The following is a 124,618-nucleotide window of genomic DNA, read 5'->3' as shown; positions in this document are numbered from 1 at the left end:
TAGCTCCACCCATTGAGAATCTCTCACAGCCAAACCCACACGGCTAACCAGCGGTTCATTTACATATTGTTAAATAAATAAAGAGGGGGCAATATCTCAGCAACGGGGGGACGCAGAAGTAAGCAACAAACACCGCTGGACTCACAGACACAGCGGCAATCACGTGTGTCTAATAACTCACTTTGTAGGAGCTAGTGACAGGTCCTCTTTAAATGGGCATAGCTGCAGTACCAGACACGGCCACACAAACATGAATAATATTGTGTCATTACTACAGTGAAGGGACCTAATCAGTGGGGGTACCGGGGAATGAACCCTTACAGATCACACATTTATGGCCTTTTCTAAGGATAGACACCGATGTTATACCCGGAAACCTTTTAAATAGACATAATTAAAAAAATGGAAAAAAGGGTATACTACGTCTAGAAAGAGATTCTTTACGGTAAAAAGAGTGAGTCTCCTGACAATACCGATTTTAGACGCTATGGGAGCAATAAACAGCCTGTGTCTAATAGTTCTGTAGTATAACTCTTAGTATATAATGCACTGGATGCCTAATGAGTAACCAGTTATTCACTTAATATATATTATATCGGGTTTGCTATGGCTATCTGTCAGTGAGTGATCCCTAAAAGGGTTATCTGCTATGGACATTTCTTTTTTTTAATTAGAAGGGTCCTCCGAATATAATCTGACACAGGGAGTCCGCTGTAATCTGCTGGAGTAGCTTTTAGCAAGTGTTCAATTTTCCTGCAGCGCCACCACAGGGGAACTTAAGTATTACATGGTGAAATAATGACAAGACAGGCAGAGTCCTCCAGAAAGAGAGAGACACTCATCGTAGCTGTAACTGTTTCTGAAAGCCACAAATCTGAGACCCCTCGATTAACTAAAAATTCTCCTTATATGGTATTTGGAAATGGGCTTTCTGAACCAGAAAACCCCTTTAATGTTACAACATAACAGAGTTATATGATGATTGACAAAATACTGTGGAATATTTGGGATTCATATGATTTTTCTTGCTGATCAGCCCACTCACTTCCAATAGCTGCAATGTGGGTCCTAACTCATAGCAGCACCCCACAGTATAGGACAATTAAACCCTATGCTACACTTTTTAACTATACTTGTGCTGGACTGATCATTTTTATGTTAAAGACAAATCCTAAATTATCTCCTGTTTGCATTGCATGTAGGAAATACGTGCAAAAACTTGGATCTTTATCGTTGCGAAATATATATTGCTTTCCTCCCTTGAGAGATGTCTGATGCTAAGTTTCCCTCATCGGTCAGCAAAAATGTTGTGCTGTATGTATTTCATGGTGGTCCTCTTGTTTGTTAAACAGTAACTGAAATTTCACAAAACTTTTCATATGTCATAAAGACATATCAAAAGTTTTGATTGTTGGGGGTCTCGGCAGGGGCATAGCTAGCGGTGGCGGCAGGCAGGGCATGTGCCCCGAGCTCAACATAGAGGGTATGACGACAGCCTGCTGCCTCACTGAGGGGTCGGCGGCGCCACTGAAACCAGCCGCCACCACCCCCTCCTGCACTATAATTGTACCAGCTTCTATAGGACACAGGTACAATTAGAAGCAATGAATGGCCGGGTACGTTCCATGCCCGGCCATTCAGCGCCTTTCTACGAGTGAAGTGGCGCGATACTTTGCGCCGCTTGCATCGTTGAGAGGCGCTGATTAACAGGGAAAGTCATTCGGCCCTGCCAATCAGCGCCTATCATAGATGCAAGCGTCGTGATCACGTCATCGCGCTGCTTGCGTCGTTCAACACCAGGAGACCTGTGCAAAAGAGAGCAGGTCTCCATTGCCGCCAGACAGTGCAGGAACGAGATTAAGGTGAGTTTGTATAGTTGTTTCTTTGATCCTAAAAAAAATGTGTGTGGCATTATCTATGAGGGCTGGCTTTATCTATGGGGCCTGGCTTTATCTACAGGGGGGGCTTTATCTACAGGGGGACTATATACAGGGGTGGGCTATATGTGGAGCACTATATACAGGGGTGGGCTATATCTACTGGGGGGCTATATACAGGGGTGGGCTATCTGTGGAGCACTATAGGGGGAGCTATATGTGGGACACTATATACAGTGGTGGGCTATATGGGGTACTATGTACAGGGGGCTCTATGGGCAGCACTATCTAGAGGGGGCTCTATGGGGGCACTATCTACAGGGGGCACAGTGTGTGTGTGTGTGTGTGTGGGACACGGTGTATGGTGCTATTATAATTAGAGGTGCAGTGTATGGCGCTATTATATTTAGGGGCGTAGTGTGTGGTATAATGAGAACTTTATCTTTGTTTATAGGTGTAGAAATGTTTGAAAAGTGAGAAGCTGAAGACATCTGAGCGGCAAACTGCAGAAATGGGCTGTGACCGGGAGAAGTCATCATAGAGGTCTGGACCGGATGGAGAAAAAGAACTAGAATCTGAGATGTCACCGGTGAGTCACGTAATGTAAATGTTTATTCTGCCTCTAATCAGTACTCTAGTCACTGTATGATCTGCAGCGAGATGATGGGTGGTATGATTATGATATGATTTTGTTTTTGTGAAACAGCATCTCCCTGCATATCCTTACCATTGTTCGGGCCATTCTGGGAGCTGGAAACAATTTAGTGCAAACCTATATGGCAGGGGTTGCACTAAATTGAGCTGTATTTGTGCTGGTGTTGTATATATGTACTGAGCTTGGTTCTGGTACTAAATATATGTAATGAGCTTTGTTCTGGCGGTGTATATATGTACTGAGCTTGGTTCTGGGGCTGTATATATGTAATGAGCTTGTTCTGGTGCTGCATATAGAACTGTATTTCTTGTAAAATGTACAAATGTTTTTATGCTCGAGTTACATAAAAAAAAAAAAGTGGAAATGACACATCATTAATTGGTAGAGAAAGCAAACATGGCGAGGGGCAAGGTGATGTCGGGAAAGGGGTTGGGGGTTTCGCCAAACTGAATCTTTGCCCCGGGTGCTGGAGAAACTAGCTATGCCTCTTGGTCTGGGTGCTGAGACCCCCACCATTGAAAAAGAAAGAGCAGAAGCACTCTGCACCTTCAGCTGTGATCGGCGCTACTCGCTAGCCTGAAGATGTCTTACATAGAACATCTATATGTCCGTCTTCAGCCTGACAAGGAGCGCAGATCACAGCTGAAGGTGCAGAGCGCTCAGCTGACCGCTTCTGCACAATGTTGAGGGTTTCAGACCCAGACCCCCACTGATCAAAACTTCTGATATGTCTCTATGACATATCAAAAGTTTGGTGAAATTTCAGATACTCTTTAATGGACAATGCTGATCAAAGATAAAACTGTTCCAGCTATTTAGTTCTACATTCTTGAGTCTCTTGACTATAGGGGGGCAGTATTATAAAACTTTACAATTAAAGGTTGGACACTAGACGCATACTATAGTTGTCGACCAAACAGCTGCTGTGCTCCCTGACTCCTTCGTAAACATTGCTCGTAATTTTAAAGATGGAGATAAGCGGCTGCCAGACCATCAATCCCCACTTATCTCCGGGGGGAAAAACGAACCTGCTCGACCTATCTTTTACTCAAAGGGAGGGAAGCTGTCAAGCTGACTCCATACACATTTGATTGTTGGTCACACAGACACATATATAATATGTAAATCTATCTTAAGATTCTCATCAGTCATGGGGTGCAAAGACTCGGCAGTGTCATAGCATTTTATAATCTATAATCTACACATTTTTTTCCTTCTAGATTCTGCTAAGCACTTGAAGTTCATGTATTAGGGGCTGTCACGTTGCCAGCAAGTTGCCTCGCCTTCTGCTTGTATCTACCATACAGACACCCACGTGAGGGAACAGATTAAGTTTATCTCCATAACACCGGGAGCCCCGTCTTCTCCACCCACATCCTGCACAAAGGAGGGGACCCGGTGACGATATCGTAACCACACAGATGGATTTCTTCTCTGGCTTTTTGCCTCTATTCCTCGCCAAAGACCTGGGAATTAAAACTCCTTTAATGGAGTTGTCACTGGCTCTTGCAAATCATCACGGAGCAGCGTGGCGTTTTACGCATTTGTGAATGAAATGGAACAGACTGCGTTACTCATGTTGTGATGGTGGAACATTCTATAGACAATGGGGCTTAGAAGACTAAATATTGATGTTATTTTTATTACCATGCTATAAGATAACTCCACCATCATCCAGGGGAATGATGCTCCTAAAAATCCCCTGACAGGCAGTTGTATGCGATATCACTCTTATTACTAACACATTGATCATCCAAAGATAACTCATTGGGGGAACCTATTAAGACTGGCAACTTAGTAAATGTGTCGGGCCCTATTCTGACTCCATGACCAGGCTGTAAGTTGTAGGGCCCTTGAGACAATCTCACTGTATATGTCTGTATTAAACCGGTACTCACACCAAGACACTGTCAGATAGCGTCAACTCAGCTGAAGAGGCACGTGGGAAGTTTCCAGAGAAGTTTATTTTCAGGCTGAAATACTTGTAATGTACACAAACCAGCAGGTGAAAAGATGATATTTTGCCAGAGTTGAGCAGGAGATGACTACACAGTATGGGAACCATGAGGAAAGACAACTAGGCACAGAAAGAAGGGAGGAGCTATTACCTCAGAGCCTAGCTACAGGGAGATAGCAGGGACAAACTAAATAAAGCAAAGCAACTGCAATAGGAGCATATAACATAACATGACAGTGAATAGAAACCTAAGTCGAGGGACACGACACTCCCCGTCTGAAATCTTTAGATTTCACAATAAAATCAAGCTTGAAAGAATGTCCTTGAATAATGTCCAGTAGTGGATCCTGGAACCTGAAAGACAAAAAGAACATGCAAACAATGACAATAGTTATAGTCCAAGTCTGTTGCCGATAGTCCACAACAGTAGGTATCCGCTTGTACAAGTTCCAAGTAAGAAACCCATCTTCGGATTGGGGAAGCCGCAACTTGCCAACACTTCCACCAACCCACTGTATATTCGAAATGGTAAGGTGTTCCAAATATAACACAGCTAGCAGCCAGCTGGGGGCTGTGTCCTTTATGTGCCTTCTTTCTTTGGAAGAAGAAGCACTAGTTCAGTGATTGGGCGGAAGAAAACTCGCACTGAGCCTCCTTTGGTCACCTTGACCTCTACCTTTCGAATCTTTCCATCATCACTAGGCATAACCTTGGTAACAAGACCCATTGGCCATTCATTGCGATGGGCTTCCTTATCCTTTAGAAGAACAAGGTCACCTTCCTGGAGGTTAGGTCTCGACGTCTGCCATTTGTGACGGCTTTGAAGTATGTGCAAATACTCTGTCTTCCAGCGGTGCCAGAACACGTTGGACAGGTATTGTACCTGTTTCCATTGGCGTCGGTAAATGTCGCTGTGGTCAAAGATTCCCGGAGGGATTGCAGCAGTCCCGATCTTCTGGGTAAGAAGCGTAGCTGGGGTAAGAATAACTGGGGAATCAGGGTCCGAGGATACTGGGACTAGTGGCCTTGCATTGATTATGGCGGACACCTCTGCAAGAAAGGTGACCAAGATCTCATGAGTAAGCAAAGACTTGTGATCCAGCAACATGGAGTCAAGGATTTTGCGTGCAATTCCAATCATGCGTTCCCATGATCCTCCCATGTGAGACGAATGTGGAGGGTTAAACACCCATGTGCACCCATTGTTAGACAAGAAATTGTCTAACTGCAGTTCTTTGCTGGCTCCCACGAAGTTAGTGCCGCAGTCAGACCTCAGTTGCTTGACGGGTCCTCGGATAGAGAAGAATCTTCGGAGGGCATTGATGAAGCAAGAAGAATCCATAGACTCAATCACTTCGATGTGTACTGCTCGGATGCTGAGACATGTAAACAGCACAGCCCACCGTTTGCTGTTTGCGACTCCACCACGGGTCCTTCGTGTAACAACTGACCATGGGCCAAAGACATCCACCCCAACATAAGTAAAGGGCGGTTCCGTACTTAGTCGGTCTGCTGGGAGATTTGCCATTTGTTGTTGATGGTGTCTTCCTCTTAACTTATGACACTTGACACATTTATGGAGCACGGAAGAGATGCATCTCTTCATCCCTACGATCCACAAGCCGGCTGACCTGATGGCACCTTCCGTAAACTGTCTGCCTTGGTGCTGCACTCTTTCATGATGGTGTCGGACCAATAGTGTAGCAATATGATGCCGACCTGGTATAATGACAGGATTTTGTTCCTTGCTACTTAGATCAGATCTCACTATACGGCCGCCCAATCTCAGCAATTTGTGATGATCAAGCACTGGATTCAGTTCAAAGAGTGCACTGCTCTTGGAAAGATTGATACCCTTTGTAATATTGTCAATCTCCTGACTGTATACTTCTTGTTGCACACAACGGGTAATGACTTCTTCAGCATGTTCGATGTCTGCGACAGTAGGGTGTTCTTTACAGATATGCCAGCCATGACACTCTGATGTGTCCTTAGCAAAGCAGTGAGCGATATGAATTAGGTGAGCAACAGCTCGCACAATAGATGACCAATTTGAGAAGCGCTCAAAGCGATGTGACTTCAGCTTCAATTTTGGAATTACAGAAGTGAAGAGCGTGGTATTTGTAGGCCTGATTTCCTTGTCAGACTCGGGATCCACCATCTCATAGGTGGTGTTGGTAGGAATTAAACAGGGATCCTCATACAAGAATCTTGGAGGTGACAACCACATGTCACATAGGCCTGCTGCCGGTTCAGGTCTTGTTCCACGATCAGCTGGGTTAAGGTCAGTGGAGATGTACTGCCACTGCCCAGGAGTAGAAAAACTTCTAATGCGTTCTACTCTGTTGCTGACATATACATAGAATTGTTTTGTTTGGTTGTATATATAACCAAGCACAACTTTACTATCTGTGTAGAAAGCAAATGAATCAATTGCAATGTCCATTTCGTTTTTAATAACTTCAGCAATCTCTACTGCTAGCACAGCTGCACAAAGCTCAAGTCTTGGCACAGAGTGTGCAGGTTTTGGGGTTAGTTTGGCCTTACCCAGGACAAATCCACAGTGAGGCTTGTTGGTTCCTGGGATTCTCAGATAGGCTACTGCAGCTATGGCTTCGATAGACGCATCAGAGAAAATGTGTATTTCTCTTCTGATGGCAGCTGAAAGAGAGCTGGGAACGTAACAACGTGAGACTTGGAGTTGTTCTAATATTTTCAGAGACTCCTTCCATATCTTCCACCTTTGTTGTTTCTCAATAGGCAGAGAAGTATCCCAGTCTATGTTCTCGGTGGTAAACTGTCTCAGCAATTTCTTGCCTTGACTGGTGACGGGGGCTATGAAGCCAAGAGGATCATAGATGCTGTTCACAACAGATAAAACTCCTCGCTTGGTAAAAGGTTTGTCACTGGCTGACACTTGGAAGGTGAATGTGTCTTGCTTAATGTCCCACAGCAAACCTAGGCTTCGTTGTATAGGAGGAACATCAGAACCAAGATCGAGGTCTTTCAAGTTGGTTGCATGATCTTCAGAGGGGAACGCTTTCATTACCTTCTGGCTGTTAGAGATAATCTTGTGAAGTCTGAGATTTGCTACAGACAGCATTGCCTGCGTTCTGGTGAGGAGATCGATTGCCTCTTCACTTGTGGGTAAGGATTTAAGTCCATCGTCTACATAGAAGTTCTTCTCAACAAATTGACGAGCATCAGATCCATACCTCTTCTCACCTTCCTGGGCTGTCCTTCTCAATCCATAGATTGCTACAGCAGGAGAGGGGCTGTTGCCGAAGACATGTACCTTCATCCGGTAATCTGTGACCTTGTTGTTGACATCATTGTCTTTGTGCCATAGAAACCTGAGGTAGTTCCTGTTGTCTTCCTTGACAATGAAGCAGTGGAACATTTGCTGGATGTCAGCCATTACTGCAACAGGTTCTTGTCTGAAGCGGATGAGTACTCCTATGAGGTTGTTGTTTAGGTTAGGCCCAGTGAGGAGCAGGTTGTTTAGAGAAACGCCTTCATGCTGAGCGCTGGAATCAAACACCACTCTGATTTGATTAGGCTTGCGAGGGTGATACACGCCAAAGGATGGAAGGTACCAGCATTCTTCTCCTTCCTTTAGTGGTGGTGCAGGTTCTGCATGATCTCTATCAAATATATTTTGCATGAAGTCTACAAAATGTTTTTCCATCTCTGGTTTCCTCTTTAGGGTGCGTTTTAAAGAGGAAAATCTCGAAACTGCTTGCTGTAGATTGTTTGGTAATTTCGGTCTTGGGGAACGGAAAGGCAAAGGTGCTACCCAGCTGTTAGACTCATCCTGAGCAAATTCTTTGTCCATAACCTTGAGAAATTCTTTATCCTCTCTTGCAAGTGCCAACTTATTGTCTTCACTTGTAGAATTGAACACTGTTGCTCCAAGACTGTCATCCCAGGACAGGAATGTGTTCATATTATCTTGGTGGTCAAGCTGCCACTTACTGTTGTTCAGCTTCTCTTTCACCCAGTAATGGTGTGGGCATGGCTGAAAATAAGTGTTGCGACCATTTGGCAAAATGTGAGTTTTAAATGAGGAAATCTTGGTAGGCTTCTTCATCTTGTCTATACAGACGTTGCCTATGATAACCCAACCTAAATCAAGGCGTTGGGCAAACGGAGCATCATGTGGTCCGTTGATTTGCTGGCGTACCTTATGTACCCTGAGAATGTCTCTACCGAGCAGAAGTAGGATCTCTGCACTCTTGTCAAGGGCTGGTATTTCTTTCGCTATAGCCCTTAGATGAGTGTGATGAAGAGCAGCCTCTGACGTAGGAATCTCATCTTTGTTGCATGGTATCTGGTTGCACTCAACAAGTGTGGGTAAGGGTATCTCCTGATTGTTGAGAGAAGCCACTATAAGTCCACTGGCTCTTCTTCCGGAGACCTCTGTAATGCCACTACAAGTACCCAAGGTGTAAGGGTAAGCATCTCCTTTTAAGTTGAACACGTCAAAGAGTTCTGATCTTGCGAGTGAACGGTTGCTCTGATCGTCCAGGATGGTATACACCTTTACGGCCCTTTCCGGTTGACCCTTGGGGTATACGTTGACTAGACATATCTTTGCGCAGGACTTGTCGCAAAGGTCGTCTCCGCAGACTTCTGTGCATGAAGAAGATACAGTAGTAAGATTTGCTGCTTGCTCTGCATTCTCCCCGCCATGATTTATCGCAGGAGTGGAATGTGCAGGTGGTGCAGGACTGAATTGAGATGGATGGAGCGCTTGCACATGGTCCTCACAGCCGCACTCTATGCATTTAATAGTAGTTTTACAGTCTTTAGCGAAATGTTCAGTAGACGCACAACATCTGTAACATACCCTAAATTTCTTTAGAAGCTCTTTGCGTTCCTGGAGCGGTTTCTTTCTGAAGCCAATGCATTTCTTGAGAGGATGTGGCTTCTTATGAATAGGACATAGGCGATTAGGATTTTCAATCTTTTCACCTTGGTTGTACTTGTCTGGAGCTGATGAGGGTGTGGGAAGGACATCAGTCTTTTTCACTGACACTGGACCTCTGTGGTTTCTATAGTTAGAACGTGGGCTGTCGTACTTAGGATGGGGTGAACCAGGACCACTGGACTCACTGGAGGTAAAGCTTGGGTCATTCTTGGATTCTGCAATGTTCCTGATAAATTCACAGAAGTAAGAAAATGGAGGAAAGGAGACTTGCTTTTCTTTTTTGTATCTCGACCCAAGTGTAGTCCACCTTTCTTGAATATTGTACGGCAGCTTGGAAACTATTGGGTTTACCCCACGAGCTGTGTCTAGGTAACTGAGGCCAGGTAGGTGTGGGTCTGCCTTGGCCAGCTGGAGCTCTAAGAGTAGGTCGCTGAGCTCTTGGAATTTTTCATTGTCTTTGCCAGATATTTTTGGAAAACCTTGCAGCCGTTTAAACAGAGCATTCTCTATGGCTTCAGGACTGCCAAAGCTTTGTTCCAGTCTCTCCCAAGCAGCGATGAGGCCTGCAGTTGGATTCTCAATGTGGACAGATCTCAATCTCTTGACACGTTCTGTAGACTGTGGACCGAGCCACCTGATCAGCAGATCTAGTTCTTCAGCAGCAGTAATGCCAATGTCACTAATAACGGTTCTGAAGGCACATTTCCAGCCCCTGTAGTTCTCAGGCTGGTCGTCAAACCTTGTGAGGCCGGTTTTAGTAAGTTCGCGGCGAACCATGTATCTTGCAAACTCTGTCATGTCAGTTCTCTCTGACTTTGGGCAGAGTATTGCTGGCTGAGTAGTGCTGATCATATTATTTGCGGTGTTCTGGCTAAGAGACATAGGGAAATACGGGTCTGCACGGGCGTTCAATCCAGGAGATAGTTTAAAGTCCATAGGTTTAGCTACACATGGAACTGGAACTATGTGGTTGTCAGGAGTCTGGTGACTTGCTAGCATATTGGATTGCACCTGGGCGTCTGTGTAATGAGCTTGCTGAGGTGCAGGGTTCTGGTGCAATGTGGTATGTGAAGAAAGGTAAGGTTGACAAATTGGTAATGCATTGTACTGACCTTGGATGCAGAATGCTGCAGAAGAATCTGTGCCCCGTTGCTCTGGAGAAATATTTGCGCTGTCAGGATCATTAGCAGCAATCACAGGTTCACTGTTTTGGCTTAGTACATAGTCTCTTGTGCGCTTAAGAGGATCTTCTACCTCCACTTCACATACACTGATGCTGTCTCTTTCACTTCCCCTGGCAGCTTCTTCTAAAACCTTTAACCTTGCCATAGCTGTGGCATGCTCGCATTGTTTGTTTAAAGTTTCTATTTCCGACTTTTGGCGCGCTGCATCGGCTTCCATATCTGCCTTCTTTTGCGCAAAGACGGCCTGTATTTTAGTAGCCTCTGCTTCTGCCCGCGCTCTTATGAGCTGTTCGCTGAGCGTGGAATATTTTGAAGATCTTGACTTAGAAGATAGTTTTGAACGACTGGTAGACTTAGAAATGCGAGACGACGTTTCCTGTAATTGTGCGATTCTTGCCTCTGTGTTAGACTTAATTTTGCATACTAGGCTGTCTCGTTCCAAATTAAGTTTTTGGAAGCTTTCAAATTCTTCTAAAGAATCCTTTGTATTAAGTTTCTTCAAAATGCCAACATATTCCTGGCTTTTCAGTGAATAATGTTCATATGCTGTACAAAGCTGTTCTAGAGCTCCCTCTAGTGGTGAAACATTGTGAGCAGGCTGTGAGATGGTGGAGATGTGACTCAGCCATCTTTGCCATAAGTTTGAGACAGCAGAAGAAAGTTCATGTTTTGCACCTTCTAGATTCTCTGTAACCTTCCATGTAGGCTTAGCAGAGCGTTTAGCTCTCTCACTGTACTGCAGACTAGGATCCATACTTTCTTCTGACTGTAGGTACTGTTCACCTTGAGAAGACTGTGCAATGTTCTCTTCAGACATGACACCTCACAGACAGGATGTGGATAATACAGAGGTGGGGGTGCTAGCTTGCTAGAAGGGTCTATGCTGTGGGGTCACACACACTGATGATTTCTTCTGCAGGCAGTTGCTTGTCTGTGACTATCTCTGCAGGAGCTGCACACTGACTATACAGCTGGATCTGGCAGATATATAAGCATCTTTTCACTATTCTGACTCCATGACCAGGCTGTAAGTTGTAGGGCCCTTGAGACAATCTCACTGTATATGTCTGTATTGAACCGGTACTCACACCAAGACACTGTCAGATAGCGTCAACTCAGCTGAAGAGGCACGTGGGAAGTTTCCAGAGAAGTTTATTTTCAGGCTGAAATACTTGTAATGTACACAAACCAGCAGGTGAAAAGATGATATTTTGCCAGAGTTGAGCAGGAGATGACTACACAGTATGGGAACCATGAGGAAAGACAACTAGGCACAGAAAGAAGGGAGGAGCTATTACCTCAGAGCCTAGCTACAGGGAGATAGCAGGGACAAACTAAATAAAGCAAAGCAACTGCAATAGGAGCATATAACATAACATGACAGTGAATAGAAACCTAAGTCGAGGGACACGACAGGCCCCGCACTTTCTATTAAGCTCCACACACTTTTAAGAAAGTGACATGGGCACAAATGTCTAAATTTTTCTTGCAAATTGTAACTTTTGTGCCTTTTGCAACTTTTCTACGCCAGAGAACTTTAAGACATGTAATCTTAGAAAAGTTAAAAAATTCCCTCCTATGTTTACTGTGTTTTTTCCAACTTGATAAATAATATCATTTTTGCTGCATGCAGCCACCACTAGTGGGAGCTAAATTCATATTGACTTATACAGTTAGTATTGGACTATGAGAGATGTATAGATCTGGATGCAGTGAACTCTCCTTGCAAGCTCAGTCCAGCCTTAAGGAGCCAGAGCGCACACATGTGTGAGATTGAGCTTATTGCTCCCAGATAACCCTGGACTATAAGAAGGGCCGTGCCTCTTCCTTCGTTTCCTGAGCGTTGTTTGTACCTACCCTTGTCTGTCTTTGCAAATGGTTCCTTGAGTGTTTTCCAGTTGCCGTTCCTGCGGCCTGTTTCCTGTGCTAGAGTGTTCCTGTGCTGTACAGAGTTGGAGTCGTGTTGTGACGCCTACTACACCCGCTGTGTTTCTTCGAATCTGTTGTCAGCCTTCTGCCAGAGTTCCATCCGAGCCTAAACCATCGCTACTGTCTGAATTGCCACAGGTACCTTTATCCGAACAATAGACATTGACTTTGTACCCTGTTTGGCCAGCTGCTATACCTGTACAGCGGGACAGACCCAGTGGGTCCACATACCCACAGATCATGATACTATGATAGTGCCATGTCAAGCAGGGGAAGCCGTTCAGCGCATGCCCTGCCTGTGTGGTAGGTATGCCACAGTGTCGAATGGTTTCACTCTCAGCATTGAAGAACAGTGAGACTATGGAACCCTCTGCCAGAAGATGTTGTGATGGTTGATTCATTAAAACACTTTTATAAGAGTCCGGATGCCTTTCATAACTATACAAGGGACCTATTTTAGATAATAGATTATTAAGCCAGGAGTTGGATGGATTTTTTGGGGAGTTGAATTAATTTTTGTGGGGATATTGTTTTACATTACTAAATTACTAGTTATCTGTTTAAGGGTGGGAATTTACATTTTTTGCCTAGAAGTTGAGTTATAATATATTTCAAGAAGGAACAGTTGATAAAAAAGCAACAAGGCAAATTATTCAAAAATATAAATCTGTTGCAATAAATATTAACGTTAAAGCATACGTAACCTTTCAGGTGATTTTTCAGAAAAGCTGTCACATGTGTACATGAGGAATAACACTATTTCTGTTCATATCTTGCATTTTTTCTTAGTAGTTTTCCCCTCTGCAGGCTCTATCTCGAATTCACAGTTTACTCTGAGCTAGTTAGTAGGGCAGAGCCTAACGGTATTATTTATTTTATACACTGAACACATAGAGAATTTACAAATCTCATTGTAGCACGCCCTCAGAAGCTGCAGCAACCTGGAGGAGATTATACAGCAGTATAGAGCAGTATAGCTGTGAATCGAGAACTGGGGTGAGATATAGCACTTACTCGAAGCTGCCACAGTGTCTCTCTCTCTATATCATTACTATAATATTGCTAACTACTATAATACTTAATAATACTGCCCCCTGATGTACAAGAATATAAGTACTATAATACTGCTCCCTATGTAAAAGAATATAACTACTATAATACTGCCCCCTATATACAAGAATATAACTATTATAATACTGCCCGCTATATACAAGAATATAACTATTATAATACTGCTCCCTATATACAAGAATATAACTACTATAATACTGCCCCTATATACAAGAATATACCTACTATAATACTGCTCCCTATATACAAGAATATAACTACTATAATACTGCCCCCTATATACAAGAATATAACTACTATAATACTGCTCCTATATACAAGAATATAACTACTATAATACTGCTCCCTATATACAAGAATATAACTACTATAATACTGCCCCTATATACAAGAATATAACTACTATAATACTGCCCCCTATATACAAGAATATAACTACTATAATACTGCTCCTATATACAAGAATATAACTACTATAATACTTCTCCCTATATACAAGAATATAACTACTATAATACTGTCACTATATACAAGAATATAACTACTATAATACTGCTCCTATATACAAGAATATAACTACTATAATACTGCCCCTATATACAAGAATATAACTACTATAATACTGCTCCCTATATACAAGAATATAACTACTATAATACTGCCCCTATGTACAAGAATATAACTACTATAATACTGCCCCTATATACAAGAATATAACTACTATAATAATGCACCCTATATACAAGAATATAACTACTATAATACTGCTCCCTATATACAAGAATATAACTACTATAATACTGCCTCCTATATACAAGAATATAACTACTATAATACTGCTCCTATATACAAGAATATAACTACTATAATACTACCCCTATATACAAGAATATAACTACTATAAGGGCATGACCACACGTGGCGGATTTCCTCCGCAACTGTCCGCATCAATGCCGCACAGAATCTGCGTTGCAGATTCTGCTGCGGATCTGCACAAAATGTGCAGTAAATTGATGCGGACTAGCTGCTGCGGACTGCGGGAAAAGTGCTTCCCTTCTCCCTATTCAGTGCAGGATAGAGAGAAGGGACAGCACTTTCCCTAGTGAAAGTAAACGAATTTCATACTTACCGGCCGTTGTCTTGGTGACGCGTCCCTCTTTCGGCATCCAGCCCGACCTCCCTGGATGACGCGCCAGTCCATGTGACCGCTGCAGCCTGTGCTTGGCCTGTGATTGGCTGCAGCCGTCACTTAGACTGAAACGTCATCCTGGGAGGCCGGACTGGAGACAGAAGCAGGGAGTTCTCGGTAAGTATGAACTTATATTTTTTGACAGGTTGCTGTATATTGGGATCGGTAGTCACTATCCAGGGTGCAGAAACAGTTACTGCCGATCGCTTAACTCTTTCAGCACCCTGGACAGTGACTATTTACAGACGTCTCCTAGCAACGCTCCCGTCATTACGGGAGCCCCATTGACTTCCTCAGTCTGGCTGTAGACCTAGAAATACATAGGTCCAGCCAGAATGAAGAAATGTCATGGCAAAAAAGCAAGACGTATCCGCAGCACACATAACATGTGCATGACAGCTGCGGACTTCATTGCGGAACTTAGAATCTCCATTGAAGTCAATGGAGAAATTCCGCCATGAGTCCGCCACTGCTCCGCAACAGACAGAGCATGCTGCGGACACCAAATTCCGCTCCGCAGCCTATGCTCTGCAGCGGAATGTTACGCATCGTCTAAACGAACACTTCTAAATAGAAGTGGAAGTCAATGCAGAAACGGCTCCGCTGCGGATTAACGCTGCGGAGTGTCCGCAGCGGAATTTAAGTGAAATTCCGCCACGTGTGAACCCAGCCTAATACTGCCCCTATATACAAGAATATAACTACTATAATACTGCCCCTATATACAAGAATATAACTACTATAATACTGCTCCCTATATACAAGAATATAACTACTATAATACTGCCCCTATATACAAGAATATAACTACTATAATACTGCCCCCTATATACAAGAATATAACTACTATAAGGGCATGACCACACGTGGCGGATTTCCTCCGCAACTGTCCGCATCAATGCCGCACAGAATCTGCGTTGCAGATTCTGCTGCGGATCTGCACAAAATGTGCAGAAAATTGATGCGGACTAGCTGCTGCGGACTGCGGGAAAAGTGCTTCCCTTCTCCCTATTGTGCAGGATAGAGAGAAGGGACAGCACTTTCCCTAGTGAAAGTAAACGATTTTCATACTTACCGGCCGTTGTCTTGGTGACGCGTCCCTCTTTCGGCATCCAGCCCGACCTCCCTGGATGACGCGCCAGTCCATGTGACCGCTGCAGCCTGTGCTTGGCCTGTGATTGGCTGCAGCCGTCACTTAGACTGAAACGTCATCCTGGGAGGCCGGACTGGAGACAGAAGCAGGGAGTTCTCGGTAAGTATGAACTTATATTTTTTTGACAGGTTGCTCTGTATTGTGATCGGTAGTCACTGTCCAGGGTGCAGAAACAGTTACTGCCGATCGCTTAACTCTTTCAGCACCCTGGACAGTGACTATTTACAGACGTCTCCTAGCAACGCTCCCGTCATTACGGGAGCCCCATTGACTTCCTCAGTCTGGCTGTAGACCTAGAAATACATAGGTCCAGCCAGAATGAAGAAATGTCATGTTAAAAAAGCAAGACGCATCCGCAGCACACATAACATGTGCATGACAGCTGCGGACTTCATTGCGGAAATTAGAATCTCCATTGAAGTCAATGGAGAAATTCCGCCATGAGTCCGCCACTGCTCCGCAACAGACAGAGCATGCTGCGGACACCAAATTCCGCTCCGCAGCCTATGCTCCACAGCGGAATTTTACGCATCGTCTAAACGAACACTGCTAAATTAAAGTGAAAGTCAATGGACAAACGGCTCCGCTGCGGATTAACGCTGCGGAGTGTCCGCAGCGGAATTTAAGTGAAATTCCGCCACGTGTGAACCCAGCCTAATACTGCCCCTATATACAAGAATATAACTACTATAATTCTGCTCCTATACACAAGAATATAACTACTATAATACTGCCCCCTATGTACAAGAATATAACTACTATAATACTGCCCCATATATACAAGAATATAACTACTATAATACTGTGCCTATATACAAGAATATAACTACTATAATACTGCTCCTATATACAAGAATATAACTACTATAATACTGCTCCTATATACAAGAATATAACTACTATAATACTGCTCCTATATACAAGAATATAACTACTATAATACTGCTCCCTATATACAAGAATATAACTACTATAATACTGCCCCCTATATACCAGAATATAACTACTATAATACTGCCCCCTATATACATGAATATAACTACTATAATACTGACGCCTATATACAAGAATATAACTACTATAATACTGCCCCCTATATACAAGAATATAACTACTATAATACTGCCCCCTATATACATGAATATAACTACTATAATACTGACCCCTATATACAAGAATATAACTACTATAATACTGCTCCTATATACAAGAATATAACTACTATAATACTGCTCCCTATATACAAGAATATAACTACTATAATACTGCTCCTATATACAAGAATATAACTACTGTACATAAGGGGACGGTCTGTGTTTGTGGGGACGGTCTTCTTTCATTCGTAATATTGTGGTAAAATGCATCAGTTTATGAGAAAATATGGTGCAAAAGAAATGATAAATTAAAAAATGGCGCACACTCTTAATAATTTTGGTGCATTTTACAACTCCTTTTACCTGTGCCGTTTTCTTTACACTTTACAAAACAAGAAAAAAAACTGTCTAAAAATGTACTCCACTTTTTGGGTGAAATTTCTGCCATAATTTTGCTCAATAAATCTCCACTAATGTTTGTTATTTAGGTTGCCTTCAAGAACCACAGGAACATATCTGACGGACTGTGCAGACTGTTTTATGCCACTCTAACACATTTGGGAGATAAACTAAGCAAAATGCGCCAGAATCCTTGTACAAAATGCACCAAACTAAATACCGTGCGCCAAGTTTATTATGTGTTTAGAGACTTTTTGCACCTTCCTAGACAGTTTAGAAAAGTTTAAAATGTTTAGCGAGATGTTCCAAATTAATCATGCAGTGCGTGCCATTGTGATAATTTTGGCTCAGTTTCTCCTTGTCTGGTCTAGTTTTATATGATCTAATTTTGCAACATAATTAATAAATCTCATCTATTGTTATTTCTTCCCCTTCTTAGGGCACATTCAGACGTGGCAGAATTGCTGTTGAATTCCGCTGTGTACAGTCTGCAGTGCAATTCTGCAGCAGCCGTTTTTTACATTTGTTTCTATACATTTTTAGGAAAGTTAGTTCAGACGTTGCAGAAAATAACTGTGCGGAAATCAGGCTGCGGTGCAGAATTTCCCCTCCGCAGCAGCTCATGACATTGCGGAGAAGAAGCGGAATTTCACTGCGGATTTCAGCCTTTGCAATGCAAAAACTGAAAACTGTGGCAGGTCCGCTGTGATATCTGCAACGTCTGAACTACCTGTCAAATATGCAAATGTTGCTGCAGATTCGTTGCGTAATTTCCCCGAATCTGCACCAACATTTGCAGCGGAAAAATTCTGACACGTCTGAACATGCCCTTAAAAGGACTTTTTAACAAGAAACAATGCATAACCCCTAGCTCAAAAAAGTCTGAACAATGACTGGGTCCCCCTCAAATCCATAGAATAGGGATAACCGTTCCTTGTTGTGGGTAGCAAACCATTTATGCATGTAGTTACCTTCCATTAGGGTCAACAGGATTGGTTTTTCCTGTCCAAACCTTTTGTTTCTTTTGGAGATAAGTGGCACCAGATGTGTTTTTGTGTCTGCTTATCCCTCTGTTCCACTGAAGTAGCATACACATTTAACTGAACTAAGAATGTATGTTAATGGGGGAGATGGGACTAATAACATTATCCTATGACCACCTTAATAGCCAAAGAGTAAGTGGTGAAGACATAGGGGCAATTGTTCTGGAATTGCCAAAAATTAAACTCAAGGTGATTGGTAAAAAGTTAGTTGTGGCTATTCTATAGCTTTATGGTCACCGATTTGATGAGTAAATACTTTGGGGATAGGAGATTGTGAAGGATTATTGTATAATGGTAGTTAGTATAGTTTGTGAGTAACTTTTTTGCATCTTGGCTACAGAATTAAATTGAATAGTGTTAGTATAGTAAAGATATTAGGCTAAGTTCTGCACAAAAGACGTATATATTTTGTTCCGTAAAAGAAATCGGATACTGTCATGAATAATCAGGAAAGGCTTTTCCAAAAAAATCATGTTAAAGGAGTTGACTGATTTCAAACACCATTTTAGAGCAAGTAGGGGGTGGTGTCCATTTTTGATAATTTCCACCAATTTGCCAGAGAAGATAGCAGCTACAAAGAGCATCACTCTCTGGAGGACCCAGCAGATCTGTGCATTAAAATAAACAGCACATTGATTTAAAGAGGCTCTGTCACCACATTATAAGTGCCCTATTTCCTACATAATGTGATCGGCGCTGTAATGTAGATTACAGCAGTGTTATTTATTTGATCAATTTTGACGGAGTTATGACCTATTTTAGATTTATGTGTTTTTACTTTTTGACCAAGTGGGCGTTGTGGAGAGAAGTGTATGACGCTGACCAATCAGTGACCAATCAGCGTCATACACTTCTCTCCATTCATTTACTCAGCACATAGTGATATTGCTAGATCATGATGTGCAGTCACATACACACACATTAACGTTACTGAAGTGTCTTGACAGTGAATAGACATTGGCTCCAGCCAGGACGCGATGTCTATTCCCAATCCCGACACTTCGGTAACGTTTGTGTAAGAGTTAATGACAGCAAGCGTCATTACCTCGCCGATTACATTATGTAGAAGATAGGGCACTTATAATGTGGTGACAGAGTCTCTTTAAATGGGAACTGTGTAATGCTTCATTTCACCTGTAGTGGCGCTGTAGGGGAATTCAATCTAGTCAGATTCTTCTACATATTACAGCTGATTGCTGGGGTCCTAGTGTACGGCTCATATTTTCTCACATGTAGTGTCTTGTAGGACACTAAACTAGCCGCAGAGCACCCTGTAATCATCTTGTGATCCAGGGACCCTTATAACAAAAAGGGATTGTCCACAGGATATATCATAAATATGTGATATGGGAATACCCCTTTAAGTACAGTGCCATGTTTCCACCCCTTAGTATTTTTCCTATTTTGTTGCATTACTGCCTTGAATTAAAAAATAATTAAAACAAAAAAAAAAGAAAACTTTCATGTACATAAGTTATTACCCCTTGAATGTCAAGACTTTGTGGAGCACCTTTTGCTGTAATTGCAGATGCAAGTCTCTTGGGGTACGTCAGGTATGTTCTTCCAGGCAAAACTGCTCCAGATCCTTCAAGTCAGATGGTTGCGTTGGTGTACAGCGTCCTCAAGTCATGGCACAGATTCTTATTTGGATTGAGGTCTGGGCTTTGACTCGGGCATTTCAAGACATTTAAATGTTTCCCTTTTAACCCCTCCAGTGTAAATTTTGCCGTATATTTAGGGTCATTGTCCTGCTGGAAGGGGAATCCTCCGTCCCAGTCTCAAATCTTTGTCAGAATGAAACAGGTTTTCCTCAATGTATTTACTACCATCCATCTCTCCTTCAATCCTGACTAGTTTTCCAGTCGCTGCCCCCCCAGCATGATGCTGCCACCACCATGCTTCACTGTGGGAATGGTGTTCTTGGGCTAATGGGAAATGTTGGGTTTGCGCCACTCATAGTGTTTCCCATAGTATGTAAAAAGTTTAATTTTAGTCTCATCTGACATAAGAATTTTCTTCCATATGTTTGAGGAGTCTCCACACGCTGTTTGGCGAACTCAAAACTTGTTTTCTTCTGTTTTTCATTAAAGGGATATTCCGGTTACAACAAGTTACCCCCTATCCGTAGGGTAAGGGGTAACTTGCTGATCGGTGGGTATCCAACAGCTCGGACCCCTACTGTTTACGAGAACGTAGAGCCCGAAGTTGCCCGAACCCCAAGTTTGAACCGAGTGGCAGGTCGCTCATGCACACTGCCGCTCCATTCATTCTCTATGGGAGCGCCGGAAAAAGCCGAACACTGCACTTGGCTTTTTTCTGGCCTCTCTTCTATAAAGCTCCACTCTGTGTAGTGTACGGCTTATAGTGGTCCTATGGAAAGACGCTTCCATCTCCTCTGTGGATCTTCGGAGCTCCTTCAGTGTTATCGTTGGGGCATTTGTTGAATCTCTGAGTAATGCCCTCTTTGCCCGGTCTGTGAGTTTTGGTGGGCGGCCTTCTCTTGTCAGGTTTGTAGTTGTGTCATATTCTTTCCATTTTGTTATGATGGATGTAACAGTGCTCCATGGGATGTTTAACGTTTTGGATATTTTTTTTATTATCCAACCCCGAACTCCACTTCTCCATAATTTTGTCTCTGACCTGTTTGGCGAGCTCCTTGGTCTTCATGTGGCCTAGTGGTGTTTCAGAACCGGTGAATTTATACTGACGTCATGTGACAGATCATGTGACGCTTTGATTGCACTTATGCGACAATTTACAATTATGTGACTTCTGAAGTTAATTGTTTGATCACTCCTTATTAAGGGGTTTCATAGCAAAGGGGGCAAATACATATGCACTCATAACTTTTCAGTTTATAGTAATTTTTTTTACAAGGCATATTTTTTTTATTTTTTGTCATTTGACAGCGGCGCGTAAATATACGCCTCGTGTCTGTTCACACGAGGCGTATATTTACGCGCCGCTGTCAAATGACGGCGCGTAAATAGACGCCCGCGTCAAAGAAGTGACCTGTCACTTCTTTGGCCGTAATTGGAGCCGTTATTCATTGACTCCAATGAATAGCAGCGCCAATTACGTCCGTAATGGACGCGGCGTTCAAGCGCCTGCACATGCCGTTACGGCTGAAATTACGGGGATGTTTTCAGGCGGAAACATCCCCGTAATTTCAGCCGTTACGGACGCTGTCGTGTGAACATACCCTCAGGGTATGTGCACACGTAGTGACCAAAAACGTCTGAAAATACGGAGCTGTTTTCAAGGGAAAACAGCCCCTGATTTTCAGACGTTTTTTGAGCAACTCGCGTTTTTCACAGCGTTTTTCGCGGCGTTTTCGCAGCGTTTTTTTACGTCCGTTTTTGGAGCTGTTTTCATTGGAGTCTATGAGAAAACGGCTCCAAAAATGTCCAAAGAAGTGTCCTGCACTTCTTTGACGAGGCTGTAATTTTACGAGTCGTCTTTTGACAGCTGTCAAACGACGACGCGTAAATTACAGGTCGTCGGCACAGTACGTCGGCAAACCCATTCAAATGAATGGGCAGATGTTTGCCGACGTATTGCAGCCGTATTTTCAGACGTAAAACGAGGCATAATACGCCTCGTTTACGCCTGAAAATAGGTCGTGTGAACCCAGCCTTAGGGTATGTTCACACGCTTAGCAAAAAACGTCTGAAAATACGGAGCTGTTCTCAAGGGAAAACAGCTCCTGATTTTCAGTAGTTTTTTTAGCAACTCGCGCTTTTCGCGCCGTTTTTTTACGGCCGTTTTTTGGAGCTATTTTTCTATAGAATCAATGAAAAACGGCTTCTAAAACAGCTCAAGAATTGACATGTACTTTTTTTTGTGTAAGAAAACGCCCCATCGGAAATCAATGAGCAGATGTTTAGAGGCGTTCTGCTTCTGATTTTTCGGCCGTTTACAGCCCGAAAAACGGCCGGAAATAAGCGGTGTGAACATACCCTTAATATTTCCAGTGGTTTAGGATGATGAAGGGATTAATGGTGTTATCTGCTGTGGTCTATGTCAATTAAGGGTGAAAAGTGTACATGTAATAACATTTTATTCTTTATAATGTTGGAGCGTGTTTTTCTGATATAAGTTAAATTCACAGGTAGCGTAAATACTAGGGGTTTCCCGCAATGGATTTCATTGCGGAAAATCCGCAGCATAATACAGTAGCGGCAGAGTGGATCTGATTTGAGCAAATCTCATCCACACTCTGCGTAAATGACTGTTCAGAACTTTACCTGTTTTTTAATTGTATTTGCGGAATTGCTGCTTTTTTGTTGCTGGGTTTCCCCATTGAATTCAATGGGGAGGTACAACCCGCAACAAATAGCAGGTGTTGTGATTTTTGCGGCGGAAAATATGCGATTCTGCCGCAAAAATCGCAACTCAAAAAAAAATAATCGTATTTTTACCCAGAATTCTGTGCTTCTTTGTCCAGCCGGCCTCCTGGGATGACGTTTCATCTTGTGTGACTGCTGCAGCCAATCACAGGCTGCAGCGGTCACATGGGATGAAACATCATCCCAGGAGACTGGGCTGCATGACGGCAGAGGGACGCGTCACCATGGCTACGTAAGTATGACATTTTTATTTTTACATGCAGTTTTCTGCAGAAGACATTGTAGCCGAAAAACTGCACCACAATTTGCGGGGCCCAGGGCAGATACGCGGTGTGCTTTTTCGCCCGTGTGAACATAGCCAGAGCTCCAAATCATCTGTATAGAAACAGTTAAATAAACTTCTGTTTTCCTACAGCCACCACTAGAGGGAGCTCACTGCTCCTATATTTAAAAAAACCTCTAGTGGCAGCTGTAAGCATTAAGAATTTTATCATTCATCTAGTTGGCTGTATGGCACCAGATTGGCCCCCTAAGCCTCTGGATCTGTAGCTATTAACATGATAACAACTATGTAAGGCTGTGGGGAATTTTAGATTCACTGTCATTGCCTGCCACCATTTACAGCAGCCTGTATTCTGCCAATGCAATGCTGATACCTATCTTCTATATTAGGGCATATCTATAGGATATTTATATAGACCTTAAAGGCAATACATTTTCATCAAATATCAATCTGTTCGCTTACTGGGGTTACTTATTAATCATGAAATATAATCTTGGAATCGGACGTATGTCTCATTCCAATTAAACCTTCTCAGATATAACCACGCCTTATAATTACATGCATTTATTTAATCCCAACTCATTCATCCTATATCACTTCAGTGGAGCATAAAACGCATAATGCACAATGGATAGAGAAGCAGAAGGCTCCAAGTTACCTAATGGAGTAATCCACAAGCCATCCCTGTATACTATGACCTCCCCAATGAGCAAGTGCTGCTGCTATACCCAACCCAGTGTGTTACTCCTGGCTAATCCCAGCACCTCATTCCCTGGTGCTTCCCTCTCCTAGCTGTTGTTTTGACAGCTCTGCAGCCAGCCAGGCGAACAATCAGCCCTGCAAATGAAAGGTGATCTGATGGAAATGTCTGTGCCCACATAGAGAGGCTGCATTGTGTGCTTGCAAGCCATGTAGGGCAGGCACTGGCTCTTTAAGAACAGGACATATTTTTCTCTCTCTCTCCCTCTCCTTTTCTCATATGTATTCTTTCCTGTGTGGAGCTGCTTCAAAGGATGAATAATGACCTCCTCTGTCTGCAACACAGAGTTATTATTATTGCAAGGGAAAGCCTCCATGGGACTGGGCTATGCTGCTGCTGCTGCTGCTCAAGCTGAAGACATGATAGACTGAGATCTTGCTCATATCCATCCTAGAGGAATCCCAATCTCCAGCAGCTGCCAGGCCTCTGTGTCTTCTCCATCACCCAGATCCACTATCAAGAGACACTGACCTCCTGTCAACTGGGATCTTCAATGTAAAAAAAAAAAAAAAAAAAAAAAGCTGAGTCCACCCACATGCATGCACCGTTAAATAGGCAAGTCTCATGTGCATCTCTCAGTGAGACTGCAGCAGGCACAGGCTGAGCAAGGAGCAGCAGAGCTGATGGAAGAACCAAAGGGTGAGTGTTAGCTCTGTTCTCTCTCTAAGTTTTAACCCCTTCCAGCTCTGGGCTGGGGAGATCACTCCAGATCACAACTTTTTCAGTGCATTTGATACATTGTTTCATTGAACATACAAACTCCAGCATGTATCTAGTGACTGCAATGAGGTAAAGGTTGTGTATTGTGACTGCTGCCTGGAAAAGTTTTCAATGAATTATGTACTACGAGCAGTTTTAGTGTAACCAGAAATAATTGTACAATATTCATGTTGGTATCCAGTGTTACTTATACCCTGTTTTATGTCCTAGGGTGAATATTTACTATGGTATTCTATGTGGTTAATAGTATGATACATGCAATATTATAGTATTACCTGCAGTATGTTTATTGTAGTTTGTTTTATTACACTTTTGTATAGTACATATTGTAGTATTTTTACTATAGTGTCCTGTGTGGTTTATAGTATGACCTGTATGATGTTTATTCATTATTGGAGCTTGTGTATTTTTTTTTTTGTCGTTTGTTTATTATACTTTGCATAGTACATACTGTATCATGTACACTATGGTGTCCTATGTGGTTAATAGTATGGTACATGCAATATTATAGTATTACCTGCAGTATGTTTATTGTCGTTTGTTTATTATACTTTGTATAGTACATACTGTATACTATTCACTATGGTATCCTATGTGGTTAATAGTATGACCTGTATGATGTTTATTCATTATTGGAGCTTGTGTAGTACATAAAGTAGAATGACCTGTGCTATGTTTATTGTAGTTTGTTTATTATACTTTTATAGTACTTAGGATACTACAGTAAGTATTATATGTGGTTTATAGTATGACCTATTGGATGTATATTCAGTATTGGAGCTTGTATAGTACAGATAATAGTATGACCAGCATTATGTTTTATTGTAGTTTGTTATTATACTTTTTTTGATAGGACATAGTGAATATTATATATCCTATGTGGTTAATAGTATGACCTGGGGCTTCTATTGCTATAACTGTAATATATATATATATATATATATATATATATATATATGTGTGTATATATATATGTGTGTGTGGCAGCAGTGGTCTGAAGCTGGTTGGTCTCCAGCTGTTGGAAAACTACAACACCTAGTAGCTGTTAGGGCATGCTGGGAGTTGTAGTTCCCCCATCAGCTGGAGAGCTGCAGTTTGCAGAACACTGTATTAGTGTCCTGTGTTTCTAGCAGTATTACCATTTATTAGTGTACCTATATTTCCTGCAGTATTACTTGTGATTTCTTCCAATATCAATATTCATAGTACATTAGAAACAATCTTACTGCATGAGGGATATCTCACTGAGAAATACCTCCATAAATGAGGGAATCTAATAGATGCCCTAATAGTAGTAGGTTAGTGGCTACACTAGCACTCACTTAACTGTCCCAACACTTACTTTAGGATCACACATGGCATTTTCTCTGCTTTTGTTGGATATTTTTGGTGTTTTTTTTAATGTAAAAATGACGGGAAAATAAGTTCTCTTATAGATCTATTTAAGGGGTCTGTCAGTAAGAGATTCTGTTTTTAACTAGCAGAGTAACCCTTTTATTAAAATAAATGTTAAAACCTTTTTTCCTAGGGACCTACATCAGTGAATTGTCATTATGGCCCCTGGTTCAATGTCTATATTTATATAGCGCCAACACATTCTGCAGAGCTGTACAGAGAATGCACTTCCATAGGTCCTCAATGGTCAATAGCCGCCAGGAGATGTAGTGGCACGGCACTTTCCTACCGGTGCTGCCACTTTATTCTAGCAATTGTTAGGGGTCAGACATTGGTGGCACATCCTATAGATATATCCAATACAACTGGTAAAAAGCTGCCATATTGCCGCTATCTCTGAAAGTGGCCTAATTGAGATATAATAAGTAACCTGGAGATCTGTACAAGTGGAGATGTAGTGTGTGTATATAGGTTATAGACAATAGGTTTGCAAAAAAAAGAAAAAATAAGACGACTATCTTTCAGGTCCTGACTCACACGATAAGGCCTTATTCAGACGAACGTGATTTTCACGCACGTCGCACGGACCAATGTTAGTGAATGGGGCCGTTTAAACTGTCAGTGAATTTCACGCAGCGTATGTGCACTGCGTGACACTCACGACATGTCCTATACTTTGCCCGTGTTTCGCACAGCACGCACCCATTGAAGTCGATGGGTGCGTGCAAATCGCGCACGGCACACGGAAGCACTTCCGGGTGCCGCGCGTGATGCGCGATACAGTAGGAAAATAAATGAATGAAAATAGAAAAGCATCTCGTGCTTTTCTGTTTGTCAACATAAAACCAGTGTCATAATGATGCCGGCTGCGCGAAAATCACGCTGCCACGCACCATATGCTGATGACACACGGACCTTTTGCGCGCGCAAAACGCATCATTTTTTGCGTGTGCAAAACAGACACGTTCGTGTGAATAAGGCCTGACTCTTGCATAATTAAATCATCCATTATAGCAAGTTATTACGTAAAGTATAAATGCAGAAATTTAGGAGTCTTGGTTTTCTGAACTCTGTAACTTTGTATCCTGAAGTTTTAACTATTCTATGTTTCAAATCAGCCCAGACCGGAAGTCTCTTTGTGTCAGGTGTTTATGTTCTCAGACTTTGTTTTTTTGGTTTTTTTTTTGTGTAACAATTATGTACAAACATAAATCGTCTTCATAGATCCTACACTATCAGACACAACAGATCAGACACAACTCGTCACAATGTCCAGCACTTCAACCTAGTGCCTGTGCGACACTTCTAAATAGTGAATGGGGGAGAAGAGGCCCCGGGATATTGCTAGAAGTTATAATTATCATCTTTTTCCAGAATGGTATGACCTTGTTGTGCAGTAAGATAACACTGCGTAGAGCACAGATCTAGGATGTAGCAAATAGTCATTGATATTCTTGATGTTACAGTTTAAAAAACACCCCCCCCCCTCTTCAAAAAACCTTTATTTTACCCTAAAATTACCCCTTCATCCTTATTTTTACTCCTCAGTCTATAGAAGTGCCACAGTTCGGGCAATGCATTAGTGAACCAGGAAGCTCAGGATGAGCAGTGCTATAGATACTGATGAACTACGGGAATGCTGTTAAATTATGACGAGGATGCAAGAATGTAAAAGTGGAATTGGGAGATAAAGATAGAATTATCACCTGTTGCATCCGTAGATGCGATCTAATTGGCCCCTTAGTATACCTCTTAAAGGTTCCCTGAAAGAGACTCAGGGAATTTTTATCTTTCTATAAACTTGCATTCCCTCACTGTAGGCCCGCAAACGAGCCGTGCGCTGCATGCTGATGCAAAGAGAGGACTCCTAGGACCCGTCATCATCATGCAGCGCACGGCCAATTTGCTGACTTTGGGCCCGGATCCTCACGGGACGTATATGTTGCGTAAAAATCACACAGCGTGACTGACCTGGAACCCGCAGTAGATTCCGTCCGAAAAGTCGCACCACATTGTGGTGCGGTTTTTCAAACGGAATATCCGCTGCGGAAGAAAGCCGTTCATACTTGCCCCCTCCCTCCTCTGATGTCCGTTCCGGCCTCCCTGGATGACATTGCAGGCCATGAAGAAGGAGGGCGTTCTGGGTATGAATTTTTTTCCGCAGTTGTGATTTTTGCTGCGAATACGCCACAAAAGTCGCAACACATTACTTTCTGTTGCAGGATTTGCATCCCCACTGAATACAATAGGGAAAAGCCGCAGCGGAAAATCAACAAAAACCCAGCATAAATTGACATGCTGCGGAATTAAATTCCGCACCGCAGGTCAATTTCATAACGTTTATGCTGCGTTTTTTTCCCACAGCGCGGGCATGAGATTTTCTAAATCTTTGCTGCTACTGTAAATGCTGCAGAATTTCCGCACAGAGTTGCATTGTAGGAATTCCGCAGCATTTACGCTACGTGGAAACCCGGCCTTGTTCACACAGGGTAGATACGCTGCGCAAAATTACACACCATATCCACCCTGGTCCCCGCAGGTATTCCGGATTAAAAACTGCACCAAATTGTGGTGCAATATTTTTTGTCCGGAAATGTCCGCTGCGGAAGATGGTAGGTAAAAAAAAAAAAAAGCACATATACATTCCCCGTGAGCCATGGCGCGCGTCTCTCTGATGTCTTTGCGCCCGGCCTCCTCGGATAATGTTTTATCCCATGTGATCGCTGCAGACTGTGATTGGCTACAGCAGTTACATGGGATGAAACACCATCCCTGGCGGCCGGGCTGGAAGCAGAAGAAGAGAGATCTGCATAAGTAAAGGCTTTTTTTTTTTTGAGGTTGTGATTTAGGCGGTGGAATCGCCGCTTTCCTGCCGCAAAAATTACCCACAACCGAAAACCAGTGATTCCGCAGCATAAAGTTCTGCGGATTTTAAAAAAAACGGAATTTGTAACGGATTTTCAGCAAGTTTTTTTACGCAGCGTGTGGATGAGATTTGTTCAATTTTTTTGCACTGAAATCTGTTGCGGAAAATCTGCAGTATTTACACTACGTGTGAACTTGCCCTTATAATGAGGGATTGGAAGTGAGTAGAAATAGAAAACTTACAGAATCGACATTTTAAAGGGGTTTTCGGAGGTGACAAGGTTTACAGTAAGTCCTTTTGTGTGTTATTTACTGGAGAGTGTTTGTGGCTCGTTTTTTGTGCTGTACGTGCTTTTATGTTTGTCTCTTCTTGTAAATAGGTGAACCACATGGTTGACCAATATGAAACGGTCTTTCCAATAAGTGACCCACATGTGAAATGTTCAACCAGAAAGCATGTCATTGAAGTGTTTTGTCTCTTTACAATGTTATTTCATGTTGGTGCTATTATTACAGTAATATTAAATCATTCTAAAGCACAAAATAAAAAAAGGATTAGACTAAATAAAAGCAATACACAAAAAGTAGTAATAAAATAAAGAACAACACATTGAGACGCCAGTTACATGAAGAGTTACTATACAATGTACAGGACTACTGTACAAGTATCCAGATATTCCTCGCACTATTATTACTTGTGATGGTTGCATACGTTATTTTACGCTACATAGCACTACAAAGCATATCCATTTTACCATAATAGGATCCAGGTCTGTGAAGTGTGTAGGAGACCTGGCTTCCAAGTTTTGAAAGGGTCTTCCCAACATATGATATTATGCATAGTGCTAGAATACCCCGGGTAACCCCGCTGTTCTCAATAACGAAGGAGCAGTAGCTCCTTTGGCTCTTTCCCTGCACAGCGGCAAATGGCTCTTAGCTAGCACTGCGGTCCCTTCATTCTGAGGATCGGTGGGGTCCCAGTAGTTGGCTTCCCAATAGTCAACAAGTAATGGAATATCCCTCGAAAAGTAACAGTGGGAAAATCCTTTTACATATTATGGCCCAAATACTAAGGGCTCATTCACATGACCGTTATTTTCTTCAGTGCCCTATCCGGTTTTTAATTGCGGATAGCATACTGAACCAGTCGTTTCTATGGGGGCATGCACACATCCGTTTGTTTTTTTTGCGGATCTGTGTGTGTGTTCCTCAAATTATAGAACATATCCTATTCTTGTCCTTGCTTGCGGTCCGTCTCACCCTTTCTAGTGTATGGATCGGCAAAAAAAACAAAACGGACAGCACACGGAAGCCACTAGCATCCACGTTTTTTGGTCTGCAAAACAGAAATGGTCGTTTACATTATGCCTTACACTGTATAGTTTCTAAATATTGGCATTATAAAATCAGACCATGGTGGGGGCAGAGAGGTGAAGGTACCAGGGAAACCTCCCCTTCTGTCCATGCTATAATTCAACTTTGTACTTTACACTATATATATATATGAAGTGGTCCCTGACGGTACTCCCTATTTACCTGCACTAAGGGCCCACCACTGCCAACCCACTGATCCACTTCTTCCACCACACAGGAGAATTGCATTGCATTAGCTGCATGCCCCAGAGAAATGCTACTAGACAACCCAGGATCCATGCTTCATGTTGGAGGGGGCTCATATTGCTTCCTTGGCTTCCATATTCAGCATTCAGTCTTCCATTATTTCTCCTGTTGAATGTAATAGGAGCAATACAGCAAAACTGCCTGTGCTGAACATGAAAGTTAACCAGCCAGAACAAGCACTGAGATTTTTCCAATTTTTGCACAGCACTCCGCAGGTACCTGGAGAGGTCCATGAGCAATATCTTTGGAACTCCTCACATGAAATATTTGTCTTTTGTAGAGAATGCTTCTATTCCCCATAAAATAACAAGTCGCATATTTTATTAGAACTCTGCATTGTGCTGTTCCTCTGTTATTCCTCCTAGAAACATATAAAGAAATTAGGTATTACCATTTCCCTTATCAAAGGGGCGTGTGCGTACATAGTCTGATACAGTGGGCACTGATTGGACATTGTCAGTCTGCGTAGGGACACGCCCCCAACTGGTAATATCCAGTTGTCCAATTTTTTTACAAATTTGTAGGCGGAATAACAGAGGAATGGTGCAACGTAAAGTTAAGAAAAGATGCTCCAGAATCGTTCTTTTATGGGGAATTCAAGTATTTACTAAAGTACATATGTCAGGAGAGGTGATCGATCCTCTTTACTGCACAGCACAAGAGCATTGACAGGTTCTCTTTAAAAAAAAAAAAAATGAATAAAGGTTGAAAAATATATTATAATATCCAGCTTTGCATTATTGTCAAGTAGTCACTCCTGTCCATTATACTGTATGCAGAGGCTTATGATATACAGACAGAAAGATTGGTCAGTGCCTATTGCCTTCTGTATGACGTTAGATTTTATGCTCCTTTACCAAATGTAAACGTTGTTTAGGATCTGGACATTCATTTTTGAACAAGTCTGGAAACCTGTACAAAATACAAAAACGTTCGAATATACTTACTGTCCGAATTCTTCTTGACCTCCCATCAGTCTCTCTATTGTGTCGACTAGTGACGTGACATCATGTGACCGTGTCATGCAATGGCTGCCGCTGGACTTTTTATCACTATGGCCTATAGAAATTGTATGACGCGGCCCCAGGACTTAACATGACTATAGAGATAACATCCCTGCAGCCTAAGGGTATGTTCACACGCAAACGCAAAATACGTCTGAAATTACGGAGCTGTTTTTAGGCGAAAACAGCTCCTGAATTTCAGAAGTTTTTGCAAGTACTCACGTTTTTCACGGACGTAATTGGAGCTGTTTTTCATTGGAGTCAATGAAAAACGGCTCCAAAAACGTCCCAAGAAGTGTCCTGCACTTCTTTGACGCAGGCGTATTTTTACGCGCCGTCTTTTGACAGCGACGCGTAAAATGACACCTCGTCTGAACAGATCGTTAGGCCGGATTCACACGAGCGTGTGCGTCTTGCACGCGCAAATCACGCTGCGTTTTGCGCGCGCAAAAGGCACTTGACCGCTCCGTGTGACAGCCCCGTATGATGCGCGGCTGCGCGAAAAGCACGCAGCCGCCATCATTATGACACTCCGTTTGGATGTTTGTAAACAGAAAGGCACGTGGTGCTTTTCTGTTTTCATTCATCCTTTTCACAGCTCTTGCGCGAATCACGCTGGTCGCACGTAAGTGCTTCCGTGTGGCATACGTGGTTTTCACGCACCCATTGACTTCAATGGGTGCGTGATGCGCGAAAAACGCTCAAAGAACGGACATGTCGTGACTTTTACGCGGCGGACCAACGCTGCGTATGAATCACGCACATGTCTGCACGGCCCCATAGACTAATATAGGTCCGTGCGACGCGCGTGAAAATCACGCGCGTTGCACGGACGTATATCCCGTTCGTCTGAATAAGCCCTAAGACCCATTGCAAGCAATGGGCAGATTTTTGGAGCCGTCTTTTCAGGCGTAAAACGCCTGAATTACGTCTGAAAATAGGTTGTGTGCGCATACCCTAATAATCACCCTGAATGGAGGGAGGGACCGAAGAACAATTCCAACTGTATAAATATATTTGACAAAGTTGTTTTTTTTTCTATTTTGAACAGTGATCCCAAACAGAATTGCCCATTTTGGGCAATCCCTCATTGTTAGAAGGGTCCCTTGTTAATAAGCTTATCGCACAGTGTCCCCCTGCTGGGACCCCCAGCGATCAGCTGTTATCTGTGGGAAACCTGCCAGTAAGGGTATGTTCACACGGCGGGGGTCCGTAACGGCTGAAATTACGGGGATGTTTCAGCCTGAAAACATCCCCGTAATTTCAGCCGTACCGGCATGTGCAGGCGCTTGAACGCCGCGTCAATTACGGCCGTAATTAGCGCTGCTATTCATTGGAGTCAATGAATAGCGGCTCCAATTACGGCCAAAGAAGTGACAGGTCACTTCTTCTACGCGGGCGTCTATTTACGCGCCGTCATTTGACAGCGGCGCGTAAATATACGCCTCGTGTGAACAGACAAACGTCTGCCCATTGCTTTCAATGGGCAGATGTTTGTCAGCGCTATTGAGGCGCTATTTTCGGGCGTAATTCGGGGCAAAAACGCCCGATTTACGTCCGTAAATAGGCCGTGTGAACATACCCTAAGTGTTCAATTTAGAAAAGGAAAACTGGAACCAATCTGGTATATACAGGCACTTGACTTGGTTATAAAATATTGAAAAAATTCTTTATTGATACAAAAATATATATTAATTTAAAATTGAACAACTGCATCAAGGGTAATCCTATGATAGTTGTTCAATTTTAAATGAAAATACATATTTTTGTATCAATACAAAATTCTTTCAATATTTTATAAGCAAGTGTCGGGTGCCTCTATATACCAGATTGGTTCTAGTTTTGGTGGCACCGTACTATTTGTACTGTACTCTGTTTTGCTTTGAGAGATCTTTTTAGATTTTTATATTTTTCTCTTTATAAATAACTGTTCAATTTCCCTGCAGCGCCACCACAGGGGAAACTAAGCATTACACAGTGCTCATTCAAATCAATAGCTAGTCTGTGTAATGCAGGACAGGACAGGTCCTCCGGAGCGAGAGACGCTCTTTGTAACAGCTCTCTCCTCTGGCCAAAAGATGAGGATCCTAAACCGATGACCCCCCCCCCCCCTCCACTCTATTAACTCACAATTCCTTAATAGGGTGTATGAAAATGGGTTTTCTAATCTGGACAGCCCCTCAAAGTCTCTCTTAAAATATAAGCCATGTTTTCTTACTTGAGGCCTGGCAAATTGGAGAGCCATGTGAGCCGGTGTATATATTCGCATTAGACACATGATGAATATTCCAGGTGTTTTTGGAATTGGATAAGAGGTGACACAATGCCTCATTACATAGCAGATATTAGATTGTATTCATGAATGATACAACTCATCATTTACCAATAGCAATTACAGATATTATATTGTGGCATTCAATACAGTATATAGCATTCCTTCCGCATTACTGGAAAGCACGGGGATTCGGATACTTCCTGCCTATTGGAATGAAGACTGATGAGTTGAATAAACTCGTGTTTGATGTATGATGACTCCTATCTCGGCCTCTGTGATATGTTTTTGTAGCTATAATTCTCGATGTTCGGTTGCTAGTCGTGAGCTACGTCTTGGGAGCCCGCAGGCAATGCAGTGTTTGCTCTAGAGAGCGCTTTGTAAACTTCAAAAACACTTTTGGTAGCTACGTAACGTGGATATAACCCATGGGGAATGGGCAGAACAGTTGTTTAAACTCTACAGTCCCTAGGCCATTTGTTGTTTTCTCTAGAAACATTTCTCCAGGTGACGGTATTGCAGGCACAAATAGGGCCGTAGATAAGCGTTGAAAATAGTTCCTTGTCTTTAAAGTGGGCATTCATGCAGGGAATATGATCATGTGTGTGTATGGGGGGATACATGCAATATGAAAATGGTTGTTTAAAGTGTACTTGCCCTTTAAAGAGAAACTACATTTTAAAAAAACATTTAACAGGTCCGATGTTTTGATCATTGGGGGTCCCAGTGCTGAGACCCCCACCGATCGCTAAAACAAAGCAGCAGAAGCCCTCAGGTGAGCGCTGTGCCACTTTGTTTCTGATCGTTTGTTTTCTCGGGGCATTGTACGCACTCAATCGAAAGTCTATGAGTCCGTACTCCGATCGCTCGGCTTCCCGAGGAAATAAAATTTGGAATGAATTGGCACACTGCCCACCCGAACGCTTCTGCCGTTTTGTTTTAGCAATTGGTCGGAGTCTTAACACCCGGACCCCCACTGATCAAAACTTCTGACCTATCACTATGACATGTCAATTTTTTTTTAAAAGTTTAGTTACCTAATGCTGACTACTTCATGATACATATTCTGCAGTGCTGTACAAATAAGGGTATGTGCACACTGCTTATTTTCGGCCGTTTTTCAGGCTGTAAACGGCTGAAAAATCAGAATCTGAACTCCTCGAAACATCTGCCTATTGATTTCAATGGAAAAAACGGCATTCTGTTCCGACAGGTCGTTTTTTTACGCGCCCGTTTTTCATTGACTCCATAGAAAAAAACGCTCCAAAAACGGCTGTAAAAAAAGCCACGAAAAACACCAATTTGAATACAAAACAGCTGAAAATCAAGAGCTGTTTTCCCTTGAAAACAGGTCCGTATTTTCAGACGTTTTTTGCTAAGGGCGGGTTCACACGTGGCGGAATTTCACTAAAATTCCGCTGCGGACACTCCGCAGCGTTAATCCGCAGCGGTGCCGTTTGTCCATTGACTTACACTTTAATTTAGCAGTGTTCGTTTAGACGAGGCGTAAAATTCCGCTGCGGAGCATAGGCTGCGGAGCGGAATTTGGTGTCCGCAGCATGCTCTGTCTGTTGCGGAGCAGTGGCGGACTCATGGCGGAATTTCTCCATTGACTTCAATGGAGAGTCAAAATTCCGCAATGAAGTCCGCAGATCTTATGTGTGCTGCGGAGCGTATTGGTTTTACTACCATGACATTTCTTCATTCTGGCTGGACCTATGTATTTCTAGGTCTACAGCCAGACTGAAGAAGTCAATGGGGCTCCCGTAATGACGGGAGCGTTGCTAGGAGACGTCTGTAAATAGTCACTGTCCAGGGTGCTGAAAGAGTTAAGCGATCGGCAGTAACTGTTTCTGCACCCGGGACAGTGACTACCGATCCCAATATACATGTATCTGTAAAAAAACATATAAGTTCATACTTACCGAGAACTCCCTGCGTCTGTCTCCAGTCCGGCCTCCCAGGATGACGTTTCAGTCTAAGTGACGGCTGCAGCCAATCACAGGCCAAGCACAGGCTGCAGCGGTCACATGGACTGGCGCGTCATCCAGGGAGGTCGGGCTGGATGCCGAAAGAGGGACGCGTCACCAAGACAACGGCCGGTAAGTATGAAAATCGTTTACTTTCACTAGGGAAAGTGCTGTCCCTTCTCTCTATCCTGCACTGATAGAGAGAAGGGAAGCACTTTTTCCGCAGTCCGCAGCAGCTAGTCCGCATCAATGTACTGCACATTTTGTGCAGATCCGCAGCAGAATCTGCAACGCAGATTCTGTGCGGCATTGATGCGGACAGTTGCGGAGGAAATCCGCCACGTGTGGTCATGCCCTAAGTGTGAACATACCCTTAAAACTGCCTCGCGGGAAGTGGAAGCGACATGCCCTATCCTCGGGCGCTTCCGCCTCTGACCTCCCATTGACTTCAATGGGAGGCAGAGAAAGCGTGTCTCGCGCTGTTTTTTGCCCGCGGCGCTCAATGGCCGCGGGCGAAGAGCGGCGCGAGAATTGCAGCGTAAATCGGCGTGCAGGGAGAGGAATATCTGCCTCGGACTTCCAAACAGAATTTTGAGGCGGATGTTCCTCCTGCAAAGTACCCTGTGTGAACATAGCCTAATGGTGCCTGCAGCATGGTAGGTGTAATTTGATCTGTGATTGCAGATCTCCATATGCTGTGAACACTGCTTAGTTTTTGGCTATTCGTGTAGTCCCCTCCCTCTGCATTTTATATTTAAAACAACCACTATCCCATCAGTCAGTACCCCTTGAGAAAGCTGACGGTGAAACGTGCGTCGGGGGCGGTCAGTGTGGAGTGTTCCTGCGTGCTTCCTGTCATGCAGTCCATGGGTTTGTGCAATATCCTTTATTTATAAAGCATGGTCTTTGTTTTGGGTGCAACTTGGAGCTCTAGCTGTATACTTTTATATGCATGCACAATTGTGTGCTCTTCTGTCAGGTGCTAAATATATTTATGTGCTTCTGTTGTCCAAATACTTGATCTGTATGATTATCTTTTCTATAGATATCTGCATTTGTTACCACATCACAGGATGTTTTTAGTATGGTAGCATATATATTGGATTATTCACGCAGCTCCTCCATACTCTCCTTTTTAACTGTGTGCTATATTGTTTTTATATTTTGATGGCCAATGTGTTCTGTATATTTCAATAAAGTTTATTTTATATTGTCATGGTACATGACTTGTGCTATGTGTGTTTCATTTTCTGGATATACTAGTAGTCTTCACAGTCTGGTATAGGTATTGATACCCTTATACTTACCCATCAATCCCGGGTTTGCAGAAGAACACAAATACCAACTTTAAATCCGGGCATATGGAAGTTATTGTTGGGGTCCCCTGTGCGCAACCCCCTTTGGATCCAGAACATAGAGCCGCTCTGTAAGACCCGACCCGTCCATGCATTATATGATCATGAAATGAATGTTCGGCATGTAATGCTACATTGCCCCTGCAGGGCAAATCTCTGGCCAGAAGCAGCTCCCTTCTGTCAATAATAGCTGATTGCTGGGGTTTAGAGAAGCCAGATCTGCGGCGATCAGTTGATCCCATCGGCTTCTATTTTAAAAGGAGTTGTCTTTCTTAAATCATGCCTGCTGGATTCACTGTGTGCAAAAAAGCTCTTCTCCAGAAGAAAGAAAACTAGCTCAGTAGTTCCACCTATAATTTTTGGAATCACTATTCCTTTTGTGTGTTTTTCCACATTACTTTGCACTGCAGCAACGCCCTGTCTAGGAGAAACCTCTAGCTCTGTTCATCCTGGGCTACCTGCTTCATGAATTGCAGCAAACTTTACACGTACAAAGCAAACTCATAGGACAAAGGGAATGGGGTAAGTAACTTCACATGCATCTCTTTATGCCAATAAGGTCTTATGAAAAGCTGGGTGACATTCCGTATGGCCACTTTAATAACTACCATCATTTGTTACCCAGAACTTTGTGTAGGAAATAAAGATAATCCATAAGGCTAAATTCACAAGAGCGTATCAGATTCACGGGCGTGAATCTGGTCCGTTATGCATCAGTGTGTTGCGAGGGGCATGCGTTATTCACGCACTCGCAAAGCACATCTTTTATTTTATTTTTTTATTATTTTCAATTGAATTGATGCGTAAATCACGCACAGCACACGGTTGTGCATCCGTGTGCTGTGTGTGATTTTTCATGCACCCATTGACTTCAATGGGCGATAGGTGTGTGAAAAACGCACCAATATAGGACATGCAGTGTGTTTTACACAACAGACACACGCTGCGTGAAAACTCCTGCATGCGTGAATGGCCCCATGAAATCAATGGGTCAGTGTGCTGTGCGTGATTTTCACGGACGCTCGTCTGAATGAGCCCTTAGTAGGATGGCTTTAGGTGGACATGTTGTTTTTTAACGTTCTTTTCAGCCTTTCTCTAGTATACATTACATGTAGCTGCTCACATTGTGTATTATTATGTCATTTATATGCAGATTACTGTTTACAACGCTGCATTTTGGTATTTTATATATGATATAAACTGCTGATGGCCATTGGGATTATGGATGAATTTGTACTTACTCACAGCCCACGCCTGATACTTGTCTGTCTTCATTTCAGTCATTGAATGTTGTCTAGTAACTTGAATTACTACCTAATGTGAATGGTATTTGGAGGAATGTGTGAGTGTTCGCAGCCAGATGGCAATAAACAAGGTTGCTGTGCAGGATACATAAGTATCAGAGATGTAAAGCTATGTTCACATGTCGCGATTTGTTGCAGATTTTGCTGCAGATTTTTGAGCCAAAGCCAGAAGTAGATCAAGGAGAAGTATAAAATTCTTAAAATCTTCCCTTATATTTTCCATTCATTTTGAAACTACTTCTTGCTTTCGTTCAAAAATTTGCATCAAAATCTGCAACAAATCGTGAGGTGTGAACATAGCCTTCACAGGTTCTAGGAACACCTGGAATCCGGGAAATGGCACTGAAACGCGTTGTGCGCTGTGTGAAGGTTGTAATACTGAAGCCGCTGGCTGGTCTATTTGGCAGACATTTATTTGTCAGACTGATGATTAATACTTGCTCTATGTAGAAGAACCTGTAGCTGGCTTTAGTTTCTGGGAGATATTACTGATGGTTGTGTCACAGCTACTTTGGTGTTTCTTGCTACACTAAAATGAGGAACCCCCGAAAATAAAGGAAGTCAAAGTGGCCCAAGAGTTACTGCTATTCTATCCCCATTCTTTGCCATAAATAATATCCTCATCTGAATAAACATTACTGAAAATTGTGCCCTAAAACAATGGTGAGGGTCGCTACGCCCACTTTAGGGCAACATTTTCAGTAAGTCATGTGTCCCAGGGGGCTACAAGCCACCTTGCTTTGGCCAGGGTATTTAAATCCAGTGCTAGGGATCAAATCGGAAGTTGTAACTCATAAGAAATACACACTAGTGGCAAGTGATTGGCTCCGAATAGGGTTGTTTTCTGCTGAACCTTTAGGACCCATTTTTGTGTCCGAGCCTGCGCCCACCGGAGGATCAGTCCAACCTTGAGTGAAATGCAGTAACTCAATGATGGCGTCCACATTCCCAAGGTAGATAGTAAAGATATTTAAAGGGATCACAGTTTTCTATTGAAGTAACAGTTTTTCCAGATGCCTTGTCGTCTGTGGGTGACACTACAGAATCTCCGGAGAGTTCCTTCATATGGGCTACCAAAAAGAGTGGTGATGGCAAATGGCAATTTCGTGACCTCTCTGCTTCTAGTTGTTCCTTTTCAAACTTGGGACCTCAATCTTTCTTCTCTATTGCCTTAAGAAACTAAATTTAAAGAAGACCTCCAGTGGAAACTCAACTTTCCATATCTGCATTCCCCACCTGACTAAATACCACACTTTACACTTCTTTTATGTATACTTTACTTACTTTTTGAATGGCTGCCTTTTCTGTGCTTTAAAAAACGCCTCCATCTTGATTTTTAGGTTTCCCCAGCTTTCTCTTCCTCTCTGCTTTGCTATCAATCCCATGATGCTTCAGCACAGCATCACATGACCAGCTAAAGACCATACCATTTCTGCATGCTGGGGGACACTGTGATTATCGTTCTTTGTATTCTCCTAAATAAGCTGAGAAACCATAAGTATACAGACAGGGAGGCCGCACCATATTCTTCTACAGTATACCTGTGTGACAGGAACCTGTCTAAGTATCAGTGGTAGCTGATGATAGAAATTTCTGTTCCCCCCCCCCCCCCCCTGTGTAATACTAGTGTGGTACAGGAACTGCTGAAGCCTCTGATGGGTGACAAATAGATCTACATAGACTCCAGTAGAGAAAGCGTGTCACCGAGCCTGATTTAGGGTATGTTCACACAGCAGCGTCCGTAATGGGCGAAATTATGGGGCTGTTTTCAGGAGAAAACAGCCCCGTCATTTCAGCCGTAACGGCATGTGCAGGCGCTTGAACGGCGCGTCCATTACGGACGTAACTGGAGCTGGTTTTCCATGGAGTCCATGGAACACAGCTCCATTTACGTCTGAAGAAGTGACATGACACTTCTTTGGCGCGGGCGTCTATTTACGCGCTGTCTTTTGACAGCGACGCGTAAATATGCGCCTCATGTGAACAAACGTCAGCCCATTGCTTTCAATGGGCAGATGTTTGTCAACGCTTTCAAGCTGTAATTTCGGACGTAATTCCAGGCGTAAAACGCCCGAATTACGTCCATAATTTGGCCGTGTGAACATACCCTTACACTGTGGCTAAGCAACATCCCAGTCTGATATATAGAGATAGAAGCAGCAAGAAAAATAACAGGTGAGAGACTGACACATGGAATACCTGAATGGTACAAATGGGAAAATGTTCGTTTTGGCTGGAGTATCTCTTTAATATCTTCACTTTTCTGGGGTTAACCAATTATCACAGTGCCCCCTATACTCAAAAATATAGGTATGAATAGTTGGAAGAATTATCATATCTGACTTTAATAGTTCTGTAAATCAGCCATATGTGAAGAAAATAAGTGACGAGAATATTACAGAGCACACTGATATAATCAACAACTTGCACAAAGATAAAAGATGGAGGAGTTTATCGTAATGTTCATAATGAACTTACTCAGAAACTGTTGAATTGTATCTTCTGCAACGTGTCTAACCATTATCTTAACATTAACTTTTTAATGACCAGGGTGTTTTGGTCCTAAATGACCAGACCCTTTTTAGCAATTTAGCGCACATGGTGGTGCAACGGCCGTAACTTTTTTTTTTATTTCTTTTTTTTGGGCTACATAAAATAATTTGTGCAGCGTTTTTATGTCACACAAGGGACTGTTTTGAATACTTTTTTTTTTAGGGATATTGTAGCGTCCATGGTATCAGACAATTGAGATTACTCACCCCCCCCCGACAGCCGCAGCCATGGATCTGTAAGCGCTGGCCCGCATCTCCTCCCCAGGAGACACCAGCGCTCACTTACGCTCCGGTCCGCTGTGTCCCGTAGGGTGCGAGCACACGCTCGTGCCCGGCCTTAATTGGCCATAGAAATCATTAATTAGCCCATGATCACCCTGGACTATAAGACGGGCCCTGTCCCTTTGCTCATTGCCTGAGCGTTGTTATGTTTTCCTATGTTAGTCTTGCAAATGGTCACTTAGTGTTATCCTGTTCCCGTGCCTTGCTACCTGTATCCTGTATCCCATGCTATTTTATTCCTGTGCCTTAAACCTGTTGGAGTCGTGTTGTGCCACCAGTTCCGCCTGCTGTGTTACACCACGGCTGGCGTCTGCTGTCAAGGACCCATCTGTGCCTATGCGTTGCTACTGTGTGAACTACTACAGGTACCCTTGTGCTTGGACTTTTTAGATATTGACTTGGTACTCTGATTGGCCAGCTGCTATCCCGCTACGGCGGTACGGCCCAGTGGGTCCACATACCCACAGATCGTGACAGATATATTATTTTTATTTTTCAGGTTTATTGGGGTAAAGTGTAAAAAAAAATTTGTTTAAGTCGTTTTGACATAATATGTATAGTTTCGGATGAAAATGTATGTATATATTTTGTTACATAATATATCCCCCAAGAGGTCATAAAAGACTTCTAGGGGACATTCACACTTTATAATTTTTATCTGGGGCTGTAGGGGCCCCAGTTACAGACAATATCAGCCCCCTGTTGAGACATTAATCATTGGCAGGCCTGATCTGGGTTCCCAGCCTGCTCATGCTGGATTGCAGGAGCCTTAAAGCAGCGACAACAAAAGCCGTCGCTGAAGACTCGGGATCTGTGGCACCCACTGTCGAAATACAGTGAGGGGTCACTAAATGGTGAAAGGGGTGGTCCCAACTGGATAACTAAGGCCTTTATGCACTATTAGGACATATGAATGTAATAGGGTGGGGTTCTTAGGACACCCCTCTATTAGCATCCCCTGCCCTGGAGGCTTCCATGTATTCTACGATTTCTCCAATTGAAATGAGTATATTACTAAATGTGCAGCTGTCAGTATGTGTTATAGCCGGTGGTCTCACTTTATGAAGGTTGTCCAGTTAATGCCCTTGAGATTGTCTCAGCGTTAAAGATGATCTGTCCCTGGACAGACCCTGTAGTGCTAGACTATGTATAAAGTGCTCTAGCAGAAGTAAGTGGTTGTAGCTGCAGCCACTAAACAGTCGCCAAGTTTCGTCATGTTATATGCTAATTTGCAGGCTCTCTCATGCAATCAAGTTTAGCAAGACGTCTCACCAAAGGGTCTATGCAGATGAAAGAAGATTCTACAGAAAATTTGATTGTTAATAACTTATGGCATACTAAAATTGTCAGCCCATAATCAGAGGACCAGGAAGCCACTTTGTGTCTTCAGATGCATTCACCAACTTGTAAAGGGGTTGTCTGCTTGGGACAATCCCTTTTGTTTTTTTGTTAGAAGGGTACATTAACAATAAGCTGGACTCGGGGTGTCTCACCGCTGGGATCCCCAGCGATCCGCTGTAGTCTGTGGGGAAACCTGGCAGTAAGTGATCAATTTTTCCGCAGTGCACCCACAGGGGAAATTAAGTATTACATAATTTTCATTAAAATGGGCTGTCCATGTAATCTACGGATGGCTGGGTCCTCCTCCTGAGCGAAAAACGTTCTTTGTAGTCCCTTTCTGCCCCGGCTATAAAAAAAAAATGAGGGTCCTGAATGGGAACTCCTTCTTTATTAACTCAAAATTCTCTAATAGGATATTTAAAAATGGATTTTCTAAACCAGATACCAGCTTTAACATTATAGGATCTATCCACAGAACCTCTTCAAACACATTTATAAAATGACCTGGGTCAAGTGCATCTTCTCTAAAACACAGACTGGAGGAATATCATGACATTTTTGTTCTCTAGTGTGACACATGAAAGAAAAACAGGAAACCGTAAAATTCCTTAAAGAGGCTCTGTCACCACATTATAAGTGCCCTCTCTCCTACATAATGTGAACGGCGCTGTAATGTAGATTACAGCAGTGTTTTTTTTATTTAGAAAAACTATAAATTTTGACCAAGTTATGACCTATTTTAAATTTATGCTAATGATTTTCTTATTAGACAACTGGGCGTGTTTTTACCTTTTGACCAAGTGGGCGTTGTAAAGAGAAGTGTATGACGCTGACCAATCAGCGTCATACACTTCTCTCCATTCATGTACTCAGCACAGCGTGATCTTGCGAGATCACTCTGTGCTGTCACTTACTCACACATTAACTTTACTGAAGTGTCTTGAGAGTGAATAGACATCACCTCCAGCCAGGACACGATGTCTATTCACAATCCCGACACTTCGGTAACGTTTGTGTGGGACTTAATGACAGCAAGCGTGATCTGATAGGGGGCTGAGGTACGGCACCTGACACAGACCTCTACCTAGCTACACCCTACAGTGTGATATCTACGCTAGCTAGGAGCTGGCGTATTATTTTACTACAATTCGGAGTAAACTACAGTCAATTTCTCGGGCCGCTGTGGCCCTGTCCTATTTAAAAAGTCACGCCCGCTTTCCACAAAAATGGCAAGGGCTGCGTAAAAAACCCAAAACAAAAGGCACAATTTGCACCACATTTTTGGTCCTTTTTGCGACTTTTCTACCCCAGGAAACGGGTAAGGCATGGTGGATAAATTCCCCCCTTTGTGTTTAAATTTCTCACCATTGTTAAGATTTTTCCTTCCTCAGTGAATGGAAAAACTGTACAGACCTAGTCCTGCTCTCAGCAGAGAGGTAGATACAATTGTATTCAGTCTAGTCCTTCCTTTCTGAGAAAAACAGACTGGATTTCAGACTGATACATTTTTTTTGTACACTGACACACATTAGCAAAGTATCAGGATAGATGAGATATTTGTGCTGCACATGTATTTATCTTATATATTATTGTATAGACTGGAAAGAATTATAGTAAACTCTCATCTGTGAAAAGTACTAGGTCTTCACTGACCGCATGAATAAATGGTAAGAAATAGAAACACAAAGTATATTAGGAAGTTGAGGAACTTTTCATTATACAATAATTATTTACAGAAACCCATTTAAAAGGGAATTCTCTGCTGGTGGGTTTCGTTTCAATGTTCTCCAGGCGACAGACATTCAGTGCTCAGCAGCCTTGTATTTCTTATAGGACCTGTCTCCTCTCCTGACAAGTCTGTTTTAGTGAATACAACTAAGACTTCGTTCACATCTGCGCAAGGGCTCCGTTCCGACGTTCCGTCTGAGCTTCCGATCGGAACGGAGCCCTGACAGACACAAACGGAAACAGTAGGTTTGCGTTTCCATCACCATTGATTTCAATGGTGACGGATCCGGTGCCAATAGTTTCCGTTTGTCTCCGTTGTGCGGGGTTTCGTCGGTTTGATGGAATCAATAGCGTAGTCGCAATGTAGAGTTCTAAGAAAAGATGCTCCAACATTATTTCTTGGGGAATACAAGTATTTACTAAAACAGACTTGTCAGGAGAGGTGACATATCCTCTATACTACACCACACAGGAGAGCTGACAGATCCTCTATACTACACCACACAGGAGAGCTGACAGCTCCTCTATACTACACCACACAGGAGAGCTGACAGCTCCTCTATACTACACCACACAGGAGAGCTGACAGCTCCTCTATACTACACCACACAGGAGAGCTGACAGATCCTCTATACTACACCACACAGGAGAGGTGACAGATCCTCTATACTACACCACACAGTAGAGCTGACAGATCCTCCATACTACTCCACACAGGAGAGCTGACAGATCGTCTATACTACACCACACAGGAGAGCTGACAGATCGTCTATACTACACCACACAGGAGAGCTGACAGATCCTCTATACTACACCACACAGGAGAGCTGACAGATCCCCTTTACTACACCAGACAGGAGAGCTGACAGATCCCTTATACTACACCACAAAGGAGAGCTGACAGCTCCTCTATACTACACCACACAGGAGAGCTGACAGATCCCCTATACTACACAACACAGGAGAGCTGACAGATCCTCTATACTACACCACACAGGAAAGCTGACAGCTCCTCTATACTACACCACACAGGAGAGCTGACAGATCCTCTATACTACACCACACAGGAGAGCTGACAGCTCCTCTATACTACACCACACAGGGGAGCTGACAGCTCCTCTATACTACACCACACAGGAGAGCTGACAGCTCCTCTATACTACACCACACAGGAGAGCCGACAGATCTCTATACTACACCACACAGGAGAGCCGACAGATCCTCCATACTACACCACGCAGGAGAGCTGACAGCTCCTCTATACTACACCACACAGGAGAGCTGACAGGTACTCTTGTCTCTTCATATTTACAGGGTCCTTTGCACATCACGGTATAGAATGCTTACCCTCTCCCTTGTGCCAAGATCTGGTACTCCTTAAAGAGACTCTGTCACCACATTATAAGTATCCTATCTCCTACATAAGGAGTTGGGCGCTATAATGTAGATGACAGCAGTGCTTTTTATTTTAAAAAAACCCGATCTATTTTCATCACTTTATTATCGATTTTTAGATTTATGCTAATGAGTTGCTTAATGCCCAAGTGGGCGTGTTTTTACTTTAGACCAAGTGGGCGTTGTACAGAGGAGTGTATGACGCTGACCAATCAGCGTCATGCACTCCTCTCCATTCATTTACTCAGCGCATAGGGATCCTGCTAGATCCTTATGTGCTGTCTTATACTAACACATTAACGATACTGAAGTGTTTAGACAGTGAATAGACATTCCACGGGATGTCTAATCACAATCCCTGCACTTCGTTACGGTTTCTATGGTAGTTACAGCAGAGCAAAGCGTAATCCCGCGAGATTACGCAGTAAATGACAGGTTACAGCGAGATTACGCTTTGCTCTGCTGTAACTACCATAGAAACCGTAACGAAGTGCAGAGATTGTGAATAGACATCCCGTGGAATGTCTTTTCACTGTCTAAACACTTCAGTATTGTTAATGTGTTAGTGTAAGACAGCACATAAGGATCTAGCAGGATCCCTATGCGCTGACTAAATGAATGGAGAGAAGTGTAGGACTCTGATTGGTCAGCGTCATACACTCCCCTGTACAACGCCCACTTGGTCTAAAGTAAAAATACGCCCACTTGGGCATTAAGCAACTCATTAGCATAAATCTAAAATCGCTCATAAAGTGGTGAAAATAGATCAGGGTTTTTTTTAAATAAAAAGCACTGCTGTCACCTACATTATAGCGCCGATCTCCTTATGTAGGACATAGGGCACTTATAATGTGGTGACAGAGTCTCTTTAAGATAAAGGAAAAAAAAATGTGCTAGAGAGCAGATTTCCTAAATATGATTGGGGCCTAATATATCCCCTACAGTGCATAGATCTGTTTTTGTACTGATTTAATAGTAAATACCACAAAATACATAGTCTGAGGCTGTTTTGGAAATATGTATGGGTCTTGACAATAGACATTCTCTGAGCTACTAATGAAACTGTACCTGTAGATGACTTCTGTGAACCAATATCAGTCCCTCAATTCACTAAAACTTTTGGCTATGTTCACACGGAGTATTTTGCAGGAGGAATATCTGCCTCAAAATTCCGTTTGGAACTTTGAGGCAGATACTCCTCTCCCTGCACGCCGATTTTCGCTGCAATTTTCGCGCCGTTTTTCGCCCGCGGCCATTGAGCGCCGCGGGCATATAACACCGTGAAATACGCTTTCTCTGCCTCCCATTGAAGTCAATGGGAGGTCAGAGGCGTAAACGCCCGAAGATAGGGAATGTCGCTTCTTTTTCCCGCGAGGCAGTTTTACTGCTCGCGGGAAAAAGCCGCCAACGCCTCCCATTGAAATCAATGGGAGGCGTTTTCGGGCCGTTTTTGCCAAGTTTTGCGATGCGGTTTCCGCGTCAAAAAACTCGGCAAAATACTCCGTGTGAAAAAGTTTTCGTGAATTGAGGGACTGATATTGGTTCACAGAAGTAATCTACAGGTACAGTTTCATTGTCTATATGTAGATATATTGTGGTCAAGAGCAAACTTGCCAAAAAGGCAGCTCGTTTGGGTACCCTGGAAATAGGGGGCCAAACCCTGGTTGGTTGCATGGTTTATTTTAATGGGTGGTAAGATCCCCTCTCCACAGGACATACAACATTAGAAAACAAGGATGGGGAATAAACTTCTGCATTATTGAAAGGAGATTGGCTTGGTGCTTGTTTGCCCCATTCTATCCAAGGTGATTAGGTATGTGGTGGTTTCAACAAGCACCAGGTGGGCCCATTTTATTCTTAGCTATGGGGCCCCCACAACCTTTTATGTAAACCTTCTTCATGGATCTTGCTCTAAATATGATTTGTTTTCAAGAGTTTTAATTATCTACCTATCTTGCTTATGTTTCTACAAGATAAATTAATCTCCTCATAAAATCCAAAAAACAATTGGCTGCTCATGAAAATGGTCCCAAGTGCCCGTACGTGTGCTCAATGCTGGGCCGTAAATGTCTAAATATAATACTACAGCAGAAAGAATGAAATTAATTAAAGCTCATACTTGACACTTTTTATTGTTGAATTACTTTTACTCACATAGACAAGGACATTATAAATGGAACTTACTAAACAAACTGGTTCCCCGATTTGACCTTCTCAGACACAACCAACACCCGTCACTTAATTTGGAACCGACCTTTTCTAAAGTAACACATTTCTAATGTACTGTAAGTGTACCATAACCGTCTGAATAGAGAGTAGTCTTTCTGTTGTAACTCTTTTAACTGGAACCGTGTCTCGTGCATCATACATCAATACAAAATAAGAGGGAGGCCAGAGGGGCAACTTGAAGCTGGGCCCCAAGGCTAAATCAGACCATGTGCCATATATATATATATATACCTCCATAATATGACACGTGATGGCACATGCCATTGTTTGTTGTCTTGTGAATTCTCATGGAATAAACTTTTTGTGCCTCTGTATAAAATCAAGGCCCTTAACATGCTGTATTGCTGATATGTACCACAGAGATATGTATAAACCCTTAATGAGGTTCTTACAGAGACCTCTTCTTATATAGAAGCAATGCTGAGTCCACCAGAGCGGGACCAGCACTTTTAGGCTGGGTTCACACGACCTATTTTCAGACGTAAACGAGGCGTTTTATGCCTCGATTTACGTCTGAAAATACGGCTCCAATACGTCGGCAAACATCTGCCCATTCATTTGAATGGGTTTGCCGACGTACTGTGCCGACGACCTGTCATTTACGCGTCGCTGTCAAACGACGACACGTAAAAAAGACGGCTCGTCAAAAGAAGTGCAGGACACTTCTTGAGACGTAATTTGAGACGTTTTTCATTGATTCCAATGAAGAACCGCTCCAAATTACGTCCGTAATTGACTCCTCGCAAAACGCGAGTACGAGCAATTACATCTGAAGTTACGGAGCTGTTTTCTCCTGAAAACAGCTCCGTCATTTCAGACGTAAATGCAGTTATCGTGTGCACATACCCTTATAGTTGCCGTCCTTTCTGGCTAATATGTGGGGGTCCCCATCTATACATCCTACAAAGGATTGTGTAAATTAATTGCTATGGTAATTACTAAATCACAGGTTAGTTTATAGCTGAGTGACAATTGCTCAGTCCTGTGGAATTAAGCACATCTCTGACCATCAGGGGTGGCCATACATGGTGCATCTGATCTGAAGGTTAGATAACATATTCCACAGTCTATGAGCAGATTTAGTCTTAGGCTATGTTCACACGACCTATTTTCAGACGTAATTCAGGCGTTTTACGCCTGAAAAGACGGCTCCATTACGCTTGTAAACATCTGCCCATTGTCTGCAATGGGTTTTACAATGTTCTGTTCCCACGAGCCTTTATTTTACGCGTCGCTGTCAAAATACGGTGCGTAAAATGACGGCTCGTCAAAAGAAGTGCAGGACACTTCTTGGGACGTTTTTGGAGCCGTTTTCTCATAGACTATTGAAAACCGCTCCAAAAACGGCCGTAAAAAAACAGCGAAAACGCGAGTTGCTAAAAAAACTTCTGAAAATCAGGAGCTGTTTTCTCTTGAAAACAGCTCCGTATTTTGAGACGTTTTTGACTCTGCGTGTGAACATACCCTTACCTTACAAATAACTAACACAATATTTCACACTTTCCATAAGGTAATTGATGGAAAAGTTTGTGAACCCTTATATTCGGTAACTAATGCAAACTCAACTAATGCTTAATGTAGCTGTGGGTGAGATCTAGAAGGTCTTTTTGTCCATTTATTTATACAAAACTGTTTGTTGAAAGGAAGACTCTGGTCAGAGCTGATACACTATGTTATGCTTGTCTCTACTTACAGAGTAGCTACCTATAGGTGTCACTAGAGAGACATTTTTCTTTCTTCTGGAGGAGAGCTCATTTGCATACTTTTCCCAGGGAGCATTGCTTGTAAGACTCCCTATACTAGCTGGCTCTCCGCAAGGAGAACTAGTACCTACTAAGATTTGAATTTTTGTCATTCTTCTCCACCTCAGGCCTCACATAAGTCATGACATGAGTTTTGCCCGGACTGTTTCTTTTAAGATTTTTGAATTGTCTTGATACATTAGATCTCTCCACAAAATATGTACAGAACTGAGGTCATCATTTTCCCTTGGCAAATTCAGAGCTACAGCATTTTTCCTGTCCTAACCTCTCTGGTTTTCATTTACTTGCATTTTTGGAGCCTTGTCCTCATGACCCAATCTCTTTTGATCTTTAGATCAGTCAGATGCCATGACGTTCTGCTGTGCAACTTCCTAATATGACTCGGAATAAATTTTGGTACTCATTGATTGCAAGCCATCCAGGCCTCGAGGCATCAAAGCAAACCTCACAATGTTATATTCCCTTCTCTAACATGATACACATATGGAATGAGGTTGTAGTGTTGATAAACATGTTTTGTTTTTTCCTAAATTAAACTGTGTACTAACTTATCTTGTATCTGTTCACAGAATATTGTCCAAGTAGTGCTTTGAACCATCCAGGTGGTCTCTAGCAAACTCGACATGACCTGTAGCATTGCTTCATAGTAACTTACCATGAATTCTCAAGTGAATCTACAACAGAGAGTACAGTTTTTAGATCCAAGATTCTGTACTGATTAACTTTATAACATATCTTTATATGGGTCAGATCTCCGTTTTTATGATACAGCGCTCCAAACACCCTGCATAGACATGGAACTAAAGGAAAAAATTGTGGCTGCCTGCAGCCACCACTAGGGGGAGACTCTAATCTCACTGCATACTATTGTATTATTGAATTCAATGTAAAAATTGTATGCAGTAAGCTCTCAAGCTCCCCCTAGTGGTGCCTGTAGACAGCCAGAATGACAAGTATATAAAAATAATCTATGTATCCTGGGACTCTAGGTTAGTGATCGAAGTTTGTTACGCTAGAACTATGGAGGTCTGAGTATTCGTGCCATCTAAAAGTGAACTTTGGTGCACAAACTTCTTCTCAACAGGTAAAATGCCGTGCAGACAAGGTTGCTCTTCGTACTATAACTAGATATAAAAGCCATCAAACTAATTATAATCTCATTTATTTTTCGTGTTAGTTGATGCGGCAGCATACTCGGTAGATTACTGCTGCCATTCATCCTGTGCGGGGGTCTTCATTACATATCAGGAGGTAGTTAAATGTGCACATACTGTTTAATGATTTTAAAATATCCCCCCCAACTCCCCCTCATATGTAAAATGTACGTATATGGAAAATATTAATGGTTAACATAAATGTCATATGATTTCTAATATTAACTGAAATTCCATATCAACTATTTGCTTTTTACCACATTGATAAGATAACCAGTAATTATCTGGGTAGAAGTGAATGTCACCAGCTGCTGTATATCTGTATTTTCTAAGTATTGCAGCATAATGCGAGCAGTCTTGGGCAAAAGAGTGTTTAATTTTGATAGAAATCAGTAATTAAAGTTCGTATGTCGGCCATCGTTGTGTAAAGTTCTCATCTTGGTCAGTCCGTCCAATGCTGCGTATTATATGAAAGTGATGACTGTAAGTAAAGTTCCAAAATGGATCCAGTTGAAATGACCTGTTGGCAAAGTTCTCTATCAGTATCAGTATACTTAAATTTTTTATGTTACGGCAGAATATTGCCGTTTTTACACTGGCCACTGGTCCCTCCTGTCCCTTTTCACCTTATGCTGTGTGCGCTGGGGGTGGGGTCAGCAGTTATCTCATTATAATGTCAGGGCAGGATTAACAATTAACCTCTACTATACAGCTGGAGGCAGAACACCCAGGATCACACTATTGACAATAAGTAATGAGGACAGCGCAGCTCCTTCTCCCTCCTCCCCCTCCTTGCACAGTAAGCTTTTCACTTGTCACAGAGCATGCCCACAACACTCTCTCAGAAAAGAAAATCAAGCATAGATAATTAAAAAGTTTCCTGGGCTTTACATTTTAAATTAAACGTTCAACAAAGTTCTGATATGTCAGAAGTTTTGATTGGTGGGGGTCCGAGTACTGAGACCCCCACCAATTGCTAAAACTCTGCGGCAGAAGCGCTCGTGTGGGCGCTTAGCTGCTTCGTTTCTGTTCGGCTTTTTCCGTAAAGCCAAGGTAGCGGTGTACGAGCTCATAGATGTTCTATTGAGCCCGTACACCACTACATCGATTTCCGGAAAGAGACAAACAGAAGCTAAGCGCTCGCACGAGAGCTTCTGCCGCAGAGTTTTAGCAATTGGTGGGGGTCTCAGTACTCGGACCCCCACCAATCAAAACTTCTGACATGTCACTATGACATGTCAGAATTTGTTGAACGTTTAGTTACCCTTTAAGGATTTTCTTTTAATATTTCTGGATTCTGAAGTTTTGAAATATTTGCAAATGCTCCTGTGCATTATCACTAGAGTTTGCCAGGGTTTGGCGTATTTTTGGTACAGTTTTGAGATATCTCATTCAGAAACCTGGAATCCAGAAAACCAGATGCTCTTTAAGTCACTCATTGCAGCTGTTTGGCCACTTTTTTAACTCGCCTGAACAGATGATCATCAGGGTTTCTTCCTACACTCGGTATGCAGCCGTGTTGTGTGTATAGACCGGGTTGCCCTTGATCGTGCCCCATATTGGCTGTACACTTTTATTCATACATAGATAATTTTTAATATCCATTTTTCCTTTGGCCTTTTGCTCTTGTAACTTTCACTTCCAGTCACATTTCATAGGTCATCTCTCTTAAAGAGGATCTGTCACTAGTTTTGTAATGCCCAATCTCCTAGCTAATCTAATAGGCGCCGTCACACTGATAATGCTAGTAAAAATTGTGTCCCAAATATTCAAATGAGCCTATACTAGACAAATGGGCGTCAACACCAGCGAATCTCCTGAGGTGGAGCTACCACACAGCCTCTGACGCTGTCCTATCAGCATGAAGTTGCTTCACACAGTGTGAGAGACTGAGGCTGGAGGGAAGGGGGATCACTTCAAATAGCCCTATCTCCAGCTGGGGACCACCTAGAACAGTGATTATCGTGGCATATGAAAGATTATATTCTAATCTTTAATATGGCACCAGGGTCTCTGTTCTAGCTGTGAAAACTCTGGAGGTATCACCAGTTGAAAACACAGTCTGGAATGGAAGCTGTATACTATATGATCACACTGGGCTGGGAAGGGGGAGGAGCTGTATGCTGATTGGACAGCGACCTACAGAAAACATTACACCGCCCAGAGTCAAAAGAAAGAGTCACCTCCTATTTGGCTATTAGAGCCACATTAGCATATTTAGAAAAATGCTCATAACTTATGACAAATAATAAACGTGTTTTTAAAAAATAAAAAAAATACACTGTAGTTATCAGCATCATAGCGCCTATTAGATTAGTTAGGGGATAGGGAATTAATAAATTAGTGACAGATCCTCTTTAAACAAAGAGCACAAGTTCCATAAAATTGCCCTCCCTGCCCAACGATCAGACCATTGCTTCATTTCTGCAGCTGCAGGAATTTTGGCCAGCGGGCAACCGCACAACCCATTGCCGAAACAGGTCGGGTGGGTATCTGTGACTAGCTGTAGTCTCTCTGATCTACCATATGTGTCTGGCATACTGTTATGCGTGACAACTGTGGCAGGCACACTGCTTTGAGGTCATCATGTTGCATAATGCCCACATACCTCCCAACCATCCATTTTTTTTGCAGGATTGTCCTGCTATACGGACCTGAAAGAAGGGCAGTGCTTGTTCAAATGAGTCCCAAAATCGACATTCCTGTTAGGTTTTGTGGGCATTACTGGGTGCATCGGGGGCAGAGCTTAAAATATTTCACGAATAGGGATTCAAACGATTGGAGGAATGTTCCCAGCATGGCAATTTCCTGTGCACGCTAAACTCCAAGAATTTCTTCTCACTACTTTTGCTCCAGGGGGCAGGTGGATTGAACCTCTTTATCATTTTCAAATGTTGGAGATTATGCATACTCTAATGGGGACTGTGGTTGGCACACACTGTTATGGGGGCATTTGTGGTGACTCATGCATGCTGTTCTGAATGGACCTGGCCTTATGCAGGACTTGTCTTAAGTGGGATAGTGCTTTGTGTGGTACCTTCTAGTGGCGCCCCGTCCCATAGTGTTTACTGTCATATAGTGTAGTGTATAATTAAACATACCAAACTGTGCCCAAGTGTAAGTGCTATACAATATAAAACTGTATGGCTCAAATAACCGTGCCATACATTGGCCAAATATCACTTTCATGTTGGTACCTAAATAACAATCCTTTACATTGCCTCCTCCACCATACATGCCCAAAAAAATACAATGTACAGTTCTACACAAAGTAAATACCACCATATAGTGCTCGAATAATACCAACATACAGGCCTGGCCATAGGACAAGTTTGTTGGTAAGTGGTAGATCACTTGGCAGAGGCTCGACAAAAAGTAGCTTGTGTACCGGAAGTGTCTCTCCCCCCCCCCCTCCCCTATGATCCAAGGTCTGTAAAAAGGTCCATCGGCGGTCACTAAAGAGGGAAATAAAAATTAAATAAAAAATAATAGAGCAGCTTGTGCTACAGTGTTTTACCACTTCTGTAAAAATAGCCGAAAACCCTACATGTGATCTGACCCTTAGTTTACCTTGTCATCACTGTGATGATTTATTACAATAACCTAAACATATAAGCATGTGGGCTTTTTGTTTGTTTGTCCATCCGCCTTTTGTTCATTTTTTTTTTTTTTATTTGTTTTTCTTTTTTATACTATTTGAAATGAGCTTTTTTTTTCCTTTTGAGGATCATCTGCTCACCATACACCGTCCCAGGACCTCATTATAGGATCGTAATGTAGGAATTTCAAGAGTCAAATGACGCGCTGGATGATTATGTCCGCACATGTGGTTTGTGTTCTTTTCGTTTTACAGTGTATATATTACATCATTTTTATTACGTATTTGTAACGAGAAATAAAAACTGGCCAGAAATTGAACATTAGAAGTCTGCAACCCATAGCTCGCTAGCAGTTGTGAAACAGCGAAGGACATGCTGGGAGTTATAGTGGCACAAACAGAAGCCTGAAAGAGCATGTTGGGAGTTATAGTGTCACAAGCTGCCGCTTGAAGACCATCCCTATCTATATGCACTATCAGGGCATATGGCTGTAACAGAGGGGATTCCCCCTCGCTCGGCCCCCCCCCTCTATCAGCCAGAACAGAGAGCCACTCTGTGACACCCGGCCCATCCACTACATGTTTAGATGCGGCATCCCCACAACAACCATCCATTTAGAAGGTGTTAATATGACAATATGCATGTTATTTCAGTAGTGATGGGGAATAAATGGTTCCCAGGCACCTTAAGTGCCACTTATTTGCATGGCGGAGGAACAAAGGATGAAACGGGTTAAAATCTAACATGTCTGATTGTTGTTTCCCCACATAGCACACTTTGAGGGGTCGTCTGGCGGTCCACATACCCCATTGAAATATATTTGCAAAAGTACAACACTTTTAACATATGCAATGGGTTCAAACCACACATTCTAATACTACACATATAACACATACTTGTCTATTATCCTGGATTGTCTGGGAGTCCCTGAAATTGGGGAGCAGACACATCTTACAGGGGAGCAAGCTGCATGTGTATATACTGTATATTACTCCCATTGATGTAAAAGGGAACTGCGTAAATATGTATACAGTGAGCTCCCCCTAGTGGCGGCTGCAGAATGCCAGAATTGTATCATTGAATTCTTTGGCTGTGTATAGGGAGGTACTATGTTTGCATTTTATATATTTTTTATATTTGCCTTCTTCAGGTTCAACATTGCACATTGCAGCCGCTGAATAGGTTGTACTAGGCGGACTTATGTTTTTTTTTTTTTTCTTTTTTTGCCACTTTGCTATGTTATGTGTGATACAATTTGCTGGCAGTAACGTTTATGGAGGGTACTGTTGTCACTGTTTACCATGGGAGACTCTGCTGGCAAGGGTTATGGGACGCTCTGCCTGCACTGCAGTTTACAAGGAATAGTCTTCCAGCATTATTTATAAGGGGCACTCCGCTTGTACTGTTAATGGAGGCTATCCTTTGGGTGAGGCCTGTGCCTATTACCTATATAGAAAACTTTCTGGAGCACCCAGAGCCGCATCTCAAGTTTCCCTGAAATTGGCAAGTGTGATATAATGACTCATGTACCTCATTATACACATACTAGTCCTTCCCAATGAATTAGAATATCATCAAAAAGTTAATTTATTTCAGTAATTCAATTCAAAAAGTGAAACTCCTATTCTATAGATTCATTACTCACAAAGTGATTTCCAGCATTTTTCTCTTTTAATGTTGATGGTTATGGCTAACAGTTAATGAAAACCCAAAATTTAGTCTCTCAGAAAATTAGATTATTGGGTGACAGTTGAAGATTGTAGACTCGTGGTGTCACACTCTAATAACGAATCAACACAAAAAAACTGCAAAGGTTTCCTAAGCCTTTAAATGGTCCAACAGTTTGATTCACTAGCTACACAATCATGGGGAAGATGCTGACTTGACAGTTGTCCAGAAGACAGTCATTGACATCCTCCACAAGGAGGGGAAGCCACAAAAGGACATCGCTAAAAAAGCTGCTGATCACAGAGTGCTGTAAACCAGAATATTAATGGAGGAAAAGGACTGGTCTGTTGCTCAGTGTCAACAGTCCTGTTTTCAGATGAAAGTTAGTTTTGCATTTCATTTGGAAATCTCAGTTCCAGAGTCTGGAGGAAGAGTGGACAGGCGTCAATCCAAGTGTCTTGCGGTCCAGTGTGAAGTTTCCACAGTCAGTGATGGTTTGCGGGCCGTGTCATCTGCTGGTGTTGGTCCACTGTGTTATATCAAGTCCAGAGTCAGCGCAGCGTCTAGCAGGACATTTTTGAGCACTTCATGCTTCCCTCTGCTGACAAGTTTTATGGAGATGCTGATTTCATTTTCCAGCAGTACTTGGCACCTGACCACACTGCCAGAAGTACCAATACCTGGTGTAATAACCACAGTATCACTGCACTTGATGGGCCAGTAAACTTGCCCGACCTAAACCTCATAGAGAATCTATAGGGTATTGTCAAGAGAAAGATGTGAGACACCAGACCCAACAATGCAGACGAGCTGAAGCCCGATATCAAAGCAACCTGGGCTTCCATAACACCTCAGCAGTGCCACAGGCTGATCGCCTCCATGCCGTGCCGCATTGATAACACCTCAGCAGTGCCACAGGCTGATCGCCTCCATGCCACGCCACATTGATAATACCTCAGCAGTGCCACAGGCTGATCACCTCCATGCCACGCCGCATTGATAACCCCCCAGCAGTGCCACAGGCTGATCGCCTCCATGCCGTGCCGCATTGATAACACCTCAGCAGTGCCACAGGCTGATCGCCCCATGCCACGCCGCATTGATAACCCCCAGCAGTGCCACAGGCTGATCGCCTCCATGCCGTGCCGCATTGATAACACCTCAGCAGTGCCACAGGCTGATCGCCCCATGTCACGCCGCATTGATAACCCCCCAGCAGTGCCACAGGCTGATCGCCTCCATGCCCTGCCGCATTGATAACACCTCAGCAGTGCCACAGGCTGATCGCCCCATGTCACGCCGCATTGATAACCCCCCAGCAGTGCCACAGGCTGATCGCCTCCATGCCCTGCCGCATTGATAACACCTCAGCAGTGCCACAGGCTGATCGCCCCATGTCACGCCGCATTGATAACCCCCCAGCAGTGCCACAGGCTGATCGCCTCCACGCCACGCCGCATTGATAACACTTCAGCAGTGCCACAGGCTGATCGCCTCCATGCCACGCCGCATTCATATCACCTCAGCAGTGCCACAGGCTGATCGCCCCCATGCCACGCCGCATTGATGCAGTAATTCATGCAAAAGGAGCCCCGACCAAGTATTGAGGGCAGATACTGTACATACATTAGGCCAACATTTCAGTATTAAAAATAATATTTGAAATTGGGCTTAGAAAATGTAAATATTATTTGAGACACTAAATTTTGAGTTTTCAGTAACGGTTACCATAATCGTCAACATTAAAAGAAAAAATGCTGGAAATAGATCACTCTGCGTTATGACGCTATAAAATAGGAGAGACACTTTGGAATTTAATTACTGAAATAAATAAACTTTTTGATGATATTCTAATTAATTGAGAAGTGTGTGTGTGTGTGTGTATGTATGTATGTATGTATGTATGTGTGTATATATATATATATATATAATTAGCTTCACTCAATGTCATGAACACAAATGTCCTTTTCCATTGATGTTTTACAACCTCAAGAAACAACCTGCCTGTTATGTCCCTAATAAATCCTCTCTCAGCCCCTCGGGCTCCGATGTTATTGACAATTTATGCTTCTTTAGAGGCCACTTGTCAAAGTGAGAAGAGCTTTCACTGTTCGCATATTTCACCAAATACATCCAAAAGTTCTTATATAATGTACGCCAACATTTTCACTCTTTATATATTTGCAGATACAAAGTATTTATGTGTAATTGTAGCATTAGAGGTGATTTAAAGAGGAGCTGTCATCTCTCCTGACATGGTTTTTTTTTAGTAAATAATTGTATTACCCATTAAATAACAAATCTGGAACATCTTTTTTTTTTTTTAAGAACTCTGCATTGTACCATTCCTCTGTTATGCCTCTTAGAAATATATGAATAAATTGACAACTGGGTGTTACCATTTGGGGGCGTGTCCCTACACAGCCCAATAAGTTTTGACAGTGCCAGACTGTGCAATGACGCCCCTTTAAGGGCGGGTTCACACATGGCGGAATTTCACTTAAATTCCGCTGCGGACACTCCGCAGCGTTAATCCGCAGCGGAGCCGTTTCTCCATTGACTTTCACTTTAATTTAGCAGTGTTCGTTTACACGATGCGTACAATTCCGCTGCGGAGCATAGGCTGCGGAGCGGAATTTGGTGTCCGCAGCATGCTCTGTCTGTTGCGGAGCAGTGGCGGACTCATGGCGGAATTTCTCCATTGACTTCAATGGAGATTCAAAGTTCCGCAATGAAGTCCGCAGCTGTCATGCACATGTCATGTGTGCTGCGGATACGTCTTGCTTTTTTAACTTGACATTTCTTCATTCTGGCTGGACCTATGTATTTCTAGGTCTACAGCCAGACTGAGGAAGTCAATGGGGCTCCCGTAATGACGGGAGCGTTGCTAGGAGACGTCTGTAAATAGTCACTGTCCAGGGTGCTGAAAGAGTTAAGCGATCGGCAGTAACTGTTTCTGCACCCGGGACAGTGACTACCGATCCCAATATACATGTATCTGTAAAAAAAAATGAAGTTCGTACTTACCGAGAACTCCCTGTTTCTGTCTCCAGTCCGGCCTCCCAGGATGACGTTTCAGTGTAAGTGACGGCTGCAGCCAATCACAGGCCAAGCACAGGCTGCAGCGGTCACATGGACTGGCGCGTCATCCAGGGAGGTCGGGCTGGATGCCGAAGGAGGGACGCGTCATCCAGACAACGGGCGGTAAGTATGAATTTCTTTTACTTTCACTAGGGAAAGTGCTGTCCCTTCTCTCTATCCTGCACTGATAGGGAGAAGGGAAGCACTTTTCCCGCAGTCCGCAGCAGCTAGTCCGCATCAATTTTCTGCACATTTTGTGCAGATCCGCAGCCGTAATCCGCAACCCGGATTAGGTGCGGCATTGATGCGGACAGTTGCGGAGGAATTCCGCCATGTGTGGTCATGCCCTAACAAGTGGAATGGTAACACGCATATATTCATACATTTTTAGGAGGAATAACAGAGGAACAGAGCAATTAGAGCTCTAAGAAAATATGCTCCAGAGTTGTTATTTCAAGGGGAATTCAAGTATTTACAAAAACAGACTTGTCAGGAGAAGTGACGGATCCTAAATGCCTTTTAAATAGTTTCAGAATCTGATGCCTTGCATGAGGTGCCGCCTACAAACTTCTCATAACATAGGTGGTTCTTCCACCCAAGCTAGAAAAACTCCATTCCTCGTCACAACCTTGTGCTTTGAGCACATTTAGTGCAGGTATTAATGATTGTCACTTTATATTTCGCTCCATGGCCATTTCACAGGGTGCGGGATCTTGACTGGCCGAGCCCCTTCATTGACTATGACTTGTGTGTTCCCATAATTTGGAATAGCAGCGCAAAAAAAACATTCACTTCAATGATGCACTACATGCCCTCCAACTGTACTGACTTTAGCAGTATAGTACTGCAGTGTACTTGGTGAGTATTATAGTACTTGCAAAACTTCTCAGTGCCCCTATTACCCATGTTTCAATTTGTCTCTATTAACTGATATACAGATGTAAGCATTGTCTGTCGACTATTTGGGGGAATCTCTAGCACTGAATGGGGCATTATTGTCATTGTAAGGGGCAATCTGAGAAAAATGTGGCAGGCTACCATATTTATTACTTTACATCTACGGGCAGGGTGGCAGACTGTGCCCCTTTAATTTTTAGAGAATTTATGGTGCTCTGTTCATTTTTTTTTTTCTTTTTCACTTACAGAGATATTGTAATTTTTCAGTTTTTTTTGTTTGTTTTTTTTGCATTCGTTTTTTTTAACTTTTTGTTAGCATGTTCTAAGCATCAGTTTCTAAGAAACTCAAAGTGACGACCAATATGGCCGCATTCCTTTTGCAAAAATGACCAATGGATTAGAAAAATTTAAATATCTCTATGTAAATAAAACACAATGACCAAACTTTGGCTGCTGCTCTAACGTTTGATTTACGAGCATATGGCCATTTGTGCAATTTAAGTGGTAATGCTCTTTTAAAGATGACCTCTCAGCTCTCCTGGCATATCTGTTTGAATAAATATTTGCATTTCCCCATGAAATAAAAATCCTTAAGCATTTCTTTTCTTAGTGGCGTTCCTCTGTTATTCCTCCTGGAAATGTATGAATAAATTAACTCAGTGTTACCATTCCAATTTCAATGGAGTGTGGCCCTACACAGGTCGACCATGTCAAAACTTATTAGATGCTGTCAGGCTGTGTAGGGACTCATCTCCTCGTCAAAGGGACTAGTAACACCCAGTTGTCGGTTTATTCTTACATTTCCAGGAGGAATAACAGAGGGACATAGGAATGCAGAGTTCTAGGAAATAGAAGAATACAAGTATTTACTAAAGAAGACATGTCAGAAGAGTTGGCAGGTCCATACAAGCATGGGTTGTACTGGATATTGCTCCGCAATCATACATGGGGATGTTGGGCTGACTGTCTGTCTCTTATTTGTTTAACAAGAGCCTGATTTCTTTGATGTCGGTGTAATTTGTCTATTTTAACCATCAAAGCATCTTGAGAATGTGTCTATCTCCTTAAATAAACTTGACCCTTTATAATGGGTAATTTGCCTCCAAGAAAAGATCCCCCGTGTACTGACATTCTATTGAGTCATTGTGAAACTGGAAATCACAACATAAAAACCGTGACCTTGGTGATATTTTTTCTCCGTCAAGCCTTCCCTTTGTACACAGGATACTGACGCTGATTTTGGGATTTGGTTTATTTTATTTCTCTTTTTCCTACATCGGGAATGTAAAGGGCACATAGAAGGGAAATGTGCTTGTTTTTCCCTTGGCCATTTCCAACTTCAGCTGCATTTTAGCCCAAAACGTTTCTAATAAGTAAAAATGTTGTTGACCTGCTTAGGAAAGGCTGAGTTTCTAAGAAGGAAACGCATACACTAAATATTCACAAGTGCTGAACAAATAAGAACTCCGGGACAGGTAAAACAAAGGGCGGTGATCCCACATGTGGAAACCTACATTTTCCTATTTCATATCTCTGTTTAAAGGCTAACAGCGGGTCCTGCGTGATCCACCTGTAATCGATCACATCTAAGTTATGAACTTAAATGTGACAGGTGACCGCTCGATGACATGCAGCACCCGCTGTCACTGAACCCGTCAGTGCCGATGACCTGATGGATACAGGTTTCAGCGCAAGATACAGCTGCTCTGTATACAGGATACAAAGCAGCTGTATCTCAAAAAGTACATTTTTAAAAAATTAAAAACGAATTAGAAACTGCAGTTTTTCACGTCATGTCCGTTCTTTCGGCGTTTTGCGCGAATCACGCACCCATTGAAGTCAATGGGTGCGTGAAAACCATGCATGCCGCACGGAAGCACTTCCGTGTGAACTGCGTGATTCGCGCAACAGCTGTCAAAAGGATGAATGTAAACAGAAAAGCACCACGTGCTTTTCTGTTTACAAACATCCAAATGGAGTGTCATAATGATGGCGGCTGCGCGAAAAGCACGCAGCCGCGCATCATATGCTGCTGCCCCATGGAGCTGTTAAGTGGTTTTAGCGCATGCAAAACGCCGCGTTTTTGCGTGCGCAAAAACGCCACGCTCGTGTGAGTGAGGCCTTAGAATGGCGATCCACGTTGTTCTACTTCAAGCAATAGTATGTAATGAGATTAGAAAAAAAGGGTCTGCTTTACCACCCCCCCCCCCCCCCCAGTAACATTGCCACTCATGTCCACTGGCTGTGTGTGGTATTGCAGCTCAGCCCCATTTAGTTGAATGGTGTAATACCAGACACATGCCATAAACTGCGGTGCTTTTCTGTTTAGACCTTTTGGGCTACCTGCCCTACCATGCCTTAAGTTGCTCAGCTAAAAATGTATCCTTTTGTATTTTCCTCTAGATACATCAGCCGTTCTAGCATAAAAAAAACTTCCCTCCTGTCTTATCAAAGGCTCTGACTTCTACTTTGTCCCTAATCCATGCTTTACGCTGCAGCTCTGCTTGTTCAGATTGGCTGCTGTGTATAAGCACAAGCTCACCTTGAAATATCAGTATATATTGAGATGATTTTCAATAGAGAAAGGACAGAATGATTGAAAGTCAGAAGCAACTAAATCACCCATGAAAAAAAGAATGAATATTATCAGGCAGCTGCCCCACATATACTTAGGAAAATGGGCCTCAATAAAATCAGAGGGCTGCAGTCAGATCGGCTTTTTTCTTTCCTGTCAGCAGCTGTCCCATTTTTGGTTGATTTGTGAATAGTTTATTAGGATACGGCAGCGGTGAAGTAAAAGGGTTTTTTTCTTGCAAAATTACCAGGACCCCCTGTGTTGCCTTCACTTCTTTACAACTGACCTGACTGTAACGGTTAACTGGTTTTTCACAATGACACCACTTCCTTGTTTTAGTGGGTGCGCTTCTCTTTTAACTGCACATCTTTTTTTTATTTTTAGAACTTTTGCAGTATTATTGTCTTTTTGCTGTTTATAGTGTAATCAGGTAAATCTAGGGAGACCGAGCATCTCAAAGAAATGGAAACGGAGGGAAACAAAAACATTGTGAGTAGTGTCTGTAATGTCTGTAGTGTCAGTCTGCCGCCAGCTTACACTCTGTTAGCCAAGAGTTTCAACATGAAAACTCCTTCACTAGTCACTCAAGTTTGTACGGTTCTTAGAACAGACCAGGTGGCTGCAATGGGACCCCTAGAAAGAAGGAGCCCATTCCAGGTTGGTCAAGTCACCATTATAATAGGTGGCGGGAACCTGCACGGGGAGATGCAAAGTTCGCACACCATGAAATGGAAAATGTCAAGTCATAAGGGCACCAGGACCTACTATCCCGGATAATTAAGAGCGTGGTGGTGTCAAGTCGCAACTAAAAGGGGCCTCATTTTTATTAAGAAAGAAAAAAAAAGATTTTAAAGGTGTACATAGCCTTTGATGTGAATAGCAGTCCTGTACAGCAGGAGTGGGCATCATATCACTTTGTATAGTGACTTCTGTAGAAGCTGAAAGTGTTTTTCGGGGAGTGTGGTTGCATTGGCGTTTATGACTTTTGGCTGTGATTTTTATGTGCTTTTAGAGAATGCAGTATATATTTTTTTTATTAGCAGCATGCTCTAGGTATGGCATTGTTGCTTTTTTTTACCCCATTAAAGCGGTTGTGCCATCATCTCCTTTCCGTATATTCCCTATTAGACTGATTTCTCAAAAAATCGCATTCAGGGTAGGGCTCCATGACAACTCCTATGAGATGTGGTAAAATGGCGGGATTACTGCATCACAGCCTCAGTGTTTTTTGTTATTGGTTATAAGGTGTCCACCATTATTTTATTTACTATCTTGCGGATGATACAGTGTTGCTGTGGAGCACTAACCTTATAACTTACCTCCCAACATTTGAATCCCCATTCGCAGGGTAATGCGGTTTCCGTGTCAAAAACAGCGCCAAAAACTTTGTGTGAACTAGACCTAACTGTAAAAACCCTTTCCTATATTGAAGATTAAACTTACTTTCCACCACATTTTTTTTATTTTTTGTAATTAATAATTCAGGTGACCATTCCTTCTTCTTTTTTTTTGTAGAATCATTGAAAGTTTTGTATAACAAATAGCGATGAGCAATTTTTTTTTTCCCCTGATTTCAAGTTTTCTCCCTTCTGGTAACTGAGAACTAGAATTACACCATATCCCTTGAAGATCATCAGGCCATTACCATCGACCATGGATGGGATGAGGGGTAAAAGGGGTTCTAGACACTTCTGGTGCCAGTCAGAATCAGCTGAAAGAGACCCAACACAGTCCATAGCATTTAGGACTTTTGCCAGGTTCTGTTAGTGCCCATGTATGTTGGACTGTCAGCGGATCTGCAAAAAACACAAAAACTACTGTGTGTAGAGGATATTCTGACCACCGTCCTGGTGCATCTGTAGAATACATCATAAATGAAGTTCCACCTTTCAGACCCTCATCCGGAGAATTGGGGTCCCGTGAGAATCCAAGCTGGCAGGCAGCGGCCAAGAAGGAGAAATCAGACCGCTGCGGGCCGATTTGGATTATCGTTGGAGCCCAATTCTCCTAATTGGGGTCTATTACAGTGTATGGGAGTTATGGGAACGGTGCACTTGTATCATAGAGTTGACTATGGCAGTAAAAGGGTTATAATTTATGTCCGCATCGTATTTTTTTTTATTTCCTACATCAATTACAATAAAGTGATCTCATCCTGTATACAAGAATGACCTGTGACTAATCCTACACAGACTGTGCAGGTGTCCTGTGCTCCATCACCGCTGCAAGCTTTGTCTGCAAGTCTCATATCATTACGGAGTCAGCGCTCATCCCCTTCTGTCTCCAGCACATTCCTGAAATTTGTAATATTATGTGCAACCATTTATTTTTTTTCTTTTCATGATTCATAATAAACTCTGTAGGGCTATAGGGGCTGCAAAAGGTAACACTACTAATTAGACCCTAACATCTCTGGTGCCCATAGTCCACCCAGCCACATAAAAAACTGAATTATGAGAAAGTCGGGCATTAACTTCTGACTCCAGGCGGGCAGGAGTGCCGCAACCTCATAGTGGCAGCATCCCACCATAAAAATCTATAGAAATAAGACACCAGGACACGGCAGATGCTTTGCTAGATGGTGCTCAGTCACAGCTTTTATTAACGTGTATAACAATCAACTTTATTAAGGCACTTAATGGAATTTAAAGCTGCATGGCTATGAAGAGTTATGTCAGACGCTGGACTCCCGACGGACAAGTCTGCCCTTTACAGCTTCTCCTCACATCACTATAATCTCAAAGACTGCCAAACCTCGCGAGATCACGTTATGAATGACAGCACAGCGAGATCACGTTATGAATGACAGCACAGCGAGATCACGTTATGAATGACAGCACAGCGAGATCACGCTGTGCAGCGATTGAGTCCCACACAAACGTTAAGTGTCGGGATTGTGAATAGACCTCCCGTCCTGGCTGGAGGTGATGTCTATTCACTCTCAAGACACTTCAGTAAAGTTAATGTGGGTGTATGTGACAGCACCGCGAGATCTTGCGAGATCACGCTGTGCTGAGTACAAATGGACATGAATGGAGAGAAGTGTATGACACTGGTCAGCGTCATACACTTCTCTTTACAATGTCCACTTGGTCAAAAGTTAAAAAACGCCCAGTTGGGCATTAAGAAAGTAATTTGCATAAATCTAAAATTGCTCATAACTTGTTCAAAATGTATAGTTTTTCAAAATAAAAACCCCTGTTGTCTACATTACAGCGCCGATCAGATTATGTAGGAGATAGGGCGCTTATAATCTGGTGACAGAGACTCTTAAACTTCACACCAATAAAAATTATAGGAAACTACAATACAGAAAAACATCAATACAGCTCTATAAAGTCACATATCTTAAAGGGGAATACACCATAGCGTGCTGCGTCTAGCACCCCACAATTAAGTGCCCCTTTTTAGTCAATGTGCACCCTCCCTAACTGGTTGGGTGCCCTTCAAGCTGCATGATAATGATGAACCATTTTCTGTACCGAGTATAGAGCTACATTGCACATGTTCAATGTTCAGCCATAACATTAAAACCATTATAAAAAGGTACACAGACTAAGGGTAAGGTCACACGGAGCAGCCCTGACACGGCCAACAACCGCACCGCCACCATGTTCGGCGCAGCTGTCAAATACCCTGTTAATGGCCGCGCGTTATTGCAGGTAAAACGTTCCTTTACCTGAAAAATCGTTCAGCCATAAAGGGTGTATTAAATAATGGGTGCACGATTTTGCAAATAAATGGACGATTTACCCACATTAACACGCGGCTATTTACAGGGTATTTGACAGCCGCGGTTAACATGGTGCCGTCGCGGTTGTTGGCCACGTCACGACCCTGTCAGGGCTGCTCCGTGTGGCATTATTCTCAAGCCAAAATTCATGTTGCATATATGCCACCTTTATTGGAAAACCATTAAATAAAATCATAAAATTACAGGTTGTAAGTGGATAAAAACATCACTTACCAAAAAACAATTGCCTATTCTACGCAGCATAGCCATACACTTACGATACAAAGAGTGAAATAATGGCACACATGTTTGAGGGACTATATAAAGTTCTATATGAACATATATATATACATATAGTACATCTTATATCCCTAGTAATCCAAGGCTAGATAACAATTAGATGCATACAGACTCTAGGGGCGATCACATGTCCAACGTGGATTTGCCGTTGCTTCTTTGTGAGTGACGTTTTTATCCACTTTTTTACTTTGTACTTTTATGAATATTTTATGCTTTTCCAATATAGGTGGTATATTTGCAACATGATTTTTGGCTTCGTATGTGTACCTTTTTTACTGTAGGTGATGTCTAAGTTTAGTTGGTACGACAGGGGGTTTACTGGCTAGCATAGTTTAGGCCCACCTTATGCCACCAGAGCAGCTGTGACCCATCTAGGCATGGACTCCAAGGGACCTCTGAAGGTTCTTGTGGTTTCCCACACAAGATGCAGCAGATCCTAGAAGTCCTGTAAGTTGTGAGTTTCGGCCTCTAAGGATCGGACTTGTTTTCCAGCCAATCACACAGATGATCGATCGGATTGAGATTTGGGAAATTGGAGGCCAAGTCAACACCTTTGAACTTTTTTTTCCCTGTTCCTCAAGACATTCTTGAACAATGTTTGCAGTGTGGCAGGGGCATTATCCAGATGAAATAGGGCACTGCCATTAGGTAATATCATTACCCTGAAGAAGTGTACTTGGTCTGCAGCAATGTTTAGGTAGGTGGTACCTAAATTATTCCATTTATATCAAGTAGGATAGCTATACCAACCTAGTACCCCAAGATAGCCCTCAAAACAGCCTGGCAACCAAAACTATAATAAGGAAGGAATTTTATCTGGGGAAATGATGGCTCTAGGTGCTTCCATTTATGTCAAAGTCTCCTTTGCCACATAAGAAGACACCAGTATTATATGTGGCACATGGTGGGCCGGGGGAACCTGTTGCATTTAGGGCCCAAGTCACACCTCTGCTCATGGAACATGTTAGCCAAAGAGCCCCACATCTTTAGGATACGAACTTAAAAGTAGTTGGATGCAGAAAACTATTCTCCACAAATTATATAAACCGTTTCTGGCTACTGCTTGTAGGATCCGTTCTAAGTGGGTATTGGTTCAGCGTCTGAGATATTGTGCACTATTTTTTTTTTTCCACTCCTTATCTCCTTTTGTTAACTCGTTATTATGTTTTATAGCGGCTGAGCGCTTTGTGGCTGGTATTACCTGTCACAAAGTGATTCCACCTGCTCCACATATGAAGTAAATATTTGCATTTGCAGTTTTCTGTACATCACTGTAGCTATAATCAATCTTGTCTTATATTACCTCTATGCTTGTGCACGAAAGAATATTTCTTATTCCTAAAAATTATGAGTGCCATAAATATGTCTCATAAATGGAGGGTATCGTGCCATGCTCCAAACCAACCATTTACATATGAGATTTGGGGGCACCATAGCGTTTGTTCTACAGAGTTTTGTTTTCAGAGCCTAAAAAATTGAACACCTCTCTTTATGAAGATACATGTATTATTTATGAGACGTGGGGGTAGATGCCTGTGATTTGCATGCTGAAACATGGGTATGAGTTAAAATTTGTGGGGTCTTGGACCTGGACCTTAAAACGACATGATGTTATAAGGTCGAGATTTAGTTTAAGGTACGAAGGAGATTCTACATGTCACAATGCTCTGCCCTACTGTACAGAAGACGTTTGTCCTAATATCTCAAACAGTATTAAAAGAAACGTCTTTTTAAAGAAGCACTCCGGCAAATGTTTGTTTTTGTACATATCACGCTAACTCACCAGCAATATTCTAGCCGTGTCATTTGTTTCTTCCCAGCTCAGGTGCATCCATGTATTTTGAACTTTTTCATTATGGGCAGCTGTGTCATGTGATCTCAGTCTGACCACCAAAATAAAACCATGTTCTCATGTGTAGAAAGGTGGTCACTCTCAAGTGTGGATAACCTCCTGTGAGCTACAGGATTACATCATTACCTATCAAATCAGTCCTTGCAGCTCCGAGACGCTGCCAGCCTCACTCCGCTCCACCCTCGTTGTTCCTCTGTATGTTCCCTCATGCATAGAGTGCTGCTGAATAGATTATTTCTGCTCTATCTAAGGGAGCAGAAGTGCAGTGAAATAATAGGTGAGTCCTTACAATGATCAGCTGCAAAGTTATAAAACTTCCCTGACTTAACTGGCTGTCTATATCATGTGTGAGTGCTGTGTGCAGAGACACCAGTGTATTTCTATAAGATGCAGCTTCTCACTGCTCTCCCCTGCATCCTGCTTGCAAGGTGAAACCTATCACTAGCAGAAGGCAGAGCAGACAGGCAGAAGCTGCATCACATAGAATACACTGAGACTTTGCAGTGTAAGTACAGAAGTTCTATGTCACTGAACTATCACGTGCTGCACTTAGATAGGACTTGGAGTAGGGTATGTTTTGTGCGATTAGTCTCTGCTCCCTCTGCTTCTGCAAAGCCAGGGGCATGGTGGGAAATGTAGTCTGCATTAGGAGAACCATACAAGAAGGGAAGACTAAATCTAGATGGCAGGCAACCATAAAAGGCAAATCAACTAAAACAGGTATATTTAAGACCTACACCAAAGCCTCTAGGATTTTCTTTAATAATAACCAATGCTGCAAGATATAGACAAAAAAATAACAATTGCTGGAGGGCTTCATAAAAGTAAGGAGGCTTACAGGACAACTTCTTCTCAAGGAGGAAGGCATATGGACAGGAGTTGTCCTGTTGGGAGAACCATCTTAGTTCACGGAGAACCTGAAGCTCTAAAACGTAGTCATATAATTTTGGATCCAAATTTTTTTGGGCTCTGTGGGTGGAGAAAGAGAAGGGTTTGTTAACATTGCTGCATCAGTCTTCACAGCTCTAAAGACGACCACATTTATAAGCTCATCCTTACAGCTCTGAACATGTCCTCAGACATAAACCTCAAGGACTTCTCTTCAGGACCAAATTTAGACACCATTCAAGAGAAAACATGACAATGGAGAGGGCGAGGACTATCTTTGCAAACTTCAAAACTACTTTGGGCTATGTCAATCAATATATATTTCTCTGTTGCTGGCTAACAAAATTCATACATTGCGCATGAACACACTTTAACCATAATGGACCTTGGCCGTCTACATTTTTATGGCCCCTTGTACTGGCATACAAAGAATAAAGTGACCCCATAGCAGTTTGGGATTCCTATTATGGTGCCAGGTTTTCCCACCCCAGATAGAGTGTGGTGTTTGCTTCCCCATCCATGGCCTCTCCATGACTTATTTGCCACCCAGTAGCAAAGGGTGGCAAGTAAGACCCCAAAGCAGCCGCATGGTCTGCTCCTATGGTATGTATGCCCTTGGTCCCTTTCTGGCATCCAAAGCATTTGTCAGTCAAAATTTTTTTTAAATGAACCATTATAGGGCAACTTCTGTATGTAAAAGCTGCTTCTTTATTTAGCAGTATGACGCAGCATTCAGAATCGATGTGGCATATGCCAAGCAGCCCTGTCGGACGTCAAGAGCAGATCTGGCGTCACAGGTTGTGCAAAAATGAAAATGTGTGAGCATCTGATTACATGTGAAGAGTAGAAGTATGGTCGATGATTACATAGGAGTCTGTCCCCGCTGAATAGAAGCAATTAGCACAACTCCAAGGACTTGATTGGGCATTGTGCTCTATGTAGCAATGAACACAAGCAGTTTACTTCTAAGCACTTGGAGCAGAGTATTCGTCATCTTACGTGGGTTCCAGAATTTGGTAAAAAGGCGTCATCATTGCTGTAAATTGTCAACAGGTGCTATCATTGCTCTGCCTACGTATCATACAGACGTAATTATGGCCTTGAATAAGAGAGAGAGTTGATTCAGGTTTTAATATGGAAATGACTAACATTTTATGACGCACTGTGTCCATACAGCGATAAAGTGGCCAAGTCACGGATGAATTTTTTTTCTCTCTCTCTTACTCTCTCTAAATATATACATAGTTGGGGATCTGTAAATGACATCTTTACTATAGAGCTATAAATATTGTTTAACATACAGAGACATTTTATTCTGTTTGTATTCAAAATGTTATGTATAGCCCCATATAAAAACTTTATTGGGCCCACTCCTTAAAAGGCTACCAAATGTACTACGCTTTTAATAGCCACATTCCAATTTAAGGTCCAAAATTCTCTGCTGATAGATTATAAAATGTATCTCTATAGAGAAGCTCTGGTTTTTTTCATTCTATAAATGATATAATTTGGGCTCTCTGCAGCCACCACTAGGGGGTGCTAAGTGGATATGGATTTACACAGCTAGTATTGAACCCATCTGGAGGATGCAGGCAGCTACTATTACAGTGTTACACTTTAGTATAAAAAAAGACTGATTGGTAAAACACTGTTTTGAATTTACTCATATATTTGCAGGAAGAATAACAGAGGACCAAAGAGTTCTAGGAAAAGATGCCCCAGAATTTTTTTTTTATGGGGAACATATGCCTGTTTTAGTAAATACATATCAGGAGAGTGGACAGGTCCTCTTAAAAAAACATTGCTTTCCATGCGAGAGTTTTCAGGTGAACCCACAAGTAAAGAACTGGCTGTGATCATGATGGCATAATTTCGAGATTAGCTCTAGATATAACTTGCTTACAAAAATTATGATTTATATTAAACTTTCTTTAAGAAAGTATATAAAAAAACAAACACCTCTTCTACCCAATTGCATTAAAAAACAAAAAACAAAAATGTACTCACCATAGAATGATGTGGCCCGTCACCATCTTCCCCCTGTGACGTGTAGGGGGCAGAAGTGCTCGGTAGTATGTATAATTCCACATCACCATCCCTTCTGCTTTGTATAGCAGACACTGATACTAGGCAGCAACCTCATTCAGTACTTGCATAATTTATTCCTCATACAGTTTGACTCTCCAATGAATCCTATTGCAATTGGAAATGTTTCCCTTTAAAGTGTACCTATTATAGTTATAACTTTTTTGCTTTAAATCAGTGGTACATGTAAATTCATGAAACTTTGTAATATATCTTATAAGGGAAAGTAGCATTTCCTCACCTTCCAGCAGCCTTGAACCCCTTCTCTGCCTGTAGGCCCTCTATAAATGTTCAGAAAATTCCTCAGTCTCCCAAAAAATCCATAGTATATAAAAAGTAAATAGAACAGCGGGAAAGGAGGAGGATGCAGCTGCAGTATTTCTGTATGTGAGTGAGACTCGTGATTTGAGGGGGAGAGGAGAGGGATGCAGCTGCAGTATCTGTATATGTGAAATTCAAGCTGTGAGAGGAGGGATATGTAGCTGCAGTATTTGTGTGTGCGTGAGATTTATGCTGTGAGAGGGGGGAGGGAGCTGCAGGGAGATGAGACATGTAATTGGCTTATAGCATACATCACAGCTCTAACATCACCAGGAGGAGCTCGCCCACTAAGCAGACATTTACCGATACCAGCAGAGAAGGAAAATGTATACAGATTACACAAAACATTTCTGGTGGCATATACATCTTTACATTGTGTAACAATAAGTACTTTTAGGGTATGTGCACACGATAACGTCAATTACGGCTGAAATTACGGAGCTGTTTAAAGGAGAAAACAGCTCCTGCATTTCAGACGTAATTGCTCATACTCGTGTTTTGCGAGGCGTCAATTACGGCCGTAATTTGGAGCTGTTCTTCATTTGAAGTCCATGAAAAACGGCTCAAATTACGTCCCAAGAAGTGTCCTGCACTTCTTTGACGACGCTGTTATTTTACGCGCCGTCTTTTGACAGCGACGCGTAAAATGACAGGTCGTCGGCACAGTACGTCGGCAAACCCATTGAAATGAATGGACAGATGTTTGTCGACGTATTTGAGCCGTGTTTTCAGGCGTAATTCGAGGCGTAAAACGCCTCATTTACGCCTGAAAATAGGTCGTGTGAACCCAGCCTTAGACAGAGTCCAGTAAGTGCAGACGCTCTAATGTTTGCATAAGTCATTATACTGCATCATACTGATGACTATAGGAAGGTTAGTGGTTAGGATCATATTTTAAGAGTCTGTTAGATGTATATTGTAAGTGTCAGGCTGCGGTTTTCAGATTGAGGACTATCAGAGGAGGAAAACATGATTGTCCCTGAACAACTGAATATATACATTAAAAGTTGATCTAAAACATACATTTTGAATGTGAAATGAAATTGAACTTGGCAGCTGTTGTCATGAATACTTCATACCCGACCCCGTACACCAGTAGCATTGACGTGTATCTCATGAAATGACACATAGACTGCAGGCTCCCTGAATTCTTTACAATGTGGAGTATGAGAGGTTGAAGGGTTTTTTGCCATTGGCTTGTGAAGACAGGTGAAGGACATGCTAAGAGTTCTCCCAGCCTGGCCGTCTGTCAGTTCCAGATGCATTATTCTGGAGACTAAGGGTGATTTACTGTCTGTTACAAAATCAGAAAGTCCTAGAGAATTCTGTGAGATATATATATAGCACACGAGAAAATGGCGACTGCACATTGCGAACACCAATGTCACCTAAGCCACTAAATATAAATAAATATGCATTACTGCTAAATCTACTTACAATAGGGAGATTCTTAGAGAACATTTTGATCAAATTGTGTGAGCCCACCTGCCACGACAAGGCGACCTCCATATCATCCCAACTAACTATATTTAAACCCCGGAACACATCCCCTACATACACTAAATAAATTTAAAACACCAGACCAAACCCACTAAATATATTTAGACCCTCTATATTAATAACAGACCCCAGACCACTGATTTAATTCCAACCTCTTATCAGACAAAAAAATATTCAGACTCAAAACCAGACTTTATACTTACCCTCCTCGCTCCTGGCTCTTGTTCAGATCCAGTCACCACTGCACTGGGACCTCACTCCGCAATGAATAATAGCCTTTTTATATATATATATATATATATATATATATACTGCACCCCCTCCCTGGAAATTGGGTAAAAACTATAGATCTTCGGGTGACCAGGTGAGAAAGGCTAAAAACAGGGTGACTCCCGGTAAAACTGGAATAGCTGACCGGTCTGCTGAGGTTTTGTGTTCCTTTCAACTATTATAAATTCTTAACATGCAGCTGTTGGGTAACTTCATATCTGCCAACAGTCCCATTTTTCATGCGACTGTCCTGTGAACAGTAATACAACTGGGGCTTATGCAAATGGACGCAAAATGGGAATTTTATAGGCAGTTTGGGGGCGGGATTCCTAGGCAAAAGGGGAGGGGCTTAAAAATTTTGGGGGATTTAAATGTTGGGTGGTATGGGCAACTTGTAGAGTAAAACGTTTCGTTGGATTTAGTGATCCATAGAACACAGTAGGGGAATTGTTTCCTCTATTATTTTTTTTAATTGGCCAAATCGAATCACAGACCTAACAAATCCATTCATATGATGTCTGCATTCTTCTAGTCGGTGAACCGCAAACTGATCCACGAAGCCGCATAACTCAAATCAGAGCAACAATTTCTCTCATCTCCAGTCGCTTGCTTTTAGGGCATCATGTAGTCCTGTGTGCTAGTTACAGCGTGTCTACCCTTGGCCTGTGACTCCATTATACTCTGACATTATTTGCTTGTAACAATCTTGCAATATTAATGTCTATAAACGAAGGACAGAAAATAAATGCTTGTTACAGGTTTTGCCTTTGTTGCTACTAATTATATGTTTTACAGCTCGTTCATTTATACGTCCTTTATGGAATTATACTTTGTGCTATTTTGCATATGACATAAAAGTTGTAGAAACCTCCAACCTCTGCTAAACGTGCCAGGCATTAAGGTAGAAGTCCACATGCACAGGACGAAGTCTCTACAGTGGCTCACGGAGCCATAGGCACTCCAGGTGCCATTATATGATACCCTCGTACAAGAAAAAAAAATACCTGCAAAAAAATATATATATATTGTGCCATATTTATACATAAACCTCTATATGCTTCTTATCGAAGGCACAGTATTGGTCTATAGATTTCTATAGGTGCCATATTACGGTTACATACCTCACGGATCCGTATAGAAGCCCTAAGATTTGCCCAGAGCAGATACAACAGCAATAATACAACAATGTTGTGGACCATGACCGAAATTATTATCAAAGCCTCCAAACAGGCAGAGTCAAGTTCAAAACGTAAACTTCGTTCACATCTGCATCGGAGGCTCCATTAGGGGTCTGCGTCGCAGATCTATCAGGGATTACCGGAGTTTAGCGGAGACTATAGCGCAGCATGCTGCGCTATGGTGTCCGGTAAAATCACAATAGAGAAGCAAAAGACACGGGCCACATGGTGCAGGTCAATGAGATAGCGGGAGAGTCATAAACATGGTCAGTTATGCTCACCTGGTGAGTTAGTGATAAAGGCAAAGAATAATCGGTCCACTCCGTGTTGCTGCCAGGATCCAAAGCCGGAAAACCAGACCGGTTACCGCTGATAAAACATGTGGACAAAAGAAGGCAAAAAGGAGGATCCTATAGGGCGCTGCTGCGTGGTTGTTTTTGAAGGTGGTCAAGGATGATAGATACGAATGTAAGTAGATCTTTATTAAATCATACAGGCTACGCGTTTCGACACTGTACCAGCGTCTTCATCAGGCCATCTTCATTGGCCTGATGAAGACGCTGGTACAGTGTCGAAACGCATAGCCTGTATGATTTAATAAATATCTACTTACATTCGTATCTATCATCCTTGACCACCTTCAAAAACAACCACGCAGCAGCGCCCTATAGGATCCTCCTTTTTGCCTTCTTTTGTCCACATGGTAAAATCACAGACACCTCCCACGGAAGGCCGACAGAACCGATTAAAGTCAATGGGTTCCGTTGGCAATCGGCGGTGTCCGTTGTGCAACGGAACCGTGGTTCTGTCATTCCCACTGACGGAGCAGAAGAACGGAATGTAACATGGCAGGAGTGAAACCAGCCTTGGGTTTTCTGCTTATACACATTATTGCTATATTCCATAAACGTGTAATGCATGGGTGTCTGACCTCTGGCACCTCCACTGATCCCTATGGAAAAAAAAAGTATGAAAAATCTGTAATGCAGGCTGGGAGGAGGAATTCTATAGTTTACCGCTGTCTGGGAAACACTGTCTACCAGTCACAGCCTTTCCAATGTGGTTTTCATTCAGCCGTTTCCAGTCTAACTCCGATTGCTGAGGTTTCAGCTGAAGGCCAACTGGTATTGACTTGCGGACATAAAAGTGGCACGTAGGCTGGAAGGTGCTCAAACACCCTTTTCTCTGTCTGTGACTGCCCTATTAATCAGGTGTAAAGGATCTGCCAGACACAACTTCTGTGTCGACGCCCATAGATAATCAGTCTGCACCTGCTTCTATGTCTGTGAGACTGACTCCATCTTCCACCACCCAGGATGGCAGGCTTAGGAGTGGGAGAGCCTATCACAGCCTGGCCAGACGGAGCTAGCTCCCGCCCTCTGTCTATTTATACCTGCCTTTCCTGTTCCTCCTTTGCTTGTGATTCTTCTCTGCTGGTTTCCTGGCCCTGCTGCAGCTTCTTGAACTACTGATCCTCTGCTTGGGATTGACCTTGGCTTTTCTGACCACTCTTCTGCTCTGCGTTTTTGTACCTCGCTCATCTCCTGGTTTGACTCGGCTCGTTCACTTCGCTTGTTGCTCACGGTGTCCCCGTGGGCAACTTCCCCATTTCCCTGGCTTCTTTGTACCCTTGTCTGTTTGTCTGTCGTGCACCTATTGAGTGTAGGGACCGTCGCCCAGTTGTACCCCGTCGCCTAGGGCGTGTCGTTGCAAGTAGGCAGGGACTGAGTGGCGGGTAGATTAGGGCTCACCTGTCTGTCTCCCTACCCTGACATTACATCAGGTTTTAGTATTTTAGAATATAGTATATCTTGACTGGGAAGATATTACAATGCGTTCGTACCTTGATCTTTAGCTTCTCCAAGGCTTTCTAAGTCCCTGAAGAATGATACACATCAAAGGATATTTTGTAATTTATTTTTATGTTTTCCCGTTTATCATAAGCGCTGGACATTGAGCAGCCGATAATTGTCATTTCTTCTACCAGGCCCGTAAGAGGTGCCTGACTTCTCGACATCCTTGTTTTCATCCAAGCCACACGTTGAACACCTCAAGCTTCTCAACCAGTTCCAAACACATCAAGTGTAAAGTGCTTTAATATTGATATTTCCAGAGCGTTATCCTCCGGCCAGATCCTAAGCGATATTATCTTTCATACACTTTTATTGGAGCCATGCTAAAAATATCCAGATACAAATACCCGGAATAAACGTTGTCTAGAGACAAGCTGCGTTTTGTAACCTTCGGTCTCCAAGACGAGTTCCTTAAATATCCTTGCTCAATGCCCTCTTGCTTATTACTAGAAGACTGGTTTATTCGCAGTTTCCTACACAACAGGTCATATACAGTTTCCAGCACACAAATGGCGAGTTTATTGCGGCCACTTTTAATGTCGAGAAATGCCAACAAGACAGTGCCCTGTTCTTTTGCTTATTATGCAAATTGAGTCCCTAAAGCAGTTCAGCTAAGGAAAGCAATTCTATCTCGGGCACTTCTTTTTCTTTTATTGCAGTGTTTGGCTGAGCGGGAATATATCCAGATGGAAAGAATGTGCTTTGTAAAGAGGCAGTGAATGGTACAGATTGTTAATTTGTACGAGGCTATGCCGCAGGGAATCCCGTCTTACACTTCTATGACATAATTCCACCGGAAAGCAACATATTGCTTCCTCTTCGTCAATCAAAAAGGAAAAATAGAGGATCAGCTTCCTTTCTTGAAAGTTTTCCATAGTTAACATTCAGGACATGGACTTAGAAGGACTTTGGAGTCTGTTGTCAAGTTACTATAAAAGAGTTCAGTATCGCAGGGCTGCAAATGTAAGGGTTGCAGAGGTTGCAGTCGCACCTGGGCTCTCGAGACATAGAAATCCCAAAAGGTCCCTCTGACCCCTAGGATAACCCATATTATTAAAGAAGCGTGATAGCAGGGGGCTGTTACAGAATATGCATCGGGGTCCAGGAGCTTCAAGTTACATCTCACGTATGAAATGTATCCTATATATTCAGTAGGGCCCCATGCACATGACCGTAAAATCACCCGGAATTACGGGCAACTTCGTTTCTATGGCCGACAGACACCTTCCATTTTTTGCAGAAAAAAATATTTTTTTATTTTACGGACCGCGCTCTCATACTTTATAATGGGAGCTCGGCCCGTAAATACGGACCGCTGTACGCGGCTGGCTGTGCTCGTCATTATGGTTCGTAATTACGGGCACAGTCATGTGCATGGAGCCTAAGCAAAATAAGAGGATATCCTGCAATATAGTATATTTGTAGTGCTTTCCCTTTAAAATGCAAAATCACCCATAAGAGTCGTCTTGAGGAGTCTTATTTTATTTAGCTGTTTCTTAATGTTGTGTCTTAGAAAGCTAGGTGATAATATAGGTGCCATTGCTGCCCCCACAGGGACATTGGAGTGGCAGTTATTCCTCCCAAATCCCCCATACATATGCGCGCTCGGTCTCGTGTTTTCAATAAGGAGTAAGCCGCTGCCAGACTCCTCCGGCAGTGGCCTATCTTCTACTAAAAAAGGATCGGGCATGTTGAAATTAAACATACCCGACCCTTCTCTCCTCCAACACCTGCCGTCAAGGGAGAATCGGGACGTTGCCATACACATTAGATGGTCGCCTGCCCCCGCAAAAATAGTCGGGTATGTTCAACATACATCTAATGTGTATGGCCAGATTTAGAAATGACTCTTTTTAGTAATTTTTAAGATTTTCTGTAATTTTTTTTTTTTTTTTTAAGGGGTTGTCAAGTTTTATGTAAATAATTTTTTTTTAATACATAACAATACTTTTCTAATGCTCAAAATCACACAATCTATCAACCTGTGATGTTGCGCTGTTTATTTCTTAGTCCTTTTTACGACGGCAGTGCAATAACCTGCTGTATATCCACTGGCTGCAGCAGTGATGTGGCCGCTGCCGTATAGCATTGTCATTTTTTTGTGATATGTAGCAGATTGGTTAAAGGGGTGTAACCCCTAACCATGTATAAGAAAAGTTCTGCAACTTTCTAATGTACGGGCCCCATGCACACGACCGTAGTTTCCATCCGTAATTACGGATCAGGTTATTATGGATGAAACTGCAGACCCATTCAACCCTATAGGCCACGAACACCTTTCCGTATATTTTAGGCCTCATGCACACATCCTTCAACAATTTCACGTCCGTTTAAAACAGATCCGTTTGTGCGTTGTGACATCCGCGTGGTTTCCGTTGACACTCCGCATCCTTTCCGTTGTTCCGTTTGTCTTCTGTTTTAAACGGACCATTAAAATCCTTCTTGGGTGTTGAATGCAGAGAAATTTGGCACGCCCTGCCGTTGCGTGATCTGTGAAAAACGGACGGCATACGGATGCCTTCTGTGTGCCATCCGTTGTTTTGACGGAACCGTTGGCTTCAATGTACGAAACGGACACTGAACAACGGACAAAAGTAGGACATGTGCTACTTTTGATGGAACGGACACACGGAACCGTTAAAGCAACGGAAGTGTGCATGGCCTCACGGAAATGAATCTGTTAGTGTGCTATCCGTTAAAATAACGGATAGCTCCCTGAAGAAAATAACTGAAGTGGCCATGAGGCTTAAGGCCTCATGTACACGACCGTAGTGTTTTTCTGGTCCGCAAATTACTGGACCGTGGTCCGTATTTTGCGGATGTAATGTCATCGGTGTGTCAGAAAGAGTTCCTGTTGTCGCTTAGCAACACTTCCGCAAATTACGGATGTCACACGGAGTTGTATCCTCAGTTTCCACGGTCCCATTGACTTCTATGGGCAAGTCCGTAGCAAATTTGCGGCCCGTAATAAGACATGTCCTGAGTTTCCTCGGCTCATATTTGCCGTCCCGGAACGAACTTCTGAAAACCACGCTCGTGTGCATGAGGCCTAAGAGCTCTGCTTGCTGACAAGGGAATGGGAACTTTCTTAGTTACATCCAGAGGCTGAAAACCTGCTGTGATCATGTCCGACTGAAACACTGGGAAACGAATTGTCTAACATTGGCTATAGTGCATATATACAATGGTTACCGTCTTCAATGCTAGAGTTCGTTTTCTCTGCATTAGTAGCATTTACGTTGTCTTTGCTTTGTTGCAGTTGCAAAACAGAAGACATGGAACAGAAAGGTCCTCTTCATCCTAGGAGCTCTTTTTACCTTGGGAATTGTTGCTTTAATTGTAGTAGCAGTAGTGCAGAACAGACCTCTTCCAAAGAATATTAAGGTAATGCAATGAATATCGTAAATATTTCCAATTTTATTTAAAGGATTTTCCCCATTACATTATTGTACGGTTGCTAGGATACGTCATTACTGGTTGCTCGTGGGGGGTCTGACCGCTGGCATTCCCGAGTTAAGTCATAAACCCTGTGGTGTTTCATTTCAGAATATATCTTTATAAGGATCGGAGGTAGTTTTTTTCTGACACAGAGTTCCAGATCTCCTGCTTCTCTTTACACAGCTGTAGAATTAAAGGGGTTGGCCACTTTCTATTAAAATTTTTAAAATGCCCCAAACTGCAGTGTTGAGACAAAGACACTCTTAACTACACCAATTTCTTGACCCCTGTGCTGCATTTGAAGGTCTTTTTGCTCCCCTGGTTCAGAGGTGTATACAGTGGACGGCGGCGGTGATCCTGTACGTACACTATCAAGATCGGGGAGGTCATGTGATTTACCCACATGACCGCCTCCCCGGCTGTCTTCTCCTTTGCGGCGGCGCTGAATGTTCAGCGCATGCCAGATACAGGGGAATCTGCCGCTGTCCACAGTTCACACCTCAGGAGAGGTCAGGGGACCTTAAAACTCAGCATGGAATAAACAAGATGGTAGTTAAAGGGGCTGTTCCAGAATCGACAATTATCACCTATCCACAGGATAGTTGATGATTGTCTGATTGCTGGGGTCCCGATCACCCGTTCCTCCTCGCAACATGCCCTGCGGTGCGGAGGAGCTTGAATAGAGTGGACTCCATTCAATGTCTATGGGACTGAAGAAGAAACAGACGAGCGCTGTTTTTGTCATTTACATAGACGTTGAATGGAGCGGCAGCTAGCATGCTCGACCGCCACTTTATTCAATGGCCTTCTTATTGCAGTCAGGAGGAACAGGCGGACTCCCGTTCTAGTGATCGGTGGGGAACCCAGTATTGGGTCCTCTTCATCCTACGCATTTTTTTTAACCTTGGGAATATTTGCTTTTACCTTGGTGATAATTGTCGAGTATGGGAACACCCCTTTAAGGGTGCCTTTGTCTCAACACAGGAGTTTAGGGAATTTTGTAGAAAGTGGCCAACCCCTTTAAATGCTAAAATTCAGGTTTCCTACAGCCTCCACTAGGGGCAGCTTACTAAAAAATAAAAAAAATCACCTGGAAATCTAAGTCTATTAGTTATATCCATTGCTGGGAAAGCTACTTCTATGTAGCGATACATACCAAACCATTCCATTTAGGACTCCTCCCGAAAGTATGTAATGGTGGTCTTAGCCCTCTTGCATACGACCGTGTGTGACGCCCGAGTCCTGTCTGTTTACCGTGGAAAGATTGGACATGTTCTATGTTTCCACGGATCGGAAAGTCTGGTCCATTTTCACTGACCCGATTCACCCACTAAAGTGAATGGGGCTGTGAAAACTATCGGGTGCCACTCGGATGCCGTGAAAAACGTCCCGAGTGGCACTCGGTAATGTTTGAGAGAGCTTATCAGTTGTCATCCAGATTCTCCCAATATAGGTACAAATTGGAAAATGTATTTTGTACCAAAAATGTTCACAGAAGGTGACCACTGTAGCATGTATATAAGCGAGTGATTTCTTTTGGATATTTTTTAGGTTGTTGTTGGGGCTTTTTAATAGGGTGAAATGCTTATTACAAAGCAGACAAAGCTCATGTGTTTTCCTATGCACATATTTTCAATGTTGTACATATGGGAATTGTGGGGTCAGGGAACTTTTCTTGAATAAAGCTTGATGCTGGCTGTGTGTAAGACATAATTAAGATGGCAGTGCCTACTCAATAACATCCCTTATCTCCCCTTGTCAGGTTTATTTTCATTGTGCAGCAGAGAGAACCTCATTAGTGTCAGCTTCAGACTGTAACGTACCATTTACCGAGTCTGGGAGAGATTCCAGGACTAAAACTGCTGACAAATGTGCACGATTATATACAGCATTACGCAATTAGCTCTTACATGTTACAATGTGCCATCCTATATTTATCCTATATAGGCGTACATGAGTGGATGCCAGTGCAAACTGCAAGATTGTGTTTATGACCAGAGGATAGGTACAGGAATTCAGTGCCGCTTATCTTTATTGGCCTCTAGTAATGCACAGCGCGGCTTAGTCTCCAGATAGAGGAACCATTTCTGCCAAAGACGCTTTTACAATGTGGCTCTTCTAACTTTGCAAAAACTTTGTTATATTTATGTTGCACTCATTTTAAATTTTAATGGATATTTCCGCTCCTCCATACCAAGACTGAATCCAAAATGCTGCTGGTCGTCCTTGCAAACAAACTACAATTTAGATATACTTCCCCCTGAGACATAACCTAACCGCTAAGCCCTGTGTAATGGTCAGCCTAACTCCCACAATGCATTGCTATTGACCGGGGCAAATCCAAAATGTCAATTTAGGGGTGATCGTTTTGAAAAATTGACCTTACCATAGGCACACTCTGAATCCATTGTCCATGACTCCATTACCACCATTGTAGTGGGTATATCATTATTCCAACAATAATGTATGGATACTGTAGCGGTAGTGCATATATAAAACAATATCCACCATGTCACATACATACTGTTCTAGTGCTGATATAGTGTATAAATACGTTCACGTCCGAGATGCGCAACGCTCGTGTGAATCAGGCCTTACAGATTGGTCAGCGCTAAAGTGTGAAGATGTCTTGTTTATTAGGGATGTGAAGCTGACCATACATGATTTGTGCTACCGAGCCCGAACACTAGGAGGCAACATTGATCCCACAGGGGTTGTACTAAGGAGGAAATTACCTGCGTCATGACTATGCTTATAGTAGGGTTTATAGATGACACCATAAACTCCGCAGTAGAAACCACCTATGGACATCTTCCAAAATATTTATACACATTTTTAACAATTACCTGTTGATTAGAAGGATCACTAACCCGGCTTTCTGACTTTACTATATATACGATGTTCTGAAATATGGCAATGGCATGAAGCTGTACAAAGAACATACCGTTAGTGGCAATGGTCTAATGGTCTGTTGATTCTATTTAGTATGGCATTGTGCTGGATGCGGGCTCCTCACATACCAACCTGTATATTTATCAGTGGCCGGCAGAGAAGGAAAATGACACCGGAGTCGTCGAACAGGTAGCAGAATGTAAAGTTGAAGGTAACTTTATCTATCTATCTATCTATCTATCTATCTATCTATCTATCTATCTATCTATCTATCTATCTATCTATCTATCTATCTATCTATCTATCTATCTATCTAATCACGAAAACCTATACAAGAACATTAAGGCCCAGTTCACACGGAGTATTTTGCAGGCAAAAAAAAAAATCTGCCTCAAAAATCTTTGGACCTGTTCACACAGGGTTTTTTTGCAGGCGGAAAAATCTGCCTCCAAATTCCTTCAGGAACATTTGAGGCAGATTTTTAACTGGCTGCACGCGGTTTGCCGCATTTTTTTTATTCGGCCGCGAACATTGAGCTTTGCGGTCAAAAAACGCAGCGAAAACCGCGCCAAAATATTCAGTGTGAACATACCCTTTCAGGAATTTTGAGGCAGATTTTGACTTGCCACGGTGTTTTTTTGCTGCATTTTTTACCGCTAAACATGGTTTTTGCGCAGCACGGAAGGACATGCTGCTTTTTTTCCCCACAAGCGGCTGAAAGTCGTTAGGGAAAAAAACGCCTCCGCCTTCCATTGAGGTAAATGGGAGGCAACTTCTGATGTATTTTGGCGCTCATTCCGGCCCGGTTTCCATGTCAAAATCAGCACCGTAATACTCAGTGTGAACAAGGCCTAATAGGAAGTTAAGCACCTGAAGGATGATGAAAAAATTATCCATTCACCAAGCACCTTAAAGGGATTTTCCAGGATATGTTTTTTATTTAACCCTTTATTCATTTACTTATGGTTTTAAAAAAAATCCCTTCTCTTCCTGAATGTAAACATTGCAGAACCGTTTAAATCCATATATGCCCTGCAACTCCCTCATAGAGGGAAAGATGCAGGAAAAAAGAGAGACACAGGGCGCTCCTCTAAGGTGATAACATAGGTTCAAAAACAGATGGTACATACAAAAAGGAGAGTAGAGGGTGTTTGGTGGTACACTCTCCTTCTACAGTTGGGCAAGCTGGTCGGCACAACACGAACTTCTAGCATGTGGAGACCATGAGCTCCATAAATTGGCAGTCTGCTGGAACCTCGGAGTGGACACCGGTAGCTAATTGATGAGCGTGGCCCAATGTAAGAAACAGTCCAAACGGTACTTGAAAAAAGGAATCCCTCCTTCTGGAAGGCGCTCCTGCACGGTTGTTGATGGTGAGCTATGTTCCCAATAAAGAACGAGCCTCTCAATGGATAAAGTATAAAATTTGTACTTAGAAATAACATGTGTCTCTGTAGGTGAATCTGGAAGCTACGCGTTTCGACCTAGTACTTCGATCTTCATCAGGCTTAGGTCTTCATCAGGCTGGGATAAACCTGATGAAGATCTAAGTACTAGGTTGAAAACGTGTAGCTTCCAGATTCACCCATAGAGACGCATCTTGTTTCTAAGTACATATTTCTTTTTTAAGAAATAAAGCCGTTTTATACTTTACCCATTGTGAGGCTCGTTCTTTATTGGGAACGTAGCTCACTATAAACGACCGTGCAGGAGCGCCTTCAGGAAGGAATGATTCCTTTTTTTTCAAGTGCCTTTTGGACCCTCCCTCATAGAGGCTTACCCTGTTAGCTTAGCCGATGGATATCTGAGATGGGGTCTGATGCTTGAAAAACCCTATATTAACCAGAGTGGAGAGCCGTTCACAAAGATTTGCTCTCATTCTGGCAGGCTCAGCCCATCCATGCAGTACATGGTCAATCATTCATTTATTTTAATGGCCAGCATGTAATACTATATTTCCCCTGCAGTGGCCACTGTTGGGGAAATGTATGCTGGCTACAGCTTTCCCTGCAGATAATAGCTGATCGAATGACAGCGATCAACTGATCGTAAAACTGTTTTCAATTCAAAAAGTTGTTGTCTTCATGAGACATCCCCCAGTAAGACCCCTTTAATTATATTTATATATAATGTTTAGTGAATCAGAGAATTTGCAAAATTGTTCTAATATTGGTAAGCGGTGGCATGTCTTGGCTATGTCAGCGGAAATCTAAGCACCTGAATAAATCAGATAAGTGTGAGGTGAGTCCTTCAAACATCTCTGAAGGAAGAACATGGGTTGCCTAATCTGTGGTTAACTCTGTTTGTTTCTCCAATGCTCTCTTTATCCCCACTCATCCATTCTTACGACTAACATAAACTCTAGAAATAGGATATTCTGTTGTGGGTTTCCAAAAATAGACATCCGTGCGTGATTAATGAGACTGAAATTCCTGTGCGCAGCCGTTTTTCTTCTAATTTAGTCCAAAGCTGTGAACACCAGTTGGATAAAACATAAGTCCTGGCCCTCATCCATTAGTTTTAAATTTGGACGTAAAGGAAAGTACAGCAGATTTATGAAATGTTTATTTTATTTCTGTCTCACAATGTCAGAGCTGTATGTCTGCCAACAGCAAAACTGGCAAATGATTAGTAAAAAAAACACAAACCAGGAGGATACATGATAAATGATGACATCAGAGCGCGGACAGATTGTTGATTGCTCATGGACAAGAACCTTTTTTTTGCATAGTCCAGAATAAATGCTCTACTTACTTATCATGCCAGTGTTCAGTGCTATATACATACAGTGTACCTGTAAAAATAATATTTCAGACCTATTTACAATGAAATTTCTTTAATATGGCATCTGATAATCCAAAAATTCTGACAATCTGGCACAGAAATGCATGCTTGGGCTCTACCTTAGCAGTCATATATATTTATATACACTTCTATGACACAATAGTCTAAAATATCTGACAATATGGGACCCATTAAGTCCTATAAAGAAACTATGTTTGAATTTTATATTCAAACATTATGATGTTAGGATCGGCTCTGACCCATTCAAATGACTTTGTGAGATAGAAGACTTGCTATAAAGTGAATGTGCACCTTTATAAGGCCATATTGTTTTAGGTCTAGGACAACCCCTTTAATATATGGTTGCATTATTCTGATACAAGGTTCCAAATTCCCTGCATAATGGTAGATGAGAAAATTCAGACTGCCTGCCGCCACCACTAGAGGGAGCTCAGGAGCTATTACTTATACATTGAAAATAATAATAAAATTCCATATGCAGTAAGCTCCCGAGCTCCCTCTAGAGGTGGCTGCCGACACACTGAATTTTAAACTCTTTTTAGGGGATTTGGTGCTCTGAAACAGGAAAAATAAAGCTCTGTATCCTAACCCACAATTCTAACCCTGTAAATACTACAAAACAAAATAGTGTTCAAGAGCGGATATTCGCTGGTTTCTACTGATTTAATGCCACAATTGTAGTATTTAATCAGCTTTTATAAATTCAGCAATACTCCTAAATGATGTCAAGAACAACGTTTAAGAGGAAAAATCATCTCCATCATTGCAGATATTTTGCAGTGTATGTTCCTTTAATGACCAGTGTCCCAGTAGTGAATACATCAGAAGACTTGGCAGATTGGAGGCAGTAAAGGATCTACATAATCCATTTTTTCTTTCTTTTCCATTAAGGCAATGGTATATCTAGTTACTATCTAAAGCCTGTGGATGCCGGCCGTTCTCTACAGCGTTGCATAAACAGAGCCCAAAATGTGGTTCCAGCCAGTCAGCAGAAAGAGACACCTGTGTATTTAGGGGCCACTGCTGGAATGAGACTTCTCAGGTATATTACACTGCCAATTGACTTCATTGTTAAAAGTTCTGTGTTCTTTAAAGAGGAACTCTCCCTTCTCCTGACATGTCTGTTATAGTAAATATTTGTATATTATGTAGTATCTTTTCTTAAAGGGGTTCTCCACTACCAGACAACTGGTGACCTATCCACCAGATAGGTCATCAGTATATGATCAGTGCGTGTCCAACACCCAGACCCCACACCGATCAACTGCTTCGGCTACCTGCGGGCACCGGATGTTATTGCACAGTATGCAATGTACAGAGCCGGAAGCGGTTGGTTCCGTACATTGCATATTGGCTGTGCTGCAGATCTGCTCCTACTGACTTGAATAGGAGCAGAGCTGCAGTACAGCTGCTATTCCGTGACCGGAGCCATCTGCATGGACGTCTGGTGACTGGAGGCAGCCGGAACATTTAATCGTTGCAGGGTCCGGGTGTTGGACCCCACCAGATCATGTACTGATGACAAATCCTGTGGATAGGTCACCAGTTGTCCGGTAGTGGACAACCCCTTTAAAACTCGGCATTGTATTGTTCCTCTGTTATTCCTCCTGGATATTTACAAATAAATTGACAAATAGCATTGGCATTCCTCTTGTCAGTCGTGTGTGTGTGTGTGTGTGTGTGTGTGTGTGTGTGTGTGTGTGTGTGTGCCTATACTATCAGCACTGATTAGACAGTGTCAGAGTGTGTGGAGTTATACTCCCTTGACAAAATGAGAATGAAAACGCCCAGTTGCAATTTATTCATACATTTCCAGGAGGAATAACAGAGGAATGGCCTAACATAGGGTTCTATGAAAATATGCTCCAAAATTGGGATATAATGGGCAATACAAATATTTACATTGCAGGCATGTAAATAGGGTCCTGTTTAAAATGATTTACTTAAGGTATCAATGAGTCACTATACTGACTAGCTGCTATTCAGGAGATTAACTCATGGAAACACACACACACACACACACACACACACACACACACACACACACACACACACACACACACACACACACACACCTATCGACACCAATGCCATGAATTATTTCATTTTGTAGTGGTCGCAGTAGACTGTCCCACACACTTTAGTCTCCATGTAGTAGCATAGACCACCTAGTTGTGCCAGCCCAGTAATAATATCTACACAGTATTACCCATAACATTGTGCATATGAAATTAAATAACGTTGCCCTTCTTGTCTTGTACTGATCTTATATTGCATGACGTCTTGTACTATATTCACATCCAAAAATTCTGCTGGTTACCTGTTTACTATCAGGCTGCAGGACCTCTGGGCCACATTCTGTACGGAGCCTGCTCTGATTTTTGTGGGAAATGCAATTTAGAGGTTGTCCGGGCACGGGACAGTTTTCCATACTGATGACCTATCTACGGGATAGGTCATCAATATATGATCGGTAGGGGTCCGACACCTGGACCCTGCACCAATCCGCCTTCGGGCAGCGGATGTAAAAGTGGTCAATGCCGGAAGCAGATGGCTCCATACACTGCATAGCAGCCGTGCTGCAGATCCGCAACTCTGCACCTGTTCACTTGAATAGAAGCAGAGCTGTGGTACTGCAGCAAGGCCACTATACTATGACTGAAGCCATCTGCTTCCGGCACGGACATCCGGTGGCCGGAGGCAGCCGAAGCAGCGGATTGGTGCGGGATCTGGGTATTGGACCCCCACCGATCATATACTGATGACCTATCCTGTGTCCCGCGGTTCAACGTAGAGTTCTACGAAAAGATGCTCCAGAATTGCAATTTCATGGGGAATACAATTATTTAATAAAACAGTCATGCCAGGAGAGGTGTCGGTCCTCTTTCATTTTCTACAGATTAGCCTGTAGATAGGCCTGGGATGGACAAGCTAGCCATACGGATCTACATGCTGGGGCATTGAGGAAAATTTAGTTTAGGCAGAACCTATTTGCCAACACTTGCGAACCATTGGAAACAAGGCGGTGTTGACTTCAAAGTTTAAAGCTGTACAATTTATTTACGAGAATACTGCCATGTTCCCCTCAGAAAAGTGGGGGTGAGCTACAACAAGAAAGACATTGTAGTAGGACAGGAAAACCTGCCGTAGCTGTGCTGTAATCATCTATATGGTGTGCGCTGCATAAAAAATGGGCACCAATATTAGTACATATGCTCAATTTTAAATAGTGCAATAATACTATCTGCATGTGAAAGGGTTACCAGTAAGACACATTGGGGGAATCCTTTACGAACATCACCCGCTGAGTGGTGCACCACTCTGGCAAAGCAGTGTAATTATTTGGGGCAATACTTTTCATATCTGAGTAACTGGATGGCTTGTGAGTGTGGGGGTGCCATGATTTTTGGAATTTACCTAAGCTCTTAGGCCAGATTCACACGAATATGGGGAAACTCGTACATGAAAATCATGAGATTTTTCACGTCCAAGGTGCCCCCATGCGGGTCCCATTTCACGGATCCCTATAGACTTGATCCTATAGAGGGATCCATGAAAACGCAAGATAATAGGACATGTTCTGTTTTTCAACGGACCCTTCACACGGTCCGTTGAATGACCCCATTAAAAAACATGCGTCCATGTAACGGCCGTCACACGGACATATTTAACGTTCGTCTGAATAAGGCCTTAGGGTTCTATATGTCATTAAAATGCAGCTTCGCATGTGACAGTAACTCAAGATCAGTACAAGATCAGGCGAGTATTTGTGGAGTTCCCCAAGATCTGTCAGCATCGCTGTTTTTTTTCCTGCAGATTACATTTTGTCAATGTACTGACTGTTTCCTAACACGTGATCTTGTTCTACTTTAGGCTTATTCACCCTGACGTGGCCAATGAGGTTCTGACTTCAGTGGGGAATACATTGCGCTCTTCTCCGTTTGATTTTCAAGGTGCCAGAATAATTACAGGGCAAGAAGAGGGAGCCTATGGCTGGATCACCATTAACTATCTTCTAGGAAACTTTATTCAAGTTAGTGCGAGCTCTGTTATGTGCAATTTTGATGTGTAAATTTAAAGGTAAACACAGTGTTGTGCCTAGTGCAGGGCCTGAAGGGGCGGAGCATGACACCGATTTTTTTTTTCTCTATGTTGCTTGAATACCTGCATCATTCTCTGACGCCTCAGGCCACTAGACATCACAGTGTATTAGTTTTGCTTGTAGTGTTCCTTTAAAGAGAACCTGTCATCTCTCCTTAAATGTCCATTTAAAATACTTGTTTTCCCCTTGAAATAACTATTTTGGAACATATTTTCTTAGAATTCTGGTTGTGCCGTTTCTCTTTTATTCCTTCTAAAATTCTATAAATAAATTGACAACTGGGTGTTACTGTTCTGCTTGTCAAAGGGGCGTGTCCCTACACCATCTCACTCTGTCAGAACTGATTGGACAGTATCAGTCTGTGTAGGGACACGCCCCCAACTGAGAACACCCAGGTGTCAATTTATTCATAAATTTCTAAGAGGAATTATAGAGTTCTAAGAAAAGATGCTCCAGAATTATTTCATGGGGAATACACTTACTAAAACAGACATGTCAGGAGAGGTGACCGGTCCTCTTTAAGGTTTAATGAAAGACGTTATGGATTGTATTAAAGAAACAGTCTGTGTGAATCTGATTTACTATGTTATGTATAGTGCAGGGCCTGAAGGGGCTAAGCATAGTTATTTAGTTAGTATAGTTGAAAAAAGACAAATTTCCATTCAATTCAAACAGGGGGAGGGAGAGGATGTGGATGAAGGAAAGAGGTAGGAGTAAAATTTAAGTCTTTGTTTCCTCCTGATCCTGAGGAAGGCAAAAAAAAAAAAACAACAAAAAAAAACGTAAGTCATGAGTTAATCTCTCCTAAAAGGGTAAAATGTCCTTCCTGATCCATGTGGATGATACAAGGAATCTATCTTTGGTGTTATGTAATCCTTGTGTCATGCACCGCCCCCTCAGACCCTTGCAGTTTTTTTATAGTGTTCCTTTCAGAATGTGTGTATGTTGTTGTTTTGTTTGTTTTTTAACCATTTGAAGGCCACCAAATATTTATACAGGGCAGTCTGAGGCAGCCCCAGTTACAGGGGAAAAAAAATAAAAAAATAATCATAACGAAACAATGTCCCCTAAATGGGCTGTGTCTGGTATTGCAGAATCAGACATTTTTAATCAAATAAAGATTGACTTCAGTCAAAAATGATAATTCTGCTTCCATAGACCCAGAGGTAATCGCCACGCGCAGATGTCTGTTATCGTATTGGCTGAATTATCTGATCACCTAGGCTCCGCTTCGGTGGACATTATTTTCAGCTGTATAAATCATTGCATTTTAATGTCAACATAAGGCCTCATCATGCGGTATTTTGTATCCATATTGAACTATTTGTATTCCGGATCTAACATCTGGACCCACCAACGCATCTACTGAGCGGAAATTATAGTACCATATGCATCTATGGTGCTGTAAGGAGTTAAAAACGGGTACAAAACTATCTGAATAAGGCCTTGGGGTACATTCATGCGGCCAATAACGGTGTGGCGGGGATCCGCATCCAGGCCAGGTTTTATGAAACCATGTGGAACAAGCAAAGTAGGATCCGCTCGCTCGCCATTATACAGATCAGGAAACTCAGAAGACCGCTCTGTAATTTAAGAGCCATACAGTTCTCCATTAGGTCGGCACTACAGGAACTGACAGTGGAGTGGACATTTTTTCTGCTCCACTCTCAGGTTGCTCCTAGGGTCCCTTTCTTCGGGAGCCCTGGGCAATTGCCTAGTTTGCCACCCCCTAAAACCAACCCTAGCCAGCTCTCTGCCGTAGGCCCAGGTGAATACAGCATAAAATGTAATTTGGTCTTCTAGACACCAAGAAGGAAGGACATAAATAAAATAAAAATTTCATGTATTGATTTTTTAGGAATTGTCAAGTTCTAAACAGGTAGGAACATCCGGTGCTCTAGATCTGGGAGGAGCCTCAACACAGATCACGTTTGAATCCGATGAAAATATTGAATCCGAAGAAAACACTTTGCATTTCCGATTGTATGGAAAATCCTACAACGTCTATACTCACAGCTTTCTATGTTACGGAAAAGACCAGGCCCTCCGTCTTCAGCTGGCGAACACGATAATGGTAAGTCTGTGCCGAAAATGTAATTATATTATGTAAAGTATTTTTGGACGGCCTTTATCATTGCATAAAAAACTTTGTTGTTGTTGTTTTATTTTTTACTTGGTGGATCTGGTAGATTTTAATTTCAAACAAAAACTTGTAGGGTCTGTAGTCCCCTGACATCAAGTTGGATTTGAACTACTTTGATTCTCCCCACGCACATAAGTGTTGCAAGAGAGTTTAAGGCTAGTTCATACGGAGTCATTTGGCGCGGAAAAAGCGTCAGAAACAGCACCAAAAAACGCCCAAAATCGCTTCCCATTGATTTCATTGGGATGTGGAGGCGTTTTTTGGGAGGCAGAGAGGTTTTCGCTCTGTTTCTTTGCCCGTGGCACTCAATAACCGGCCGAAAAACGGCAGGTCAAAATCTGCCTCAAAATTCCTAAAGGAATTTCTGCAAAAAAACCTCAGTGTGAACAGGGCCTTAAATGGCCAGTTTTAGGGTGTGCTAAAAAAAATAAATAAAAGTTTTGACCTTTAATTTTTAACTTCGCAAATTAAAGGGGCTCTCTGAGCTCAGGCAAAGCCTCTGTCAGGACTTCTGCAAGCAGCGATATTCTTGCCGTCAAAATGACGGACACCAGGATGGATCCCCGACTGACCTCATGATAAGTTAATAGGGTCAGTACGGAGCCGTTATAAACAGAAGCCATAATGCAAATATGAACAGCGCCAAGTATCAGCATGTCGTAAAAAATAAATAAAAATAGATTAGGCTAAGTGGTGCCAGGCAGTGATGATCTACACATCCCATTTGTCCCTGCATTTCTTTTGGGGACCTCACCCCTCGCCATTAATCCTCTCCTTTGGTCCACTAGGGGGAGCTCACTCCATACAGATTTATACAGCTCCTATTAAACTCAATAATAAAACGGTACACAGTTAGCACGTAAGCTCTCCCAAGTGGTGGCTGCCGCCATTGGGAATTTTATTATTGAATCTTTTTGTTATGTGAAGGGGAGCTGCGGATTTGGAGCTCTGACACAAAAATATATGTTATGAAATTAATCAGAACAGAATTTTGGACTTAAAAACTAGATGATGTTCATAGCGGCCGGTATATTAATACCCAGAATTTACAGCAGAGCTGCAATGAACGCTACATTAGCAAATTTCAGCATTAATCGTACATTTTTTTTTAACCCTTTCAATTCAAAGAGTTCTGTGTATGGCTGAGAGTCGGGCAAGAACAGCAATTCTAAATCCTACAACACTGCTTAATAGGACAAAGCTGAAAATGTTGGATTCATCGCTAGGGTTAAGCAAACTAAAATATATCTTCAGTGTTCAACTGCATCGGGAACGTCCTTATACCCCACAATTGATGCCGAAAAAACATAATTTTCCAACCCAGCTCAGCCATCTTTTTGCTGCCAGCTGCACAATGGTGGCAATTAACTGTTTTTTATTGTTCCCTTTTCCTCCGATTCTAGACTCCGGGTTATTATATCACTTGCTTCAAATAGTTCCAGAGTATTTTAGTTTGGTAATTGTTTCAACAAATTGCTCTGCGGTTCTTGTTTCGCTGCTGAAACTTTTCGAAGTTTGAAGTTCTGATTATTTTTAGCAAAATATGAAGCCGCTATCACATGAAGTTCGGGAGTTTTAGACTTGGTGCGGTTAAATAAAGTCTATTGTGTTTTACTGTTGCCTTTCAATGAACAGTAGATTTGGAGCGTTATTATGTAGTCATTATAGATCACATTGTGATAGAGAATTTTCTAATTTTTGTGTTTAAATATACTTTAGTCCTTTCCATGGTACAGGAATAAATATCATTGTAAAATATTAATAGAAAAAGTTCTACTGGGGGAGCCAATATTTATAATACTTACCTGTGTCTATCACAGAGGTGTGGCGGCCATCTTTCCCATGGACATGGAGATCAATTGTAACCAGGGCCAGATTGGCACTGTAGGCCTATGCCTATAGGTGGGTCTGGGGGAAGGGGTAAATAACTGTATAATTTACATATGCATAAACTGAACGGTGTCTATTCATAAGTAAATAATGTGTATGTTAAATAGACACTCACCGTGCTCTGTGCGACTTGCATGATTAAATGTACCTCCACCTTTAAAAGCTATGCCTACCCTCACCACACATTTATTTTTTCTTATTAATCCAATGCATCTTAAATGGAAAAAATAAAGTAACTTTGTAAACCGTCTTGATTAAATAGATAGATCTCTGCTGTTGTGTGTCTATAGCTTCTATGCAGACCTATGTGTCTCCATGGTAACAGACTACTAGTCTGATCCTGTAGTCACACTCCCTTGCATCTGTCTCCAACTTCTTGCTAAGCTATCTTAAGTAGTAGCGGTCAAATAGAAGGTAGTATGTCTGCAGGAGCTGACTGCACCAGATTTGTTTGTAGTCTGTTACCATGGAGACACATAGACAAGTAAGAGCTGTAGAAAGAAAATAGTACAACATTTTTAACCTCTAAGACTATGCAAGGTTGCTACATTTATTTTTTTCATTTTAGACCCACAGGACCAATATAAATAAAAGTGGTTGTTAAGATGTATAAAGCCTTTAAGCAATTTCCTAATCCGGTAATGTTGGGTCAGGGAGCGATATGATTGTATTACAGATCTCCCTTAAGAATTCCCAGTGTTTCTCCTTCACATCTATCAGCAGAGAACAGACTTATTTACAACAGCCACAAACTCCATTTTCTTTCTCACAACCTTTAGTTAGAGGGGTTGTATAATCTCATGTTAATAAGGCTTAAAGGGGTATCACAGGGTTAGGAAAACATGGCTGCATTCCAAAAACAGTGCTACACCTGTCCACAGGTTGTGTGTGGTATTGCAGCTCAATCCTATTCACTGCAATGGAACTAAGCTGCAATACCAGACACAACCCCTTTTAATCATTGTATAATGACAAGTTCAGCAACTTTCTATTACACTTTGTGTCTTAATTCCTCTTTTTATATATAATATATATATAGTCTGCTTGCAATGAGTGAATGAAATCATTGTTGTCTACATCCAGTGGCTGACCTAGTCCTGCTCACACAACTAAAGGTTTATTATTGTGTATTAGCCTAGGCTATGTGCTGTGAGATAATCAGCCCGCATGGGTTTTCAACCTCTGAACGAAAACAAGAATATTTCCAATCACTGATGGCAAGCAGAGGTCTTGAAATTGGCAAATTTTTAATTTTACAATGATTAAAGGGATATTCCCAGAAATGACAATTATCACCATAAAGGTAATAAGTGTCTGATCACTGGGGGCCCACCCAATTATTACAATGGAGGTCCCGAATCCCCCAGTTCTTCTGACTGCACAACCACAGTGAGGAGGAGCTTGAATGGAGCGGTAATCGAGCATGTGCCGTTCAAAGTCTTTGGAACCAAGTACAGTGCTCGGTTGTTTCCGTCACTCCTATAGACTCTGAATGGAGCGGCAGGGAGCATGCTCCACCACCGCTCCATTCAAGCTCCTCCTCACTGGGGGTGAGGAGGAATGAGGAACTCAAGACCCCGTTCTAGGAATCGGTGGGGGTCCCAGTGGTGGGGCCACCAGCGATCAGACACTTATCACCTCTCCTCCAGGTAGGAGATAATTGTCCATTCTGGGAATACCCCTTTAAGCGTTAATTACATAAAACTCATTTAACTACAGCTATGCTGACATATTCCCAGGAAATAAGTATGGAATTTAACCTATAAGAGATTCAGATCACTGCAACAGTCGAACAATTCTGATAAAATATCATTATATTAGAGAATTATAATTGAGCAACTCCCTACAAAGTAACCGCAAAGTGCAGCTAAACTTCATCAATGTCAGGTGACAACTTTATGTTAATTGCATTATGTTAAGATAATAATAAATAACTTCAAAAACATAATTCACAATTTCACATTGCTCTAGTATTTTGGTTTAATCAATATAAATTAGCCATTGTATAAATATATGGTCATTACACACGTTTTCTCTACAGGTATATGTCCTTGGAATTTGAGGTTATTCACACGAACTGCGTAATCGGACCCGCTGTTTTATTAATGGCCGTCATTAAAATCAATGTATTTCTATGGGGCTATTCACACGGTCGTTTTTTTTAATGGACTGCGTGAATGGCCCATGAAAGAATAGGACATGTCCTATTTTTGCAGATTTCACAGACTATGAGGGATCTGTGAAATCGGGTCCCGCACAGTTCGCAAAATGTGTGCCCGTAGGCTGTATGGCGGCACATGTAGTCTGCATGCTACTGTATGATGCTCCGTATAGCGAAGTATCACAGGGTTATTTTCCCTTAGGAGCTATGCTTCTAGAGGAGGCCTAGCCACGAAATACAGCATCCAATGGAACTTATCCATATGAAGTCCTACAGAAAAAACTTTTGCAGGCCACTGCATGAAATCGGAGGCATACGGAAGTATAGTAGGGCCCACAAGTCTTGGGGGGGCATGTTATGTCTCCATAGAACTTAGATGTTGTACAGGGTCCTAATACGCTTGTGTGCATGAGGCCTTATTCAGGCTGCAGAATGTAGATCTGAATTCAGTATATGTATCTTTGAGCATCCCAGGTGTATGAACTGGATCGTTCTTCATTACAGAACATACAAAACGTCTCCCTGTTGGATCCCTGCTTTAACACAGGATATACAAGGAATCTCAACACAAGCGAACTCTACTCTAGTCCCTGCGTGTCTGATCGGAGCACGACAGCAGCACCACCAAGTATACGAATCGAGGGGACGGGTAATTACAATCTATGCAAGCAAAAGGTCCAGGAAATCTTCAACTCATCCCATTGTAGCTACTCCAGATGTTCATTTAATGGCATTTTCCAGCCAGTTTTACAGGGGGAATTTGGGGTGAGTATCACGTACTCTTACATGATTGGTTCAGGGCTTGTTTATGCGGGTTCTCGGTGTGGTGCCATTTGGCAGGGCGGTGCTCCTAATTGTCATATATGAAAAGTACAAAGAACAAAAGCAGCAATAGATATAGTTGATGTTTTCCAGAAGTTGGGTGCTGAGCTTTCACATATCAGTAGCCACCCGCTTATCATGGCAAACTATGGCACAGTCAGCCATAGATCCTTCCCAACAAGGACAGCCATAGTTCCTCCATACAATGGCAGACATAGGGCATTATAGAATAACAGCAACAAAGGCACAACCACAGCTGCAATTGCCTGCCACAGATACCCCACATAGTACTAAGTATTACCCCTCCATACTTCACTTACATGTAACTAATCCGACCAATCACATTGCTCCCTGTTTGGCACTGAAGATATTTTGGCCATACAAAAGTGATGTAATGATTTGTTTCAACAGAACATATTGTTCTGGAATGACCCAGTGTGATAGAATCCAGTCCCTGGTGACCCATTGGGATAACAACCAGTCCTTGGCAAAACAGTGTGATAGCAACCAATCCCTGGTGGTCCAGTGTCATGATATCCAGTCCCTGGTGGTCCAGTGTCATGATATTCAGTCCTTGGTGGTCCAGTGCCATAATATCCAGTCCCGGCTGACCCAGTGTCATAACATCCAGTCCTTAGTAGCCCAATGTGCAAGCATTCTTTACCTGGTATCTAGTGTGATAGACACCAGCCCCTGGTGGCCAAATGGGCTACTATTTATTTCCTTGTTACCCAGTGTAATAGAAACCAGTCTCTGCGGACCTAGTGTCATAACAAACAGTCCCTAGTGACCCAGTGTTATAGCATAAATTTTTTGGTCACCCAGTTTGCTAGAATCCAGTCCATGGTGACCCAGTGTGACAGAATCCAGTCCATGGTGACCCAGTGTGACAGAATCCAGTCCGTGGTGATCCAATGTGACAGAATCCAGTCCGTGGTTACCCGGTGTGACAGAATCCAGTCTGTGGGGACCCAGTTTGGTAGAATACAGTCCCTGGTGACTCAATGTCAAAGAATACAGTCCCTGGTGACCCAGTGTGACCGAATGGAATCCCTGGTGACTTAGTGTGACAGAATCGGGTCCGTGGTGACCCAGTGTGACAGAAGCCAGTCTGTGGTTACCCAGTGTGATGGAATACAGTTCGTTGTGACCCAGTGTGATAGAATATCGTCCTTGGGTAATCAGTGGGATAGCAGTAGAGTCTCTGGTGACCTAATGTCATGACATTCATTCCTAAGCAACAAAGCATTTTTTTCCTGGTGACCCGATGGGATAGAATCTAATGCCTGGTGACCCAGTGGGACAGAATCCAGTCCCTGGGTACCCAGTGTGAGAGAAAACAGTTCCGGCACCCAGTGTGAGAGAAAACAGTCTCTGATGAGCTAATATCATGACATCCATTGCCTAGACCCAGTGTGATCGCATTCATTCCATGGGAAACAAGTGTAATAGAAGCCAGTCCATGGAGACGCAGTGTGATGGAACATAATGCCTGGTGACCCAATGGGCTAGAATCCAGTTCCTGGTGACCCAGCAAAATGGCATCCAGTCCATGCTTTTAACTCTTAAAATCTATACAATGAATTTTGCCAGCCCATATCTTACATTGAGAAAAAGGAGTAACTCCTCTCTGGAATACATAAAATATGTGAATGTATATTCATCTCAATATGCCACCACCAATTTACCATTAATGTTAGTGAAATCTTCTGAGGGCAGTGCTAGACATTGTAGTTGAAGCCTCATGTAGAGCTGCATGTTTTGTGTTCGTTGACCAGAGATGTAATATAAAAGAGTGCTCCTAATATACTACGTGTCATCTTCCTGCAGGCATTCTCCGCTTTCTATTTTGTTATGGACTTTTTAAAGCTAAGCAAGGGCGAAGTTTCTTTGGACACAGTGAAAGAGACTGTAGAAAGACACTGTGCTAAACCATGGAGTGAGGCAAGTCACCTACTATTACCCTCATCTTGGTAGGATGGTGGGAGCAGGGTCCTAATGGTGTTATCATACCTGTTTTGTAAATCTCGTCTTTGTTTTCTATTCATTAAGGTGAAGAGAGAGTCAGGAAAAGTCAAAGAAAAATATCTAAGTGAATATTGCTTTTCTGGAGTCTATATTCTAACCCTTCTTGAACTTGGTTATGGCTTTAACTCTAGCATCTGGAAACACATCACGTTTTTAGGCAAGGTAATAGTAGTATTATGTTGTTAAATAGAAAGATGGATAGATAGATAGATAGAAATATAGATATTAGATAGATAGATCTATCTGTCTATCTATCTACCCATCAATTCAATATCTATCCATCAATCTATCTAATATCTATAATTTTTATCCATCAATTTAATATATATATATCTATCCATCAATACAATACCTTTCTTTTTATCCATCAATTTAATATCTATCTATCTATCTATCTATCTATCTATCTATCTATCTATCTATCTATCTATCTATCTATCTATCTATCTATCTATCTATCTATCTATCTATATCTATCTATCTATCTATCTATTTTATCTACCAATATATCTATCTATTTTATCTACCAATATATCTATCTATTTTATCTACCAATATATCTATCTATTTTATCTACCAATATATCTATCTATTTTATCTACCAATATATCTATCTATTTTATCTACCAATATATCTATCTATTTTATCTACCAATATATCTATCTATTTTATCTACCAATATATCTATCTATTTTATCTACCAATATATCTATCTATTTTATCTACCAATATATCTATCTATTTTATCTACCAATATATCTATCTATTTTATTTACCAATATATCTATCCATCAATACAATATCTCTCCATTTATCCATCAATTTAATATCTATCTTTCTACTTCTTCATCTATCTTTCTATCTACCAATCTGTCGATCTACCTTTTTTACAGATTTAGTTCCAAACTTTTTCTGTTCCACTTCTGCAGATCCATGGCAGTGACGCTGGATGGACTCTCGGATACATGCTGAATTTAACCAATATGATCCCATCAGAGCTTCCCCTTTCTCCTCCGCTTTCTCACGGTGGTTATGTTGGACTCATGGTCTTTTTCTCCGTTTTCTTACTATTCATCCTTTTGACTTGCTGGCTATGTTTCCGGAAGCCAAAGTGTCTACAGAAGGGCATCATTTAGGAACCACCTTAAAATGTGATCACTAGAGGATAATTGATAGCTGTCCCGTGGATTTGCCTTGCCATGGATTAATATGGTGACTTTGCAGCCCGGATCAGCCAAGACAAGAAGAGAACATTGAGCAGAAATATACAAGAGCCTTTTATTACATTGTGGGACCATACAAGCCATGCTTGGAGCACAACTATTGTTCTTGAAAGGAATATTTTATCAACTTCATATTTATGAAGCTTTAAACTAAGATTATTTTTTCAAGCGGAACTTGATGGAAGACTGTGAGTAGACTAGACTAAAAAAATTAATGAACGTACCAATGGGGCTTACGTTCAGAACTAAAAAAAAAAACTGATCTCAGGTGACATCATATAATTAGGTCTATTACTGTATTTTTATAAGCCCTTTTCATTTATAATAGGTTGCATTTCCTTGTCCTTGTCAAGAAAGCCATAGCATTGCTATTGTGTACTCCAACACATTATGTTTATATATAAAAACTTCAAATGTCACTGTGGTATGAGTGCTTGACCAGACACTGTGTCTTTAAGTGCAAGAAATATTTTTCACGTTGAGCGAGATGATTATTCTTTTTTAGAAATGCCCTTTAGGATGTTTATATCATTTGTTGTATGTGTGTTTACCTCTCCTGACTACAGAAACCTTAACGTTAACACAGATATGCTCAAATTCTGCGCTGATTCATTACTTAAAATATCTTCATAGCGGTTAGAGCTGAGTTTTTCTAATACAGACTTCAAAATCCCCTGCATTGACATAAGGTTGAATGAAAATATTTAAGCTGCCTTTAGCCACCACTAGAGGGAGCACAATAAAACTCAATAATACAACAGTATGCATTATGCTCATAAGCTCCCTCTAGTGGTGGCTGAAGGTAGCCAGAATTGTATCATTTAATGCTGTCTATGCAGAGGATTTGGAGCCCTGTATAAGAAAAATGGATCTCTGATGGAAAATAATAAGTAGTGGCATGGGGTCCCAGGGCACTCTGGCTCAATCCCTGCATTCAACTTCTTTATCAGATCATTAATGTTCTGAACATAGGTCTTTTTTTGTAGGTCCGATAATGAAAGGATCCAGTGGATCAGCTCATTATAACCATATAAGAATAATGATTATCACTATGATCCAACATTTTCGGTTGGATTGTAGTGAATTATGTTAATTTTACACCCACCTTAAGAGAAGTGGGTTATAATACAGAGCCGATGGTCTAATGTACCCATTGGAATAGAGTAGACTGATGGCTGTATGCATTGCATGCAGGTATCACAATGTTGTATTCGACCTGCTGATCCCAATGCAAGAGTATACAGCCCTATGAAGTATATTGCACACTGACATTGTCATTCCTACTAAACAGGGTGGCATGGCAGAGGGCAGTGCCAGGGGTCCAGTAGGACAGAGTCATACCCTATACATGTAGTAGCAGTGTTTGCAACTATGTCTGGTCTGGGAGAGATTTGAAAGGGAATTTATTCAAAAAACAACAAATGAGTGTTTTATGTACTTTATAAAATGTATGTAGTTCTATATCAGAAGAAATAAACATATCAGGTTTCTTAGTTTTTATTGCTTTATTATATTTGTTATGTGTTTTAATGAATTTACTGCCCATATGATTGGCCTCTGCCCGAAGCTTTTGTTTGGTGAGTTCGCAAACAGATACTGGAGTATGTGAAGTCACTTTGCAAATTATGGTCCGGTTGGGACAGTCCCGCAAAAAAAACGGGACATTTGGCAAGCATGGCCATGTTTTTATGTAAAAATAATTAATCATATTTGGCAGTATTAAAATGTACTGACATCTAGTAGCCAAACAGGCTACACTGCAGATGGGTGCAAGAAAAAGGCAACTCATTTGACAGCCTACAATGTAAACGTAGACAGCAGACATAGAAAAGTGTGAGGAAGTAGGGTTATCTGGGGAGGGCATGTGATGTCACAGAGTGAGGGCAGGGTTATCTGGGGAGGGCTTGTGATGTCACAGAGTGAGGGCAGGGTTATCTGAGGAGGGCATGTGATGTCAGAGTGAGGGCAGGGTTATCTGGGGAGGGTGTGTGATGTCACAGAGTGAGGGCAGGGTTATCTCAGGAGGGCTATTGATGTCACAGAGTGAGGGCTGGGGTTATCTGAGGAGGGTTATTGATGTCACAGAGAGGCAGAGTTCTCTGGTAAAGACTAGGGATGTCACAGTTAAGAGCAAGATTATCTGGGGAAGGCTGGTGATGTCATAGTCTGAATGGCAGTGTTATCTGGGGAAGGCAGGGTTATCTGGGGAGGTCTGGTCATGTCACAGAGTGTGACATCACTAACCTTCCTCCGATAACCCTGCCCCTCACTCTGACACATCACTAACCTTCCTCCGATAACTCTGCGCCTCAGAGTGAGGGGCAGGGTTATATGGGGAGAACTGGTAATGTCAAAGACTGAGAAAGCGTGTTGTCTAGGGAGGGCTGGTGTTACAGACTGAGGAACAGAGTTGTCTAGGGAGGACTGGTGATGTCAGACTGAGGGACAGAAATATCTAGGGAGGACTGGTGATGTCACAGACTAAGGAACAGGTTGTCTAGGGAGGGCTGGTGATGTCAGACTGAGGGACAGAAATATCTAGGGAGGACTGGTGATGTCACAGACTAAGGAACAGGTTGTCTAGGGAGGGCTGGTGATATCACAGAGTTATCTGGGGATGGGGTTAGTGATGTCATAACTCTGTCTATGAAAAGATTGAATGCTGGTGGTAATTCTCTCTACATACAACACATCAATAAAGCAGGCATGACTGTACACCAGAGTAAGATATACCTTTCCATTTTAACTCTGTGTTTTATTTGACGATTTCCGTAGTTTGAGCAATGTTGCCTTCTGCACATTATGCCGCTCACGCTTCTATCAGATTCATGTCTGTTTTTAGTGATTATTGATCTGTTTTGACGTTCAGCTCTAATTAATGTTTTTCAGTCTTTTATCCAGCAACCTATCCAGATTTTCTGTCTGTAACCCGGAGAAGTCTTAATAATTGCTTGTAAGTAACCGGCTCTAAACATTGTTCTTGTAATTATACATGTTGCGGCGATTCTCACAGCTATAATTACCAGAGATCTGAATACTGAACTATTTTATGATCTCACTTTAACATCTAGATCGTGACAACCAGACTTTTTTATTTAAAGGTACAGTATCTGTAAGGCATATTGAATTTTTTTGACAACTGCCTCTCTTACGGTTACCCACCTCGCCCCGCTCCAGCGCCATGATCTTGATCATGGTCGTTGGCGCTCTGAACTCTAGAGTCTCCCTGATTCCTTAGACTCCACACCTCAGTTTAGCCGGTGTCAAACCGATTGTGACTCAAGGATCACAATTTCTGGTGGGCACTGTAACAACCACTTTATGTTATAGTATTTATTATACACATTTCTAGATTAATTTTTTTCCACTTAATTATATTTTTACATCTAGATATAATTTACAAATACAGTTGAGCACCTTTGTAAGTAATTTCATTACATTGGTTCTATAGTCCAAAGCTGTATTAAAATATCACTGGATCTTAATGGAAACCATCAGCAAGTTCACGCTTCTTTCTGCACATTTCTATGACTGAAAAATACATTCCATACACGTGAATGGGGTTGTTTCTGCAGCATGCACATGGATTTCTGCAGTGGCTGGAAAAATATTACTTCCATTCAGAGGGAAATCCCATTCTGACTTTGTCTTGTCCTAACTGCAGTTTGTTGTAAAATAGTATAATTAAGGCCCCATCATATTTTTTTTGGCCTAAATTTGACATATATACGCCAGGAGATCCTCCTGACGCATACATTAAACGGAGGCTGTGACGGATGCCTACCAGTGACCTCAGAACGCAGAACAGTTGAATCCAATAGTGGAGCAAGGGGCTGTGAGCATTGTACTGTGTGAGGGGCACTATGGGGCATTATACTGTGTGAGGGGCACTATGGGGCATTATACTGTGTGAGGGGCACTATGAGGGCATTATACTGTGTGAGGGGCACTATGAGGGCATTATACTGTGTGAGGGGCACTATGAGGGCATTATACTGTGTGGGGGCACTATGGGGGCATTATACTGTGTGGGGGGCTCTATGGAGGCATTATACAGTGTGAGGGACACTATGGGGCATTATACTGTGAGGGGCACTATGGGGCATTATACTGTGTGAGGGGCACTATGGGGCATTATACTGTGTGAGGGGCACTATGGGGCATTATACTGTGTGAGGGGCACTATGAGGGCATTATACTGTGTGAGGGGCACTATGAGGGCATTATACTGTGTGGGGCACTATGGGGGCATTATACTGTGTGGGGGGCTCTATGGGGGCATTATACAGTGTGAGGGACACTATGGGGCATTATACTGTGTGAGGGGCACTACTATGGAGCATTATACTGTGTGCGGGACACTATGGGGCATTATACTGTGTGTGGGCACTATGGGGGCATTATACTGTGTGTGGGGCACTATGGGGCATTATACTGTGATGGGGCACTATGGGGCATTATACTGTGTGGGGGCACTATGGGGCATTATACTGTGTGCGGGACACTATGGGGCATAATACTGTGTATGGGTCAATATGGGGGCATTATACTGTGTGCGGGGCTCTATGGAGCATTATACAGTGTGTGTGTGTGGTACAGTGGGGGAATTCTGGTGTGTGTGGTGAACTATGGTGTATTATACTGTGTGAGGTGGCACTATGGGGGCATCATATTATTTGCATGACAGTGATTAGGTGGGGTTAGAGGCGTGGCTTAACGTATAAAACATTTGCCATGGCACGCTTAGCGTGCTGCATGAGTTGGCGCTCCTTACAATACTTGAAAGTTGGGAGGGATGAGTATGTATGATTGTTTATTGTGTTTCTTTACCACAAAACCTTCACTGCACTTTTGCTTTCTAAATTAAATGAATGAAACCTTTTCCATTCATTGTTCTATACATTCCTAAATGTGACACCCAGAGTGGCTTAAAAGTCGACTAGGGATTACGATCAAAGTAACTTAAGTCTCCTGGTGCGGGGCCCGCCGTATACTGGCTGCTGTAAATGACGCTGATCTTAATCCCAGCCTCCAGTTACCTGATGTAATTCAAACTGATAAATGTTTTAGGTCCATAGAGAAATGTCCTATAAATGTCCCATATTCACTTGGGATTTTCCACACTGAAAGCCCAAACTACATTACAATGCAAAACCAGATTTCACCCTTGCAATTTTTCAAATGAGAAATCCGCGTTGAAATCAGCATGAGTAGTATGATGTGTGAACAGGGCCTAAAGGTGGAGAAGTCTAGTTGTGCACTTGTCATGGGTCCTAACACAAGATAGAATTTGATAGCAGATCATTTTATAAATATCTTTAATCAGGACACAAGAAACCAGGATAATTATGGACATGGGCACACACACATGAATGTCAGTCACCGCCAGGGCCCTAAAATCTTTACTGCCTAGAAAAGTGCTAGTCATTGTATCTCTATATCTGTTCTATTCACATATCATCTGCATAACAGTGCCAACCACAATGCCCTTATATCAGTGCCATACATAGATCATCATACCAGTGGCAGCCACAGTGCCCCCATATAAGTGACATCCGCACACCCTTATAACAAACAATGCAAGCCAAAGTGCCACCATATCAATGACATCTGCATACCCTCATAACTGTGCCATCTGGACTATATGATTGGCATCCACCTACGTTCATAACAGTGCCATCCACATACCCTCATAACAATACCATCCTCATACCCTCATAACAGTGCTATCCACATACCCTCATAACAATACCATCCTCATACCCTCATAACAGTGCTATCCACATACCCTCATAACAATACCATCCTCATAACCGTTACATCCACATACCCTCATAACAATATCATCTTCATACCCTCATAATAGTGCTATCCACATACCCTCATAACAGTGCTATCCACATACCCTCATAACAATACCATCCTCATACCCTCATAACAGTGCTATCCACATATGCTTTTAACAATGCAAGCCAAAGTACTATCATATGAATTCCGTCTGCATACCCTCATAACTGTCTTTGCTACCCACACTATTTGATTGCCACCCACATACCATCATAACAATATCATACATATACCCTCATAACAGTGCCATCCACATACCCTTATAACAATGCAAGCCAAAGTGCCCCTATATCCATGCCATCTGCTTATCCCCATAACTATACCACCCACACAATATGATTGCCATCCACATACTCTCATAACAGTACCATCCACATTCTCTAATAACAATGCAAGCCAAGTGCCACCCGTTTGGCGCTGCATCAGAACAGCTGATCGCTGTTGACTGCAGCAGCGATCAGAAGAAGGCAGGAGTCTTGCGGCGGTGTTCTCACTGGGATCGATGCCGGCCCGTGAGTGGAACAGTCCAGTCACCTGACCTGTCATCTGACCTCACCGGTCAGGTGACTGGACTGGTTCACTCCCGGGCCGGCATCGGCACCAGTGAGAACGCCGCTGCAATACTCCTGCCTTCTTCTGACGGTGAGTGATGGGGCTTTTCACACAACCGATTTTTTGACGGCCCGGGAAACCTGGCCGTCAAAAAATGGGACATGCCCTATTTTCAGCCGTTTACCCGGCCGCCAGGCTCCCATAGAAGTTTATGGGGCCGGGTAATACACGGCCATCACCGGATGTGTCCCGAGTGACGGCCGTGTCTTCCGTCGCTCGCGCTCTCTCTCCTCCTCCTCCTCCTCCTCCTCACAGTGCAGAGTTCATGTGAGGATGAGGAGGGTCTTTTTTTGCTCCCTGTAGGAGTCGGAATCCCCAATCCCCAGCCGGGGATTCCGCTACAGGAGAAGTGAGTGACTACACTGTCCATATATGGACACAGTGATGTCACTCACTTGTGAAGCGGAATCCCCGACCCTGTGGCTGGGGATTCCGCTACAGAAGAAGTGAGTGACCGCACTGTCCATATATGGACACAGTGACGTCACTCACTTCTGAAGTGGAATCCCCGACCCTGTGGCCGGGGATTCCTCTCCTGGAGAAGTCAGTGACAACACTGTCCATATATGGACATTGAAGTCAGTGACTTCTCCTGAAGGGGGGTATGGGTTCAACCTACAAGGGGCTCTGTGGCATTACCTTCATGGGGCTGGGTGGCATTACCTGCAGGGGGCTGGGTGGCATTACCTACAGGGGGCTGGGTGGCATTACCTACAGGGGGCTGTGTGGCATTACCTACCAGGAGGGCTGTGGCATTATCTACAGAGGGCTGTGTGTGGCATCAAATTGAAATGAAATTCATCTGAATTTAAAATGGACAGGGAAAAAAACGGATGCAAAACGGGTCAAAATCGGCCATTAAAAACGGCAACACGGCCCGGAACAGAATCGGAACGGATGCAAAACGCTCGGACCCTGTCGTGTGAATAAAGCCTACCTCTACCGCTCTCGCGCCAATGTGGCACCTACAGGGGGACTGTGTGTGGAGCTATCTACAGGGGTGCTGTGTGTGACACTATCTACAGGGGTGCTGTGTGTGGCGCGATGTACAGGGGGGCTGTGTGTGGGGCTATCTACAGGGGGCTGTGTGTGGCACTATCTACAGGGGGGCTGTATCTGACGCTATGTACAGGGGGGCTGTGTCTGGCGCAATCTACAGGGGGCCTGTGTCTGGCGCAATCTACAGGGGGCTTGTGTCTGGCGCGATCTACAGGGGGGCTGTGTGTGGCACTATCTACAGGGGGCTGTATCTGACGCTATGTACAGGGGGGGCTGTGTCTGGAGCTATGTACAGGGGGCTGTGTCTGGAGCTATGTACAGGGGGGCTGTGTGTGGAGCTATTTACAGGGGGGCTGTGTGTGACGCTATCTACAGGGGGCTGTATCTGGCGCTATCTACAGGGGGGCTGTGTCTGGCGCTATCTACAGGGGGGCTGTGTGTGGAGCAATCTACAGGGGGGCTGTGTCTGGTGCTATGTACAGGGCGGCTGTGTGTGGAGCTATCTACAGGGGGGCTCTGGTGGATGATTTTTCCATTGACTGGTAGCAGAGTTACACAACTGGAAAAAAAATCCCCATCATATAACTCTGCTACCTGTCAATTGAAAAGTCATCAACCACAGGGTCTCCCTCTTGACTTTCATTGTTCTCAGCCTTTTGGTTTGTCCTGCAGCTGCTGCCGTGATGAGCAAATGTTATACCCAAGATAGGAAAAGTAACATAAATACGATATAACCTGATCCATAATATCTGTGATATCCAGACTGTCTAGATATCCGCAGTGACAATGTGCGTGCGTTATTTGCAAAAGGATCTGGCTGTGATTTGATGTGTTTATGCGGAATATTGGCCGTGTTTAGGGGGCGTGGCTTAAAATTTGTCCCTCTTTTCCGAATTCAAAAGTTGGGAGGGTTACACAGTGACGTCAGCGGCCTTAAGCATTGCCCGCTGGCCCTCAATGGGGCAACCTTCCTGACAGACCCCCATCACCATCAAGTATTCATATTACAGTCAAACTGGGTGCACATAGGGGGAGATGTGGAGCCTAAAATGGAATATGGCCGGCACGGCTTCCCAGCTCTTATGTTATGACATGGTGGATTTAAAAAATAAATGTGGAGTCTAAAAAAGGTCCATGGCTGCCTAGATTTACTTCAATGCTGCAGTACCAGACATAGCCCATGGAGACGTGTGGTGATATGGACAACCCCTTTAATATTAGTCCATAAGACAGTGGAGGGGTGAACGTTATGACTAGTGGCAGGCTTTAATTTGTGGGTGGTCTTCTCACACCATTATACGACATGCCATTTATAATACGTATCTTCTTATGTTGCAGGGCCCAGGTTCACCCCCTATAGTTACACCATGAGGCTGGCATGTTGTCCACCATGCCACTGAACTAGTTACATCGTTCAATATCCTTAGGTTGTCGGTTTGGTTTTTTTACTTCTCTCCCATATACAATAAGACTTTGCTGATGCTTTCAGTTCTTTGTGGTTAAGGAAATTGTGAAATTGTACTTTTTCTGTTTTCCTAAGCAAAAATTGTAAGGAAGTGACCATCTGTGCTGTGCTAATTGTAGACTGGTCCTGGATAGCAACACATGAAAACAAAGAATGTAAACTATAGTATCAAGGTAGTATGCCACAAAAGGGGCACTCGGCAGCGGGTGCTCGGATCACTTGCTTGGTACACTTTTTTTTAAAATTCTTTACTCGTATATGAAACAATTATTTACATATTATCCAGATATAAAACATCTGTTAACATTTCATCTATATTTTCCTATATAACACCCCCTGTAAATTGATCACCGTGCACTTAAAATGCAACAAATATGTAATAATGCATGGCTCGGTATCACCACCTATTGGTCACACGTGATATTGCAGTATCTATAATATTTCCATCTCAAACATCATTGCAGTCCATATGTTCCTCTTCATTTGTCAGGGGAAGGACCCTTGTGGTTAATATTTTGCATACTACGAAGGAATTCCCAAAGTGGACATTGTGTTGAACTTTACAAACTTTCAATGTGTTTCCTAGGCTTTTTATAATTAAAAGACCACAACCCCAAAATACTTGTATTTCCCCTTTTTTTGTTGCATCATTTATGTCACAATCTTTGTGACATTTTGCCCTTGATTTTGTGTCCTGCCATATGGTGAACCCTTTTAACAAATATATAAGTCTTGCAATGACAAATAATACAAATATTTATAAAACAGTGAATATCTAAAAATCCCAGTTATATATGGAGGGAGAGGGCCCAGCACTGAACTGCTTATCTTGTTTATGGTGACACTGTCATAACAGCTACCTGCAGCCACCACTAGCGGGTGCTCACTGCTTGCATATATATACATTGACCATTGAGTTCAATACTAGCTGTATAAATCTATATACCCTTAGCTCCCCCTAGTGGTGGCGGCAGGAAGCCAGAATTATATCATTTATAAACTCGGCAACCCCTATAGGTATATTATGACTGTGCAGAATAGATGTGTGGGGGAGATAAGTGTATTACAGTAGTTGGCTTTGTTATGGAGCACTGTTATGGGGACACTGCTATCGTTTTTGTTATGAACGACTATTGAATGTGGGTTTTGGGGGCAGGGTAGCTTGTGCCGAATAATGCCTAAGTAAATACCACCATTTATGAATGGAAGAAAAAGTTTGGATCCAGCGCTGTTAGAAGTTAAAAATAAACTATTTCCAAGTTTTAATTGTATCCATAGTTAAAACAGGATCGAGGGAAAAGTAATGAAGGTGTCCTGGAATGCAGAGAGTATTCAAATGAGGTAGGTAGCCTACGCGTTTCGAACGCTGGCTGCGTCCTTATTCATGGCCTTTATTATCAACTTGGAAATAGTTTCTTTTTATCTTCTAACAGCGCTGGATCCAACCTTTTTCTTCCATTCATACTCAGCTAGTCGTGTGCCGACACAAGGACCCGTGCGCAAGGACTACAAAAGTCCACATACAAGGTGAGCTGGAGGCATCCTCTTTGTTTCTAAATACCACCATGTAGTGCTCATATAATACCACCATACCCTGCTCATATAATACCACCATACAGAGCTCATATAATACCACCATACAGTGCTCATATAATACCACCATACACAGCTCATATAATACCACCATACAGTGCTCCTATAATACCACCATACAGTGCTCATATAATACCACCATACAGAGCTCATATAATATCACCATACAGTGCTCATATGATACCACCATACAGTGCTCATATAATACCACCATACAGTGCTCATATAATACCACCATACAGTGCTCATATAATATCACCATACAGTTCTCATATAATACCACCATACAGAGCTCATATGATACCACCATACAGTGCTCATATAATATCACCATACAGTTCTCATATAATACCACCATACAGAGCTCATATAATACCACCATACAGTGCTCATATGATACCACCATACAGTGCTCCTATAATATCACCATACAGTTCTCATATAATACCACCATACAGAGCTCATATGATACCACCATACAGTGCTCATATGATACCACCATACAGTGCTCCTATAATATCACCATACAGTTCTCATATAATACCACCATACAGTGCTCCGATAATACCACCATACAGAGCTCATATGATACCACCATACAGCGCTCAGCTATTACCACCATACATTGCTCACATACCACCATACCCTGCTCATATAATACCACCATACAGTGCTCAGATAATACCACCATACAGTGCTCATATAATACCACCATACAGTGCTCATTTGATACCATACAGTGCTTATATAATCCCACCATACATTGCTCAGATAATACCACCATACATTGCTCAGATAGTACCACCATACAGTGCTCATATAATACCACCATACAGTGCTCATGTGATACCATACAGTGCTTATATAATACCACCATACATTGCTCAGATAATACCACCATACATTGCTCAGATAATACCACCATACATTGCTCAGATAATACCACCATACATTGCTCAGATAGTACCACCATACATTGCTGAGATAGTACCACCATAGTGTGCTCAGATAATACCACCATAGTGTGCTCATATAATACCACCATACAGTGCTCATATAATACCACCATACAGTGCTTATATAATACCACCATACAGTGCTCAGATGATACCACTATACAGTGCTCATATAATAGCACCATACAGTGTTCATATGATACCACCATACAGTGCTCACATAATACCACCATACAGTGCTCACATCATACCACCATACAGTGCTCATATGATACCATACAGTGCTTATATAATACCACCATACAGTGCTCAGATAATACCACCATACATTGCTCAGATAATACCACCATACATTGCTCAGATAATACCACCATACATTGCTCAGATAGTACCACCATACATTACTCAGATAGTACCACCATAGTGTGCTCAGATAATACCACCATAGTGTTCTCAGATAATACCACCATAGTGTGCTCATATAATACCACCATACAGTGCTCATATAATACCACCATACAGTGCTCATATGATACCACCATACAGTGCTCACATAATACCACCATACAGTGCTCACATAATACCACCATACAGTGCTCACATAATACCACCATACAGTGCTCACATGATACCACCATACAGTGCTCACATGATACCACCATACAGTGCTCACATAATACCACCATACAGTGCTTATATGATACCACCATATATTGCTCCAATAATACCACCATATATTGCTCCGATAATACCACCATACAGTGCTCAGATAATACCACCATACAGTGCTTATATAATACCACCATACATTGCTCAGATAATACCACCATACAGCGCTCAGATAATACCACCATACAGTGCTCATATAATACCACCATACAGTGCTTATATAATACCACCATACAGTGCTTATATAATACCACCATACAGTGCTCATATAATATCACCATACAGTTCTCATATAATACCACCATACAGAGCTCATATGATACCACCATACAATGCTTATATAATACCACCATACAGCGCTCAGATAATACCACCATACAGTATTCAGATAATACCAACATAGAGTACTCAGATAATACTAGCATACAGTTCTCAGATAATACCAACATACAGTACTCAGATAATACTAGCATACAGTCCCCAAATAACAGCTCCATGTGTAATTTAATAACAGTGTAATATAATTAATAATACAATTTCTGGTGGTGTCTTTGTGGCGCCCCCTTAAGGCTGACCGTGATAGTTACTGTTATAGTGACACCGTGGCTGGTTCTGATATGGGGGCACTATGGCGCAGTCTGGTATGGGAATACTGTGGCTTTCACTGATATAGGGTCACCACGTCTGGCTCTGTTATGGTGGCACTGTGGCTGGCTCTGTTATAGAGTCATAGCTGTTATGGGGGTACTGTGTGATCTGAAAATCAGCAGCATATATACCTATCTCCAAAGCTTGAGAAACGTGTTGTGTGCCGTGAATGATCCAATTTGCAGCGGGTATGTTATACTTGGAGGGGTTCAATCCTTTTGCGCTTGTTTTCTTCAGCATGGCAGCACTTTCAGTGGTTTTACCCATGCATCTTTCTAATTCTCACTTACAGCCTGAATACATGATTTATCCATTATATAATTGTACATGTCGCCAACCACCAGCACGTTGCATCTGTATACAATAAACAAACGGCTCACACTTCTATGTCATTTGAATAGCAGGCATGTTCACCTTCACATGGATCCTCATACAGCCCCTTCCACTCCCTGCAGTCCTTTCTCCAGGTTTGTAGGACCCAGCTGGTCTTATGGGCTGGATGATATGAATGCCTTTTATTGATATGGTTCACTGCACATTTGGGTTTTTCTCTTTTGTTAAGTTTTGTAAATTATATTCAGCTTTTTTGTAGTTAAATCTCTTTCTGGGAAAGCTGAGTGACAACCAACGTGGCTGCTATTCCATCTCCCATAGTCGGGTTCCAGCTTTCACAGAGTCCGAAAGAGCTAATATTATCCAGTATAACTTTATAACTAGACACATGAATAGCTGCCACAGTCCCGGACCACAAAAAAGGCGTGGTTTATGTAAATTTTCACAAAAAGGGCCTGTTTGGGGGCGTTGCTGAGCTGAGCAGGGGTGGGACTTAAAGAGCATCTGTGATCTCGGGATCTCTCCTATCATGTATGTTTTAGTATTTCACACAAAATCACAATTCTGGAACTCTTCGTTGTGCCGTTCCTCTGTCATTCCTCCCAGAAATGTAAGAAGAAATTGACAACTGGGTGTTACCATTCCCCTTGTCAAAGGGGTGTGTCCCTACACAGTCTCACTTGGTCAGCACTAATTGGACATGGTCAGTCTGTGTAGGGACACACCCCCAACTGGTAACACCCAGCTGTCCATTTATTCATAAATTTCTAGGAGGAACAGCAGAGGAATGGTACAAGATCTAAGAGCAGATGCTACAGAATAGTTATAATATGGGGAATACAAAAATGTACTAAAACTGACATGTAAAATGTTGGGGGTATGAAGATGTGCCATTCAGGTGTCTGGGAAAGCTGTGTGATAACCCCTATAGGAGCTGTAACAGTGGGGATCAGTGGTTGTCACAACTTTTTTAGCTGATTGTAGGTATGAGATCCTTTCAGTTAAAAAGGAAAATTTCGACTGTATTTTCAAAATGTTTGTCAGTAATTGGTCACAAATTTATGTGCAATGCACCGGCTGTCTCTTGAAAAGACAGATCTGTCACCTTGATTTTTTTTTCTATTTATTTTGGCTTCGTTTTGCCAGACCTCACCGACCAAACGCTATAAATAAAAGTCATAGAAATATTACGGTGGGTTTTGGGCACTTACAGCTAACCTGCGAATTCCCACAATCTGTCCTGCCGTTTTCATCCCTGTCACGGTGAAGTGCGATTTTTAACACCTTGCAGACAAATATTTTGTAGGATCATCATAGAAGGAGATCATAGAAGAGTTTCTGAGATGAAAACCCCCATAATACTAAATAGAAAACTGTCCTAATGTCCTCACATTCGTTCCTTCAGGAATTTTGAGGCAGATTTTGCCCTGCCTGCACTTTCTTTGCTTTGTTTTTCGCTTCGTTTTTTTGTTGCGGCCATTGAGCGCTGCAGGCAAAAAACGCTGTGAAAACTGCTTTCTCTGCCTCCTATTGATGTCAATGGGAGGTCAGAGACGGAAACGCGGGAAGAAAGTGCATGCCGCTTCTTTTTACCGCGAACGCCCCCGTCTCCCATTGAAATCATTGGGTGACTATTTTGGGCGGTTTTTGGCGCTGTATCCTTCGCGGTTTCCGCGTCAAAAGCAGCGGCAAAAAAACTCTGTGTGAACTAGCCCTAATAGATTTGCTTAATGGATTTTGCCCATGTCCATTGCCGCTGCTTCTCTATTATGATTGAAATGTAGTGATGTGAAGTCCAAAGTCATGTGACCATGGAGGCTGCAGGATCTGTTTAGTTTAAAATTATCTATTGTTCCCTGTTGTCAGCCATTTTGTAGCATATTTAAAACCTCAGCATTGAAAAGAACAGGTTTTAATGTGCGATATTGTGATATGAGTTTTTAGAGACACGGCAAAACAGAAGAAAATTTTTTGGCCGCATTTTTTGTGGTGCGGTAGTGATGTGACCATTCTGTCCACCGCTACTGGTATGTGAAAATACATGAAGGCTGAACGGGATATCATTGATTTACTATTATGATCCAATCCTTCTTGACTTATCTACTGGATAGGTGATAACATGCTGTTCGTCGGGGTCCGACCGCTGGGACCTCCACTGTTCACGAGAATTGGGGTCCCTTTCCCCCGAATTAATGGAGCGGCAGGCCCTTCATTAACAGTGGCAGCAAATTACTGACAAAAACAATGCTAGCAGAGTGCCCCTTATAAACCGTGCCAACATAGTGCCTCCCTTCATGAAGCCGTAGAATTCATTGATAAAATTCCGGCTACCTGCAGCCACCACTAGAGGGAGCTCACTACTAAAACAGTAGAACAGGAGATCTCCCCTATTTTAAGAGACTCCCAGCAGGTATGGTATAAACTATATAAAAAGAAAAAGTAATACAATTGTAAAAATAATATTAATAAAAAAAATGTAAATAAAGATCCACCCCCCATATTGACCAAACCTACAACAAATAAGCAGCGTTTACGCAAATACAATTGACTTGCTTCGGATCAAAATTATGCACCGCAGGTCAATTTCTGAGCGGTTTTTTTCGCTCAGTATTTACACAGCGTGTGGATGAGATTGGTTTTATCTCATCCACTTTGCTGCTACTGTATTTGCTGCGGATTTTCCCCAACGAATTCCGTAATATTTATGCAATGTGTGAACTGAGCCTATAAGCGAAAACGTTTGATACCTATGTTTCATGTTAGTTCATTAAAGATGTTTTTGGCTGCCTCAGACTATTTCATACAAGCGTAACACGGTCTGTATTATGGACGCAAATCTCAACCCGACCGCGGTTCTGATGACCCCAACCAACAGCATCATAGATCCCTATGCGGCCATAATACGTTTATGCTCGTCTGAATTGGCCTTCCACTTGCTATCCCATGTATTGACCGTACTATTGGGCCGTTGAGTTCAGTAGGTGTCGTCACGAATAAAAACTGCTCCACATTTTGAACAAACAACGACTATTAAGAAATATTTGTTCTCTTTTAGTTGGACGAGGGTTGACGTTTGCTAGTGGCAATCTGGTGTATTCAGCTGCCACCTACTGCTTGCTGGCAGTAACATCAGTGTCTTACTACAGTCCCAGACTAAATGCCCGGTACTCACACTGCCAGTGGCATAAAGGATAATGCATGAAAAACGTGCTCATTTATGTGTAATATGTGCTACAGACATTATATTTACATATTATATTATCATACTGACCTATGTTTTATACTCATTACCCCATTGGGTCTACCCAGTTTATTTCTACATAATGTGAGAAGAGAGCAATTATATTTGTAGATTATATTACATTATTTTCTTCACATTTTATGTTTCTGAGTATATATATACATTTATTTTTTTGTGCATATATATGGAGACTTTCGGAAAATTAAAAAAATTGTAAAAACAAAGACATTTACTAAGAAAACAACATTCTCAACCCGCTCCCTTCAGCACAATTAATTGCTGAAATAAAAATGGCAAAGTGACTAACTTCCTCTATCTGCTGCATCTCCCATGGATTGGTACCTGTTCCCTGCATCCCTTGGGGCACATGTGTTCATCTGGGCATTTCCTAGGCAGTGCAGATGTCTAATTCCTGACTCTCTGCTTAATCTCCTGACTCCACTTCGTAGGCTGAGTCTTGAATTCGTGTCCATGTTTCCGACTATTAATTCCTGACACCATTCCCTGCTGTGGTCTTCAGCTGTTTCCGGTCAGAAACTAAGGCTATGTTCACACGCTGAGCCAAAAACGTCTGAAAATACGGAGCTGTTTTCAAGGGAAAACAGCACCTGATTTTCAGAAGTTTTTTGAGCAACTCGCGTTTTTCATCCGTTTTTGGAGCAGTTTTCAATAGAGTCTATGAGAAAACGGCTCCAAAAACGTCCCAAGAAGTGTCCTGCACTTCTTTTGATGAGGCTGTAATTTTACGCGTCGGCTTTTGACAGCGAAGCGTAAAATGACAGGTCGTCGGCACAGTACATAGGCAAACCCATTGAAAGCAATGGGCAGATGTTTGCAGACGTATTGAAGCCGTCTTTTCAGGCGTAATTCGAGGTGTAAAACACCTCCATTACGCCTGAAAATGGGTCGTGTGAACCCAGCCTTACAGGGCCATAGCCTGGAAATGCCCTTGAAGTTATTGCGTCAAGTCTCAAAGACTATGTCTCTGTGAGGCCTGGTTCACACAGGTCGGATACGCTGTGTAAAACTACGCAGCGTATCCGACCTAGAACCCGCAGCACTTTCTGTCCGAAAAACCACTCCACATTGTGGGGCGGTTTTTCGGGTGGAGTTTTTGCTGTGGAAAGAAGATCTAGAATAAAAAAAAAACTTCCATTCTTATAGGTATGAGATTAAAAAAAAATCTGAGTTGCGATTTTTGCTGTGGAATCAGCTTTTCCGCCACAAAAATTGCAACATCTGATATTTGTTGCGGGTTTTACCTCCCGAATTAATTCAATGGGTAAAACCTGCAACAGAAAAGCAGCGATTCCACAACATAAATTGACATGCGGCGGATTAAAAGACATATGACAAAAAAAAAATTGGTGTTTTTTTTTTCGCAGCTTGTTCATGAGGTTTGTTCACTTTGCTGCTACTGAAATAAGCTGCGGATTTTCCACAATGAAATCCGTTACGGAAAATACGCATTATTAATACTTGGGCTTTGTATGTCCGTGAAAAATTAACAGACCTGGCATCAATGTTGGGTCAAAAAGTTACTTTTTATTTAAAATTAGCAGGAAAAACGTTATAAAAAGTTTAGTCAAAAGTCTGATAAATAAATAAAACAAACAACAAAACAATAAATTGAACCAGGAGCTCAGAGTTTCGCAGGAGGTCCGTGCTTCATCACGAGTGGCACCTTCACCAGTCTTTCTTTATACCTTTCGTTCCTTTATAGATCCACCTCTGGCTTTGACTGAAAAAATTTACCCAAAAACTGCTTCAAAACTGTGTGTGTGATCCCGGCCTTAATCTGGTTGTTTCTGCAACAAAATCTGGCGTGTGTGACTGAACCCTCTGGGGTAGTTCGCACAATTTTTTTTTGCGCTGATTTTGACACTAAACCGCATTGGAATCCGTGCCAAGAAATGCCCCCAAACACTCCCAATTGATTTTAAAGGGGGGCACAGTTTTTTTTTCCTCAGGCGGCTTTTGGCTGCGTGCGGGAAAAAACAGCAGCATGTTCTTTCATTAAGTGGTTTCTGCCTCTGACCTTCCATTAAAATTAATGGGAGGTAGAAGAAACCTGCGGCGCTCGTTTTGATCGTTTTTTTATATAGTGTATTTTGCATTCCATACAACGGCTAAAAATAAAATGTAGGCAAAAAAAAAGTGGCAAAAAACTCTGCCAATTCACAAATCTGAGGCCAATTTTTTCTTCCTGGCAAAAAACCCGCCGTATGAACTCCCCCTGAGGCCCCAAACACAAGATCCGTAAAAATGCCTGTAAGGCCTCATTTACACGAGCGTGTGCGTTTTTCGCGCGCAAAAAACGCAGCGTTTTGCATGCGCAAAAGGCACTTGACAGCTCCGTGTGTCATCCGTGTATGATGCGCGGCTGCGTGATTTTCGCGCAGCCGCCATCATAGAGATGAGGCTAGTCGACGTCAGTCACTGTCCATGGTGCTGAAAGAGTTAACTGATCGGCAGTAACTCTTTCAGCACCCTCGACAGTGAATTCCGATCACCATATCGAGTAACCTGTTTAAAAAAAAAAAGAGGTTCGTACTTACCGAGAACTTCCCGGCCGTTGCCTTGGTGACGAGTCCTTGGTGACGCGTCCTTGGTGACGCGCCTCTCGACATCTGGCCCCACCTCCCTGGATGACGCGGCAGTCCATGTGACCGCTGCAGCTTGTAATTGGCTGCAGCTGTCACTTGGACTGAATTGTCATCCCGGGAGGTCAGACTGGAGGAAGAAGCCGGGAGTTATCGGTAAGTCAGAACTTTTTTTTTTTTTTTTTTTTTACACGTTCACGTATATTGGAATCGGAAGTCACTGTCCAGGCTGCTGAAACAGTTTAACTCTTTCAGCACCCTGCACAGTGACTGTCTCCTGCCGGGTTCGGTCAAAACGAGTTCGGCCGAACCCGGTAAAGTTCGGTTCGCTCATGTCTAAGACACTCCGTTCGGATGTTTGTAAACAGAAAAGCACGTGGTGCTTTTCTGTTTACATTCAGTTTGACAGCTCTTGCGCGAATCACGCAGTTCGTACGGAAGTGCTTCTGTGCGACCTTCGTGGTTTTCACGCACCCATTGACTTCAATGGGTGCGTGATGCGCGAAAAACGCACGATTATAGAACATGTCGTGAGTTTTACGCAACGCACTCGCGCTGCGCAAAATTCACGAATCGTCTGCACTGCCCCATAGAGTAATATAGGTGCGTACGACACGCGTGAAAAGCACGCGCGTCGCACGCGCGTATATTACGCTCGTGTAAATGAGGCCTAATTATGGCCCATAATTACGGGTCCATAGACTTCTATTGGCCACGGTTACTTTCCCGTTTGCTTACGGGAAGGTGCCAGGGCCGTTAAAAAACATAGAACATGTCCTATTTCAGGCCGTAATTACGGTACGGGGAGGCCCATAGAAGTCTATGGGGCTCCTGTAATTACTGGTGGCTACGTGTGGGCACCTGTAATTACGGGAGCGTTGCTAGGTGACGTCAGGGGATTTACATTTTTGAATAAAGAGAAGCAGAGAAAATGGCGTCTGAGCGACCATGTGTCTCATTTCCAGCCTCCCTTTTTTTAAGTACGGGTGGAACACGGTTGACAATGGACCCATATTTACGGGCACGGGTCCGTAAATATGGGTTAAATACTGGTTATCAACGTGTGACAAAGGACCCGCATTTATGGCCAGTATTTACTGGAGCAAAAAAATACGATCGTGTGCATGGGGCCTTAGTCAGTGCAAATCCGATTTGGACACACATGGTCTAAAATCGACAATTATAGGTAAAAGCTAAAATTTATTTTAGTTGCTGCAAAATGGGAAGACGCGTATAACAGAATTAGGTTGTCTGTATTATAGCCTCAATTATTGGACCCCCCCCCCCCCCCACCATTCAAGTAACCTGAAGTTAGATCACTATGGAACCCTAGTTTATTTCTCTTGAACCGCAGGGATCTACGTTTTACAGTTGCTAGAATGCAGCCATATTATGACAATCTCAAGGTCTTAAAAGGGACACTCCGACCCAAACGGAATATTCCCATGTGCACCATTCTGGTATTCCATGTGTCAGTCTCTCACCTGTTATTTTTCTTGCCGCTTCTATCTCTATATATCAGACTGGGATGTTGCTTAGCCGCAGTGTGAATCAGACTCGGTGACTACTTTCTCTACTGGAGTCTATGGAGATCTATGTGTCACCCATCACAGGCTTCAGCTATCACACTAGCATTACACAGGGGGGGGGGGGGGGGGGGGCAGAAACTTCTATCATCAGCTACCACTGATACTTACACAGGTTCCTGTCACACAGGTATAATGTAGAAGAATATAGTGCAGCCTCCCTGTCTGGACACTTAGGCCTCATGCATACGACCGTAGCCATGTGCACGGCTGTGATTTTCGGGTCGTGCATGGCTGCGTGCATTAATTTCTATGAGTCTGGACCGCATAACACGGCCGTAATAAGACATGTCCGTTCTTTCTGCGGTCCAGGCTCCTGGGCCATGCACGGACCGTGGAAACCACAGTCGTGTGCATGGACCCATAAAGATGAATGGGGCTGCAATTCTCCCGTGGCTTTTCGGGGGAATTGCGGCCGCAAAAGTCCATTCGTGTGCATGGGGTCTTATGGTTTCTCATCTTATTTAGGAGAATATAGAGAGAATGATAATCCCAGTGTCCCCCAGCATGCAGAAATGGTATGGTCTTTAGCTGGTCATGTGATGCTGTGCTGAAGCATCATGAGATTGATAGCAAAGCAGAGAGGAAGAGAAAGCTGGGGAAATCTAAGAACCAAGACAGAGGCTTTTTTAAAGCACAGACAAGACCGCAGTTCAAAAAGTAAGTACAGTGTATATATATATATAAAAAGTGTAGTGTGGTATACTGTCGGGTAGGGGATGTAGACATGGAAATTTGTGTTTCAACTGGAGGTCTTCTTTAAAGAATATCTTCCTTAGCTGTGCTGCTACTTCTGATATAGTAAAGAAAACCCATTGCCATAATTTAAGATTGTACCATTTTTCTTTGATCCCATAGATGTGAAACATTACAAATGACTACAATCAAAAAGTTTTATTTTTGCACCGCGAACCCCAAAGGTTTTGGATTTCTATGAATCGAGACTATTGTGAAATTCGGACCGAATTTGAATATGTTCAGTATTTATTCGCTGATCTCTAATTAATAGTAGTATGGGTCATACCGAAAAGAGCTCGGGAAATGGTGCTGTCATAAGATGCCACGTTTGCCACAATTTCTAATCTGCTAGATCTGCCCCGGTCACCTATAAAAACTATTATTGTGAAGTGAAAATGTCTAGGAGTAAGGCCCCATACGTATTTTTGCGGCCCCATTCATTTCAATGGGCCCATGCACACTACCGTAGTTTCCACGGTCCGTGCATGGCCAGGAGCCTGGACCGCAAAAAGAACGGACATGTCTTATTACGGCCAAGCTCATAGAAATTAATGCACGCGGCCATGTGCACGGGCCGTGATTTGCGGGAGGCCCGTGGGTGACACTCCACGGCTGTCCGACCCGAAAATCATGGCCGTGCACATGGCTACAGTCGTGTGCATGAGGCCTAACAACAGCTCAGCCGTGAAGCGGTAAACCACACAAACTCACAGAGAGGGAGCCGCCAAGTGCTAAAGCGCATGGCACGTAAGAATATAAAAACATCTAATAAAAAGAGGTCATATACTGTAGGTGTGATGATCAGGTGTTCACATATTTTTTGCCATATATCGCTTACCGGGTAAAGGTCCCAAAGTCATTTCTGAAGAATTAAACCAAGTACTATACAGTACAATATACCGTAGAAAATATACAGGATATCACATAATGTGATTTTTAAGGGTAGGAATTTTCCCCCACACCCTTAGGCCTTATTCAGATAACCGTATTTTACGTCCGTGGACTGTTCGTTGAATAACACATGACAGCACACTGACATATGCAAATCAATGGGGCTATTCACACATGCGTGTTTTTCATGCAGCGTGTTTCCATTGCGTGAAACTCACTGCATGTCCTATTTTGGTCCGTTTTTGCGAATCACGTTGCCCATTGAAGTCTATGGGTACGTGAAAACCACAGACAGCACAAGGACGACATCCGTGTTCTGTCCGTTTTTCACGCATCACTTCCTAAAGAGATGACGAGGAAAAAAAATAATAGGAAGTGCAGAAACACAGATGAAAAAAACTGATGCCACACGGAGAGCACACTGATGCCACAACTAAAATGCATGAAATACTCTGTTTTTTTGCGGACGCAAAACAGCCAGTTGTCTGAATAAGGCCTTACAAGTAGACGAACATCCAAATACGCACACGCCTCTCTATCCGCAGCTGAGGTCAATCCAGTGGCGGACACAGACTGCAAAAGGCCCCTGTGCAGATAATGTGCCAGGGCCCCCCCGCCCCCCCCCCAATACCGACAAAGTTACCTAAACATATATATGCATATAAAAATAAACCTTACTAATAAAAATTATGAAGGAAGATTTATATTGTACATTTTATTACCAGTTTAGAACACAAGTAACACATTTTTTTCCGGGTTAAATTCTTATCTAAACTAAGTCCCTAAATGTGGGCAAAGAAAATGAAAAACCTATACTCACCTCCTCCGGCGCCTCCGTTCCCCCTCCGCAGCCCCTATCCCTTTCTGTGTTTACAAAGCTGCTGTGGTGACGCGCGGTCGATGGCACATGACCGCTGCAGCCAATCAATGCCCTCAACAGCGATTTGCTGTGGAACTACTGTCCTCAGCAGCACACCAATGAGGAGTTATTGGCAGCAGCGGTCACGTGCCATCGGCAGCGCGTCACCAGTGCAGCCTTGTACACTTGTAACACAGACCGAGACAGGAGGATGGGGGCTGCGGCGGGTGAACGGAGGCGAGGGAGGAGGTGAGTATAGTTTTTTTATTTTCTTTGCCCACATTTAGAGACTTAGGTTAAATTGAATCATTGAATATAACACAAAGCACTCATGCAACTGAGATGCAATAATTTAGATGATCTTATCATGCTTAGCTTACTGCACTGTTACCTATCAAGCAGGACTGAATCTCAAGATATCTACAGAGGGGGCTGTATGGCGTTATCTACAGGGGGGACTGTATGGCGCTATCAACAGAGGGGGCTGTATGGCGTTATCTACAGGGGGGACTGTATGGCGCTATCTACAGAGGGGTCTGTATGGCGCTATCTACAGGGGGGTCTGTATGGCGCTATCTACAGGGGGGACTGTATGGCGCTATCTACAGGGGGGACTGTATGGCGCTATCTACAGGGGGGACTGTATGGCGCTATCTACAGGGGGGACTGTATGGCGCTATCTACAGGGGGGACTGTATGGCGCTATCTACAGGGGGGACTGTATGGCGCTATCTACAGGGGGGACTGTATGGCGCTATCTACAGGGGGGACTGTATGGCGTTATCTACAGGGGGGACTGTATGGCGCTATCTACAGAGGGGTCTGTATGGCGCTATCTACAGGGGGGTCTGTATGGCGCTATCTACAGGGGGGACTGTATGGCGCTATCTACAGGGGGGACTGTATGGCGCTATCTACAGGGGGGACTGTATGGCGCTATCTACAGGGGGGACTGTATGGCGCTATCTACAGGGGGGACTGTATGGCGTTATCTACAGGGGGGACTGTATGGCGCTATCTACAGAGGGGGCTGTATGGCGTTATCTACAGGGGGGCTGTATGGCGTTATCTACAGGGGGCTGTATGGTGTTATCTACAGGGGGGACTTTATGGCGTTATCTACAGTGGGGTCTGTATGGCGTTATCTACAGGGGTTCTGTATGGCGTTCCCTACAGGGGGGGTCTGTAGGGAAAGTCATACAGCCCCCCCCTGTAGGGAACGCCATACAGACCCCCCTTTAGGGAACGCCATACAGACCCCCCTGTAGGGAACGCCATACAGACCCCCCTGTAGGGAACGCTATACAGCCCCCCCTGTAGGGAACGCCTTACAGCCCCCCCCTGTAGGGAACGCTATACAGCCCCCCCCCTGTAGGGAACGCCATACACCCCCAATCACTCAAAAAAATGCGACCTACAGTGTGAAAAGACAAAAGACATGTATCCCCTAT

At 42.6% G+C, this 124,618-nt stretch overlaps 1 protein-coding gene across 1 annotated transcript; it reads left to right on the top strand.

The window, feature by feature from the left end:
* The first annotated feature begins 23,864 nt into the window (after nucleotides 1-23,864).
* Nucleotides 23,865-101,620, top strand: ENTPD1 (ectonucleoside triphosphate diphosphohydrolase 1). Its single transcript, XM_075843099.1, has 10 exons — nucleotides 23,865-24,512; nucleotides 79,882-80,006; nucleotides 83,046-83,163; nucleotides 86,649-86,799; nucleotides 89,631-89,790; nucleotides 91,718-91,933; nucleotides 96,558-96,818; nucleotides 98,706-98,819; nucleotides 98,928-99,065; nucleotides 99,834-101,620. The coding sequence occupies exons 1-10, from the start codon at nucleotides 24,497-24,499 to the stop codon at nucleotides 100,038-100,040; spliced, it is 1,506 nt and encodes a 501-aa protein (XP_075699214.1). The 5' UTR covers nucleotides 23,865-24,496; the 3' UTR covers nucleotides 100,041-101,620.
* The last annotated feature ends 22,998 nt before the right edge of the window (nucleotides 101,621-124,618 follow it).

The sequence above is a fragment of the Rhinoderma darwinii genome, chromosome 11 (assembly GCF_050947455.1).
Source record: "Rhinoderma darwinii isolate aRhiDar2 chromosome 11, aRhiDar2.hap1, whole genome shotgun sequence".
Taxonomy (NCBI): domain Eukaryota; kingdom Metazoa; phylum Chordata; class Amphibia; order Anura; family Rhinodermatidae; genus Rhinoderma; species Rhinoderma darwinii.
Note: the sequence above shows the minus strand (reverse complement) of the source record. Positions and strands in the feature narration are given on the sequence as shown.

Excerpts from the sequence above, each read along its gene's own strand:
- ENTPD1 (XM_075843099.1), top strand. Across the intron at positions 96,819-98,705 it reads TTTTACAGGGGGAATTTGGG|GCATTCTCCGCTTTCTATTT; the intron begins GTGAGTATCACG and ends ATCTTCCTGCAG. Across the intron at positions 98,820-98,927 it reads GTGCTAAACCATGGAGTGAG|GTGAAGAGAGAGTCAGGAAA; the intron begins GCAAGTCACCTA and ends CTATTCATTAAG.